Here is a 115516-nt window from a genome sequence, read left to right as displayed (position 1 = left end):
TACGCCGAGAAGAGAACGAAAAGGATGATCCCGAAGTTGAAAATTTTATGGTGAATAAAGATTTTAAGAAGTTGCATTTTGATTTTCTCAACAAATTCTTTATTTTAGATATTGGTATGCGCAATTCAATCACGTTACGAAAAGCCAAAATAAAATTTAACATTTACAAAAAAATTCTCTTTAAATATCATTAACTTACGAATCATAGGAAATATACAATTCTTTATGTAAGTGATGTATTTGTGTAACCAGATTCTGAATTTATGATATGGAGATAAACTGGAATTGACGTGTGAACTAAACACGATGCCCTAGATCGGGTCGCCAAAGTGGTCGATTATCAAGCTTAGGCTAAGGATCAAGCCTATCCGTCTCACTGATTGTCAGTTACAAAAATTAACAAATTACAATAAATGAAAAACAAATGTATTAAAATAGTGTAACTTTTTGATGGGAGTCGATGTGAGGTTTCGAAAACTTGTAGGGGGTCGACGGTCAAAAAAGTTTGGCGGCCCTTGCTCTAGATAATTGTGGATACACAAAAGGCCTTCTATATAAACTTAATGAGATTTTACATTATATAAATGATATTCGATATTGTAAGATTCTGGTCAAATTCTTCAGGATGAAGCGAATTTGAGGTAATTAAAGGCCCGAGACATAAAACAATAATCCTTTCCTTCGCCAAAAATTGCTATCGAAATGGAAAGTCAGTCAGTACGAGCTAACAAATGCTCGGTTATCTGTTCAATTTAATTCACTTGTAAATACTTCATTGAAAAATTAATTTATTAATAATTCATATATGCTGGAAACACTTTTAATTACTGTATATTTGTTGAAGGTATTCTCTCGATACGTTATAGCATTTTTTTTTTTTTTTTTTTTCGCAATGCTCTCCTGGTTTTATAGTTAATCGCTAGTTAAGTTTATATCTAACACTGCGTTTCCGAACAATTATCTTCCAACTTCAGACGTAAGAACCACTGTTTAAAGTAGGAGCAATTCGGAGAACTTTGAGACGGACATGTTCAAATTTTACAAGCGACGAAAACAATAAAAGACTTATCATTTTAATTAAGCTCAGCCTTAACAAAGGTACAGGTAATAACTTGTATAACTCAGTAGTTGGGTTCCACAAATATGTCGCCTTAAGCGAGACTTATTGCATATAAAATGTGGGTTTATGTTCCAAAACGATTTTTACTTTCCCCGGCTGTTACGTATAACAAGGAAAAGTATTGAGATCGTGTCAAATTTCACCCTCCGAGTTTTTTTTTTACAAATCACGTTTTTAATCTCCTAAACCAAAAAATAGAAAAAAAGCAAAAAAGAAATCCGTGTGTATGTTTTGTTTAATATTTAATGATGGGGTAAAAATTAAGGAAGAAAATTTGGCACGGTAGCGTGTAGGCTATATAAGAAGCATGGATACTATTAAATTTGGGTGGTTTAAGGTCGAAGGGTGAGAAGATAGTGGAGGATCGCGTGTCATATCTCGAGACGGATCGCACATAATGAAGATTTTACTCGTTATTAACATTTAGAATTTTTTTTTTTTTTTAATAAAATTCGTCTCTACCCTCAAAGTTAAACGTTTTGCTATTTTATGATATCTTAAAACATTTTTGTATTAATTAAAATCTCGTAACAGATGGCGTCACACACAATTTATTTATTGACAGTATGATTAATAATATAAAAGTTTAAAATAAAATCTCTTAACAGTTAGTTACGAAACTCGTTGCTGGATTCTTTAAAAGTTTTCTAACAAGACTACCGTGAAAAATAAAACGCTTTCGCCATTAAAGAGTAAAACTTTCGCCATTACAGAAAAAAGCTTTCACGATTACAGAGAAAAACTTTCACCATAAAGGGGGAACATACAATCTGCATTGGCGAACTATGTTGTAGTAACCGACAGAATATTTACTAGAATAACAGATAAGCATATACAGATATATAGAACAGATATGTACTCTTACAGAGGTTGTATAATTACCACGTTATACAAGGATTACCTCTATTTATTTTGAATTGTAATTAAATCATAATCGAGAAGATTTGTTATTGGTCGTTTTACTGGAAGCGACCATTCCTAAATTATTATTAAAACAATTTAAAAATTAATATTTCGGTTAAGTAACTTTTGGGTCATCTTGTATTTGTGATTTTTATAAAATTTCATTTAATGAGTGGTTGAATAAGAACTAAAAAATAATTCCAAAAAAGTAACACAAACAACAAGACACGTAATACAATAATTTACACAATAACACTTTTGAACAGGTTATATACAGCCATTCGTAGCTTATAAAATTTTATTCGAATAAATCCTCTTCTCCACACTGGGATTTGAATTTATTCGAGCATATGGGCAATTTAAACTTGTGTGTCTAATCGAGTTCGTACAATATACATAACGGGCCTTTGAACTGACACGCTGTATGACGGAATACAGTGTAAAGACAATCCCAATGATCTTCAAAAATTCTGTAGTATTGAATATATAAAACAGACAAAGAAAATAGTGCAAAAATTGCGATAACATTATACCTAAAACTTCACACTGTCGACGGTTTTATTCCATTACTCATTGACAAGACACTCACTCAACAGGAAATGTCGTAAAACTCTACACACTAGGAGATAAGTTATCTTTTCTTCTGTGAAGTAATCAGAAAATAGATTTAAGACAGATTTTCAAAAATAGTGTGGGAAAAATGAACGTCCACGCTTTAAATTTAATTATTGATAAAGTTATAACACTTTAAAGAAAATGCGTATGTTTATTTTAGATTCGGTGGAAAAAAGTACCTAAAATAAAGTTTCTCTCAATTCACAGCTTTCGATATTTCTCTCTGCCATCGTTTGCATCCATATAGCACATGCATCAATTGATTAGATTTTTTTTTTTTTAACTCTTTCCACCCTGTGGGCACTAAGAGGCCTCTATTTTTAGCAAGCCCATTATGGGTTCGGCCAGGCCTACAATGGGGCAGCTGAGTAGTGAGGGACGGGACCTCCCAGAAGAAATCCCAGGATTTCTTCGGGGGGATTTATCGACATATCCGGATTCGAACCCGAGTCTCCCGAGCGATAGACTGCCACTTTTGACTGCTCGGCCATCCGGCCGTCCAACCGTTAGATTTAAATATCATCGGCTAACATTCTAACTTCTCACTAAGTTCGAAATAAGATCACAAGATATAATTTTTAAAAATCCAACAACGAGTTGCATAACTTTTCCGGCAACATTCGATGGCGCCATCTGTTATATTTTATTAGAAAAACTTTTTACACTTTTAATTATTATTATTTATAAAAGTTGTAAATGCTAATAACGAGTGCTAGCGATGGATTATAAAAAGTTGTAAATGCTAATAACGAGTAGAATCGTCATTAAGTCCGACCCTACTGTAAATACACACGACCCCCTTTATCTCCCCACCCCGTCGACCTTTAATCGCCAAAATTTAACAGCATCGATCCCTCTAATAAACAAACCTCCCTGAAAAATTCCAGAGATTTTCGACAAAAAGCACAAGAGTTATTAAGCTTCAAATGGGATGAACAAAATCGTGCCATACACACACTCTCACTAACATCCATACATACAGAAAAACCTTGGATTTTTTTTTTTTTTTTTTTTTTGCATTTTTCGACATTTCAAGGTGTTTGAGCCCAAAAATGTAAAACTCTCGGGGAAGGTCATTTTTGGCCGAACTTTCCCTCTGTTATAGGCCTATATAACAGCTGGAAAGTAATTAGATTAGATAAAGTCAACAGCTTCACGCTGAAGTTTTGGGAGGTCCCGACCCACCAACTCTCACCAGGCACGCCCACGATTTAAGACACCAATTTCTTCCAAAATATAACATAAACGTTACTAAGCAATTTCTTTGTGTTTATTTACTAAGTTTAATTAAGAAATTTTGACATTTTTATTTTTAATATTATTCAAATTATGAACAATAACTTCAAAATCACAGTAAAGAGTAATTAAATTTAAATCTGGCAGATTTTAAAACGAAATGAGAGAACAGTTTTACGTAAAAGTAGGTTAAAAACGAATAAAATATATTGATATAATATAAAAGAATTGGCGTGTTCACTTTGAAAAAGTTGGTTCATGTATTATTTAATATATTTTCTAAGAAAATGAATTACGGTTTATTTATCTGGGGAATTCATTATCCTCGATATTTGTTTTGCTGCGAAACATTTTTGTTTTCCATTCAGGCTTTCGGGAAAAAGATGACGAAATTCATTTTTCTTTTATCTGTTATTTTCCAATTTCTCGAAAATGTAGCAAGCGCTTGGTAGTATTTGTGACAATTCGTTTCCGAGTAAACCAAAACCTCTTTTCACACTAAAAGAAAAACAGTTATAGATTTTTCCATGTAGTAAATTCCGATTGTCTACGCGAAGGCCGAATAAGTTTGCTGCGCGTTAAGTGCAACGATGAACACATACACGCTATAATTGTTACGTCGGGAGATACTGATTTGTAAATAGATTGTGAGTATCCATTACACTCACCACAACATCAATTCCATTAAATTAACACATATAATCACAACATAGCGTACAATGTGTTTTCGTTACTTTTATTGGTACTTTGGTTAAGTATTTGCCCGCAACATTTCAATAAGACCCTCCTCTAACTACTGTATTTACAATAAATTACTCCTCTAAGATCATACTTAAGTAAACGTTTCAATATAAAACGAACAAATAAACACGATTAATTAAATACTACTCCCGTATTTTTTAAAGATAGAATTTACAAGTTTGAATTTGATGAAAATAACGCGGCAACTGTATTTATAAGCAGAAATAATAGGCCTATTGAATGGAGATAATTAAAAACTATTCCGATGCTTAAACTCATTTGACGAAAAAAATATATCGTGGTTTGCCTTTCTCATCACAAAATAATAATTCATATAACAAAAATAAATAGAATCCAGCAAACAGAATAAAAATTATTAAATATAAACTGATGAAATGGGCTATTGATATCATAAAGTATCTCTTATACGATAAAATCAATTTTAAAATAATCCGAATTCGGAGGATCCAAATATATTCTCGGAAAACATAATCTTATCGGCTCTACCTATCGAAATAATAATTTCAACAGTTTGACTCTTATTAATAAGCAATTACGTCAAAATATATATAATAAAATTACACTTGGAAATTATAACAACATTTTTGAGATCTTCGTATTCGATAAAACTCGAATTAAACTAAAGTATAATTTAATATAAACTCCGAATTAATTGCATCCGAGAAATACTCTCGCGAATACCGAAAGTATATTTTACCATCTGCGATTTAAAGTTTATCCGTCTATTTACACAATTAATACGGTGCCCACTGGTAGATCGGAAATACCCAAAGAGACGGGCTAACCGAAAAATTAAAAACATTCGAATAAGTACCTTTTATTAACACGTGTACGACGACTGTACGGTCCGATAAACCGTATCCGCCATCGTAAATGTTATTAAAAATAGCGTTCGAACAAAAATAAATTTTAATTTTTTTTTCGTGTATGTCAATGAGGAGGTATCAAACCGCTATAATTTTGTCCCCGAATCAGTCACTGGCAGTATCCAATAGATTTTAATAAAATTTCGCATGCAATTTACTGATAATCAAATAAAATGCTACATACATTTAAGACGAAACGAAGAAACTAAAACTTTAACACGTGTACAAAGACGAGCTTTCTATAACTTTGTAAGATAAAGACGAGTCTTCTGTATATTTTATAAGGGAGAGATAGACTCTACGTATAAACTACAACGCACATATTTATAATTTTTAACATTACGTATGTTAAAATATAATATTTTTTCTTCCTTAAGATGATTAGTTTTAATATTTTTGAATTTCTTATCCAATTTACACCCGGACGCGACACCTTTCTGCGCCGATTTAATAACATCGATGATTCTTAAAACGTGTTTTTCTTTAATTATCACGATTTAATAAAATTAAATCGCATAAATTTACATAAATTAAAAAAAGAAAACTTGTAGCATTTTAAAACTAAACGTGTATTAAAATTACACGTATTCGATATCGAGTGTATACCGTTAAAGTTATATTGTATAGTTTCAGTTTTTTGTTACTTAAAGTATACTTTGATCTGTATCGTCTAAGTTTTGAAAAACTTATCCTTATCGAAGTTATGTTTACGGAGGAGGGCAGATAGATTGCACCTACTTTTGTAGCAGAAGCAAGGTCAGTCTGCCCGCTGCGACATTCCATTTAGTTTGCCAGTGGATAGCTTTGTAGTAGACCTATTTTGCCACCATGTCACCTGTAATACATCATTCGTAAATTCAGCGTAACAAATTACTTCTAGGGGAAAAAAAGGACTAATATCTTTAGAAAACACACAACGTAATTTAACTTTAATCTGTTAATTTAAGTGATTATTTTCGAAAGAATTTAAATCTGGAGTGTGAAGAAAAGTTTACAGTTGGCGGTGAGTGTATTTAAATAAATCAATAATAATCTCGAATATCTCTTTAATCTCGTGAAAGTTTCTTTTATTATTAACAGAATTTATTCGTTTAAAAATCACGAAACGTATCGAAACTTTTTACGAGTTGGGTACTTATAAATATTATATTCACGTTCGATACTGGAAAAATATCGAGTAATTTGGCGATAGACGAAGGTCATCTGCCATCTTTGATATAAAGGTTTAATTGGATAGTTCTGAAAAGTTAACTATTTTTTATTATATATATATTTTAATTAAAAATTAAGTTACGTTAAGTTACTCTTCAATCGAGTATATATAAGTTTAACTTATGTATAAAGATAATTTAATTTTACACGCGAGAAAATATAGTATATAAAAAACTTCATTATAATTAACTATAATTTAAATATATATATTCCCGTTTATTATGCCAAAGGAGAGAAGAAAGGTATGGAGTACAGATACGAATTTACCGAAGAAAGAGGATCTCCTCGTTGGGTAATGTATAAAATAATATATTTTAAAATAACAATTTATATTATTTTATTTCAAATAATTAGAATTTACGTAACGCGTTATGTATGGCGATAAATATCGCAAACCAGACAGCAGTCAATAACCTTTTTTGTATATATATATTTTTCATTTTGTGAAAAGTTCAAGGGCTTTCGAGAAATCCGAAGAACAATTTATAAGTTGGGCTATAAGTATATAAAATAATTAATCATTTGCATGAGTTTATTACTGATATCCTGATTTAATTTATGTTCTGCAGGATGTTTCTAATTTTTCAAGGATGACATTTGCTCTTTAAAACTGACGATGATTGATCGGAAAAAATCCGGTTTCGAATAAGTCACGAGTTATCAATAAACAATGAAAATTTGTTTCTCTTTTTAAATATAGTTAAGATAATGACTTAATTTATGCCTAGAATTATTAAATTATAAATTCGTAACACGAATTTATCATTTATGTGAAAGAAATATTAGTTATAGGAATGTATTGTATGATAAATATTGGTCGTATTATAGATACGAGATGATCGAAACTTCGCTGCGCGTATACGTTGTATCGTTTGTAATCTAAATACAAGGCCTAGCTAGGTGCAAACCGAATAGTCCGGGCCTTCGAAGGGCCCGATTGTAATAACATTTTGGAAAATATACATCGTGAATGTCTTTGTGGTTCGTATATATGTACCAACCACAAAGTACCGTACATATACTGTATAAACTTAACCAAAATATTAGCTTTGCGGGGCCCTTTAATTAATTTTTGCACTAGGGCCCACGATCCTCTCTGCTCCGCTATCGATACGCATTTACTTTATTAATATATAAGGTAGCCATATATTATAACAAACGATACAATTTGTAGTCGCGTAATGACTTTTTGATCGGCTACGTCAGAGCCGGGTTTATACTTACGCTAAACAAACTAAAGCGTAGGTCTCACCCGCGAGGGGCCTCGCTCCATCCTCAAAGTATTAATACGTAACGTAGGTTTATTATTATTTTTTGTACGGAGGAGAGAATCATATATGATAGTTTATGGCTATCACAAATAAGCCTAAGCCGTCACATTTGCGATCTCGCAAATGTGACGGCCTAGGCTTATTTGTGGTAGCCGCTTTGCAAAATTGTTAAAATATACATTATACATTTTCTCGTAATTAACTTCTCGAGTAGACTAGCTTAAAATTCGTCCGTCTATTCAAACTGAAATATCGATACTACGTCATTCTTTGTACGGTAAGCGTAGGCCTACATCTCATTTTCTATTATGAAATTTTTCAAAATTTTCTAGATTATTGGCATTAAAGATGTTTGAATCTACTCTCTTTTATAAAAAGAAAAAAAAAAGCTGCAGATTACTTTAAATGACAATTTCTAAACTACTTTCTAATCAATTGTTTTTATTTATTTTAATTTTGCTAATATACAAGACACTTTCTTTAAAAAAAGATACGATCTCGGTGAATCTTCTATAGAATTTGACACGAAATTTTTCAGTTTTAAATTTATTAAAAATTAAATTTAGATATTATAATTTGTAATGTATCCATTCATATTATTTAATAAAATTATTATTATATTTGCACTCGAGTTAGAAACTTGTATTGAAAATTGTAAAATGATATAATTTAAATCCCCATTTAATTAATAATTTTATCAAAATTAAAAATAAAATTTTAATTTATATTTATGTAAAATAAATATTTAATTAGTAAATATTTTAAAAAATTGTTTTCACGTATATAACTTTTGCAGGGATGGAAAAGACTCGTAATATGCATTTTAGGAGTAAGTATATTTAATTACTTATTAATATGTAAAGAAATAATTGATTACACATTTAAGTTTAATTATGATTATTATTGACTAAATATAAACATAATATTCGTTTAATAATTTAATTGAGTACTATTAATAATAAAAGTTAAGCACAAAATAATTCTATAAAACAAAGAGGAATTCAAGTTTTAATTCTGATTAGAATAAAATAAAATAAAATAACTTAAAATAATCAGAATTTCATATATAAAAATGATTGTAATTTTTTCTAAAATATTTTTAGATTTTTGCTTTGTCATTTTTCCTTTAAACAAAAATACAGATTTTTCCTTTTTTGATATTTCTGTGATTTTATCTTTATTCGTTATTGAGCCATTTTAATAACGCTAGAAATATTTTTTAGTAGAATTTAAGGATGTTTAATTCACCAGAAAACAATTTAAGAAGCTTTCTCCGATCGTACTTCGATAGGAAAATAATAATCGATCGTTATAATTTAGTTATATGCGTTTTAAGTGAACGCTATCGCTCAAAACGTGCCTATCCGATGTCTACGCTTTCGATTAACGAGCAGAAAGCTACAGAACAGGAAAAAGTAAATATAACTTAATAAACGTAATAAGGTGTTTATAACTGTAATTTCCTTTTAAATAAATAGTTTTGCTCCAAATCCATTTACTAATATCGTTAACTCGGTTTTTCCCCCTTATTTCGAATTACGCAATTTTGGCACGAAGCACTTAAGTGACGATTTAATATGTTTATTTTGTTTAATGTAAAGTTCGAGAAAATTTGGTAAATAATCATTCAAATATTTAACTGGTTTTATCACACAGTTGTGTAACAAATGAGAAATTTTATACCTTAATATCTAATGAAATTTTCCACCGAAACCAATTTTCCACTGCAACAAACTCGTTATTTAATGTATTAATTATGTTAAAAGTCACACGGAAATTCATTCTATTCGGATAATCGTGGGTATTACGATTGTCTGTCTTGTAAATATAACTTTTGCTAATTAAACTAGCCGCGTGTGTTCGGCGTTGCTCGGGATTTTGAGCGAGTGGGCTTTAGGTGAATAAAAGGGTAGTTTATACTTTGTACAGTGTTTTTTAAGGAATTGGAGAATAGCTGCGTATGCCCAGGGCCTAATTTAGACCTTCGCGGGCCCCAGGCAAAATAATATTTACGGGCTCCTTTACAAATTTTGTATTACTACAAATATAAATAAAATTGTAATATTTAAAATTAAAGTATTTTTATTTCAAAACAATTACAAACATAAAGTAATCAATGTACTGTATTAATACAAAAAGTAACGATTCGTGCATAAAAAATAGAAAAAATAAATCATACAAGTCTTTCTGATTTTCTATTTTGTTAAAATATCAATCAAAGAATTTTTTAAAAAGTCATATAATTCTTTTTCTGATTTTCGATTCTGCAAAAATATTAATTTAGTTGTAATGTGTATTTTTATTTTCCATTTGAATATCTTACTTACATTGTATTTTTGGGGCTACAATAAAATTATGCAGCAATAAACATTATATTTTTCTCAACTTCACCGACAGATCTAATGCGCATATACAAACATTATCTAATTCTCAGTGATGTTGTTAGATGTCGGAGCATTACGTAATGTCATTCTTAATTATAAACCCTTGAATATGGCCAGTGGCGTAGCGAACATAACTGGCGCCCGGTGCACGACACTTTATTGGCGCCCCCTTCCCCCTCCAGAAACACATAGTTTGTCTTGGAGACCATTTGGGCGCCCCTCTGCGAGTGGCGCCCGATGCACGACACGACCCCTTGCACCCCCCTCGCTACGCCACTGAATATGACGCTAATAATATAGTAATTCGCAATACTAATAAAATAATGGCACGTTTAGAACCTATTAGGGCCCCGGGCGAGTGCCTTGCCTGCCTTGTGCCAAACTAGGCCCCGCGTATGCCTGCGGGTTCTCGGGCTTTAAGTGAGGATGGGTTGGGCGAGAGTGATAAAAACAATGGTCCTAATAATTGAAATGTAAATTTATTTACCCGAGTATTTACAATAATGAAACTGCAATAGTATGTTAACGTATGTTCGGTCTTAAAATGTGGGCTTTAGGGATGGTTAGAGACGGGATTCCTACAGTATTTTTAGGGTGTCGAAGAATATTCACGCCAAATTTGATGCGGATACGCTGAACTGTATAGAACTCTTTAACTAACAAATTTCGACATTTTGACTTATATACAGTAGGCTACATATATATTACCCGAAACCCGAGAAATTTCACAAATAAAATGACCAGGTGTGGTTATATTTTCATTTGATTCGCTTAGTCTCTTTGGAAATAAGTCTGGGCCATTTAGAAACACATCGTGCATTTCGTGCGAATGACACAAATTGCACGAATTATATAATTTATTTCAATTTATTAAAGTTCCACCTCTTTCGCGTAAACGGGTCTTAGTCTTTGTAATTTCTGGTTATTATAGGTCTACTCCACCCGAAAAAAAATTTATTTTCAACTACTATATTTAAAATAAGTTTGTTCTTTAAGGTGGAGTAGGCCTTAACTTCCGTAAATTTCAGAAATTACAGAAGTTAAGGTCTCCTTCAAATTGTAATTAATGCGATTTCTGAAAATACAGAGAACAAAATAAGTTTATAAATTTGTGAATAAAGATACTCTGTTTTGAAGTGAATAAAATAATATAAGATACCGATCGACAATTAATCGATGACATAAATACACATTACATCATCAATAATCTCACGACGTCTAGAAACGAAGATAGTATCTTTGCTTTGTGTTACTTTTTTGTTTATTTAATGTGATAATATTATTAATTTGGCTGAACATTATAGTAGCTTATAAACCAGAGGTAGAGAACTTGTCGCCTTCAAACTAAATGCGAGTTTTTGCGACTTCTAGTATGATTTAATACGATATAAAATGGTGTAATACAAAAACTTAATGAACTTTATTTGGTTAGTAATACAAAATATAGTAATACATTACTATATTTTGGTTATCTGTTTCAGATAAATTAACTAAAAAAAGATTATACATATGTATTTAGATATATATATATATATTTTTTTTTTCACGACTCTCCATCTCTGGTATAAAATCTATAATAATCCGAAAAATCATGAAAAAAAGATATGTAATTATTATTTATTATTTTTTTAAAGGATTTTTCCGGATTATTAGAGGGGAATAAGCGAATAAAATGATTGTAGGCCTATTTGTTAATTTTTACTGAACTAGAACGAATGACAATAGTCAGTATAACCTACGTAAGGTGTCAAAAAAGCATTCGGCACTTATATGATAGATAGTACATATATTATATAACAGGCCTACTTATAATACACCATCTTGAATTGGAAAAAAAAAAAAAAAACTATTTGTCGAAAAATGAACCATTTTAGAAATATTAGCAATTTTGTATGTTAGTATCGTGAATGACTTATTGGCACATGTGACACGAAAAGAGGGAATAATCTTGCCAAACCTTTACGAATTATTCTATATATTATTCCTCCATTTCCATGTACTCTTGGCATTTTCTTTTTAATTTTCGAGAGAGTTCGTGACTCTCGAAAATTCCAGGTTCTTGTCAGATTATTTTTCTCGGAATCTTGGCCCACAGCTGAGTTTTTTTATCGTATGGTTACTAATCTTTTTACTCGGCATGGTTTGGTTTTATTCGTTTGTGGTAACGTGACACATGGGCGATCTGCCGAGGGGAAAATGTCTCCCGGGAGGTCTTTTATGGGAAACTGGCCCTATTTAGGTGTTACTAACGTGAAGAAAACCCGGAAAACGCCACGTGGCCAGCTCGTTGGCTAGGCGCGAACTCACTACCAACTACTCGGTATGGTGTGCACTATATACCATAAAAATGTTAACTGCACCATGTATCAGATTCGTGCTGTTAATATCCAATATCATTATCACAGTGGACGCAGCTGGATGGTGATAAATAGGAACTGACCCATCCCTCACCCCATTATGACCCTAGGAAGAGTTTAAAAAATAACCTTCGACATAATATGTTAATACAATATATATACAGGTATACCTCGAGTTACGTCGTTCCCGATTATACGTCGTTTGTCAAAAAAGTATATGGAAAAATAAAAATCAAGTTTAAGTCAGTTTATTCGACTTTAAATCCGTTCGCCACAAACATTGAAGTCGTAATATCGCTAGAAAAGCGTTGAAAGCGCATAAAATCATATTAAAATATGTACATTTACAGTAAATGTTAATATAATCATCATAAATCCTAGAGAACAAAACATGAAAACATATGTGTTTCTGCGTTGTCGTCTTATTTAGCGGTTTTTAAGTGCTCATTATTGGCGTTTCCTCCATTATTGGCGTTTAGTTACGATGTAAGTTCGATAACTACGACTTACGTCGCCTCTCCTGGAACCAATTACCGACGTAAGACGAGGTATACCTGTATATATATATATATATATATATTTTCATTTCTGTTTCTTTCCGCTCTGTGGGTACGAAGAGGGAATTTTTTTCCACACCCATCGTAGGTTCTGTCAAGCTTGCAATATGAGGTAGCCGGGAAGTGAAGAACGACCTGGACATATCGGGACAGACCAACCCCGAAAAATCCTAGGGTTTGCTCGGTCGGATTCGATCCCAGGTTCTCCAGAGCGGTGACGCCTAACTGCCTCGGCCTAGAGCGCACCAATAGCCATGGATAAAAACCATCAAACACTGATAATTGGTCTTTAGCTGGTCGTGGCCTAAGGGCTGGCCGCGTAGAGTCTCGGGGTTTTCTTCACCGTCCAATATCTAAATAGGAACCATTTTCCCATAGAAAATCCTTTCACCAGGCATCACTCTTGACAAATCGTCCTTGTGTTGTGTTGCATTGCTCATCAAGTCATAAGACGACTAAACTGCTTCGGCCATTCAATCATCAATATAATATTGTTATATTAGCATATTAAAATATTGTAAAGCTATGATTCTCAAACTTTGTAGAGAGAGAACCTCTCTTTTTTTGTAAAATAATCTTGCAACCCTCAAATTTTCAAAAGAATATTGACTTGTAGTTTTCTTATAATGTATTTTGTTCTAATAAAACAAATATTTTCTTACAGATTTTTGATAGTGCACAATTATATTTCGAACAAAACAAAAGTGAAAAATTACAAAGACATCGCTAAATGAAATCAGATTATGATGATGTAATTGTTTTATATTGTTGACTGCATTGTACAGGAATACCTCGCTTTAAAGCGCTTTTTAATTATATTGATGTTTATCATTTTCTGTGCTTGTCTTGCTTTTTAGGCGATTTTCGAAATAATTTTTTTTTTTTTTTTTTTGAATTGAACATAACCAATCCCGTTTTGAATGTGATCAATTCTAAATATTGTAGTTATTATATTCTAAGTTGTTGTAGTTATTATTATTTATTAACTTTTGCATCGTTTTCATAAGCCTACCGCTATTACGCACGTATTAAATGATAATGTAAATATATTTTTTAGGCTGCTCTTTGCACTGACAAGAGGAAAAACGGCTATAATTCAATATATGGAACCTAACCAGCTGTATAAGCGAGATATATCTGTAATCATGACCGTAATAATAGCGAGGTTGAGGCCGAAGTTTTAAACGCGAAAACGTGTACGCCGGACGTTCGGCGCCGCTTTCCTGTAAGCCTAGAAGTTTGACAATGACGTTTGAAATGTCGAGCATGATTCCACTGACTTTTTTTTAAAACTCTTTCCGCCCTGTGGGCACTAAGAGGGCCTCTTTTAGTAGGCCCATTATGGGTTCGGCCAGGCCCACAATGAGGCGACCGGGTGGTGAGGGACGGGGCTCGACATATCCGAACGGACTACTCCCGAAAAATTCCCGGGGATTTCTCGACTCGTTCGGATTCGATCCCGGGTCCCCCAGAGCGGTAGGCTGCCACCTTGACCGCTCGGCCATCCGGCCACTGATTCCACTGACTTTCCAAACACCATTGCCAAACTTCTAGGCCTATAGGAAAGCGGCGCTGAACGTCCGACGTACACGTTTTCGCGTTTAAAACTTCTGCCTCAACCTCGCTAATAATTGTAATGAAATAAAAACCAAGTATTGTTATTATAATGAAACTATCTGATAGAATAACGAGTACATGCGGAGTTATACATTGAAAATATACAATGATATGAATCATTTCTTTGCGTCCTATAGTTTGAGCCACAGCTATAACGTAATGAATATATTACTATTAATAAGAATGGTTACCTCGGCTTTTTTATAGCAATCAACAATCCATTCGCCAAAATAGTTATTCGCTCGCTAGGTTACTTTTTTGCTTACTTTGACTCTTTGTACCAAACAGAAATGAAAGGATGACCCACAACACAATATAAAAAAGCAGAGTTTTTATGACAGTTTCTCAAGCAATTTTATTTTTGTTTATTAACGGTACTGTAAAATTCGTGTTAGGCCTAGGGTGTGAATATTTGATTAAAACCGAATCTTTTGTGGCTGTTCAGCCCACGTTTCGAAAGCCTTCCCAAAATCAATTTTCACCGAGTGACTTGGTTTTTTTTTCTTCGGCTATTCGCCGCACCAATTGCCAGATGATACCATTAATCACAAGATGAATAAAATTTTTGCAAATTGCGAATTTTACGACAGGTAGCGTGATCCCTGAATTGTTATAGTAACTAAACTACTGAATTACTATATATTTCGCATAATATTGTACACAAAGTATAACAATACGTAGTATAGGTTAAATAAATAGTTTTCGAATTCTATTACGTCCCAGATTTCGGCCTTTCGGCACAATCTAATGTTCCAGTTTCAATTTTATGCCATAATAATGCTATTCTCCAAGCAAAGAAGAGGAAAATATTAAATTTAAAACGAAATGAAACTTTATCCGTTTCCGAATTATCACTTCGAAACCTTTTTTTTTTTTTTTTTTTTTTTAACTCTTTTCGCCCTGTGGGCACTAAGAGGGCCTCTTTTAGAAGGCCCATTATGGGTTCGGCCAGGACCTCAATGGGGCGACCGGGTGGTGAGGGACGGGGCCCGACATATCCGAACGGACCACCCCCCGAAAAATTCCTGGGGATTATTCGACCCGTTCGGATTCGATTCCGGGTCTCCCAGAGCGGTAGGCTGCCACCTTTACCGCTCGGCCATCCGGCCGTCCACTTCGAAACCTGGTAACGCTGACTTTAACGGGAGTTAAAATCGGCTTCAAAATATTATAGAGAGTAGATTATAAATGACCCAGAAACAGATTACTGAATTCAAGATTCGTATAAATAATTATAATGAGTAACTGACAAATAATAGGTTATTTGTACAATAAAACGAAAAAAAAACAAAAAATAACAATACCGTAATATGAATTTTTGGTGTCTTAAAAGTGTATGAACAGCTAGAAAATTCACTTTCGTACGCACAAAAGTCCAAAATTTGCATATTTCAGTTCCGGAGTGCTGGCGTAATTGCCTAGATGTTATAACAAGTTGCAGAAAATTTTAGCTCCATGCTATCGGCGGAATGTCACTAAAGTATAGTTTTCTCGGGCCAATATTTAAAATACAACTTTGAAAATCTGAGGGAATTTCAGTTGCAAGCATTGCAAAGCAAATGAGGCGCAGCAAGTAGAAATTTATCAAGTTTTATATCAAAGTGCAAAAATGAAGACGCGTGAGGCCCAAGCAAATTTGAATTACAGGACCCACGTACAGTGTTGACTTCAGATATTCTTCTTCGAGGAAATTTTTCCTTTTAACAGATTGGTTTGGGATCCCAGACAATTGCCGTTTTTGCCCATAGGGTAACGCGCTACTGACCATCTGGCCAGTGTAAGAAAATATGTCAACTGTTCACAGATTTTTTAAAAGTCTTTCTTTGTGAATCCTTACAGTTCTATAGAACTTGGATATTTTTAGGCTTTTCTCTGCACTGACAAGTGGAAAAAAAGGCTGTATTTCGGTTTATGAGAGTATTCTGGAATCTCTATGTATGAATACATAGAGGTTCCAGAATACAGTATACAATACAATACTGTATTGGCCTAATTGTATTCATACAATTAGACCTATACTGTACAATAGATCGGCATTTGAATAATAAACATTAAATTTAATAATTTGGGTGTTTAAAAGAGTAATATTCTGTAAATATTCAAATCATAATCCGTGTTGTATCCACAAAAATAGAAATAGAAAGACAAAAATAGACTTGTCAATAACTCACCCATTTTGTTGGTCTCTCCAGTTCGTCTACTTCTTTCGATTCATTTTAATTATTAATTTACGTTGTTCCAATATTAACTATGTTATTTATATTATTAATGTACATACAAATATTAACATATAATTATTTTTCCTTACGGTAACAAAATTTCACTATTTAATTTTAGTAATATTACGAAAATTCTAGAAAATATTTTTATCTAGAATCGCGATGATCGTGTAGTTGCTTCGCGAGATCGAATCGTGTCCAAACGCGATGTTCCTTTTAAGAACTTTTCTATTTTTTGGCTATTTTCGACCCGTGGTCACTAAGAGGGCTTTTTTCATATCTTTAATAGGTTTGGTTTTGCTTGATGGATACGGCAGCGCAACGAGTGGGCGATCTGCCAAGGCGGATATGGGAAACTGGCCCCTATTTAGGTGTTACTAACGTGAAGAAACCCCGGAAAACTCCACACGGCCGTCCGGCTGCCCGGGCATGAACCCACGACCAGTGTTTGGTGGTTTTACCCCCTCACCCACCGGTGGGCATATCCATCGTGGATTGCCCAAGAAAATTCCTGGGGTTTTTCGACTGCCTGGCAGATTTCGTCCCAAGTGCCCCAGAGCCGTAGACTGATGCTTTAACTGCCTCGGCTGTCCTGCCGTCAAACAGATTCTATTATTTTATTTATAATCCGAAACCGTGCTTCTAACTTTGTTGTTTCGAACCAATGAAGTGTTATAAATTAAGGCACTTGGCAGTTTTTCGTCTTTTATTTAGTTATCGACTAAATAAAAGATGAAAAAACCGCCAAGTGCCTTAATTTATAACACTTCATTGTGTTTGAAACAAGTTTCTATTATATGTCTGTCGAAGAGACATATCGGACCAACTAAGGCCCAGTGTGTCTCTTTGACGGACTTAGTTCGACATTCTGTTATGTCTTGTTATCTAGATATTATAGAAATAATTTTCTTATATAAAAATTGAGTTTATTTCATGAATATAATTTGTCAAAATTTTAAGATTATAATGTTTTTATTATATTTTATGAATACTCCCTCTTCAGGTCCAGACAATATGTATCCATTGCTCTTAGTGTGTGTTCCTGATGTTATTTCACATTTAAATTATTAAAATCAATCTGATGAAGGAATCTTGCTGTAGAAATTTTTAATGTTTTAAAAAATTTGCAATTCTATCTTCTGAAGTTCTTGTTATTTTTTTTTATAACTAATGTTTCTAAGGTTGAAATGACAGAATAATCTTAAAGTTTTCAAAATACAAAACTCATATTTAAAATATATAGTTTAATATTAGAGAATAGATCCTATTCTATAATATATTGTAAGAGCATAAAGTTTTTTCAACTCATTTTCTACACTACACACATTAAGTGGGATTTTTTTCATGGCCATTATGGGTTGACCAGACTCAGAATAAAATAGCCATTTGATAAGAGACAGAATCTAATATATGTAAGCAAAACCACTCATAAAAATTTTTGAAGATTAATTCTGAGATCGAATCTGAAAATCCAGATTTATCTATTCCTCAAAAGTGATAGACTGATGCCGATTGTCTCGGCCTACCGGCTAAAAGCATATACCGATTGGGCTGCAATTTGAAAAAATTGTAGATTTATAAATTCCCACTGTTGGCCTGTCTTTCCTTAATCTTGAGAATGGAGTTAGATACATTAAAATCAAGATCAGATATAGGGGAAGGATGCTCCGATTAACTATATACAAAATTCTGATGCAAACCAGAACTCATCTTATTTCAATTCAAAAATTTCCCCCAAAAGGTGTTAGATAGATGACCAGACTATTGTTAAAGGAAAAGTATGATATACAGGGACAAGCCACTAGGTGGAGAGCATATATTTTAAATGAAATAAATTAAAAATATGATTCAAAATTTCAGCCTGGCATTGAGACAATATCACAATAAATAATTGCCTATTATTATATGTATAAAATTAATGAATAATAATTATATCTCATCATTTAGCAATTAATGTATTACTTTATTTTTAATTTTAGGTGATACTTGTTTTAGTTGGAATATTTATTGGTGGTTATTTTAGAGGAATTGAAGAAGGAAAAAGAAGTAAAGATAATCATATTATTTATAAAAATGGTAAATATGTAATTTAATTATATATATATATATACATATATATATATATAAACATATATATATATATGTTTGATAATTCTGGTTTTCATTAGAATATTTATTAAATTTATTATATTTTATTTGGATGGAATAACATGCATTCACATATGCATACCAATTACATTCCTTAGAAGAATGTGTGCTTATGTAGACATCGTATTAAAGATTTTATCAGATGTCTGTCTCAATTGTTGATGCGTTAATATATGAGAATCAGGAAAAAAATTCAATTTGAACACATTGTTTCTTTGAATCATATTAATCATATACAATATATTCATTATGATATTAGACCTACAAAATATCCTTTACATTAAAGTAAAAAATGATTAGAAGAAAAAGTAATTGAAGTTGTATATCTGGTTAATATAACAGTAGTTATTACATTAACAAACTGCACATATGAATAAGTGTGTGTGTATATATGTTTATCCAGTATATACACATATATACTGAATGATCATAATTACATTTTATCTATTTAATACTGTCTAGAGAGATATTTAGCAGTCAGAATGCAACCAAATCTGATATAGTGACATTTCATGACATATGGTACATTTCTGTAAAAAAAAAAAAATTAGTTCCAAGAAAAATTGAATGTGCAATAAGTCAGAGTGGGACATCAATAAAACTATGTCTGTTGATGGCATTAAACATCTTCAAAAAAGATGGCAATTGGTCCTATATATGGACAGAAGCTATATTGAAGGAATGCAAATAACTTACCCAGAATAAAATGTATGTATTAAATAAGGCAATTTTTTCACTATTAAAATTCCATTCCTTGTATATGGAAAAATAGAAATCATATACAAAAAATATTTCTTGCAAGTATTTCATATATATTTTATGAAATATTATTGATATATATTGAAATTCATGAATTTATACAACATTGTGTTTATAATTTTATGGCCGAAAGTAAATTATGATTTTTAAGCTATCTTTACTGAATAGTGCATTACAACAAAATTTTTATAGAAATTTTGATCTCAGCATAAATAAATCTTACTAATGTAATATTGTATTTTAATAATTACAATACCTTTATTTCCAGAACAATCCTTCCATCTTACATGGCACGAACAATCTTGTATAACCGATAAAAAATGTCCCGAAGGGTAATTTATTTGTTTACTTTTTATCTGAAAACTTTTAGTTTGATGTTTTTAAATTTTTATTTTTATTTAGTTTTTCAGATCATCCATTACTCTTAATATCCTTGGATGGTTTTAGAAGTGACTATCTTGAGAGAAAATTAACACCGGCAATTCAGTGGTTGGCGCAATGTGGTGTACAAGGACCAATGCAACCAGTATTTCCTTCTAAAACTTTTCCTAATCATTACACAATAGTTACAGTTAAGTATTTTATTAAAATTTTAAAATACTCATAGTGAATTACAATATTAATATTTTCAAATATTGAATAATTTATAAATCTAAACACCAGAGTGCTTTTGGACTGTATTGTGATTAATTCATTAATTCTGAATTTGACCTAAAAATAGGCATAATAACATTAACTATAATATATGTATTGAATAATTTATTTTAATGTTAGCTAATTTCAGAAAAAATTAATTTGTCATTTGATTTTAGATTTAATCAAAATACCTTCAATAAAACTTTCTACTTACTTACATTTTACTCTATTCTACTTTCTTTATTATTACAAAATTTTACATAACATTAAAAATTAACATATACATTATTTAATTTATTATATTTTTTACAGGGTTTGTATCCCGAAACCCACGGAATTGTCGACAATAAAATATACGATCCAATTACGAAGGAGCGTTTCTCGGTCGGAAATCGTGAATCTTTAAAGTCTATTTGGTGGCTGAAAGATCCCGTGAGTATATAGAAAATTACTAATTTTTATGATTTATGGAGTATTTATATGTCCAGTTCTTTTAAAATTGTTGGATTCTTTTACCCCTTTGTAATGATCCATCATCTGTTGATTTTAATTAGTAAGTAAGTAAGTAAGTAAGTAAAGTTTATTGTAATAGGGTATACCTGTTACAAGGGGGAGAATCAGTTGATACCAACATAGTTGATTTTGTTATTTAATAATTATAAAATATTGACGTCTTATAATAATATCTAATTTGTTCAACATTAATATATATTTGCAATACTGCAAACATATGTATTTGATATATTATATCACATTACATAACTACAAAAAATTTTTTTAAATTATACAAATTATCATTAAATTATAATTTTTTCCACGTACAAAATGCTTAGTTAGTATTTCATTGTTGATCTTGTTTGTCGCACGGAGGTTATATCTATTTCGTAACACTAGTGCCTTGCTATAAAACGACACTTATAATTTTTGGGGGATAAAAACCCCTACATCTAGAATAGCACCAACTGCAAGATAATAATTATTATTATTGAATTATCTTCTTATTATTAAATCTTAGCCAGGTAGAGAAATTTAATGGTAAAAAATTCTGAAACATATCAGTTGCTATATAAGGTTCTGAAATTATATTATACCACACAAGATTTTGACAGATTAGAACAATCTTAAGATAGGCAGAATTCAGGAGAAATATATCAATTATGTACTTGATATAATGACTTCGGTGGAATAGTTGATATTTTTTCGATCCCCTAACTTAGAAAAAACTTTAATAATGATTATCATAAGGAATAAGTGTAGGCCAAATCTGTTTCAATTTTTCTATTACCATAGTTTTAGCATTTAAACATTCAAACTAACTATTATTTCTTCTATCTAGCCATAATCAGAACTAAGATGACGATCAATTCCTTCTCGAAAAATCATTCAATTGGACTACTTTATCTAGATTAATATCATATGTATATTTTATGTTGTCTTTAATATAATAATCATCTTTTATAATAATTCTATTCCCATTGTGTTTTTCTTCTTTAATTATTGCCAATAATTTTTTTCTTCTCATTCTGGATCTCGTGCATAAATCCGAAGTAACTCTTATCTTTTCCTTCACTTTATTATTGAAGTCGCCTTTCTTTTTCCAGAATTCTTTAATAATCAGATTCCTATCATATACGGACCCCAATAATATTTTCACTATGGGATTGATTTCACTTTTGGTTAATCTAACCACTCCTTTTATGTGACTATTAATTATTCCCAAGTCCTTTTTTATAAACTGATTAATTTCTTTTACATGATCGGTCGAGTTGAACGGAAAGTTTAAAACTATAATGTTATTATTATTTCTCACGTTAGCTAGCTGGTCTATTTCAAATTCTAACATACCTTTCAATTGGCAATTCTTATTAGATATTTCCTCTAATTCTTCTACTTTTTGGGATAATTTTGACAATTCTCCATTCAAATATTTATTTTCTTCTTTCAAAGCAATGACTTCTGCTCTAATTCCTTGTAGTTCAGTATGAAGAAGAGAGAACTTATCTTGAATTAGCTCGTATATTGCTTTCAATGTAAATTGTGACTCTTCCTGAACTTGTGGCCCTAGATCTCTTGAAGTTTCGAAGTAGTCGTAAATTTTCGTAGCTCTCGAGGTTCCAGGACTATTTTTATTAAAAACATCCTCTAACTGATAATAATCTTCACTAGATGTATCGCTCAATTGCCTTTCTTTTTCTTTAAGCTTATTCTTGCAAGGTCTGCCTCGTCCCCTTCTTTGCATATCTTCTTGACGTATTTGTTGTGGAGATCGAGGGAAAGGGCCTGGATTGGACTCAATCCCAGCAATTATTAATAAACACACAATTAAAATCAAGGAAAGTCTATTCACAAATAACCACTTCTTTAAAATTGTCATATTTCGGCTTCTTATGGGTTTTCAATTCACTCAAAACAGAATTATCAAGCTTCACTAAAAGTTCACCCGTACCTCCAGCGGCTAGTACACGCCCCCCCGTTGATTTTAATTAAGTAGATGCTACAATTAGAAAATTCAAAAAAATACAGCAATAAAAAAGTTTCTGGGAATATTGTATATCTATTAGGAAACTGAAAGGAATGGAGTTGTACTGATAACATTTAAAAATAAAAATATTTACAAAATAGAATGTTATTATTTTAATTATTAATTAATTATTATAATTTTTATTTTTAAATATTGCAAATATCATTCTTAATCCATATGAAAAATTCAATAAAAAATTCCATCCTAAAATATTGTACAAGTCATCTATACAAGTCAATATCTTAAAATGTTTTTATATATTGAAGAAAAGTACTTGTATAATTTTTATTGATGACTTATAGCAGTGGCACTGGGGGCAGAGGGATCAGTTGCTGCCATACTACTGTAATTATCATGGGACTAAAGTATACATTTTTCCCATACACCCAGCAAAGCAACTTTTCAATCAAATAATGCATTTGGTTATTTTGATTATTGTGATTCCAACATTAGCTGTTTCAGCAGAACCTTCATTTAACTTTGTGTGATGTTTAAAAATGTGTCTTAGATCTGAATGTCTCAGAAATGCTTAACATATGCTACATTACTTAATACAATTAGAAACAAAGTAGCAAAATTAAATTTAAATGAAATCATGAAAGAATTTATCATCTGCACTGTTGAATGAAAAAGTTTTCAGGAAACTATAATTTTAAATATTTTAAATTTGTTTTCAACTTTTATATAAGAATATTTTATTTCATTATACAGGGTGTGCACAAATTATTGGACAAATTTCACAAGATTATATTTTTACCAATACTGAACAGAAATATATATTAACCATGATTTGAAAGAAGGATATTTGCAGTTTTGTTCTGATCTTAAGTGCATTCAATATGTGTTCCACATGTGGCATGGCAGGTGTCCAAACTACTCTCATTCTCATCAAACCTTTTCAAACTTGTCTTTTGTCACATTTCCAAAGGTGGTGTGAATGTGCTGTTTTAATTCCAGGAAAGTCATTGAAAAAAGAGGGACATAAACAATGTCCTTGATGAAACCCCATGGGAAGAAATCACATACTGTGATATCTGGTTACTGGGGTGGAAGGTTTTGTCTGTGGCTGCAGCATGATCAATCCATCAACCTGGCAGATGTTCATTTAGGTAATCCTTGATGTCCCTGATGGATGTCATTATGGATGTTTCTGTTCAATATTAGTAAAAACATGATGTTACAAAATTTTCCAATAATTTTTACACACTGTGTACATAGTTATATCATGCATTAAAATTAAATATTATAGAATAAAATTAGAAATTGGCACATAATTATTAATCTAGAATTTAAACACTTTGCACCCACACAAAATTTTGTTCCAGCAACTCTGATTTACTGTACTGAAAAAAATTCCTCATATACACATTTAATTCTATGGTATTATTTTACAGTTTACCCGAGTTCATCAGTGTAAAGAATGGAAATTATATTTGAAGTGTATTACAATTTTTGTTTTTCAAAAACATTTTGCTATAATCTAATTTATTAAAGGCAAAATAATTCTAATATTTATAATTGATTTATGTTTATTTTATAGTTGTGGGTTACAAATGAAAGAGAAAATAAGAAGTCTGCAGTATATTTTTGGCCTGGTTCGGAAGTTAAAATCAATAATGTTAGGCCAACATATTTTCGTACATACAATGGGTAATTTAAAAAAAATATTTTTCTAACTTTAAGAAATAATTAAAACTGGTAGATTGCTTATTTTATAGGAATCATTAGTTTGTCAAGATTAAAAATTTTAAAATCTATAATACAAAATTAATAAATATTAAAACTCCTATATATTTTTAATATTAAAGATTTTCATTTTCTTCACCTTTATTGCAAGTATAAATTTGAATTTTTAGGAAAACAATTGTTTTCCTAAAAATTTCTGTTTTAAAAAATGTATTTACTCAAAAGCTATCTACAGGGGTGCATCAGAAGAAGTAGGACAATGTTTGATGCAGTGAAGAGAACTTCAAAGATAGCTCCAAATGTGCATCATTGTTGGTGTTGCACAGGTTGACCACAAGGTGGAAAATCATCAAAAGATGGGTTACTTGCCATCTAATTTACATGAACAAAACCTTGTTTTCTCACTGAAACTAATTCTTTTAATATCACAGTCACTTTTAATATCGTATCTTTTAATATTCACACATTGTTCTACTACTACTTACGCATCCTGTATTTATTCCTTATATCCAACTCAAACTGCTTTTCTTGGAGCAGAAATATTTTAGAAATAATGAATGTAATTTTTTTTAAATTTTAGTGATTTTTACAGAGATGTTAAAAGTACTTTTTGAATTGTCAATGTTATTCAGGATGAGACTAACCGTGTAAAATCTCGCTATTCATTTTTAGAATAAGAAATTTTGTATTGTTATTCTTCTGAAATCATCTATCGTCCAATAACGCGTAATTTGTATTCTCCATATCCGTGCAAAGCTATATGGAAGTTCTTTAAATTGTCTATTCAAGATGACCTTTATGACCAAGAGACAACCGAGCAGTTATACCACTTTGGGCAAGATAGTTATTTCCTACTTCTTTCAAATATAGGCATAGTGTAAAACATAAAACACTTGGCTTAATTTACACTTTTTTGAGAGGTCAAAATTATTTTAGAATCCCCTCTCCCATTTTTGCCTTACAAACGAATTATTTTTACATTTTTTGCACTCTTTTTCAAACAAAGAAAGAATAATAATATTATTCTATAAAATAATAAATGAGGACTCAGACCTCACACATTTAATTACAATAGAATCCCCCATAACACGGTAGATACATTCCGTGTTATATGGATTCCATGTTGTACGAGTCACTTAAATACATGAGCCAATCACAGCCCGGCATGTGTGCAGTTTAGAGGCTACGGCTGTTTGAAAGGTGTTCTTCCATAAAATTAACTGATTCTAGACTAATTTGACTCAACATTTCCAAAACACGTATAATTTTTTGGGAATAATCCATATAAACTATGCTATAAACAAAAAATTGTAGGATTACTTACCGAGTGTGCATTGTTCAACGATGCCATTGCTGAAGCTTGTTTTTGTCGCGGTGCGGCTCATCGAACGGCAGGCATGTGTTTCCTGATAAGTTATTTTTCTGCGAAAAATTTGCTGAACTTTGGAGACATCATTAATATAAATATAATTTTTATGGCCGTTAAATAACAAATGGTTCTTAGTAGGTCCACTGCTTGTTTAAACTCAATGGTTTGTGCAATGTCTGTTATTGGTCCAGATTCGACCAATTTTGTTGCGACATGAGTCAGCAATGATGTTTTACCGTGTTATACAAGCCTCTTTTAGTGTGTTATATGAACACAATCGTAATTTTTTTACCGTGTTATACGAATCCGTGTTATATGAACCTGTGTTATAGGGGAGTCTAATGTACTTAATTATTTTCAAAAGTTAAAATAATTGATTATTCGTTACTATTCTTTGTTACTATTTTTATTTTCTTCAGCTATTTCACCACCCCTAGTAATTTGCCTTCTTGGGTAGCTGCCTGTCTTGCCCACCCTTTATCAGCCTCTTCTTATGGCTGGACAAAGTGTACTTGTGATCTCAATAGAAACTGTGGCACATTTGCAACATCTTTGAGTTAATGCCACTAATCTGCAACAAGATAGAAAGAATAATGGTAACAGAATCTATAAGTCAGTATTTACAAGTGGAGCTTCTTTACTGTGACCTTATTCTATCCATTTTTCTATTGTAAGTCTACATTCTTTATTATCTGATTATGGCAGTGTCCACAATCATATGATAAAGGATATATCCCAAAGTACTTGTTGAAATTTTCACTTTGAGAAAAGCAGTTTGAATTGGATTCCGTGGACCTAGATCCATCGGATAATCAACAATATATTACTTCTCTTATTAATATAGATATTTCTCATTAAAAAATTTAAATACAGGGTGTCCCAAATTAAACTTGACATTTCCCAGCTGGATACAACAAAAAGTCATGACAGTTTGGGAGTGCCTTAATGAGATGATAGGAATTGTCTGCTACCATCTGAAAGTGTAAAACGGCATGTTCTACGGTTGCATGCAGTGTATGCCTTGAAAGGTTATGCATATGGTGTGCTATGCTGTCCTTAAGATCTGACAGCAATGTTATGGGATTATGATAGACCAAGTGTTTGAGATAGTCCCAGATCCAAAAATTGCATGGATTCAAGTCAGGGGATCTTGCAGGCCAATATACCACTATTTCAGCTTAAAATGTATCCTGTAGTGATGGTTTCTGAAACTAACTTTTTTTTATCTAGAAAACATTCCCATCATCTCATTAAGGCATTCCCAAACTTTCATGACTTTTTGATGAATAGATTTTGTTGTAGCCAGCTGGGAAATGTCAAGTTTAATTTGAGACATCCTGTATATTACTCATATAATATTCTAATTAAGCATCTATCAGATGAAGAATTATGTGCTTGATATATAATGTACACAAACTCCAGCAAATATCTGTTAGTTTGCATGTTATACCCAGCAATGGAAAAATCATGTATTTGACATCTAGAAAAACATTGAAATTTTGAAATTTTAAAGTGTTAAAGGACAGTGTGCCATTAACTACAACAATAATAACTCCCTGCCCAGTCATGGAGAGCCTTGTGGAAATGCAGGATACAGGTGTGAAACATCCACAAGTGGCCAACCAGTTTAAACGTTTCCATGCACATGACATTCTAAATTTTGAAAGAAGAAACCATTCTTTCTAAAAAGTTGTTCTAGGTTTGAGAAATAAACATAACCTTATGATAGTGGGTGGCTTAAACCACCAGAACATTTGTTCTACATACAAATTAACAGATATTTGCTGGAATTTGGGTACATTATATATTTTTACTATATCTAGTTATAGTGTGGTATTAAATTATGTGCATGTAATATGATTATAATATTTATAAGTTTTCTTTGAACAAATTTTTAAAAATATTATTATTAGTATGTAAATATTCATATAAATTATTGTATTATTATCTTTAATAATAATCTTAAAATTAGACAATATATTTTATTATATTTAATTTTTTCATATAAACTCAAAAGTAAACCTATAGAACTATTCTGTCTAATGATATATTTTAATATCTGGTAAAATTATTATGAGAGATAGCATTGACAGCATGAAAACATCAGTCTGTAGTGCTAAGCGACTATTTGTAAATAATTTATATCTTGTTTTGTGGTTTTATACGTATTTGTGTTCCGTTATCCGTGTCGGGTTTTTGTTTGTATCATGTGTGTGTTTCGTTTTGTCACGTTTCACCATATATCGGGTCATGCAGCTACACATTGCCGATTGGCTAACTTTATATCACACGACTGGAAAAATCTCCAGATGGGGGAATTATAAAAGGTGAACGTACGACCCGAGAAGACATCTTTTTCTCTTGTGCTTTCGCATGTTCAGATGGACTTTAAGGGAATCCGAGTTATCATCAGGTGAAGAATTGAACTAGTCGGTTTGCTCTTTGTAAAGGTAATCCAAATCCATCGAATACTAATTATGGAGTAAACGGTAAAGCCAAGATAGTTAGAAGATATGCACGAATGGGAATTAAAAAAAACTGTTATTTTAATATGATCGGGTTTTGTTTAAGAGCACGTGGTGGCTGTATACAACATTCTAAGGAAGAGAAGATCGAAAACTAGAAAGGTCTCCTGTTCTGCACCAGGAGGACTGAGATACACGTGTCGTTTGATCCTGTAAATAGTGTAGATTTCTATGCACTTTCACGTGTTATGTTATATTCGTTTGATTGTCAGAGGGACCTTAAAATTTGTTAATCGATTAAGCGTGATGTCTAATCCTTGTACTTCATAGTGTTGAGTTAACTGATCCCCGTGGTGTATATAAATAAATGTGTTGCCAGATTCCTAATGATTATCTTGTGAAGTCCTCATTTTTCTACCCCTCATATAGACATAATATACCTTGGTATATATTAGTCACTACAAGTCATTTCTGGAAAATATATCATATTAAAACTGAGATTATGAAGCCATATTAAATTTAATCTTATACATTAGAAATATATATATTTGTTTTATTAATTTCAATTATTTGATTTTTAGGAAGTTACCTTTGGAATGTCAAATTCAAACTATATTTTCTTGGCTGGATTTACCATCAGACAGCAGACCTTCTTTTATTACTATTCATCTTAATGAACCCGATACTACTGGCCATAATTTTGGCCCTTATTCAAAACAGGTTTGTTCAATTTTAGTAATTCTTTTTCTCTTAAATCTGTATAAGAATTAACAGAAATATTTCAAAAAGTATTTTTTACTTTATGTAACAAATTATTTTAGTTATAATATGAAATATATAAAATTTGATACAAATACAGGGCTCTGAATTAGGCAGTCAGGACCTTATCAGAGCTGTAGACCATACCTATAGGTTTTAAAAAAGCCAAGTCAAAGTCAACAGATGGTCTATATGTGACCCTTCATAAGATAGGCTGATTTTGGGGTTATATCTGAAATTTTGAAGATGCTCAAAAATGGGCTAAAACTTAAAAGCGAAAAAATTTGGAATCATTTCTCAAAACAATACTAAAAATGAACTGTTTTCCACTTTACTAGACACAAGAAACACCATTGCACTGACTACTTCTGGGGTGCGGCTGAGTCATACTGTGCATTCTGTTAAGTCACATGTTTAACAAAAATTATAAATTTAAAAAGGTGAATATCTCACCAAGGGTCAAGTTAGAGATGTGATTCCTTTGAACTTTTTGGTTATCTAGGGGTCTGAAATTGAGTGTCCAAACCCCTCCTCAGAACTGCAATTTTATCTATAATTTATGTAAAATATTTAAATATAAATTTAGATATTTTTATAAAAGGATTTATCTGACATTGACTAAAATAACTTCAACTACTCAAGCTGGGTTAATGTAAATAAATACTGCATGTATAACCAATATCCAGCAAGAAAACTTACAGGAAAGCAAATGCTTTCATCCATGTTGAATGGGCATCTGTTTGAACTGTTTGTTTTAACAGCTACATTTGAACTGTAAAGGTCAGTTAGCCTGACAATGCTCTTTCAACACAGATGAAAATGTTTGCTTTCTTGAAGTTTTTCTTGCTGGATATTGGTTATATATGCAGTGTTTATTGAGTGAAATAACATTACTAAAAAACTTTTAAAAATCCAGGATGAAATATACTTTTAAAAAATTGAAGACTAAATACAATTAAAAATTTTATGACTTCACACATCCTTTACAATCACAGGAACACAATTAACATGAATGGAGCTGACCTCTCTTTTATGGCTCTTCTCTGCTTATGAATAAGTAAATTGAGTAAAAGTTCCTCTGGCGTCAGATTCTTGTAAAAATATTTCTTGAAAAACTTTTAAAAATCTAGGATGAAATACATATTTTTTTAAAAGTAATATTTGTAAGAGGAGGAAAAAATGGGACTCTCATACAAGCATGAGATATCCTAATGGTGATATTGTCCACAAGTACTACTATGGTTACATTGTAAATTGAGTTTGTTTGTAAATGCACACCAATATGGACTCAATTTACAAACAGATACAGTAACCTCATCACAAATCTGCTAGTGCCACTATGTTGATATGCATCTACATCACAACTACATATTCCTTACTATTGTAGCGCTTCGCCGCTATTAACTATATGTATATATTTATGTATTTTTTTTTTGTTCGATTGTTCTATTTTATATGTTTGTTTTTTCGTTTATGTCGCGTCGCGTATATGTTTTTGTATCGGGTTTTAGATGTAACGCACAGCCATTTTGTTGTGTACCGTACCGTCTGTTGTCGTCATTGCTGTGCTGCGGTTTTTGATTGGCTATTTGGAGGATCACGTGGGAGGAGAAGAAAAAGCTCCCGGATGGTGGGAGATAAAAACGGGTGACTTCCACGTGTCGAGGCATTTTTTCTTTGTCTTGGATCGGGGATCTGGAGCGGTGAAGAGACGAGAGAAAGGATTCGAAGCAGAGCAGCCGATCAGGAAGAGAAAAAACAAGAACCAGTGAGAAGAATCTCATTTTGTAACAACGTGTCCCGCGAAATACGGCGACGGTATCTACCATCTTGTAAATGTTTGTATAGTTTTTTAAGGTTTAATCGCGTATTAGTTTTAGTCTCGTGATTAATTACTGTTGTAATCATAGTGTTATTGTCATCCTTATTTTTGTTAAGAACGCTGTTTGCCTGTTTAAATCAGGCGATCAATCCCCCTTTTTTTGTGTGTGTAATTAATAAACCTTTGTTTGTTTATCTATACGCTTCTACCGACTATTCATTTCCACTTTCTTTCATACCCGCAAACCACGTGCTTGCGGAGTCTACACTATTGACAAATGTGTAAAATCCTGAGTGCAATGCAGCTCCATTGTCCACATCCTGCCTCAATTTACAGTACTTCCAAATAGCTGAAGAGTACATTGAATACATTGAATGTGATCTCTTAAGCTTACCAACACTTCAGTCTTTGGCATACTTATTTTCATCTCAGCACCAGTGCAATCTGTTGCATACCTATCAAGTGCATCCTGAAGATTGCTCTGCGAGTAGCTGAGAGGAACTAGTTCATCAGTAAACAACAATCAACCTACTCTACAGTCTCCAAGATACTCTTTTCACCCCAGATGTGTCTTTCAATCCACTCCACATAAATAATGAACAGTATAAATGACAGAACAAAGTCTGGCAAAGTCTAACACATACACTGAAAGGTTTCAGAAATGTGTTTACATGAACACATCTCTGAGTATGCATATAAGCCATATAGGCTGCTAAAAGCTGGCCATTAATTCCATATTCCTGCAATGCTTCTCACAACTTATCTTGAGGAACTCAATCATATGCTATTCAAGTGCACAACACCAGGATGTATATAAAACGTGTGACTCACCAGCCAATTAACTGGTGTGAATAACATTCACATTCTTAATTCAAACAGCCATCCTGTTTTGAATTAAGAAAAGACCTGAAGAAGTGCTCAGAAGGGGTAATGAAAACATTTGTCACTTAAATGTTATTCATACTGGTTAATTGGTTGGTGAGTTGTATGTTTTATATCAATCATACGCCTTTTCAAGATCTTTGAAGCAAGCATAGGTTATTTTGCATACTCCCAACATTTCTCAAATATTTGTCAGAGAACAAAGATTTGGTCTATTGTGCTTCTGCCAGGTTGAAATCCAAACTTCTCATTTTGGAATGTAGCCTCTGCATCTCCTTTTTAAGCACTCAGCAAATGCATTTTCAGGAAAACTGATCAGAGAGATGTTCTGATAATTAAAGCATTCAATCTTCTTGCTCTTTTTAAAAATAGTTATATCTCCAGTCTGCCATTGCTTTGGCATCTTCTCAGAATCCTATGCTACCTGACAAACACTAGTTAACCAAGATATGTCATTAGCATTCAAGGTTTTTAACATATCAGGTTGGATTTTGTCATTGCCTGCTGCTTTCCCAGATTTGTGATTCAACACTTTCCTGACTTCCACCATGATGAGACCGTTTTCCATCCCAAAATGCACCTTGCATATATCAATCATTTTGGCATTCACTGGATTTAAGATATCATTAAGTACTCTTTCTGTTTGTTGATAACGTCCTCCTTGTGAGTAAGAAGTTTTCCAGTCTCATTCCTTATTGAGCAAACAGTATGCCACCTCTTTCCTAGAAGGCAATGGATGGTCTGCCAGAATTCTTTATTTGCAATTGTACAGCCTGATTCTGCTTTTCTGCCAAATAATTTCCAGGCTTTCTTCTTTGATGATTTCACAATATCTACTGCAATTTTTTGTCTTGATATATTGGCTTAACAGTACAGAAGACCTTCCCTGTACAGCTTCTTGAACTTCTCAGTTTTATCTAGGTTTTCTTTTGCCACTGTAGAGTGTCACAACCAAACATTGCTGTCTGCAGCAAGCAATCACTGATGTGGTAACTGCTATTTTGAACAGTTGCTGCTTTTGTCTCAACATCAGATTGTTCCTCAGGAACTATCTGAAACCCAGAAGAAATATTTGCAATAGCCTTCCTTAATGCTTCATTTTCCAAACTTTCCATTTTATCCAAATGACTCTGTAGGTTTTCCAGATAAGCAATATTTATTTTGTTTCTGAAGTCTCACGGTACAAACAACTAGTGATGATCAGTTGCCAGCTCCACACCCCTTTTCACTTTAACATCCCGTACTGAATGGAAAAGATTTACAGAAACAATACAGAAATCTATCATAGATTTTTGCCCTAAAGTATCATTTCTGAACCAGGTGTCAGTCAGTCATATTGAAAAATTCATAGAGTGAAAAGTAATAATTTAGAAATATCTAGAATAAATACTTTTCCTTTAGTTGTGTGTCAGGATTGTTGTTATTCTCAGTTAACAAAAGATAAACTATGGTTTAGGTAATAATTCTAAAATTAAATAGAATGAATTTTGGCACTGAGAAGTTATGATACAACTGGTAATGTATATATTCAACATATGAGATATTCTTCATGTTATGTCAATAATTGACTTAACATGAAGAATATCTCATATGTTGAGCAGATGCATAAACAGTTTGTAATCTCTAGAGTATTATCACTCTGGAGATTATGAACTGGTTATATTATGTTTTAAACTGAGTTTTATGCATATTTTCATAAATTATTGTATATTAATCATATATTGAAGTGCTGTTTATATAAATATATAAAGAAAAATTCATTTATATTGTCTGACTTAATTTGTTTTAAAAAAATACAGATTATTTATATTATTACTTTTTTCTTTACATAAACATGTTCATCTACATTACATTCTACAATATATTTCTGTTGCCTTCTCATTCTCTTATTTGTATCTAAGTTAAGGTGATGTCTTCTTGTTTATGCATTAAATAAACTAGATCCAAGGGCAGAGTTTGTCCTGTTTTGGGCCAAACTGTGTTTCCTATACTTCTCTACATATTTCTACCTTCAACAATGTGAATCCAAGTCTACTGGCCACTACCAACACTATATATAACTTAACAATATGAATAAAAATATAATGTTATTAATTCATATGCCTTTGTGTCCTTACTATACAATTTATTATGTAAATGTCTACTGGGACTGTATGTCTACTGTAAATGTCTATCGTTCACCTGTTTCCTAGGTGAAACAGGTAAGCGATAAAGATTGTTTTTTCTGAATAAGTTTCCTCAATTCACAGAACCTGGACACTAGTATAATAAGTCCTACTAGTACAATATGTCCCAGTAGACATTTACATAATAAAATATAATGTGTTTTATATTATAAGATATTTATGACAGACTGATTAATTTTCATCATTTATATTTTTTCAGATGAATGAAACACTAGAAAGTGTAGATGCCTTTATAAGTGAATTGATGACAGGACTTCATAAAAGAGATCTTCTTGGATGTATAAATGTTATTATTGTGGCTGATCATGGTGATTATAAGTTAGAATTGTAAAGTACTATTTTTAGTATCTTAGGAAACCAACACTAACTGCGACCGGTAAAACTTCCGTTAACCTAATGTACTTTACGCGGATTCGAGATTAGTTTGCCAGGCCTGGGCTTTTACGCGTGCACCGAAAATATTAGTAAGAATAATGACAAATATCAAGTCAAAGTTTCAAATATATTTAATTAGTAAATAGAATTTACTATGTACAATTGTCTATAATCCAAAACAAAATTTATTAACGAAAATCAACAAGTCAACCCGACAATAAAACTCAGCTACTTAGCTTAACTTAATATTAATTCCCCTTTGAAAATTTGACAAATCAAATACTTAGGAACTATGAACAAAATCTCTTACGAACTAAACATCTATCCGTCACCTCACTATACTAGGAACCTATTTCCTCAATCCTTTTTGCTATCGTCAAATCGAATTCCTCTTTAACACCTTGGATCGCCTAATTCTCAATCTGGACTTCGACCAGGAATCACCTCGCTCTGGAATTCACCTCGCTTTGGAAATCACCTCGTCTTTCTTCGGTTAGCGTACTGGTTTTACGCTGTGAGGTGACGTCACAATTCAGCTGGGTTACTCCCCTTATTTACATACTTAGTTTTCTAACATTAAGTTTCTTTCTGGCAGCTTTAATTTTCCGACAAAAGCTTATAAACTGTTTACAAAGTATTTAGCACAATTTTCTGGGATGTTATTATGGTTTAGTAAGTATTTCTTTACTAGTGAGTGTGGAGATTCCCCCCTCCATTTTTTTTTCCTCTGCGGACTGTTTATTTCTGCTGGGCAGCGCAAGTGCGCGAGATTTTTCCTACGGCGCTTGTTTTTTCGTGAGTTGGTTTATCTTCTTTTTTCGTTACTAATAAGAGAGTGGTGGGGAACCTTCGTCCTAAATAAACATAAGCCCCAAACAAAATATAATAAAACGAAAAATAATAATAAAATAAAAATAACGCTCGGACTCAGTTCCTTACAGAATTATTAAATAGATTTAAATAAAATACTTCATACTCTTCTGTTTTGTTATCCACATATGATGTGACAAGGTTGTGAATAGTGTGCATGCTAAATGCCAATTTCAGTTCTTATGGGAGCAAAGTTCATTCCAGTATGGACTTTTGGAAAAAGGTTTCCTTTTGAGGATATAACAAAAACAGAAACATGGTAATTATTGGGACCATATTTAACTAAAAAATGAATAAAAAATGGAGAAAAAGTACTGAAATGGATAACAAAATAGACATTAATAAGCTGTTTTGTCATGCATCTAATTGCATTCTTGTTCTATAGGTAAAATTAATAAAATGGATGACAAAATAGATGCTAATAATGAATGACGCTTTTACCCTATGACTTTAATTTAGATAGAGTTAGATAGCCAAATAAATAGGAAATTTAATAAAACTGTTTTTTTTTAAATCTTAATATAAAAACTTTGAAACTGTTATTAGTTTTTTTAAAGTAAAATGATTTATTTATTTTGATTTGATTAGGTATGGAAGATACGAGTTGCAGTAGAATTTTGACATATGATAAATATTTGGGAAACTTGGAAACTGAATTTCTACTGTATGGAGTAACTGCTCGAATTCGCCCAAAAAATTCCTCAGAATGTAATTTATATTATAAATTGTTAAAGCAAAAAATTTTAAAATTAATTTCAAAATATTGTAATTTATAATTCTTTTTTTCTTTGATTCAATTTATATATTTAAAAATCTGAAATTTATATAATGAATAATCAAATCAAATTGTCTTCCCTATATTTAGATATTTTTAATAAACAAAAATAAATTTCTTACATTTACAATTTACCATTTTTAGATTCAATTAAAGAAACAGTTAAGATGATGAAATGTAAAAATGAGCATTTTCGAGTTTACGACAAGAGACAGTTACCAAAGCGTTTCCATTATTCTGATAACTATCGCATAGATCCAATTGTCATAGACTTAGATCCACAATGGCTCATCTTCAAGTATATACTTTTTTTTTTTTAAAGTTTACATTAATTTAGCATTATTAATATATGTTTTTATTATAAATAATTCAATAGTTATAATTAAATCATCCTATGCAGGAATTCGCATAATGAAAGTGGAAAAGATTTGTGTGACGGAGGTGCTCATGGATACGATAACATCGAACCCAGTATGCGAGTGAGAACCTTATTGAAAGTCTAGCTGTTAATGATTATTGAAGATTTAGAATTATTTGCTGGTAATTTATTTGTCTTGCACGTATGCATTTCATATTAAATCCGTAAGATGATTTATGTTAAATTCTTTATTCATTTGTTTGAAAAGAAATTCCAGTGCAGAGTTCATAATATGAAAAATTATTAAAAACATTTTTATATATAATATTTTAAATATAAAAAAATATTTAAAATATTATATATAAAAATGTTTTTAATAATTTTTCATATTATGAACTCTGCTGTATACAAAAATTCATGCATATAATAGAAGAAATTTATGTAGTGCAAAAATTAAAATATTTGTTATGATTGATTAACTGAGACCTGAAAAGCAAAAACAGGTATCTTCAGCAAAACTTAATCTGAATGTTGGATAAATTAGCCAGATATAATCACGCATTAAAATCCTATACTATAACAGATCTGGTTTGGAATCCATTCTGGAACCCTCATCTATGCTGGACCAATCTCACTGTGGATCTGGCATGAAGTGAACAAAAATGAATTCATCCATTTAAATGTAGCCACGTTGAATGCCACATTATAACAGCAATAATAAATCATTTATTTTCAGAATAACGGTCAACAAATTAGATTAGTGGTACAAAATTTTTATAATTCATAACTAAGTAATTGAGCTGAGTAAATAGAAATTTAATTTATTAGATATAGACAGAATCCATTTTGTGTCTTGCCTGAACTGACATTGATAACCAACTGGTAATATTATGTGGGGGTGAGTAAACAAGACTATAACTGTAAAAATTAACAAACTTGTTCATTTCCAGCAAAATATTTTAATTTATGAGCATTTTTGACCTAATTGATGGATAATTCAATCTAATTTGATGATATTTTAATTCTATGGCATTGTAGCACCGATATTGCCAAATTTATAAAAAAGATCAATGGCAACTGATATGGATTTACACTGAAATTAGAACATGAAGGGTACACCCAGGCTTATTTTTTGGATTTAAACATTACCTTAAGAAAGAGGTACATTTGCATGATTATATGTAGGAAGTTTGAGTATTTTCCAATTTTTATTCCTGCAAAATTGGATGATCCATGCACATTTAAACTTGCAGTTTTCTGTGCTGTAATTAAGAGAGCTTACTCCCATTGCACAAATATCTTAGACACACTAATGGAGTTAGCCATGGATACCCCACAAAAACTCATACAGTAGTTAAATCGTACATGCATGGTAGATAACAGCAATTGCAAGCTAGGGGGATGATAAGTAAATCATTGATTTTTAAAGAAATTGCAAGGAACATTCAGGCAAGAATAATCTACCACAGAAATTGGTCTGTATTTAAATTGCTTAACAACGACAACGAAAGACGGGATGTGACATGCTCAGCAAGAGTATATAGAATCCTGATCAGCGATGAGAGGTTTGATAGGAGATTGAAATATATAGGGGCCATTGGTGGGTCCTTGCATAGTAGGTTAAAAGAACATAGGCAGATCATTGATAGGAATAAGCCCATTTTGCCTTTGGCCATTTATGTAACTGAGCCAGGAGTAAAGGTTATGTTTGAAGAGACTAGACTGATACAAACTGCAGGTGCTAGAGTGCAGTTAAGATCTACTATAGATCTTTAAGTCTACCAAAAAAGGAGGATGTTAACTATAAGGAAGCTAATGTGATTTCTGCCATGTGGAACTTTTTATAAAGAGCAATAAATCTCCCTATGGATACATCCATCATTCCTGTTCATGAGAGGAAGGGAATGACAAGGTTTATTATTTTAGTTCTTATTTTTGTTGTTTCTCTGTATATTTTGTACTATGTGATTGAAATATTTTCATTTAGGACTGTTCTATTAGAAGAGTGGATAATTTTGATGTTTAAATGATGGAGAATTTGATTTTCAATGGTCTTTATTTGAATGTGTTCTGCTTGAACATTCCACTACCAAATGTAAAATTTTTAAGCCAAGGTCTGATAAAGACTTATCAAGTAGGTCAAAAAGTTCATAAATTAAAATATTATTTTTGAAGCGAACAAAGTTCTTTAATTTTGAATATTGTGGTTTCAGTATGATTTTATTTGTAAGACAACTGGTGAAAATTCTGTGTTATTGATTCTGACATTAAAAAGACATGTTAAAACAATGACTGTATAACTTGATTTATTTATTATTGTTAATTTTGTCAATGAAAAAATAAATAAAGTAATTCCAGCAATATAAACTACTGTATTATGAAGAAATAATGATTATGATTAACATTTAATATTTAAAGCTGATAATCATTTTGTGTCATCAACTGCATGTTGAGGTTGATAGTGTGAAAAAAGGAGCTTTCATAAGTGTATTTTAACTTATATGTTTTAGGACTACTAATTAATATTAAACAACTGATGACAATATCCACATTATAATAACTATAGTTGCTTAGGTGGGATTACATAACAATTCAGTATTTTAAAGCTTATAAATTGCACTCTCTTAATTAAAAATTGTTTATAATCATTATTTTAAATGCTGATAAACAATTATTAAATATATTTTTCTGTTTAAGTTTTTAAATTTAAAACTAATTAATTGCTACTGTATTATTGAGTATTAATATTAATAGTTTATTTGTTTAATAAAATTCTATTGTATTAATATTAAATATTCTTTATCAAGTTAATTTAATATTGTTATAATAGGACATTACAGATGTAAGGTCCTTGTTATGTATGTTATACTCTTATGTTGATGCAATGCTCCCATTATGATGTTTGTCAGAACTACCAGACATAGATTGTTGCATCCACAAAAGCTTGGTAAAATTCTTTTGAAACTGTTATTGTCTCCTCTCTCCTCTGATTCTTTTTTTAGTTTTCATAAATAAGTGCATAGAGATTGAGAGGCCCAGCACGGTTGAAGATGGCTCCTGCCACATATTAATTTGCCTGTAAGAGACTTTATAACTCCTAATATGTTAGTTATATCAGGATTGTAGAGTTGGTAGACCAAGCCCCTAAGTCTGACTCCAAATCATAGAATCTTAGAAGGTGCCTGTAAATAATAATTTAAAATATACTTTGACGATATTAATCCAGAATGGAATTCCATCACTACCAAGTGAATTGACAAGTTACTTTTTAAGCATATTTTTATGTGAATCATCAGGTATTTCTATCAAAACTAAAAGCACTTATCTTCATTGTCATCATTATTTTCAACACACAAAATGCTTTCCATCTGTGGATAAAGAATTCAAAAACACTATTTTGTATGAATCTTTTGACAAAGTTTAAAAGTTTAGAATAAGCTAACACAGAGTGTATTTGAATATAAATTTCCAGAAAGAAAATCAGCAGTAATTATAATGTACAAAGAAAGATCATAAAATAAGATCTTGCATTATGGAAGACTCCCATAATGCAAGACAGGAAGTTAATGCTTCTATTAGATATTTAACATAAAGTATATAATAAAAAAAGGAGTCAGAGTTGATCCATTTTTACTAACTCTGCTAACAATGAATTTGCTTCCAACTCTGACTTTGCAGCCCTGGTTATTACACATTAAACAAAAGCAATAAGTAAATTATTTCATTTACAAGTTACCAGTAATTCTGTTTTTAATCACAAAGAGACACTGAAGATAAACCAAAAATGAAATTCAAAATAACAATTACAAAACAAATACTTAACCTTAGGTGCATTTATTTTATTTCTATGTAGAAATAATAGTCATATATAAATTTATAAAATAGAAATCTTTATCATTAGAGAGAAATATGCCAGTCTTACAGCTGTGGCAGTCATCATCAAACACACAATCAGCACCCCTTTCACAGTACTAATTATTATAGGTATTTGAAAAATATTCTACATATCCCTATAAATTTTATGTACAGTGGGTGATCGGTTAACGAACGTAATCCGTTCCAAGACTTTGTTCGCTATCCGAATTGTTTGTTAACTGATTATCGATTTACCATGGGTTTGTATGGGAATTTGATTAATTTGTTCTGGGGACCCTAAAAATGAAAAAAATATATACTTTCTTACTACCTTTATTTATGTAATAATAAAAATACATATATACACAGTCTTGCATTTTTATTAGTCATGTTTTTTCTGTTTGAAGGGGTTAAACAATCTGTCTAATGTTGATTGCTTTTCTCTCTTCTTCAGGATTTTTCAGAAGTAATTATTAGTATTGTAATTGTAGAAATTCCCAAGCCTCAACCTGGTTTGGATGCCATTCTAAGACCATTGTTCTGACATCCTCCTACTTTTTCAAAAGATGTTTAATAGCAGATATCGGCAATTAATCCTCTTTTCTCGGGAAAAAAACCATATCTCGCCGAGTTTCTTGGTGTTCTTCTGTCGTCAGATCCGTTTCAGGTGCCATTATGAGCTCTTCAATGTTCTTTATTTCTCAGATGTGATTTTTGTTATTCCTTTAGCTACTTGAGTCTTCTTGATTATACTGTATCTTTCTTAAATAAGATTAAACTGCAGCCTACTGTAGACCTGTTCAAGCCATAATACCTAGCAACATTAGGCATCTTCTGCCCACTCTCTACCTTTGCTATTATACTCTCACCTTTCAAAAAGAAAAACCCATACAAAACTTAATGAGTGTTCGCCCGACAATCTCACGAATACTATAAAAATATTGTTTCTGTGAGAAAAATAAAAGGCTGGAATTACAAGGGAGAATTTCAAAGTTTGGAGGAATACTGTCCAATCAGTATATACCGGGTCGAACATCGATGTTGACATCGATGTTCGACCCGGTATATACTGATTGGACAGTATTCCTCCAAACTTTGAAATTCGGTCGAACATCGATGTTGACATCGATGTTCGACCGAAAAGTTTCAAATTGTTGCCCGAAGATGAGGGAAGACCAATCGGTATTCATTATTTTATGTCTCTTCTTCTGTGTTTGTTCTGTGAGGTGTTCGTTATCCAATCATGTGTTCATTGTCCAAACATAAAAATCTTTCGCGAAAGTGTTCGTTATCCGATTTGTTCATTAACCGATCTGTTCATTAACCAATCACCCACTGTATTGGATTTACAGAGTTTTGAACTGAAATTTTTATCTTCTATTAGTATTATTGATTTGTTTTTATAAGAATTAATTGGGCTTTTCAGCATCATTTTTGAGTTAAATCATTTGAGTCTTATGCAAAGTTCAATTAATATATTTTTTTTGACATTTCACTGTTCATTTACAGTACACTTCAATTACAGTTCACTTCAATTAATTAACTTCAAGTATTAATGGTTAACTAATAATTAAATCCAATTAATGTTTAAAATATTTAGTTATTAAATAAGTAATATTAATTGTTAATTATAAAATATGTCAAATTGAATAATTATCAGGAGTCAAAATTATAATATTTTATCTTTGTTAAACTTACAGATAAACTTTAATTTCTTTTTTTTAGAGTACTAAATGCCTTCTCTTCTTTGAAGGTTTTATTGACTTTACTTGTTTTAAGGACTTATATAAAAACTTATTTATGATGTCTTTTCGTGTCTTTCGACCATTTTAATGTATACTCTTATATAAGGTTGCCATAAGTTTGAATCCAGAAAAGGAAATTGTAAATCAGATAGGACTGTGGTAAAATTTGATGGATATCCAGCATTAGGTAGGCAGTAGCTACTCTGGAAAATAAGTGACTAATTCCAATTAAACTAATTTTATTAAATTATCAATTATCAAACAATTTTTTTTTTTATTTGTTGAACCAATTATACTTGTCTGACTTACATATTTCAACTAAGTTTTTGTTAGAAAATCTGCTGCTCCCATTGTGAATGTGGCTGATACCCATGATGGACACAATTAAAGATCCTCTTATTGACCACAGAATGGAAAGAGTAAAAATAAATAAAGTAAAAGGAAGACTATGGTCAGATGTAACCTTTGATCCATTGTTGATGATTGCACAAAATTACCAATAATTTTGAAGCCATCACGCAGCGATACATAGGTTCAAAAGAACACTATCCACATACCACAGATTACTAAAGACATACACACGAGGACAGGTAGGTATGCATGTATGACATTTGCAGACACCCACTTCCTACAGTTCTTATTTGATTGCTTTTGATGAGTATATACTTGGATAGAAATGGACAAATTGAGACATTCTGGGAAAATTTTCTGATGGGGATGAAGTGTTACAAATTGGACAAATCCTGAAAAATTGGGACATATGGCAACTCTATTCTTATATACATTATTTTAGTGTATTTTTTAATTTTGTCTTTTTTAGGTTCTTATATTTTATCACATATTTCTGCATTTGTACAAATTCATATCTCCAAATTCTTCAAACAAGTACAGCTGTATGCTTTCTTGGAGATGTAGATGAAAAAATTCTAGTTAAACTTGTGGCTGTACACCATGTGTTTGTATATAGTTTATATTTTATTATTATTTTTAATTTCACTTTCTCACGCTTTTATCCCCTTTCTTTTCTTTACCTATTGTTTTTTCTCTTTGGAATGTCTCTCCGAAATTCCTTTCCTTATATGGTCATCGTATATCCCCTAAAACAAAGAAAGGGTGCGCGACCCCCGAGGGGTCGAGTATGAAACTAGAGGGCAGGAGGGTCGTGAATGAGAGAACAAAAAGGATTTGGACTGAAGAAAGAGGAAGTGAGACAAGCTTCTGGTGCATTCTGGCAGCGTGCAGAAGAGAAAGAGTAGCGTTTCATAGACGGGCTAAAGAATTTGTTGGGACCAATCCATTTTTTTTGTGATCGATTCATGAGAATTAACTGTGAATTTTGGCATCTGAACGGTCGACAAACGAATGAACTGAAAGGAAGAAGAGAACCCCTCTACATATTTTGTGTAAGACCCTCGCCAAGGACGTTATAAAAGAGACTGATTCTTCGAAGACCTCAAAGACCAACGCTGGGTACCCCCTTTCCTAACTTCTTACATTTTCTTACCTGTCCTTTACTCTCCTCCTTTAGTTTAATATTAGTTTTAATTTTCATTTTTTTATTCGTGTTTGTAATAGTATAACATTAGCATAAGATTAGTTTTAATTATTTTCCCTTTGTCGCGAGCTATATATGAGTCGGGGAATTTTTGTACAATATTGTTCGCTCATACGATTAGTTCCATCTGTCGGGACAGAAAATATACTGGCATCCTAAAAGTACCTGTAGCTAATAACTTTTACCTAAATTAAAATTTAATTTTTTCATTTTTATTTTGGTTTCACGTGTATTTCTTTTAACAAAGAAAATAACTCATTTTTACAAACTCTAGACCTTTTGGGCTTTCCAGCCCATCCTTGAATTCAATACAGTTGTAGATTAATACTGTTAATAGAAAAGTATCAGGGTTTATTGGAATTTTTTCATCTTTATTTCCAAGAAAGCAGATTACCATACATATTTCTGTATTGTTTTCACAGATACTTATACTGATGTATATTTGTTTTAATGGGTTTGTTTGTTAAATAGGGAACATTTATCCTTCTCTTCATAAGACAATAATATTTTTTTGTACAAGTAAATAATTAAATTTAATATTATTTGTCTTGGTTTTGCCAGAATTATTTTTAAAAATTTGTCATGTTGCATAGAAGTACAAATGAACACATTATCATTAAAATATGCAGTATCAACAGGGTCACTCAATGTCACTGAAAATTCCATAATTTTGATGATAAATATTTCAGAATTGAATCTAATAATGATTAGAATGTATAAAAAATTATATTGATAAAAATACTAAAGAAAGTACAGAGTCAGAAATCTCATCACTTGATGTAAGAATGCGAAAAAACCTTTTGTATCCAATATTTAAATTTAGATTTTTCATTAATTTTACAGTGTATGGTACACGGAGATGGACCAGAAGGATCATTTTACTCTGCTGAGATTTCACTGGTAGTTGGTTGTGAGTTTGCACCTGATCAATGGACTGGCTGCATGGAGTTTTCTGGGCTTCTTTATAAGTATAATATCTAAATTGGATCCAGTTTTCCTTTGAAAGTCATTCTGGGAAGCACCTTCTTTCATAGATTGCTTGTGCATTGCATTACTTTAATAATTATCAGTCCAATCCACACTGTGATGCATTTTATTTTTTCTTTTGTTTGAATTTTATAGAGTTTTTTCTTTAAAGATATTTTGTAAGAATATGTAGGTATGTATATGGCACCACGACACGACACATTGTCGATCTGCCAAGGGAGATGCCTCTCAGTAGGACTGTCTATGAGAAACTGGCCCTTATTTAGGTTTTGCAAATGTAGAGAGAACTCGGAAAATGCCATGCGTCCAGTCCATTGGCAAGGCACAAACCCGTAACTAACTACAATGGATAAACCATAATAAGTGTTTAGTGAATGAAGCCCATCAGTAATCAAACTATTTGGCTACTGATGGGCATCATTTTTTTTATTTTGTAATAGTAAATTTATTTTAATAACTGTCTGCATGCAATGAGATGGCTAATCTACTTCTTAAGGTTATATACAGGCTCTGTTCTATTTGAAAGATTCTGTATTTTCTAAAGTAGTTGGAATTTCTTCTTGAGAACACTTCCAAGTCAGAACTGGACAGTGTAAATACAAAGCTACATACAAACCTCAAGGTCAGTCCGGCAATGAAAGTAATAAGAACTTCTCATTACTTTCATTGTGGACCGACCTTGACGTTCATATGTGATTTTAAATTTCTGCTTGTCTTTTATACATGTTTATGTTTATTCTCATGACGATAGATTAAGATAGTATAAGTAAAATATATCCATTTAAGGAATGCAATTTTATTGAATCAATTGGTTATCTAGTTAATTTAAATTGTATATGTTTTGCACCATAACAAAATCTGTCTGGTGCCTTTATATAATAGAATACTGTTTTCCAGAAAGATGTAAAGAAACTTACTTTAATGGAGTCAGAATGGGTGTGTAATGTATTCCTAAGTACTTTTTGGGCAATTAATTCCATTTTCGTGGCATTGTTAGCAATGAATTTCCTCAAAGATGAAGTAATCACTTAAAAGTATTCAGTAAGATGCTACATGTTCATTTCTGATTCCAATGAAGTAGATTTTGTTGTAATTTTATAAAAGAGTAAGAGAACATTATCAAAAAAACTCAAGAAAACATCTTGAGTTTTTTGATAATATTCTCTTTAAATAGCTTTTAGTTATACTGATTTATATTCAAATATAATTTAATTGAATGATTCTCCTTATCACAAAAATTGTTCATATATGTAATTCAATATACTGTATATGCTTTTTCTAGAGCAGGACTTCTTAAACTATGGGTTGCAACCCCATTTGGGGTCACAGCAAAATCTTGGGGTCGCTAGATTTTAATGCAAAGTATTGAAAATAATTTGTGAAAGTTTGAAAATGTTCTTCTGCCATTCAACACCACATATTTATGTGAAATTACTTTTTCAGCTTTAACACATATCAAATCCCAATATTGTTCATTGCTAAAAAATGTCAAAGAGATTTTATGTCCAGCAGTGTCAAACATTGCACCAAGATTTAGTTTGTTATGCAGTAAACAGCAAGCACATCTGTCTCATTAAAAAACAATTTTCCTTTAATTTTTATATACTTAACCATTTAATGGCTGCACTCGAATATATTCGAACGAACTAAGACGGCCAAAATGCCCGGGCTCGAATATATACCGGCGACGATATATTTTGCCCAATATTCTCTTTTATTTATGTTATTGCAAAAAATGCAGTTTTGACGAAAAATAGGGTATATAATTTTTGTAACTATAATAAATACAATTTTACTACTATTTTTGCAATTTTTCATTTTATATTTTTGTATGTTTTTAAACAAATTCTAAAACTATATTTTTTCATATGTATATATATCGTTACCTAATTAATAAATCATTACAAAATATTTATATATCTTTATATTTTTTTTTGGGATCGCGAAAAAAAATCACAATCATAAATGGGGTCGTGAATAAAAAAGTTTAAGAAGCCCTGTTCTAGAGCAAAAATAGAGTACTCGAGTGCATCCGATTTAATTCTTTTTGTTGCTAAAAACATTTTTATTAAATTGTATCATTAAGCTCTTCTATTATCATTATTATTATTATTATTTAATCAAAATATCAGTTTTGTTATATTCAGCATAATTTCATCATTCCCTGTCATCATAATAAGTTTGTACTATAGTCCCACGGTGGCCAAACTGCAGCTTGCGAGCGGTACGTGGCTCTTCTCGACTCTTATTGTTGCTCCCAAATAGTTATAAAATATTACGTATGCATAAGTAACATGTCTCAAATGTATAAAATGAAATTGTATAACTATATAGGAGCTGCAATTTGGCCACTGTGGGTTTAATTTAATGCATCCAATTTTGAGATTTTTAAATTGTACATTTTACAAAAAATAACTAAACTCTCAACTACTAAAATATATTTTGTAAAAATGCAGTATAATTTGTATCCAAGAAATATTTTTTCTACATTTGTTTGCAAGTGATCGAAATAATCATCAGTTAATGTTGAAAAGTAATATATTAATAAATAGCATTTGTTTCATGATGGGCATTTGATAAGGATATTAATACAAAATTGTGATTTTATAAAAGACAAAATTATTTTGTAAAAGAAAGAAAGTTGTTACTGAATTCAATATAGAATAAGATAAATAGAGATTTAAATAAAGAACTGAGTAAAAGTAAAATGCGATAAATGCTAAAAGGTTCAAGATTCTCTGTTCGTGTAGGTTAGTTTTAGGTTAAATGGTCTGAAGATTAGACAGACTTTCTCGCAAGAAAGGAAGTAAAAACATGAGCTTCCTTATCAGGATCAGCCTGTGACTACCAGACTGTGGATTTGTGATTGATCCTGTTTCTTGAAATACATAATACCAATACATTATGCAATTGTACTTAGGCACCTTCCCAAAACCATAAATGTGACAAAACTAGTGTTTAATGGTCATCGTGCAAACTTTGCATACTACGCTTTGTGTTGCTCTGTGTCGGTACCATTTTCACTTTTATCATGTGACAAAACAATCACTTTCCCTCACCACTGGTAAAATTTGAACTTTGTACAACTGATGTGTTTATTATGACACAGTTTAAAAACTATTAATAGTCACACCCAAGTGGATCATCCTATATATTTAAAACACATTTAGAGAGAAGGAATCAAATGATACATAATCTTGAATTATGTTAATAATTAATACTAAATATTAATTAGATTTTTTAATAATTTTATAAAATTTTTACATCAATTGTGATCAATAGTTGTGTAAGATAAAGGTATCACAATATTTATTCCAAGCTCTATTAAAAAAATTCTAATTTATATTTTTGGATAGATTTAAAATATATTATGTTTATAATCTTATAATTTTAATTACAGGCACTTTTTGTGGGACACGGACCCGATTTTAAGTCGCATCTTGTCGTCAAACCGTTTCCGAACATCGAACTCTATAATGTTATGGCAGGTAAATATGTTTCAAAATGTTTCAAAATAATTGTATAGGTGACAAAATTATATTCACTACAATAAAATTTAGTTATTTTGATGGATGGATGGCTGAGGTGGTAAAGGCATCAGCCTACTACTAGTATATGTGAAGGTTTGAGTCTGAGTCAGAATCTGAGATTTTCATGGATGATTTGATATGGATATACCAGGTTTATTGCTCACCCCATTTGGTTATTCCTATCATAGACCTGCTGTCTAAAATCCATAATGGGTCTGAAAAAGAGGACCTTTCTCCTGCCCATTATAAGTTCCTAATCTGCAGAATGGAACGAGTTAAAAGAAAAAGTTTCATTGTATGTTTTTTGATATACATAATACACAATTCTGTTATTAAGTAATTTTCTTTTGTAATATTGTTTATATGTAAATATAAATGCATTAATTTTCTATATTTATAATTAATATTGTTATTTTCATAAACAGATCTTATAAATGTGACGGCTCAACCTAATAATGGAACTGAAGGGAGCTTGAATCACATACTGAGGAATCCAAAACCGGTCGAAAAGTCATTATTGTATTATCCGAACCTGTGCAGTGTGACTGAAGAAGATTTTGAAGAAATGAAAAGAATTACAAACTGTTCTTGTGAGAAAGTAATATATTATTTTATATTATAGAATTTTATTATTAGTGAAACATCTCTTCTTCTGATGTACATTAAGTATCTAGGTTCCAGATGGCTTTTCTGAGACAAACCATAACTTAGGTAGAAGAGACTTGCAACAGTAGGTCAATGGATGCAGAAGATGGACCTAGAAAACACAATAATGGAATGTAAGCACAATCTTATTCTCCACACCTTCATCTTCTGCATCTGTTTGTGAGTCTGTGCATCCTAAGTTATAGTTTATTTTTCTCTGAAAAGATATATGGAACATTTCTTCTATATTATGACTTTAGTAACACAGTAAACAATTTTTTCTATTGTGATTTTGAAAGTAACATTATTAGCTACCATTAAGTTCTGTTGTTTTCTCTGAAAGAACAATTAGTATTAAATGCAACCATCTTGCAACCAAATGTGTTAAATTATTGTTACTAGTTTGCCAAATTACAGGTTTGACTCTTTCAGTTTTGAATGTTTGTCTTTGTCATGTGCGTGTTCTTTAGAGTTGCTTCAAAGTCGGTAGTATGACATTGTGCATTAATTAAATAAACTAAATTAAACATCCTTTTTTAAAATGCATAGATTATGTCCAACAAAAATGAAAATCTGAACTAAGAAAATGCCTTAACAAACTCCAGCACTAGATTGAAAACATTTCACATTGTGATGACACAGTTATCAATGAAAATGCATTAAACTTATTAGAAAATTTACTACATTTAGTACTCAATATTCATGATGATGATGATAATGCTTATGTACTCAATATTTTTAGAATAACTAGATTATTGTATAAAGAAGGTGATTCTATTTATAACAAGCATGAGCATAAATCCATAAGAGACAGGATATCCCTCCAATATTTTTGTACCAGCAAGTTGTCCACCTCCCAATGTATTTTTATTTTATACCATGCTATGAAAATTAGGAACAGAAACAAGTACTCCTGCCAAAACCTTTTCACTTTCTGGCATAACTTTAATGATTGGACAAGGGCTTTAGAGCTGCTTTACAGATCTACTTCAGCTCTACCTATACATTAACTTATTTTTTGTTATATTTCCAGAACATTAGAATATTGAATTTCCTTTTAGATAAGAAACAAATATTGTGCATAATAGGTACTGTACATCTTATTTTCATATTTACTCAAAATCCAACAATGGGAAATTTTTCTTACTCATTGTCACCTGACCTCCCCCAACATATATATATACAGCTTAACACTGATAACAACAAGCACTTTCATATCTTCCAATCTTGTCATCAGAAACATGAAGAAATCATGCATTAATTACTAGTACAACTTTTGATCCCTTCCTCTCTGTTGTGTACAATGATGTACTTTTGGCAAATTCCTCCCCTTTACACATGCACAATAGTTTACAGATTCCTCTGACATTGAAGAAATGACTTTAAAAGATCTGCAAATATTTTCTAACTGATAATTTATTCACACGACTAGAAAGTGGGCTTATAGAAAAAATTCATATGTCACCAATACCACTAAGAAAGTTCACATAGATGCCTTGACCCTCTTCTTCCATTTTGTATGCTGGGTGGAAGGACTTTTGTGAACTCCTTTAAACTGCACATATAATAGATGACTCCTAATAATAACAATTATATTAAGTTTCAGAAGAAGTAAAAAAAATTATAAAAGGAAATTGAAGTAAAAGATAATTGAATTTGTGACAAGTTTCCACTATTAAACTTACATAAATACTTCACACATATTTTTTAATGAACAAAACTTCTTAGGACAGGCAGAATTGAATTTACACATAAAGTTTCATTGAATTGTTATTGTTGCCTCATGCAGTATCATTATATACCGATATACAGAAATATACTGTTTCATTGTAAACTGCTTTTTGAGTTTCATTTTCAAAATTATAAATTAACCAAACAGGAATTGTAGATTTGAATTCCACTTCAGCCCAATCTTTTCTTCCAGAATATTCTAAACTTTCCCGAATGCAGCTTTAAAAAATATACATGTGGAATTGTATACTAGTGGCTATGGTCATCTTCAAAGTACTCTTCTTGTGCATCTATACACAGACTTAAACAGCATTCCCATTTCTAGAAGCAGTCCTGCAACTCATTTTCCAGAATACTGTTGAGCAGCTGTCTCACCTTCTGTTGGATATCAGTTATATTAGAAAATCTTTGTCTTTTCAGCACAGCTTTTAATTTTGGAAATAAACAACCAGAAACCACAGGGAGCTAAGTCATGTAAATAGGCAGGATGATCTAATTGCTTTTTTGGCCAGAAAATGTTTCACAGTGAATGACTTTGTGGATTGTCTTGATGAATGATCCACTTGTCAGGCCACAGTTTGTGTCTTTTTCTTCAAACAAAATCTTGTAATCTCTGCACTACTTCTAAGTAGTATTGTTAGTTGACTGTTTGTTCCTGTTCAATAAATTCTTGATGGGCTATTCCCTTGTTATCAAAGAAGTGCACCAACATGGTCTTAAACTGTGAGTGCAACATGCATGCATTTTTAGGGTGCAGTGAACTTGGGGATTTCCATTGGGGACTTTTTCATAACATCTTCACCATATGTCACTTGCATGCTTTCAACAGTTATGTTTCATTTGTTGATTTTCACACAAAATGTAACATTAATACATTGCTATAAATTTCGGCCACTCATTTTTATACCAAAGACTACATACAGATAACTATTACCTTCCCAATAGCTAATTAACAACTAGTTCTATCAGCTTGAAATTTACATATTTAGTAATTTAGTGTTAGTTCAAACATGCTTGAACACGAATGCACATTGTTTCCATATGATTATGTCACTGGCAACACTACGCGGCCATTCTGGAAATTAAATTGTCACACCTTGTATCATTGCTTTATCTAAACAGTGAAATTTTCATAATTACAAATATTATTACTATTGTTTTTGGATGCACTATTTTAAAGTTTTTATACTTTTCATCAGTAGCTATGTTTTCAAGATGACTTTTAATTTTCTCTTGTATATCTCAGTCATAAAATCCAAATATTCTTTATTATGAATAGTAAATATTATAAAATATATTATTTTTACAGTATATTATAGGATAATTATTATTTCATTTTAGAAATTCCCTTTGGATAATTTTGAAGATAATAATCATGTTCCTTGGGGACTGGTAGGTACTGCAACAGAAGGAGAGAATGCTTTCCTTTGTCTATTGTACAACGAAGATTATACGTCAACGTATAGTTATCAGCTACGACTCCCCGTCTGGACTGCATTCACACTTAAAGATAGCGTATGAAATTTTAATTTTTAAATTCTGTTATAAAAGTGCTTATTGGAGTTTGAATATGCATGCATATGAGAGATCAATAAACAATAAGCCAATAAGTGGAGAGTTTTGAAAGTAATTTTTGTAGAAATGAAACTGGATGGGAATTGAGAGATATAAATAAGGTAAACATTAGTTTGGCCAGACAGTAATGCTTGTGATCCTACAATAGAATCAAAGCTTCTAAAGTAGAGCAATGTAACAAAATATGGTTCCTAATCTCAGAAAAAACTGGGTGTATGGAAATTCTTCAACATATGACAAATGTGTCTAGACAATGCACAATGAGTGAAGTCCATATGACTTTCATATTTTTGGTGACCCGAAGAAAGTGTCGAAAGGCTGACAATTTCAATCCAACTGAGGGGAATGAAGTGTCGTATGCACTTGGCTCTGCAGCTGTCTTGCAACTTTTTTGAATATGGAATCACAAGGCTTGTAGGACTGAGTTTTTGGGATAAATACCTCAATGGTCAGGCAATTGCATATAAAATAAAATGCACTCGTTACATTTTATTGATGTTGGTTGGTTATTTATTGATCATCTCTTTTATATATATATTCAATACATACATCCATCTAACTTATGTACAGTATATTAACAATTAATTTGATCAAGATTTAAAAAATTGTAGTATGGTTTAAACAGTCAAAATTTAACAAACTTGTCATTCAAAAAAGTAATTGCTAGAAAACTGGTTACAAAAAATTGGTTTATCTTTGTTTTGTTAGGGGCAGTTATCATTAGTCCTGAACTAATGATAACTGCCCCAGTAATGGTAGTACAGTAGTAGGACTTTACTGTAACAAAGAATAAGAATAAAAGATATCTGAATTAGAACTGATTATAAGATTTATTGATGAAATTCTGATACAAAGCCTTATCTATATTTAACATTTGAATATTGGACAACTTTATGGTTTAAAAAATCGATTTTAATTGAATAAATTTATTTATAAATCTATAAATCACATTAATTATTATTTCAATATTTTTATCTTAATTGAAGATTTGGAGCAGGAAAAAGGAATCTTGCTGGGCTGTGGACTATAGAATACTGTTAGATTATACCCCTAAATGCAAAGATTATCAGGCATTACCGACCGAATTTACACAGCAACTGTTATTCCCTGCTGGTATGTAAAATTTCAATTGCCTATGTTATAAAGATCAATATAAGAGTATTGTACAAAATAATTCTGTTTTAACATTTAAAAATTATAATTAATGTTATTATTTATAATTTTTACTAGAATTGTCTTCATCTATCAGAACAATACCAATGGCGTGGCTTGCTACAAATTCCGTTCCGATGTACGTTACCTACGGCAGTAATGTGAATCGCTTTATGGAAGAAATGCTTCTTCGATGGACGAGGAAATACAAGACGATAAATGTAGTCACGGGTCCAGCTTTTGACGTTAAAACGAATGGAATTAAATTTCCCAATTATGAAATTTTGTAAGTGATTTCACATGACACCTTGTCATTGTGTACGTTATTTTATAGATTGAACATAAAATGTAATCCAAAGTATTAAATGTAATTCAAAAATTTAGTTAGTATCAAATAACCTTAAACTGTTTAGAGGAAATGCAAAAATTTGTACTTTATTAGTTAGTTTCCTGAGATTCTGCAGAATTTGATTAACAGTTGAGAGGGGAGGGAGCCAAGGAATTTTTCCCAGAGAGGGTTTGATGTTAGAGCAGTGGTTCTCAGTTTTTTTGAAGTCGCGGAACACTAAACCTTCACATTGTTTTCTGTGGAACACTAAAGTTTGACATTTTTTCCGTGGAGCAGTTACAATACATCGGCTTTAAAGCAGGGTGGCAAACCCTTTTGAAATCAAGCACATTCAGTCTAGTAGATGACGATATTGGTGTTTGCTAATTACATTCCCATACAAAAATTATTTTACATTGTATTGATTTTTCTTTTGCAACAATTTTTAATTGTATATTTGTTTTTTCGAGGAACACTTAAAGTGGCTTCACGGAGCACTCATGTTCTGCAGACCACAGATTTGGAACCACTGTGTTAGAGCATCTCCTCAAGAAACAGGCATTAGATTGAAACAATGTGAATTTAAATGTCACTAATATTTGGAAGCCCAGAGATGAGTCCGTAGTGCTTTCTAACCCTGTGAATTATGTTATTTTTACAGACTAAAAATAAAATGAAGACTGCTTTTCATTAATAAAGAAATGTTCTAAGTATTTTATTTGTTTGAAAATAAATGGCAAAAAAGGCCCACTAAGGAAGAAAGGGACCTGCTTTACTCCCATATCCATAAAAGCTCTCAATGACACTATTAACAATATACAAATATAATTTACACATGTTGATCAAATTCTGCAAGCAGCAAATGCTATTCTTCAACAAGGATAAAACTTAGTTCATGAATGGTTCTAAAATGGATTGATTAGTTACATTCAGTGTCTCTAGAACATTTTAGTCATGATTTATTAGTGTAGACCAGTGATTTCCAAACTTTTTGGATCCACCGCCCCCTTTGTTCCATAAAGTTATACCCAACACCCCTAACCCATTTTCTCTTGTATGAGAAAGGATTGGAAATATTCTTTGGAAAACTTTTCTATGAATCTCCCACTTTGTGCCCTTACCATACATTGTTCTCAACATCTGGAAACCATTAAATGCAATGTTTCCTCTTATCCGTTTAACAGAGAAAAGGGAACGGCTGTCGGTGACCCCAACTTTTGCCTTTGGTCACCATTCAGTGCCCTGCCTCCAGTGCCCCCTAGATTTCCTCACTGCCCACAAGGGGGAATTATCGCCCACTTTGAGAAACACTGGTCTAGACTCACAGATCAAATTAAATAGACATCTAATATTTTTATTCTTGAGAAATATGAGGTAATAATTGATAAAGTAAATATTGATGAGCTAAATATTATGTAGGTGAGCCAAATCATCCACAGAAAAGATTTCAAGAGGCTACAGAATACAGAAAAACCTTAGACAGTGCTCACGGATCTTATCTTCATAAAGCACATAGATTAAAGAGTAATATGTTCCATAAAATATTTATTTAAGATTTGGCATAATTAGTACACAAAGAAATGAAGCTTTTACTTTGTTAAATGCATGTAAAAATTTATTCCTTCCTTTTAATCACTGACAAAAAAAAAAAAAAAAAATGCTACCCACCAAGGAGGCTTTAGAATCAAATGAAACTATTAGTGCAAATGAGATAATGGTAATAAATGAATACAGTGTCACAGAAAAGGCTAATTTCCAACAGAACAACAATACAATTTAAAGGAGCCTTTAGTACTTTGTAAGATCTCTCATCTGGATATGCATAGCATTGTGATTGGCACAGAAACATATAGGCATTGTATACCATCCTGCAACAGACTTGCCTGCAGATGTCACGAACCATGCTCCAGATCCCGCACATTTGTAGATGGCCAAAGTCGGCATCTCTCCGATCCCACAAATGTTCAACAGATGACAAATCCGGAGACTGGGTAGGAAAAGAAAGTGTGGCAATGCAACAGAGACATTCCTGGAAAACTAACAGTGCAGCAGAGTTTATCTTGTTATCTTGCTGGAAAGTGGTATTTGAAGCACTGTCACAAAACACAATGTGTGAAGATGCAGGATTTCCTAAATACACCATTGTGCCATTAGTATTTGTTATACCACTACTGACGGTAACTGCACCACAGAAAATGAAGTCAATGATGTTGGTATGCTAATGGCAGGATGCATAATAGTTGCCCTGCATGCAAATATGCCTCTGCTAGTCACCTGTCAGTGAGACAGGTAGAAGCTGTGCTACAGAATTCTGCATCCGGATGGTGGAAGAAGCCATTTCTGCTTGTCTGATGATCAGATGATTATCCATTCTGAAGGTCTGTCTAAGACATCCAGACTACTCCTGAGTCTACCCATCGTGTGTGTGTGTGTGTGCCTTTACATATTCACTGCTCCAATACCTCCTCACAATCAAGTCAGAAATGTCAGATGGCAGAGAATTAGGTGAAACAATGATCTTGCTTTCCTCAGCCCAACAATGTGGTTTTTCTTATTCATGTCAGCTGTGCATGTCTATGACTGTGTTATACAGGCAGTACTTGACATTCAAAGACCCTCAAATAACAAATACACAGAATTCTAAAGACAGTGAGCCTCTGCAAGCTGTTTTATAGGATACTGGATATAGTGGATAGGGGTAGAAATTTTAAAATACTGGTGAGTATTAGCTAGTGTGAAATTAGACAACAACTGTTTAATCATTTACATACCTGTTCGAGACACAGAATCGTCCTGATTAAAACATAAAATCCAACATAGAAACTCGGCAGCTATCAGGGTGCATAATTTTTTGTCAAGGAATGTATTTATGTCTTTATTAACAGAAAGAGATGTCAGAGTTTCAGTTGGCATTCTTGTCGATCAACATTAGAAGAGAATTTTGTTCTTATTTTCTGGATCAGTTTGAAAATAATATTTATGCTTGACCAAATTAAATTTTAAAATCAACAATTTTTATAATATACAAATAAATAGAAATAACTCGTTTGTATTTTTTAGGAAAGTCCAGAAACATTCAGTTCCGATACCAACTCATTACTTTTACGTAATCACGAGATGTCTGGACGACATCAACATTCATAACTGTCTTCCACAGAATGTTGACGTGATTTCGTTTCTTCTTCCACACCTGCCGGAACCGGAAAACTGTCAGGTAAGTGGCACCGTCATCTTTCTGTTCTTATTACCTTGAAAGTCCAAAACAACACCTTAGTTAAAGCAGCTCTAAATTTGATAACAAATGAATATTTGAGATTGAAATAGAAATTCTGCATTTTCTCACCTGCCTATCAGTTTATAACAACAAGTACTTTTAGTAACCGTAGATCCTTTGCATTATTCCCATTGTATAGAAACTTCCATGCATTGAGGACCCTCGTGTAGATATTCTTGCCATAAACCATCTATTTATGTATCTCTAGCATTTCCATAGATAATAACATCATCACATTTTTAGATCATTTATACATTAAGTTAGATTCTTTATAACTATCCGTCTTGCTTTCGTGCTTTTAGTCCCTCCGTCCCCAAAGGGTCGGTGGAGACGTCTCGACGTCCCATTTATTGTTTCGTCACAAAAATTGAAGATGTTATAGTGAAAATATGGCCATTTGGTAACACAAAGTAAATATTTTTGCCAAGGATATGATGACAGTTTTTAAGTTAATACAAAATTTATCATTAGCATGCACCAGCACTAGATTTGCCAACTCGATTCCAAAGATTTAATGTGTCTTAGTCTTGACAAATGCTGTCACCCACTGCCTATTCTTTAGTTCATTTTAAACCCAAAATTTGTTCATCATGTCAAATAAATATGAGAAGAATAGGTCCCGATTTGGGAGTCTCTCAATGAATCTGGGAGCGTTGGCAGCCCCTAACTATAACTACTACAATGGGAATAAATAACGAGACAGCTTGTCTCTAGACTATTTGGATATCAAAATGTCAAATAATGTAAGAGTATTTGGCACTTTGGTACCCGTGATGAGCCTTCTGCTTTAAAGGTTCAAAAATCCGGTTGCCTCACAACTAAAGAATTGTTTCGGACTTTTAAAACTATCTAATAAACAAATTTTTGCCCGGGTTTAAACCGTAAATTACCATCAGTCTGCCGAAGAATATCTGCTGAAACACAGTGCGAGGGTGAAGGACGTAGAGATTCTCACGGGGCTGAGATTCTTCTCTTCTCTTCCGGTCTTCGAGGAAATAAGACTCCGAACCTTTTTACCCAGCGAACTGTGGGACACATAAATTACCTATCACCGCGTCAAATTGCTCCGTTCGGACACGGCGTCCGAAGAGACAGCTCGGAAAGTAATTTTAGACAACGTATACCACATTATTCAATGTATACTTTATAGTTACTCAAGTTGTGTGTGTTAATTAATAAAATTATTCAATTAATTGATCATTTTCAGCTGTAAAGAATTATTTAAAGTAATAAAGATTTTTTTTGTTTTGATTTTTACTAAAAATTAATAAACTGGAGTTGACTTTTACAATTAACTTGCTTAAATATAAATGTGATTACACAGCGCCATCTTCTGCTCATAAAACGAATAAAATTTTATAAATTAACAAAGTAAGACTTTTTAGACATTGTCAACAGATGGCAGCAGTTAAATAGCAGACGATTATTTTTATTCCGTGCGGGATTATTTATGGTTTTAAAATTCGAGCATATTTATTCTAACATTGAAAATTGGATTTTTTTTTTTTTTAAGTGTTCTTCACGGTTTAAAGAAATTTTTAAAATAGTAATTCGTATAATTTTTAATCAGAAAATTATATGTAATTATTTTAATGCGAAACGTTAAAAATTCGGTGGAGCGTGAAAACGGGGGCATTAACCCCATGTGGATTTATAGATACGAAAATTAGAAGTTAATTAAAAAAATTAATTTCCCATTAAGTTATACAGGAAAAAATCGCAAATAATTTTCTACAATTATTTTTTACGCAATTTATTTTTAAAATGAAAAATTTTGCTGACAGTCCTGACGCTATCATTTTTTTAAATTCAGTAACGTCACGTTTAACATTTCAAATTATATTTTTTTAATTAAAACTGGGCAAATCTCGTTATTATTTATCTTCGTCGCGGTAAAAAAGGTAAACGAACTTTTTGGAATTTATTCTAATTTTAAATTAACCTCACGAAATTTCTTCTAAAAGCACATAATTTTAAACTGTGACGTAATACGTAATTAATTTTAATTATAACTTACTTACCATAAAAAAATGTAATGATAATTAAATTTCGTGGGAAAGATTTACTAAAATTTCTGATATATTAAATTTACGAAAATATTTTTTCGAATCGTGTAACGAATTAGGTCAATGGCAGATACGTAACGACCTCTAGATTAGTGAAATCAAAAAATTTCATAGATTATAATAAAGGAATTCTTTTTATAAAAGAATGAGATGCTATTTTTTATTATTTTACTTCTAATTTTTTAAAATAATAAAAGGTACTTGTACTCAAATAACCCAGTATATCATATTTATTGTTTAAACACCGATTTTTAGACGATTCATTGTTAGATATAATAGGTAATTGTGTAGGACAGAAGACAATATTAATTACAATGTATTCTCATTCTACATCCTATAAAAGGTCGTACCATCCATTTTTTAAGCTTAAAATTATAAAATAATAATGTAAACATCCGGCGAAGTTTACCAAAAAAAACTTTTTTTAATTACGTACTTGTTGCTCCTATTTAAGTAGGAGTAAAGATTTATTAGGCTATTGAGATACCGATATCGCGTGGAAACAGTATTTTAAGTTAGCCATGCTTGTTTAGAAACGTTAGAACACCGAAATTGGACAATTAGAACAATGTACCATTTCTGAAGTATTCGAATGACGTATTAACTGTATTTATTTGCGATTGGTCAGTTTCGAATTAATGATTACGTTGTTAAGCGATCCTAAGACAAATTTTAACGGAGACCCTTCTTAACTAAATAACAATTATCGAGATTACGTCACAATGATTCATATTAAGTTTCTGTAAAAATAATTAAAATTAAGAGATCCTTGTCGAGTAAGAAAATAATTACAAGATCCTGTATTTGTAAAATAATATCATTTTATAACTGAAATAATCATTACCTACGTCTACTACAATTCAAAACACTTAAATTTCAAAATAAGAATTGTATAATTAGTTAAAATAGCAGAAAGACGTTAAAGGGTTTTAACGCAACAGAATTAGAATATTTAACAAGTACATTAAGTCATATTTACCTCATCTTAATTCTTAATTAATTATGTAACTAGCATTTAAATATTTAAGCTGTAGAATTATCCAATATAAAAAATTATAGCGTGAATTTTTAACAAGAGTTTTAAGTTACCTAGCAATTATCTTAAAGCATCAGTTGCGTCATTAATTTAATATCGCTCACAATATATCTTAATATAAGTAAATATCAGGTTCAGTTAGCGATCTCGAACCCGTCTGGAAGCGCTGCTTTACCCATTTTCAACGGTTCATTAAACATCAAACGTAACGTTCGGTGAGTACAAATTTATACACGATATATGGTCAATATTCGGGCGAAACATTTTTTAATGTAATGTTTTTTGGCACCAGAACTAGTTTCACTCCCATTAATCGTGTTTTCTAGTCACAGCTTCGCATCTAATGGTTACTAACCCAAGCAGGTGGATTCAGGCCATTCACTCACACAATAACTGGTTATTTGGGAAAGTACCCTCATTTCCTTTTAATTTTCACGCCGAAAAAAAAACCACTCGAAATATATTTTATAATTTTTCAAAAACAATTTGAAGGATTATCGCATAAAATAATTGGCGGCGAAATTAAATTCCGTGTTTTAATTATCGAATCGGTAGGGAATAAATTAGTAACGCCGATTATAAACGGCAGGAGGCGCTCCCCTCGATCGAAGTGGTGGACTCGCCCCGTGGTACAAACTGTAACTCACTCAGTAGGTCAGTTGGCAGCGCACTCTTCTCGGGGATGACGGGAGAGTGAGTGGAGAAGCATCGAATCCAGTTCGCTGGAAGCATGAGTCCCACGCCTATGACACCTTACGTTGTGGACGGTGAGGAGGGGAAGAAGACGCCGACCGGAGTCTCATCCGATCCAGAAAACATTATGATCAGCGTCGACGACGAAACTAAAGAAGGAACCGATCAAGAAATCAATGACGACGACACCAAAAACGCGGGCGACGATGATAAGTTATGTCTATTGAACGGCGGCATCAAGAATGGAAGGCCGGCAATTTATAAAAGGTATATTTTTTCTTTAATTTCTAATTAAAATATATCAGAAAAATCGAACAGTTAAAGTAAAATCGATAGTTAATGCAAAGAAAAAAAATGGATATAAAAAAATTGCGTAGTGGCGCTTTAGGCATAATGTTTGTTTCGGTTGCCATGTCAACCGCGGATTATCGTCTGCTGTTAAGAGAGATATTTTAAAAAATTTCAAATATTTTAATTGTTTTTAAAAATGTAATTTCGTGTCGGTAATTCGAATCGATTTATCTCGACGTCGGTGTTTGTTTTTGATATTTTAATTCGGCTCGGCGGTAACGAACACGTGATATCGATTCGAAATGACAGCAGACGAGACTGCAGTCTGACGTCACCATGCAGCAGTCACGTGGAGCATAATCGACAATTAAACAGATTTATTTTTTATTTTCGAATTCGTCGAACACGTGTAATATCAACCGGCCGTTAAATTACTCGGATCGAGTGAAATCTGAGGGATTTAAAGGGAAATTTTTTTAGATCGAAATGACAGATTAAAACTATCTTATCAGAAAAAAACTAGTTTTTATAAACATTTATCATTAGAAGCATAACTAAACGGATTTTAATTATTTCACACGTGATTATAGAGCCCGGTAAACGAGGCGAGACGAAAATAAGGAATTTAAATGGTTAGAATTTGTGCATAATCACGAATTTAGGATTAAATGGGACGAACGAATAATGAAAAATAGAGAATAGTTTCGAGTTGGTTTGTTTGTTATCGAGCGAAACTTCCGGGAAAGTTTATATGACAGGAATTCTGAAATACTTGCACCAGTTGAACACTTACAGGTACGAGTCAAGGACGATGCGTGTGTGGCTCGCCTATTGTGCTTATTTTATGTCCGTCGCAGTTCTGAACAAATAGGATAAAGGTATAATAAAAAGTTAAATGGAGAAATCTGCGCTTTTTTCTCTCTTTCTGTTCTAAAATTTCCTTTGGTGTGAATGAAAAGTGCGAAGAGTATTATGCCACTCGAATGGCTGGATATCGGCCAAGTACGCTGTTGTTTTTATTTATTTATTTATTAAAAGAACTGTTCGAAGAAATCATCCGACAGTTAATCATCTAATATTTTAATGGATGATAATTTTATGACATATCCCTTTAGAACAATCGTTCGCACGCGCCCATTTTAAAGGTCATATGATCGATCGAAGTTTCTGACGCTGCAGTAAATATTCGAAAAATAGAATAGGTAGTGGCGCATATTGTTAGAGAGAAAGAAAGAAAAAAAACAGAATTTAAGAATCCAAGGTTACATCTAATTATGTTATTGAAAGGTTGTAATAAAAAGTATAAATTATATTTCTCTTTACAGATGATAAGATTTAATGTACTACAATTATACTTCAGTTGGTATAATATCAGGTGACAGAGCGTAATTTATACGTCGGGTTAGATTACCTTCTACGTATTTCAAAGGGACGAGACGAGTTCGGTTAGGCTTTCTGTCAAGCCTTCTAAGATTAATAAGCAGCAGAATTTACAGGAGAAATTTAAAGAAATGAATTTGATAAAATCAGTTAGCGTCTCGCGATATTAAGTTAAATGTTTACAGTTTTACGGCAGTAATTATAGGAGGGAGAAATATATTTATATAAAATGGAAGCGTAATTAGACTTCAACGTTTGGGAAACCTCGTAAATGGCCGTGGCTTGTGCAATAAAAACTCAAAAAAGATTTAAAATTTTACATATTTCAAAATGGCAGATAAGAAAATCATTACTGTAATTCATAACGGAGTAAAAACTTTTATTTCGGCACGGTCAAAGACGGGAGCCAAAACTCGATGAATATTTAATATAATAATTTTTCAGAATTTATGTAAAATATGGCCAAAGGGGGGAATAAAAATTTTAGCTCGGAAGATGGATGTTCTCGATTTGCCAACCAATTACAAGTCACTATAAATACTTTTCTGAAGTTGTTTGGCCTTATTTCAGATTTCTTACAAGTTTAAAATTAGAATTGTCGTTTGCACGCTTTAAATTATTAGGAGCCAAAAACAACACTTAATAAACATTTTCGCGTAGACATACAAATTGTTATAAAAATGGCGAGGGAGGGAGGGGAAAACAAAAACAAATAGATGTTTTTGTACGAGAGACGTCACTTATACAAAAGTAGCTTATTTGTTTCTCTCCACAGAGTGTCGTTTGGTAATTCGATGGTGCAAACAATGGTGATCGAAAGTCAAGAGGATTTACCGTTTCCGGATAAGAACCCGTGAGTTATCATTTTATAAGTAGAATAGCTACTAACACGGACTAATCAAATGTTAAATATAGGAGACTCTTACATAATGCTCTCTCCTAAATGGAGTTTTTTAATGGTGTTAATGGGTTATACGTTACGTTAGAGACGATTATATATAGTTTGACATTATTTAGAATGTTCTGTAGTGAAGTATCGTAGTACACGAATAGCGACGGAAAGATCGAGTTTATCGAGGGCCCTCTTTCCCTCTCGAACCATCCTTTTGCGAAGTTTAACCCCCCGAGATAAGCCCTGGAGTCCTAGATTCGTTGTTTTAGAAACATCTTGTCAGCTGCCGGTGAGTGTATTTCTGTCAGCTTGCCAGTTAAAACGTTGTCGTTAGCAACAGCCACAAATATCTTCCGAAGACAAGAAAGGGTTGAGGTCGTTCTCCTGACTCAAGTATAATTACTGTATAGTTCACTGTACTTCTTATATTATGACGTCAGCAGTCGAATCTTTTAGAATTTTCCAAGAAGTTTCTCTAAATTACTTTCTCCCTTTTACAAAATGTTCGTTAATTAAAATGGGAGAGCGGTTACGTGGCATAATCGTGAGAAATAAGAAATGTTTCCAGCGAACAATAGCATCCACGTAACGCCCCGCGTACTGTACAGTACATCACATAAAGAAGTTTACGTAAATACGATAATCGTGTCTCCCTTCTCTGCAAATAATTCTTGGGGAGCAGGTTTCCGTAGTGTTTGTTAGTTTGTTTTCCCTCCCTTCAAAGATGTCATCACTCGTGTTCTTTCTCGTATTGGTTCCTGCAGGTTTCCTCGATTCATTTATCAACGTCACGTAAGCACGCAGTCAAAATTCGAGACTAGTACGCTATTGTTTTTGCTTCTAGCGTTACCTGCATCGCCAGCTGTCACTTAACCGTAAAATATAATAAATATCCGGATTTTAAAACCATTATTTTTATCAATTTTTTCATTACAAGTCACGTGAACGAGTCCCTGTTTATTATTTCGTTGGCGTTTTCCGCCGTTCTACTCCAGCGATCCGCAGATAAACGACTGGAAAAATATGTCGATTTTTGATTAAATCACTTAAATATTAATGTTTTGGATGATATGTTTTGTTACCAAAAATAGCCAAAAATATTTACGGCAGAAAAGAATTTCTATGGAAAGTAGACTAATGACTGTAGTTACGGCGCAAATGTAGCATGACCAATTCCGGGACGTTCCCTCTCGAAAACGAAGGTATTATCATTATTATTTAAATTTTATTTTTAAAAAATTGTGTAAATCGCTTAATTTAAAAATACATGTGTATAAAGGCTTCGCTACACCGATGACGTACAGACTTTCGATCGTTAAAAAACGTCACGCCGGTAACCAGTCGTTAAGTTAACCCGTGCTTCCATCTGGTAGTCAAATGTAGAACCATTATTAAAAATACGACGTAAGCCGTTTTAGTTCATTTTAATTTTCGTTACTTTAATAGAGGCGATTTAAATAATAATTTTATTTTAATTAAACTCGGAGGTCGAGTTTAATTAATCGGGAAGGACGAGGTTAGGGAGAGGGCGAAAATTAAATTTTGTTTATTTTTTGGTCTACGTTCCAAATTTGGAAAATTTTGCCGGGGTAGAAACGGGAAGATGGATAAGTTACGCAATTTATTTTAAGTTTTACGTAACAAGCGATATGGCAATTAATTATAACGTTTTAGATTAAATTTTTTCGTCTGAGCCGTGCAACCTTGGGTTTTCTTAACCTTCAACTTCCCATCCGAGGACGCGGTGCGAAATGGATTCGAAGTTCAACCCATTCCAGATACGCACGGGATTTTATAGGTGCAAATATGTCGCTGTTGCTCTCGATTTGCATAACCTCTGACCATTAACTGGCGAATTGTCTAATGGAAGCAGCGTAGCGTAGTTATATCGGAAATCCCTACAAAAACTAGTTTATATAAAGAAAAATGACAGCTAAACTGGTTACGTTTTCGCTTCTAGAAAGAAAAACAAAAACAAAAATTTCCCAATTAGTTCCAGTTCCGGGTTGTTTTCGCTAATAAAAATTTATTTAAAAATTACTCCATTATTACGTAACAAATACAAAAGCAGAATTTTAATCGGAGATTTACAACAACAACAACACGAAATTTTCTACAAACATTCTAGAAATATGCCTTTGTTGTATGACAAACGATTGGACGTAATATAGTGTGCTAACGACTCCAGATGCCATTGACACCGCTCAGTAGGACACGGGCCTTCATTTAGATCGCGTCGAGCGCAGAACACGGGTATTACGAACGCTCTGGTGTTTCGAATTCGAACGGCCACTGTTTAGATCGGAATCACGTTAATCCCGCGTGACGATCGCCCCGTTACGACATTTACAAAAGGGGGGGGACTGTTTTAACAAGCGAATAACTTCGATAAGAAACTGGTTTTAAGTGTCCGACTAATTAGACATCGTTAGACGTCGGTTTCGATGGCTTTTCCGTTTTCTAATAGCCCAGAACGGCCATTACAAAAGATTAGTAAAATAGGATGTTGTGCGGACGACGCCCCAATTATTATTATTATTGTCGCCGCGTAAGGACGTCGTCTTATCTCCCCCGTCTTTTGTCTCTCCGTTTATATATATAACAAGGCGTATCGGGGCGAAATTGCCTAAATTCCGATCGGATTTTTGGCCCGGAGCAGACAGCGTAAAAAAATTTTTCGTATTTTAAACCAGAAATCGAAAATAAATTAGCTTGCCACGGCTACGGAAATCGAACCCAGAATCTCCCCACTAATATCGATGTTTCGTACGCGATTCTAGCCGGGCGCCGATGCGGAAAAAGTCTAAATAATACGCGACTGTACAAACGTTACGTAGGCAGTTTGAACGTTAGAAGTACTTGGGGGATGGAAAGATTACGCAAGGACGTATCGGGCACGCCCGGCTATTCTTAACCGCTACGTCACGTTTTTGTCTGTGGGTGGCAATTTATGTCCGACTTGTACGTGGCTAAATATTAATTCCTACACCGCAAACCGGCTCCGTCGTGTAGCGCATTAAGGGGATGACGTAAGTGCCGGAAAAACTGGCCTGGGGGAATCGCCGGTTGGAGGAGTTTCCCCAATTGCCGAACGGGGAAAGTTCGTAGTCCTAAATTAATTTTTCGGCCGGGTGGCGTTTCACTGCCAAGGTCGTTCAACTTTTCCTCTGACTATTTTCGATCGAAGCAACGTCCCACTAACACACATTCGCCCAACGAGAGTAAATATACCACGCGCGCGCTTTCGTTCCCATTCTCCGAAAAAATAAACAAACAAATCGCTATCCGTTCGAACTTGTTTTTCTTTTTTGGATCGCTTCTTTCCTCCCTCGCGTGCGCCGACCGTCGCGTCGTCGAGCGTAGGCGAGGCATTAAGTTTTTAAAAGAAAGAGACTGGGATTGGTCGTTGGGGAATTACCGGTCGACAAAAACGAGAGTTCGCGAGTCGCACGGATTCGTCGGACGGCATTCGAACGACCGAAAAGGTATTTTTCTGGCTTCCGAACGTTGTCATATCGAAGTATTTTCGTTTCGCGGAGTTAACGGGGTTGTCGGATTCCGCAGACGAAAGGAATTCGTCCGGGGAGAGAGGCGTTACGTAATTTTAAAAAATCGCGCGGGGTACCATCCGGGGAATACGCTATTTATATCGTTTGGGAGCGTTAAAAAGAGCGAGCGGATGTTTTTCGGGGCTTCCGGCCGCTGGGACGACCGGTGCGGTGCGCCTTACTCTCGTTCAAAGAAGGCAGAAGACGAGATATCCGCACCCGGAGGTTTCCGCAGCGCGAGATAATTAGTGGACAGACCGACGGACAATCTTCTCGAATAGGTAAACGAGTCCCTCCCGTTTTTCGTTTCTAAATTCGCGCTCCTCCTCTTCTCCGAGAGTTACGCGGCTTTCGTAATCTGGCGATTGCGGAGCGTCCGATTATTTCATCCTGGAAGGCTGCCAGACGCGGACGTAAGCGCTTAGACGCGACGCGAGAAGCGAGAAGTCGCGCACTCGGCGACACACTTACGCAGACGGTAACGTACCACCTTCGACCTCTTTGCCTTCGTTTTCTATTAACGGAACGAGAGGCTATTGTTCGCCTGCGGTCCGTCGTCCGTCCGTTTTCCGTATCGGCGACGTCATCGCTCTTTCCACTCCAACGTCGGTGCGTCGAACCCGGAGCGAAACTAGAACGACGACAGCGACCATTCCGCTTCTAGAGGAATGTCGCAAAAGTCAGGTTAAGGTCGTTTCCACCGAAAGGGGAGGTTAGTTCTTTTTTGTTTTGTTTCCTCGGTCCATCTCGAAGAGTTCCGCTAGACCGATCGCCGAGGTAATCCGCGTTTCGACTGGCTTCGCTCGGACGCGCGCGCGTTCGGCGCCGCGGGAGGGGGGAAGTCGCGCCGAAACGTCGTCGCGAACGGCGTGCGGATAAAGTACTCGGTAGAAAGAGAGTACGAAGGAAAATCTGGCCCCGACGGGGAGATCAACGGAAAGAGGGCGCCGTTCCCGTTCTGGAAGTACCAGAAGTGAGAAAAAACGCGCGCATTCCAGAGGCCGTAGGAGGGACGAGCGACTAGTTTTTTCCCGCGCTCCGGTACCGGTTCGACGTATCCCATGCTGCTTCGCTGCCGGCGACGATTACGTCAGGTGGTTAGTCAGTCGGCGGGAGAAGTGGCGTCGACGAAGCCGGACGGCAAACGATGAAGTCCGTCGAAGATCCTCTGCAGAGCCCGTAAGTAGATGGGCGGGCCCCAGCAGGAGCCCCGGTGTCGGGTCCCCGGGCCCGGCCGGGGCGCCGCCTCCGGCTGGGAGTCGACCGGGTGAAAACAGCTGACTTGGACCGGGCCGCGACCAAACTTTTCCTGTCGCTCCGACCTCGGACTTTTTTTTTTACGGCGTTCGGACGCGCATACTAATTTGAAAGCTTTCCAAATGCGCCATTTTAGAAGCTAAGAGAAGATCCGTCCTTACGTAACGCCCGGTAGACCACGTGGTGACCTTGAAGCGCCAATGTCGCTTCCAAAATAAACTACGTGTTTTTTTAGACGGAGTTTGTCGTCTGTTTCTATTTGAGTGGCGGGTGGCGCGGATGCCGTACGCGACGCCGCGACGAGTGGTTCTGGCCGCCATTTTCAACGGCCGCGGATTTTCGACCGGAAGCGCGCGTCGCGTCGAATCCTCTCGGCCGAACCGCGGGAAGAGTTTCCTCCTCCCCGGAAAGCCGCCGAGTGGAAAGACGGTTCGGGTGCGAGTGGAAAGGCCACGGATCCGCAACCGCCGCGTCCGAGTGCGAGCCGGCACGCCACCGTTTTTCCGGACCGTGGCGTCGCGACGCATCGGCGGAACGCGCGGCGGCATTTAACTCGGCCGCCGAGCGGCGGTGGCGCGACCGGGGGACTGGTTTGTGGGCTACCGGGTCGCACGCTTTCCTCCTCCCGGGCCGGCCCGAGAAAACGGGATTTTAAAGTAGCGCCACCCGAAATTTCCACCGGCAGTTAATCCCGTTAAACCCGGGTATTAACCGGAATTCTCGACACGGCAGAATAATCTCATTCTAAGGACGAAAAAGCCTTTATTCCCAGGGCATCGACCCGATGTTTAATACACTAAGACCGGCGTTTTCGGCGCGGTGGGCCACGAGGGAATTTAGGGAGTGCGATTAATTCTGGAGGTTTCCCCTGTTAACGGAGAGGTCGTCCCTCTCTTCCGACTCGAATCGGGGGTGCGGCGCGGCGCGGAGTAAGTCCGGTCGGCGGGCTCTTAATTCTCCGGCCATTTCCTGCCGCTCTAATTAGACACGTTTTAAGTAGTTAAACGGCAAATTATCCAATTTCCATCCTTCCGAGAAGACCCTCCCCCGTACCGACGCCTCCCCTGTTACCGCTCCGAAAACCCCGAGCCGCGGTTCCCACCCGGAAACCGACCAGGCGAGCGTCGGACCGTCCACTTCCGGCATCCCGGGTAGAAAACCGATAAATCGGGAGACGCCTGGAAAACCTCCAAACTCCGTGTTTACGTTTATAAAATATGTCGAGCGGCAAGTTATAGATACGAAATGCCGACCTCGGCGTTTGTTTATTCCCAAAGGCGTTCGGAAATACCCGACCCACATCCCTCCTTTTTGTTTATTGCTCTCGAGTCCGTCGGTCCGTGGAGACCCGGCCGGGGTGGAAGCGGAAGTCACGGTTTTCCCGGACCTCCGGTATTAACTCTAGCCTTTCTTTTCCCGCAGAGACGAATCGAGTCTGAAGCCACCGGCTAAAGTGCGCGTGACTTTCTACGAATGCCAAAAGCCTCATTTCGTATCCACGCCGGAATCGGGAGACGTACCCGTCGACTTGGTTAACGGAACGCCGGTCGTCATGTCTTCGCCCGCCTACCCGCATCGCGCCAGGTAAGAGGTACGCCGCTCGCGTCGCCGCCGCACGAAGTCTGCCGGCAGCTGAACTCTCTCTGGTTTCTTCCCACCGTCTAGCACGGACAGCGGCGTGGACAACCCGTTCCGACCGGACGGAGAGCTGAGCAAAGAGGCGGAGACCATCGTCAACATGATCAAGGAGGGGAGGCCCATAGCGGAGGAACCGGTGGCCACGCGGCATCCGGCGAACGGAACTCTGGGATCGTCGCACAAGCCATCCGCGAACGGAACCGCCAAACCGGGAGTGGTGGAAGTTCAGCACGGTTTGGTGGTTGCCGCCGTCCGACGGTTCGCAGGTGGAACAGGTGACCATCAAGAAGAAACCCAAATGCCGTTGTTGCGTCATACAGTAGCCGGTGGGGAGGGCGGCCGCCGGCCGGAGGGACGCGTCGTTACGGAAATTCTTTTTTTGCTCAGTCTTCACACTCGATTTCTGACCACTTCGAAGCTGAATTTGTGCCTTTTACGAAAGGGGATAGACGACGCGTCTTTGGCGTCGTGTCGGAGGAGGATGCGCGCAGGACCATTTCCGAAATCGTTAACGTAAAAATCGCTTTGTGTATAGTGGCGGCCCGAGACGGCTGGCGCCCCCCGGGGTGCCGGCCTTCTCTCCCGCCCGAGTATACATATACATACATACATACATACACGTACGCGATACATTACATATATATATATACATAAAAAGCCTATCTAGTTAGTCGATGAGATGAAGCTTTGATCGTTTGTCACCGTTAACTTTAACGTGCGTTTGTTTTGCGGATGTATAGCCCCTTGGATATTATTATTATTGTTGTTGTTATATATACATATCTGTAATAACGAAGCCTCTCACGCGGACGTCTTCCTCCCCCTCTTCACACCCGCTGCGTAAAGGAAATCGTGTATATTTTGGGATGCGTCGGGGCAGGATCTTCTCTCCGCCACCTTCCCGACCAACGTTAAATTCACCGACGCGACGTCGCGTGGCACCCATCAGCACGAGACGCGATATCGCGCTCGACTCTGACAATTCGCGAATTAGCCGTGTCGTTCGTTGTTGTTATTATTTATTGTTAAAAAATCTTTTATATAAAAATCCCGAATCGATCGGCGTGATAATTTCTATCTGTTGGACGAGGAAAAAATTTTTAGGTCCTAATTTTCGAACTGAAATTGTCGAGAGCGATATTTCCAACCCCCAAAACACAGTATCGCGGCGACCGAGCGATACGGGAAACGACGTTCGCGCACGTTTCTTACGATTTGGTCGCCGCGACGGAGACGATCCATTTAAATTCTAATCGATTAAAAAAAACAAACCCCGCCTTTCCCGGTTTAATTTCGTAACATCCGGAGAAGATTGGTATCGACGTTAGGCGAAAAAACGGCAGGAAGAGAACATCCCGTCTTCCATCGGGAAGATTTTGCTTCGGAATGTGTGCAGTTTGGTATTCTTTGTAATATTACGTTTCGTGTACATTATCGTATCTGTTATGTTTGTAATTAGACGATTCAAATTAAAGAACACTCCAAAAATCAGTCCAGTTCTCTACTTCACTTCAAATAAACCTCGGTCGGAATCGCCGTTGGTTAGATTAAACGAAATTCTATCGGACGGTCAACCGTGACGCTCGGTGTTTTCGTTAGACTTTTTTTAGAGTAAACATCCGTCCGACTATCGAGTGTGGTCCGGAATGATAAAAAGCAGCTGCCGCGGGACCGAATTCGTTTGATCGATTTAAACCCCCAAAGCACGCCCCGTCGCATTAACTACCAAAGTTTAGTATTATTTAGTCGAGCGGAAAATACCAGAAAAGTGGTTTTTTTAATTTACTTTTTTTTCTGAACTTCCGGATGGGATTTATTCTCTCGATTAAATGCGAGAGAATAAAATTGATGGAAACAGTTGTTAACTCGAACAAGAATGTACACTTAACGGACAGAAGTGTCCGTAACAATGTAAATTAATAACAATTACTCGGAACGGAGGCGGTTTTGTCCGGTTCCATTTCCGATTTTAAATGGCGAATCCGTTGGACGTTTGCGGAACGAAACGCCTAGGAAATAAGAAATTCGATGGCGGTTCGAACCGTCGGCCGATACGTTACGCTGTAATCATTTAATTTAAACCTACGTACCGTACGTTACGGCGTAAGGTCAATTCTCCGAGTCTCGACTTTAACGAACCGAAGGGTAAACGGCATTTTACCGACAGAGTATTTATTTATTTTTTTGTTTATACCGTAACGACCTTAGTCACGTATCCGACAATAAAACCATTTCCGGACGAATAAGAATTCATTCGAGCATTTTTTTAAATTTCTTTTTATTACTTAACGGTAAACAAACAACTTAACTGCTAATGAACCGAACCCGTGACATATTTTTGTAACCAGTCACCGGATACCGTTCATTTGATTTTCGTGTATAAACGCGCGTAGGAAATAACATCTCGGAAAAGTATCGGGGTTCGGCACTTATTCGTTAAAGATCGAAACCGATGGCAAACTGCATCTGGAGTAATTTTACGGTAATGGAGGATGATGTGTGACATCACACTTCGCTGTTCGTGCAAAGATCAATTGTACTTTAAGATAAATCGAGGATTTATTCGAGAGGTAGGCATTTTGTTTATTCTGTAGCTATTTTTTTTAGCGTATCGATTATTTTACAGAATATACGAATATAAAAAACTTAACCTGCTAGATTCTATATTCAAAGCAACGTGGCACTCTTATTTAAATCCGAATTTAATAAATAGTCCATAAAAAGTACACTAACCTTCTTAACAGAATAATTTCTAGAACACACCACGTTAAAACAAACAAAACTCGTCTTCTATTGGTTAATAATCCTATCTGCAATTATTTAAATTCCTCATTATTATTGGTTATTTTGAAAAAATGCGTCCTTATACGTCAGGAACGACGACGGCGCCTCGCGTGTTGACTAAAGTAAACACAGCATTGTTTAATTTTTAAAATTTTATTTATTGATTGGCCTTTCTCCTTTTACGTCATCGCGATGGACATTTGCCAAACGAATCGGTATTAAAAATTTTAAAATGTGCGCTCTTTTTTAAAATTTAACCGAATTAAAGCCGAATATTTAAGCACAATATATAATGGTGAATAATGTTTTGCGCATTGCAAACAAGAAACTTATCAATGAATATGGATATTTATATTTATCATAAAATGCAATTCACATGGATATCATAATTAAGACACGATCCGGGTCTTCGGTGTTGCATAGAAGTATCTTAAATTAACAAATAAAAAAATCCCTTCCGCATAGGCAATAATTTACATATTTCCGAATTTAGTTAATATAGGAACTTTTTAAACTAAAAATTAAATAGAATATACAATAATCTTTTAAAATATTAAATGACTAGTACCGAATAGTTAATAATATTTTTGCGTATTAAATTAACGTTTATACAATTATCATGTACGAAATTATAATAATTATATCTGGTATAAAATCGTTTCCTCCCCAGTGTCTAGGATATTTTGTTCTCGGATTCGGGGGAAGAAAATCCTAAAGGATTCATTGACTGCCAGTGCCAAGTATCAATACCTACAAAAGCACATTTGAAAACCGAAAATGTAACATCAAATCTGATTCGTCCGCGCGTCTAATTTGTGTAAAATAAAATGTTCTTACACATTTGTAACAAGTCCCTCTTGGCTTCCCATTTTAGTTCTTGTTTGGCTATCGACGGATCGGCATACAGACTGTCCACGTCTCCCGTACGTCTTCCCACGATCCTGTAGGGAATTTTTCTGTCCGTGGCCTTTTCGAAGTTATGAATCACGTCTAACACGGAGTATCCGCAACCCGTGCCAAGATTATAAGCCTGTATATTAATTAAACAATGTATTAAATTTTATATGTATGAAGTAATATTGTTTTTTACCAATTCATTTAGATATTTTAAATACACGCACGTAAAGATTTATAAATATCAAACAACAAAGTACGAATAAACCATTAAAAGATGTCATTAGAAATCATGACAGACAGATGCAAGTAATGTGTGTTTAGTTTGGTCTTGAGAGTAAGAAAATCTTTATACTGGAGCCACAGTTTTTAAGATCATGCACATGGTTTATGTATCAATGAATGCAATTTGTAGTACTACTTAATTAGTATTTGAAAATGTAACCATGCTATATAAACCAAGCGTATGAAATATAATTATTAAATAATTTTTTTTACAAAGAATCTCATTTAGAAAAAGAATTCCAATGATACAGAACTAATTTGAGAACTTGCCAATATTTTTCAAGTTAATGACATTGAAAAATTATTTATTATACACACACGCAAATTATGTAAACTTTAATAAATTAATTCACCTCTCCTTCCATTATTTTTTAATAGCAATCTACCCTTAATTTATCCAATATTGGTTTGGTTGTGCAAGCTATAAGCGTGCCAGATTATAGGGATGAAAATTTAATTATAGGGATTAAATTCGATAATTTTCTGGTGAAAATTTTAAAGGAATCAATACCGTTTTGACCCCGATTCCAGATAAGCGTTTATCACCAGTTATTCAAATAATTGGAAAAACAGTTCTCTCTGCATACCAGGTGTAGATCAATTTAAATAAGATTCACTTCAATATAAAGTAGAAATGTTTCATTCTATTCAATTTTGATTATATAAATCATCAAAACTTCTATGCAAAACAGTCATTCCATGATACAATTAATGTCAATATCATCATTAAAAACTTACTGATGAAATATATCCATTTTTGCAAGCAAAATCAAAAATACAAAATCTAAATCTTTCATAACTAAAACTAAAAAATGTTATTTGGTAAAAATATTTCATGCATGCTGCAGTTAATTCCTAACAGTTTAGTTCGATTTAATATTTAATCATTTAAAAAAAATTTAAATACATAATCAATGCAAGTTATTTCCAGAAAATATAGGTCACTTCCATATTGAAGAGAATTTGGTTAGATATAGATAATTAACTACATTTTATGAAAAAAATTAAAAGTTAATGGAAATTATAATTGACAATTTTGATGTAATTTTATAGTAAAATAAAATTTATTCAGAGAAATGACTGAATAATTGGGTGATAATGTAAAATGAATCAAATAAAATTAATGTCGATCTCGATTTAGTTAATAATAGACGACAAAGAATGATGGGCGACATTTGGCATGCCGTGCAACTAGGTGCGATCTTCAATTGTTGCAGTAGTCCAATCTGCAGAGAAGACCAAAATGGAAAACAATGCTCCAATCTAAATTATCTATAATGAGAGAGAGTGAGGTTCAAATCTTGAATCTTCGTAGCCGAATGCCAAAGTCTTACCGTGCGGCAATCCAGTTAATGTTTCGGAGATACGATGAAATTAACCGATGTAATAAATCTCTATTTAATTCAAGCTACAAAAACAAAATTCTTTTAATATTTTATAATATATAGCTCTTGTAAAAGTGTGCTGATTAACTAATAAAACATATTCATTTATCATTTTTAGTGACATTTCTCTAGGATCAAATCTTAAGCAGTAGAAAAAAAACAGTAATAATTTTTATTATTATTCTGGCATATTCATGCAGAGTTGCTATATAAGAGGGTAATATCTGTATTATTTCAGTATGATTATACTGAAACAGTGTGATGTAATTAAATTACATCATACTGTTTCTAATATTGAAAATTTCTTGTTATTTCTTAGTCATTAGTTGAGTAATTTTAAAATTTATCTACTGCTATATTTGTCGACTATGTTAAAATAATGTAACTATTTTAAATGTAATTACCAATAATCGATGCGAATAAATTATATTTTAAGCTTATCACTTATTCGACTTAAACTCTTGTATGCCAAAACTTTTATGACTAAGATAGTTATTTCTAAGATATTTCTCAATTCATCTCCTCTTCAGTATTGTTAGTCCCACTGTGCTTGAGATTGATATTTCTTCCTGTTTGACCATTTTATGGCTCTATTCCCTTTCTGCTAACTCTATTTTATTCTGGTACTCTTGTGGCCAGAATCTCCGGGGTACGAACGAGGGTAGACGATGTCTGGCAATTCCGTGTCGTGTCTGACCTGCGTATCGTCCGATCTCCTCGCTGCTTGATTTCGTCGATTCGACGAGAAGCATTGACTTTGGTATACCATCACAATTTGCCTCTTTATTAGCTTATTTGGAAAATTTAATTATTGATTGAACTGGAGCTATAAATGTAATAATGATCTCTATTTATTTTGTATACTAGTACTTTCTATATATTAACAGGACTTATTATACTGGAAATTATGAGTTTAAGTGGAAATGTAGAGAAGATCGGAAATACAGAAACTGTAAGAATTTTTAAATTTATTGTCGGGAAATGTTTGTGTTTTTAACTAATTTTAGTTATAATTGTACCGAGAAATGTTTTTATTGTCGATCGTAGAAAGTGTCGTTTAAAGGCCTGCCGAGGAGGGACGAACGAGTCCGAAACACGCGTTTAAAGTGCGTATGTTCGGGTGAACTAAATAAAGAACATTATTTTTGATCTGTAAGACTAAATATCTGCATCCATAATTTCCAGTATAATAAGTCCTGTTAATATATAGAAAGTACTAGTATACAAAATAAATTTTTAAATAGAGTTAAAAAGGACACAAAGGCATAATAATTAAGTAATAATGATCATTCTTTAACAGGTAATATTCATGTGAATCAATGAATAATTATACATTTTATCATTTGTTTGCTAATGTAGTTCTATAGTCATATACAAACCCATTTAATATAAAAAAACTAAAAGCCATCCATTTTTAAATAGGTTTATAAAAATATTTCTAAAATTTTTCATATAAAATTATTGTATCAGAAGTCTTAATTTACATTTATGATAATAATAATTAATTATAATTTTACATTTATAGATGTAATGGTTATCATCTTTTATTTCTTTATAGTAAAAGCTCTGCTAGTCTGTTAAATTCAAAATATGTTTGATTATTACAATATTATGCCATAGTGTAATAAAAATATACTAAATATAATTTAAATTGAAGACTAAGTCCATCAATATTTTATTTGTTTTCACATTCCGGAATACATCCTGTCATGACCCAACTTATCCATTTAGGTTACTCGGTTACCAAAGTTTAGAAATTACCTTCTGGTGAATTTTATAAATTGAAAATATTCTACAGAAATTCATTACCAGGGAACAGCTTGAAAATCCACATATTACTAGCACTTCTTTCAATGGATAAAAGTTCAAGCAACAGTATGATCCTAATGTATATAGATGGAAAAGAAGACATCTATTTAGTTTCAACTCTGACTTTTAAAAAAGTATTTTTATTTTTCACATTTTAAACAAGCTTTTAAACTGATGACCAAGTAGCCTGAAAGGAAAAGTCAGGTAGTGGTGAGATGTATTATCAGAAAGTGAAAATGAATAAAAAAAGACTGTTTCAACAAACTTTTTCTCCAATTTTAATTAATATAAAAATTACCATCTGGCAAATTTTATAAATTGAAAATGTTAAATATGGTTAGTTTCATTCACATAAAATGATTAAAAATTTTCTAAATTATTTAATTAAAATTCAAAATTAATTTCATGTGATTAATCAGAATATTAGATGATGACATGTCCACTTATTTTTATGTTAAATTACATTATTTGATTAATTAAAAATTAGCTTAAATATTGCCCAAAAATCTGATGATTTAGATTTATGGTAAATTTTGATGTTATTTTTGATATGCCACAATAAAAAAAAGCAAACTTACTTTTGTAAACTGAACCCAAATACCCATATTCCCATTATGTAAACTTGATTTATAACTAGAACAACTATATTTTATTTTTTTGTAAATATATTTGATGCAAACAGTATCTTTACAATAATTTTTAATTATATATCACTTAAATGTGTCATATATAAATTATTGCATGAACATTACTGGTTAAGAAATATTACCATATAAAAAAATTTAAGCTATTTAAAATGATGTTACTTAAGTATGAAAAAAAGTATATATTTGTTAAATTTTTATTTGTCAACATCCATTTATGGTAATATATAAATTCATACTGACAAACTTAATATATTTTGTAAGTTTTTGTAAAGAGTTAGCACAACTTTCAAATTTTATTTTAACTGTAGTAAATATTCTGTCATCTGAACACTCAATATTTCAAACCAAAATCCAGAGAGAACACTTGAAAGCTTGAATAGTTCTTCAGACTTTCTCAAATAGAAACACTTATCTATAGCTTTTCTTGTCACTTTTCAAATAGAAACAAACAAAAGTTAATGTTTTGTTTATATAAAAAAAATCATTAATTTTTCCTTGCTTTGACTTTATAAATGACATCTTTAATGACTTTATAACATAATATTACTCATTTAAAATATGCTATCAATTTTAAATAATGTTATTACATTTGAAATTTCACTTGTAAATCCTCTCTTAGTTTTAGAAAGACAAATTTTCTACTAATTCAAATATCTTTTAAAAATCTGATCAAATTAATGTAGAGTGTATTATATATTATACCATTAAATACTAATGTTATTTTGTTAAAATTAGAAATAAAAAACTGTTTCACAAAACACAAAAAGTTACCTTGCACCCAAAGAAATTATTATCCGTCATCTTAGTTAGTGCGGCAACGTGTCCCGCCGCTAGGTCCATAACGTGAATGTAATCTCTTACGCCTATAAAAATTAAAACACCGACGAAAATCTTAACAATAATCTACAACATACCAAATATTATGTAAAACAATAATAATTTAACTACAAATTATTATTAAAATATAATAGAAAAATTGGAACTGTCGAAGAGATTTTAAATTACTGTAAATATACATGCAAGAAGCATTGTCGTCGTTTTATTTATATTTTGAAATAATATATACAGTATTTCTACTGTTATATATTTTTTACACATTGACTTTCAGAAAAATTTAAAATCATAAATTATCATGAAACAAATAAAATGATGAGAGAGTTTTTATTTTGTTTCTGAAAAAGGATCACACTATGTCAGTAATGGGTAGGATCCAGCTTGTTAGGACATTTATGGCCTGTATATTATCCCTTCAGTTACTATATATCTCCACCATTACCTCATAGTTGCAATCAATCAATCAATATCTAGTAAGGAAACTCATTCATACATATATATGTGAATCCACAAGTTATCCAAAGCAGGATAAAAGATGTGAAAAAGTTTGTTCTGACACAAGATTTAAATTATGTGCACGTGTCTGATAATATTTGTTACTATTTTTATCGCTAAGAAATTTGAATATGACACTTATACATTACATTTATGACATACTTCATATTACAGATATCCACTATCCATGCTAAAAAGTCAAGCCAGAAACCAATAGTTCCAATTTCATCTGTTATATAGTAGAACCAAATGATTGCTGAATTATATAGGGCTAAACTAACACTACTAATTACTAATATAATTACTAACTATTACATGACATTTAATTACTAATTAAATGTCATGTAATAGTTCTGGAAGCAAAGATTGGACAGAGGTCCAATCTCTGAAAATGTCCTGATAGGTACTTAAACTTAATCATTTGTATATGTCTATCATCTCAACCAATCCTGAAATTTGCATGTAGCTATGCACATTCCTTTATGGTGTTGTGATTTCACTTTTGAAGAGTGTAAAAATGAAAATTGTCACTACACTCCATGTTAAGAAGTATAATTTAGAACAAATTCTGAAAACTTTTTTATGAAAGTTATATAAATGGTTCAATAAAGCATACAGATAATTACAATGCATTAAGTATTTTTCAACTTAATAGTATATTTATTTATTTATTTTAAGAACGTAGCCATATCTTACTCATAAAACTGTTTTAAAATAATTATTTAAATAATTTATTAAAATGTAATTATGGTTTTTAAAAATTCAGAAAGATTTGGCAATAATTACACACTAATTTCTAAAATGCAAGCAACATTGAATACTTTGTTCCATTAAATGTATTAAAATAAATTCCTAGGATAAAAAGATACATTTATATTTTTAATTGCAATTCAATAGGAGGATGCACATTAACCTATTTTGGCAAAAATTGATTGTTCCTTAATAATACTTTATGATTGTTCTACTTTCTCTGATCTATTCCTAGAATATTTCTCAAGGTTCATCTCTTTTATTGTGTTGGACATCTGTTACTACTTCAAGTTTTCAAAGCATAAATTAGTCAAAAGTCTCATATGTAATGCTTCTGTCGAGACATTATTTTTAGACTTTCGGGCAAGTTTCTGTATTTTAAAATGCTTGACTTAACAAAATTTTGATACAAATATAGATGGAAAAAAATAATAATTTAGAACAATAAACAAACTTTAACTATTTTTACATGAATGTGTAAATATATAAATTTAATTGGCAAAAATGTTAAGAATAAAGAAAATTTTTTGTTTATTACAGCCATAACTGTAATGGAGAACTATCAAATGTCAAAAATACCTATAAATACAATATTTAGAACAGTGTAAATAATCAAAGAATCCAATATGTGACAGTACTTTAATATCTAGCAATCTAGTACTTTAATATCAGAAAGCAAATTTAATGAAGAATATTTTGGCAATTTTGGATTTAGAACTAAATATTGTATTGAGATAGATGTAAAAAAACAAAGGAAAAAAAAACAAAATTTAACTAAAATGAAAATGATAAATAACAATTAAGTTCAATTTGTCCAATCAAATGCTAGTGTTTTGTACTAGTATAAAACAGCTATAATTCTCCTTTTGGGTATAAATTAAGGACACTTACTCCCATTCATCATTTGTCATGTTGACAGACAAAGGTCTTAGTGATAAGAACGTGCACATAGCTATTTTTAAAGAGAATAAGGCCAGTTATCGAGAAATTGCTACTGTTTTAAAGTTTCAGCCTGATCTGTTTCGAGAACTCTCAACAGATACAAAGCTACTGATGAGGTTGCTGATAACCACATACAGATCAAAGAAGAATTGCATCATCTTGGAAGGATTGAAGTTTGCAGCAGCTGTCACTATCTAATCAGTGCCTGAATTGTGATAAACTCCAATGCCAGAAGTCAGAAACTACAATTAGTGCATGCACAATCTCATGTTGACTTAACCCTTTACTGCATAGGGGCCTGGAAGCTTGTAAAGCTTAAAGAAAACCATTGGTTATCAAACAATGTTATTGACATATTGAATGGGGAAAACAGCACAAAAATTGGACTGTGGAACAGTGGAGGAAAATCATTTGGGTGATGAGACTCTTCTCAATTTCCTACATGACAGCAGATAGGTTTGCCAACAACCAAACAGAGTTCCTTCCTGCCTTAATGTTCCTACCATCAAATATCCTCTAAGCATGATCTGGGCTTGCATGTCAGGTGTGGTGTGGTGTGCCAGATGCACATTGTCCAGGGCTCAATGAATAGTGCGAAATATTCTGAAGTACTGGAATGGAAATTGCTGTTTTCTGCAGCTGAGCTTTTCCCTGACAATAATTTTACCTTTATGGATAATAATAATTCCCCTTATTTTGCAAGATGTGTTCAACAGTGATTAGTAGTATAATACCCAAAAATTGCCTTGACTCCCCTCAATCTCCAAATATTAATTTGCTTTAAAAATCAAGTATTTCATTATGTAACTTCATGTTTACCAGTGGAATGTTTCTAATAAATTCATTGTTATCTGTACTTTTATAATAATTTTGTCTAATATATGCAAAAGAATAAAATGTTTTCTAAAACTTAATTTAGTTGAATTCCTCATTAAATTTACTTTCAGATGATGCAAGCTTAGTTATTTTTGCTTTATATTTGTTCTGATATAGTGCTTCAAACTGAAAACTTGATTTACATTTCCAAGCGTTGCACTAATTATAGTGGCTACTGTATATATTTATACTATACAATAACAAAAAATTAAATATTTGATTGTATTGACAAAACATTATCAAAATTAAATGAAGTAAAGATTAACATGTGTTACACTGAACTAGTGATCAAAGTTCTCAAATTGTTGTGAGGTCTAGACCTCCCCCAATGGTGCGGGGAATTGATAATTGATGAAGTGATGTCAATATTTGAGCAATATATCCTTCGCAAAGTCAATGGAAATGAAGGAATTCAATGTTATAAAACTTATCTGTCATATTTCCTGTTCAATGTTTGCATGACGAAAGGGAAATGATAGTGATGTAAACCTTTGTGTGTCACCTAATAACTGGTCAAAAGTGGAAAAGTAAATACAGTCAAACCTGTTTTTATGCGGGGGATAGGGACCGCATTAAAAAAAATCTCACGAAACTTCACGAATGGCTGTAAATAATAGTTTTCGCAACACAATTAAAAAAATAATTTTTTTATGCGGTCAACAGGGACCACATAAAAAAAGTCTCACATAGAAAATAACTCAAAACCGTACGAAATAGAATTTATTGACAACAGATGTCAGCACTTGACTGCATCGTCTGGTCTATCGTCTGTTTTACATATTTTTGTCCAGGTGGTGTTTTGTTGACTTAAAAAGTAAATTATTTCATTTTTCGCATATTCATGCAATAATATTACTATAATAAGTGCATTTATGCTATAATAAGTTTATTTAGCTATAATAAGTCAACGTGAGACATGACGAATTGCACGAGACTAGTCGCCAACTATACCGCACAAATTAAAAACTCGCATTAAAAAAATCGCACATAAAAAGAGCGCATAAAAATAGGTTTGACTGTACTTCATTCAATAGAGGTGTAGCTGGGAACCTTGTAAAAACAGCTGCATCCTCTCTGAAAAGAAAGAGAAATGCCACTTTCTCTAATTTGCAGGTGATTATTCCAGGAAGTGTAACCAAACCCTTTGGTGAGAACAGGTCTGCATCAGGGAAGAAAGGGGTGGTCATCACATCTGCAAATCAAATTCAGGCCATAGCAACAGATCAGGGACGAATTGGGATGGGAGAAGCAGTAGATCATGACCAATTCAAATTTAGAATTCAGTGACAAAATGTATAAAAATTCATGTTCTCAAGGACATGGGTCCTTTGAGTCTGATAAACAAACCCAGTCCTTTCTTACAAACATGACTGAGCATCTCTGCATGAGCTTTCTTCCAGTGCAAAACCAAACAGTGCCTGGAGCCAAATGTCTCCAATAGAAGATTGATAGAGTAAACTGGATTTTTGCACTCATCTTCACTCTTCACAATGGTGGACTGGCATTGGAGTTTGTTCTCTTCCACCCTCAAACAGCCTCAAAGTGACTGTCAATTGTAAGTGTACCTTGTTACAATAAATGTTGGTTGAGTTGTCAAACTGCATGTCTTTGAATCTGCCACCATGCCCCCCATATGGTCCATCCTCTCACATCATCCTGACTAAAATGTGAGAACAGTGAGTAACCCTGTCTTTGACTGTAAGAAAGGAATCTTCACCATGTGAAGCTGTTGGTAGACCTCACATTGTTATGTTCAATGTTTAAATTTTCATCTATTATAAAATAAGATGGTTTATATAATCTGAATTTGTATGTGTTATAATTGTGTCAACTATTTTAACCATTTATGCATGAGTTAGATAACATTATACACATCACTGATTAAATTTATTCTGCAATTAAATGTAGCATATTAATAAAATTTTATGGTATACTACATTGTTTTATTAAATAAATATTCCAATTCATTTAGAATTTCAATCAATCAAATCATTTCTGATTCTAAGTAAGTGAAATTCTATTGTTTTACTTCTGCGTCCAATGGCATTTTTAAGTATTACAGGAAAAAACATCTATTTTAATAAATTTAGATATAAGGTTATAGTTACAATTCATACATCATCATTAAAAATATTATAACAATTGGCACTATGGTTTCTATGTTAATAGTGATGGTATATATGATTTAGGGCTTTATGGCACAAGGAAATTCAGAAAATGTTTTGTATAGTTAAATAATAAATAATATAAAAATTTGCATTAGTTTTTTACCACTATAAAATTATACCATGCTAAATATCTATTATTTAACAAGTAACTTGCAATGGATCTCAAAAAAAAAAAAAAAATCAAAACTGCTCTAATAATTTATTTTCAAATATTTTTGCATTCATTTTTATAAAATTATTATTTTAGAAATGTTGAAAAAGTAGTTTCTCTCAAACAGAAATAATAGAATGATTTACAATGTTATAATTTACTTACAAAGATAAAAAATTTTATTTTGAAACATCAATATGTGTTTTAAATTATGCTGTTTCCATGCAAAAAAATACCATATATTTAAATTGTACAATTATAAGTACATAAATGTTTATTCATAATCTTGTAATTGAGTTTATCTAATTAGATTTCTAAAAAAAATCTAATAAATTTCTAATATATAAAAATATAAATAAATTAATAAGTTTGATTGCAATTCTTTTGATCTTTTAAATTCAATAAGAACCATACAAGTTCTAAAACAGTAATTTATATCTTAAGCTACTGCTGCACAGATGTAAGAAAAATGAATGAAAAGATAAGAACTTGGCATTTAAAAGAAGACGGCTTTGTAAGGAACTGAGTCCGAGCTGTATTTTTATTTTATCTTTTTTGTTTTCGTTATGAGTATTTTTATTTTGGGGCTTATGTTTAGTTAGGGCGAAAGTTCCCCCACTCACCCTCCGGATAAACAAAATTTAAAAAAACCGACTTACGGTCACCGACGAAGCGCCGAAAAACAAAACAAACGCGCCATTGCGCGCCCGATATCGGAAGTCGGACGGACGATCCGATTGGAAAAAGGGGGAGTCCCCACATACACGTAGAAAGTAAGAATACTAAACGACTTAAAAAGACATCTCAAGGATGGAACTACTTACTATTAAATATTTTGTAAAAGTCTTTAGTAAATTGTAACACTCGCTGCCCAGATAAAAATTAAAGTATTTGTTAGACAGTAAGTATGTAAATGAGGGGGTGGTTTCAGCCAACAAAGTGTAATGTCACCGTACCACTATAAAGCCAGCGAATTCCGGCAACAGAGCGAGGTGAGCTTTCCCTAACTACGAGAGGTGTACTATCGAGAGAGGATCGAACAGCCGATTCCAGATTGGAAAGGATAAGAAAGTTTCGAATAGAAGAAATTGAAGAAAGGATTCGGATAGTGGAGGTGACGGATAGATTTAGATTCTAGTTTTGCGTTGTAAATAGTTTAAATTTTGATCCTTTGTTGTCGGAAATCTCAGGGGATTAGTTCTAAGTAATAATTGATAAGTTTTCTTTTGGTTGTCGGTTCAATGGCATGTCCTTTATAGAATAAATTTGTTTTGGACTTTAATTAGTTGTGTAGTATTTGTTCAGATTAAAAACTTCACTTTATTTTACTTTGTTTGACTAATAAAATTTTAAATATAAGTTCCGTATCCGCGAAGTCCAGGCCTGGCTTCATCTTTCGCGAACCCACGTAAAGTACCCGTCGGGTCTTAAACATAGTGATCTCGTTATTCGGTGTTAATTTAGTACTTTACAGCTTTATAACAGTAATTTACATAATTTTTCTTGTATTTTGTTAATTCATTTTCACAATATAAAAACATAGCAAACTACAACACAGAAAAACAATAATCTAGAACATATAAAGTATAATATTTAATGCACACAGAAATATAAAACATGGTGCACAGATAAGCTAAACTGTAAATACGAGAACTACAGAACCACATTACAAAAACAAAACAAAATAAATAAATATAATCCTCGTCATGGAAATCATTGTGAAGAATATTAACACAAAGGTGAGGTATATTGATTTAGACTTGTAAGATTTATTTATTTATTTTACTTTTATAATGTTATTCTGTACTTCTGGTTTTTACAATTTAGCTTATTTGCACATCATGTTTTTACACTTCTGCATGCAGTGATTTTAAATTTATAATATTCTATTATATTTTGTTATGTTCTATAAACTGAAATTTTAAAATAATATTCTAAACATTTGTTCCATTTTAAACACAAGGAAAGTAAAGCAAGAACAAATCTTCAGATCTGTTCTTCTTTACTTTGTTTTCTTGTGGTAATCAAAGAAAAGAAATTGCAGTCAATTGTTGAAATTGAGAGAAAAATAATTTAATGAAACATCTTTTATGAATAAGCATCATTTATGAAGCAACTTTGAAACTTTTATCTTTACAATATTCGTCTGTATAAAGAATATAAAAGTAGTAATCAAAACTTCTTGTTATTTCAAAACAAAAGTTTTTTTTCCAACTAGCATACTTATATTTATGTCATTCATGACAAACAAAAAATCATTTGCTGTTCCATAATAATATGTTGCCTTCAAAAAAATTGACTCATTACTCTATCACAGTCTTATTTGTACTATCAGAAATTTTTGAATTTAATTTTGTTTAAAAAATTAACATTTGTTTAGATTAACAATAAAATTTTTAAAACTTAATCAAATAAATGTGTTTTCAAACTTTTGGCCATGACTATATATACAAGATTTATTTAGATATATAAACATCATTAAGCCCAATGTATCAATAATAAACCAAACAATTGAAGAAATTAATCAGGCTATTATTTGTTCCTATTAATAATTAGATATTAAGTAATTTGGTATTAGAATTAGACGTTAGGTGCCATCTCTTATTGAAATTAATAATAATAATTTATGATGGCACCTGACATCTACTTCTAATACCAAATTACATAATATCTAATTATTAATAGGAGTGAATAATAACCTAATTAATTATGGCAATCATTTGATTTAAAAGATTTCTTATAATAAGTAGTCTAAGTGAAAATATGAGCAACTAGAATATAAAATGGGTGGGCAACCCGCAGACTGATTCATATTTTTTGCAGCCTGTGTCACATAAAATATTAATGAATATATCAATTTCCCAGCTTAAGGAAGTATGCAGCAAAAATCCAAATGTTATTTTATACAATTTTTATATACAAAGAGTTTTTCTCACAATAAATTTAGTAAAAAGAAATTGGCTAACAGATTCATATCAAAACTAATTTAAAACTAGAAGTGAGTAATGTTCAACCATATATTTCTGATATACTATGTTAACATCAATTCCAGAAGTTAAATTAAGTATATCTATGTTAATTTATAGTTATATATGAATGTCATTGCCACAATGCTGGGCTGCAATTTTCAATCATATTTTTTATATTTATTTAATTTAAAATACAGTGGTATCTTGACTTATGAATTTAATTCATTCTGTGACAAAACTCATAACTCAAATTACTCGTATGTCAAACCAACTTTCCCCCTTGAAATGAACTGAAATACCATTGATATGTTCGACCCCAAAACACTGCAATTTTTTTGTTACACATTTTTAAATAAGAAAAATGTACTTATAAACAACAAATATTGTATAAAAACAGAATAGAATGTACTAAAATAAACTGGTTTTTCAGATGCTGCAGTGTTTGCCAAGTAGATGAAGAAAGAAAAGATGGAAAATTTGAAAATTGAGAGACAGTGGTGCTGCACACAACATGGAAGTGAACTAATGCTTACATCACTTGATTATGTGTTTTTCTATAAGCTAGACTGTCAGACACTGGTTTGCTGTGCCAACTAGTGGTGGGGTATCTGAAGCTTTCCTGAACTTTAGCTCTCAACTCAAAGCAAAAAATTGGCTGAGAGACAGCTCATATCTCAAAAAACTTGTAAGTTGGGACACTTGTAAGTCAAGGTACCACCATATATGCTCTCCATCTCAAATTAATAGTGTCTTGCCCCTGTACATCATACTTTTCTTGTTAGCAATAAAGTTGTGCCAGTCATCTATCAAATTCTTTTCAGGGAAAATTTTTTGAATTGATATAACATGACTTCCAATTTGCATTGGAAGTTTGTATATAGTTAATAAGGGCCTCCTGCCCACAAGGTTTCCATATCTGGTCTCAGCTTTATCTAACTAACTCCATTCTTGAGATTAAGAAATTAAGGATGGACAGACGTACAACATTGGGAATTTATAGGTCTACTATTTTTTCAAATTGTAGCTGAATAAATAATTGTGACTTACCAGCATTCCCCCCTTTTCTCTTGTATGCAGCCTGCATCAGTTCAAGTTTTGAAATGTGGCCCTTACATAGAAAAAGGTTGCCCATCCCTGATATAAAAGAAGACTTACGTAAAGAATTTTTGTATTTGTGTATTTTTATTTTGGCCAAAATAAATATGATTATTATAACCTGATTCTTCAATTTAATATGGTGGGATTATTATGAACACCCATTAAACCAAATAAATGACTCTCAATGACCATACAAATGCCAGGTTAACATAGTCATACATATCCATAATGATTTTAATTTGTATACATCCTTCTTCATGTGCATACTTCAGAAATCAATCCATATGCAAATCAATATTACTCTATGTATCAAACTGTTATAAACTAAGATTTCATCGATCAAATTCTTAAAAAAATATATTGAGATTTTCATTGTTAATAAAATTTCTATCATTTTGTGATATCCAAAATATAAATTTTCTTTTGTAATAATGAAAACACAATTATTTATGTCAAATAAATATTTAAAGTTGAATTTTCACCATCATTTTTAGGAGTATGTATCGGTACATTGCACAAGTCAAAAAATATCTGTATAAAATTTAAAGCAGGTGAATGAAAAGCATAATTCTGTATTGTACACACATGTTTAATTTTTTAACATATAACATTATTATTTAAATAATGCATTATACAACTAACTACAAAAGAAAATTCTATACCTGTACCATCAGTTGTGTTGAAATCATTGCCAAATACTTCTAATTCTGTTCTACGTCCAATGGCAACTTGAGCAATAAATGGCATAAGGTTATTTGGAATTCCTTGTGGATCTTCTCCTATGAGTCCAGATTCGTGAGCTCCAACAGGATTAAAATATCGAAGCAAAATGACTTTCCATCCCTATAATAAAATCATTTATTTAAAATTAAGCAAAATTATACACATTTTTTTCTACATATCTCTCTGTAGTGTAAATTCTCAAAACTTAAACATAGAAAACTTTTATAAATTTTATATATTGGTATTAATACATATATCAGGTTGTAAAGGTGAAATTTAGAGACTTTGATCCTAAATTCCTCTGGATTTTTTCCTGTAGGGTCACATGCTTTTGGATGACCTCAAAGCTCATTGTTTTTTTGTACCAATTTCTGCAATGTTGTCTTTATCCTTTACAGCCAGCAATTATTTATATGTTATGTTAAATCATCTTCAATTGATTCTCTTTGGTTATTTTCATGCTGGAACAAGCATGCACCCCCCCACACACACTTGTGCAATGCTGGAAAGGACTCTTTTTGCTCTTGGACAGATGTTTAAGTGATCTGTAATATAATGTATAATCTCTTATGTGTAGGTAGAAGAGTAGAAAAGCTATTATAATGGAAAAATGTCTCATTTTAAGAGAATATAATATAAATTACTTGTAAACTAATGAAAACTTTGTAAGCTTTAATTTTAATTTAAGAAGTTTTAATAAAAACACAGTTTTTTAAAACAGAGGAGAAAATAACAATAGTTGTTTTTTTTTTGGCTAAAAAAACTGAAATTTTACTTTAAGAAATTACCTGAGTTACATAAATTTTATTATGATCAATTCCATATTAAGTGATATCAACCCATATGAGACAGAATAATTAAAAATCATAAAACAGTTTATTTAAAGGCATATTATCATAGAAAAATAATTGACATTTATTATAAACAAAAGTTTTCAAGTGAAATGAAGAATCCAAGAATTTTTTTTATTCAATCAAATACAACATAATGCATTTTGCTTTAAATATATACTGTATAGTTAACATTTCTATGATACTTAACGAAATGAAAACTTTGCTGATTATTACCAGGTGTATAAGCTTAAATCCGCTGTTTGCTAATAGATGGCGTTAGTAAGCATATTAAGCTACCGTGGAGACGCCATATTTTTTTTTCGATGACTTTGACATTTGTCAACATTAATCTGTGCACATCATCAGCGATTTCATACGACATCATACATTTTTCCTTTGTTAATCATGCCTAGTTTTGTGCCAGAAAAACAGCATATGCGGGAAGCTCTGCTTTTCTGCTTCAATTTGAAGAAATCGGCTGCCGAAGCTCATCGAATGCTTGTGGAGGCCTATGGCGACAGTGCTTTATCGGAAACCACGTGCAGAGATTGGTTTCGTCAGTTCAAAGACGGCAATTTTGACCTGAGCGACAAGAAGCGTGAAAATCGGCCCAGGAAGGTTGAAGACCATCAATTGCAGGCTCTTTTGGACGAGGACGATACCCAATCACAAAAAATGCTTGCCGAGCAACTGGGTGTTACTCAACCAGCTATTTCCATGCGTCTACGTGCCATGGGAAAGATTCAAAAGATCGGAAAATGGGTGCCGCATGAATTGAACGATAGGCAGATGGAGCGACGCCAAAACACATGCGAAATCTTACTCGCCAGACAAAAAAGAAAGTCGTTTCTTCATCGGATTCTAACTGGCGACGAAAAATGGATATATTTTGAGAATCCTAAACGCAAGAAATCGTGGGTTGATCCAGGAAAACCATCAACATCTTCCCCAAGACCAAATCGCTTTGGACGGAAGACGATGCTGTGCGTTTGGTGGGATCAGCAGGGTATTGTCTACTATGAGCTGTTGAAACCTGGTGAAACTGTCAATGCCCACCGCTACTACCAACAACTGATCAAATTGCATCATGCTCTGCGTGAAAAAAGGCCAGATTATCAGCAAAGACACAACAAGCTGATTTTCCTCCACGACAATGCACCATCGCACTCGTCAACATTGGTCCAAAACTACTTGAAGACACTCGACTGGGAGGTGCTACCCCATCCCGCTTATTCACCAGACCTGGCCCCTTCTGACTATCACTTATTTTCGTCGATGGGCCACGCGCTCGCTGAGCGCCACTTCGATTCTTACGAAAATGTCCAGAAATGGCTTGATGAGTGGTTTGCCTCGAAAGAAAAAGAATTTTTTTGGCATGGTATCCACACATTGCCCGAGAGATGGAAAAAATGTGTCGCTAGTCAGGGAAAGTACTTTGAATAAATTTGTTTTTGCTTGCTATGAAAAAAACGTGTTTTTTTCTGACTAAAAAACAGCGGATTTAAGCTTATACACCTGGTAAGTTAAAATATATATAACCAAAATAAAAAATAAATTAATATGAAAATATTAATAATATAAAAAAAAGAAATGTTTCAATTAAAAGAAAATTATTCTAATTACAACACTGACTTTTCTGAAAAGAGTGGAAGTAAAAAAAGAACTTGGAAAAAATAGTTTTTATAAATAATGTTTTATGTCAATTTTAATAAAGTTGTAAATAAAATATAATTTGCCTATAACTGACAAAATATCATTATATAGTAGCATTGAAAAGAATTTTCTCTGAATGTATAACAATCTTTGATCTTTTCAAAGACAGGTTTGGTTCTTGCTTGATAGGGCCCTGTGGCAAGTCTTGCCAGGCAACTTAATCATCTCAAAGTTATCAGTTATGAGAAATTCTTTAGGGAGCCAGTATTAACAAAAGTAGCAAGCATGAAGAATTCTTGTTTGTGCTGATAAAAGAGTTAAAGACTGTTGAAAGATAAAAATTTAATATATAATCAATCTTGTAGAGAGTTATTTTTAGTCTAAAATGTCAAAATGATATATAGTTTTTAATTTCAATTTGGAATGATGCAAGTAAACTTCATTGCCAGTTTTTATGATTTTTATGTTTCAGTTAATAAGTAATTAAATTTTGCAATTAACTTCGTTCATTGTGAATTAAGTAAATATAAAATTTATTTACTATTTTAACTAACTACAGAAGTGGAAGAAAGAAACAGAAAAAAATAGAAACATTGAAAAAAAATTAGTTCTCATATACAGAATGTTAATAATTAATTTATACTCTAATAGTCACAATATTTGATATGCAAAGATACATGAAATTCCAATTTGTAATATTAAATAAAAATAAAATTTATGTATAAATTCAAAAATAATACAACTGTACAGAATAGTTTATAGGCATAAAATTAGCAATCTGAATGTAGTTATATTGAAGTTTTTTACATTCCTATTCAAAATTCTCATTCATAACAGTTACTGCAAAAAATTATCAAGAAGAAAATACAGGTTTAGGTAAGAGAGAAATGTATTTTATATTCATAGTCTAAAAATATATTAATTAGTTAAACTAAATATTGAAATAAAAAAATTTTACGAAAACAAAAAATTAATTTTAAATAAATCTGAATAGAGGAGCATCTGTCGGTGTTGTTATCAATACTAATATTTTCTTTTTCATAGGCAAGGTGTAATTTGCTGTATTTTTTAATTACTCTAGAGAATTGTGTAAAGTTTGCATGGAAGAGGAGATTGTGGATGCCTGGCATATTTGGGATAATTGTGGGCATCTTAAGGTGTTACGAGAAGAAATTTTGGTTGCATTGGTTCTTTCCGGGTCTTTTTTTTTTTTAACATTTTATCATAACCTTGCTTTCAATTGAATAATGTGGACATTATTTTCAAAATACTATTTTTCCAGTTTAAGAAATGGATTTTATTCATTTAACTACTATTCATATTTGGTTTGGATAAAATAAATTTTTACTATAACAAAGATCCCATTAAATAATAACATATTAAAAAACTTTAAATCAAATCATAAAATAAAAATGTGTCTAAATTCTTATAAATTTCTACAGAGTTAGCACAGTTAGGAAAATATGCTATTATTCATATTTTTCATTCTCAAATTTTTGGTTTGTTTAAAACTGAAATGAAAAAAATCAATTTTAAAAATAAAATTCTGAAAAGTTTGAATCAAATAAAAAGAAATAGAGTTTTTGAAGCATACTTTTTGATATCCAAGGTCTTCCAAAAGGTATAAAGCTAATAAATTAAACATTACATTCATTATAGCAAGAAATTTTATGATAAATATATTTCATAGGTTAACACATTTATTTATTTATAACTTACTAGCTTTTAGTGGTACAAAATAATTAAAATCTACTATATAAAGCTGAAAAACTGGGTCCTGTCACAGTATGCCAAAACAGCCTCTATGAGTGCCTTTAGCTATTCTTTAAATTAACAATAAATTCAGTATATTATTATTTGATGTGGTTTTTTGAGTTTTTGGCTGTGTTTTAGTAGGGTACGCCATGAGAAATTCAGTATATTATTATTTTTATTTGTAATAGGAATTTATTATTTATACTATGGAATGATACCGCTGCTGCTAGAACACCTACTAGGGCACATCCCGGGCTACTAGAATAGAAGGATTAGAAGCATGAAATAATCTAATAATATTAATCTTTGTTGTTGTTTTTTGCCTGGGTAATGCTGGGCTCATCTGCTGGTTTTAAATAATAACTAATATACTTTACAAAATGATAAATTTACTTTTTCAGATTTTGTAACATCTTTCATTATTTCTTCAATAAAATATTTAGTTCTTCCATATGGATTTGTGCATGTTAATCCAACGGGATGATTTTCATCAATTGGCAGATACTTTGGAATACCATATACTGTGGCAGAACTTGAAAATATAATTCTTTTCACACCAAATTCTCTCATAACCTGAAAGACGAACATTATTTAATTAAAAATAAAATAAATATGTACAAACATATATAATAAAGTAAAAACTATTCATAAAGTCTTAAATTAATGTGATACTGATTCTTATAAGCACACACTACTAAAAGCACTTTATACTTAATGATGATTGACAAATCATATACAAGCTTATTACAAGAGCAGTTTCAAAATAAGTTTTCAAACTGTTCTTGTAATATAGAACAATCTGTTATAATAAGAATTAGACAGATCTATATACTTGATGTTTTTGTCATTAATGAGTAAAATATGGGATTTTTTATGTTATTTAAATATGTCACATAAAAGCTGGAACAGCATACAACTAATCAGCACACGCCTTTCTTACTTTTCCAGTAATCAATTTAACATAAAAAAACAGAAAATGCAAAAGCTTTATTGATATTCGAATGGTTTAATAATCTGAAATAGATCCCTAAAAGGGACCAAAAATGCTTTTTTTTCTATTTTTTTATTTAAATTAAATTGACTAGTGAAAAAGTAAAGATGATGATGTAAAAAATATGTCTGTTTCTAATAGAAAATATTCCGACACACACTATGTTTATTTAAGAATGTTTTTAAACAATGACATAATATAAATTTAAAAAATTTATCATTTCAAATTCAGAGTCGATGCACAAACAATTACCTCCAAAAGTGTGACAGAACCTCCTACATTGTTTCTATAATAATCAAGTGGAATACGACACGATTCTCCAACAGCTTTTAAGGCAGCAAAATGAATTACACAATCTACTTTATGCTAAAAATGTTAGATAAATGAATAAATTTATTGCAAAATACATTATTAATAAAACAATTCTCAAAAAATATTAATTTCAACAACAATACATTATTATTTTTTTTAAATAATACAATTACAAATTATTCTGTGTTAACTGTAATAAAATTATAAATTTTAATAACTGACTCATAATTAATCAAAACTGAATAACTTCAAAAATATTAAATTCATTTCTTTATTAAATTAAAAGAATTATATAAACTGTAAACAAGCTGTCTTTTATCTATTGCATTTCATTTAACCAGCTTCTACTGTTTTAAAAATACTAAAAAATAATTTTACTACTACAGTTATTGCATATTAATAAATGTATACTATTTATAATGTTAAGATTTTATTTTGTTTTTATTTAAATATATCTCTTGATTTTAGGAACTAAAATATTTTTACACAGAAGTTTAAATAATATAGATTCTTGCTAACCAACATACTTGATAGTTTGCATATTCTACATGATAGAAAATGTGAAATGGTGAAGCCATTTTACAAGTGTTCTACAATATATGTAAATTTTACTGCAATACATTATGTTAATGTATTTAATAAAAATTTGTTGATGGTAACAGGGTAGTTTATATATTTATATATATATATATATATATATTATCATCAATGAAGTAAAATAAGTTCCTTAAATATTTAATACTTACTTACTTTAGAAAAAATTTCTCTAATGGTTGGTTTGTCTTGTAGATCTGCTTTATAAAAGGTTAGTGATTTTTTGGCCAATTTTTGTACTCTGGATAAACTTTCTGGCATTCCATCCTGTCCTATGCAAAAAATTATTTAACAATGTTGTTATACTTTTAATTATGTCATTTTATAATAAAAGAATTATCATCATTTAAAGAGACATCAGATAGGATAGATATTCAATTATTTACAGATATAAATAAAATAAAAGAGTAATAAAAAGTTGTTTTATTCAGAAAAGATAAAATTTCATTTTATAGCAGAGAAAATATAAAAAGATCAGATTACACAAATATTTCTATTTGAAATAAGTTGAATGAATTCAAAGTTCAATACATATACAAATTAATTCTGAACATAATATAATTAAAAATATTATTTAACTAAATCATCAATTAAGTTAAATTTTAAAGTTGAAAAACTATGGAAGATAACAAAAATAGTTAATGCTTTGTTAACCTATTTTCTATGAGAAAAGGAAAGCTGTCTTAACAATAACTATTTTTTTTTTAAATCAAAAACTAACAACAAACCATAAAATTCAAAAGAAACACTTTATTGTTTATATTATTTAAACAAAGTTATATTTAATTTTCATAGCATTGTTATATATTATTCTGTTTTAATTTCATTCTAATATTTTGAAGTCATCTAATATAAGCTATTTTTTAAAGTTGTTTTTCAAAATGTGTTATTTCATTGTTTTACTTTTCGACAAAATTAATTTCATCAAAAACACTTGTTAATAAATCTGCTTCAGTTTAATTTACTCATTTTAATGTTTAATTTTAATACTAATGTTGTTAAAAATCATGTTTTTATTACTTTTATTTTGAGTTGACAACATTTAGTATAAGAAAGTTTGTTTAATTAACAAAAGTTTTATTTATTGCTCTGTTATTTAGACATATTTCTGACATTGCAATTTTATATAAATAAATCTCATTATTGATAAAAAAATTAAAATATGTTATCCAAAAAAGCTCTAAGCAAATCTTTAAGGAGTGAATCAAAATGAATTACTTATAGACAGATTAATAAATAAATTTTTATCAATAAGTTTATTTCATTAATATTTACTGTATAATTAATGGGAGTTGTGAGGGAAACCTCACTTATTTTTGTTTAGTTTAGGTATTTTAAAACTCCTGACCAGAAAGACAAAATTCAAAAGTATTCTTATTGTCTGCAGCCTGTCTCCCCAGAGAACACTATAAAGTGCAAAACCTCCAACTTCTAAAAAGAGAAAATTATGCCAAAACAATCCTGAAATTATCATAAAACTAATTTATCTCATCATTTTATACTCATAAATTTCTTACTCAAAGCATCACCTACATGAAACCTAAAAACAATACCACATACCCCATACAATACAAACCAATTACATGTCTTCCAACACTACAAATTGTTGTCATCCTGTATTGAAAATAAAATATATGAACATGTTGAAGAACAACAAAAAGATTGCCGTAGAAATCACAGGGGATGATTATAGATTCAGTCATTTTATGGCAAGCATACAAACAACACAAACTTAGGGTGCGACTATGCAGATGCGAGCGAGAATATGTGGCAAGAAGATGCAAGAAGCGATAAATATCAAACCCTGTTAGATATGTGCGAGAACCAGAAATTCGCTCTTGCCAGCGATATTTCTCGCATATCTTCCTCATACACACCGGTGCGCGATGGTCATCGCGCAATCGAACTGTCATCGTTCGAATTTGTTCTTAAAAGTTTGGAACGGCGTTTTTAAAAAAAAATAGAATCCAGCAGTTTTAACCTGAAAAAGGACACGGAAGGCGTCCGGAAAACGTTTGTTACTTTAAATTGATTATTTTCACACCGGTCACAAGGCTCAAGTAAGTTGTAATTATTTGATATTTCTCGCTTTTCGCTTGTGCATGGTTCTCCTTTGTGAAAACTAAATTGCTCGCAACCTCTCTCTCGCTGTAAATTCGCATCTGCATAGTTGCACCCTTACACATGGCATATATAGACTACAGAAAAGCACTTGATATTTTTTGAAACATTTGAATTTTTATTTTATTTTAAATTGGTGTTCCGTCTAAGAAATGGCAACAGTCACCTGAAGCAAGACTCCGGAGAAGCCAAAAACATTTATGAAGTGTATTTTTTCCAACACTGGTTTGGATAAGAATTTGTTTAGCACCCGGTGTGAAGTGTTCTCCATACTAACAGAACATACACAAATAAAACAAAGATTAATTAAGGATTACCAAAGTAGGTTAAATGCTATTCTTAAAACGGAGTTAAATGCAAAACACATAGTTAAAGCAATAAACATATATGTCATTCCAGTACTCACTTATTCTTTTGGTCACTTATTACATTGGATTCATACAGATTTTGAGTAACTCCAAAGAAAAGCAACAACACTTACTAAGCATAATCATCATCATCCTAGTATCTTGGTACTTTTGTATACTAGAGTTCACATTATTATTGTGTATTTCTACCACTGAAGAGAAATTGTTAACTGATACAGTTTGAAATTCATATGGTGTAAGTGCATCTCTTCAACAATGAAAAAAGGATTGTTGAAAAGATCAGAGTAATTTTTACTATATTCATTATTTTAAAGTGGCTTTTCTTTTAAAAGTTTTTAAAAATATATATATATATAAATATACCCTTTTAAACATATTTTAATTGATCTCCCAAATTTACAAATCATCCTAAGTCTGCTATAGAAAGATTAATTTATATATAATGTATGTACATATAGGATAACTATAATATGAATAAAACACACCTTTAATAATCCAGCAAATAAATATGAGTAACATAAAAATGTTTTTGATCGTTTTTAATGATTTGGTGTTCTATTTTAACCGAAGAGGATTGATAAAAACAGTCAAAAACGTTTTTATGTTGCTCATATTTACTTGCTGGATTATTAAAGGTGTGTTTTATTCATAGAAAAATTAATCCTTTTATGTAAAGAGACTCAAACAACACACCATTAAACTTACACTCAACATATAAAAAGGATAGACACCATTAAGCAATTGTGGGCTCAAAAGACACATCACATGCTCCATGCAAGCTCTTGGCACAGATTATTTACATAGACATAATCAAGTAGCAAATATAATACACCAAGAGCTTGCAAACAAACACAAATTATTAGACATCCACTAAACTACTATAAATACATTCCACAGACAGTATTGGAAAACAACATGCATAAAATATGCTATGACAGAACCATAATCACAGATAAAACAATTTACTACAACAGACAAAACATCAAACTCATTGCAAACACAATAAAATCACATACATTACAGACATATCCATTCCAGACACTTACAATGTACAAAATGCACTAAAAAGTCAGCAAGTACACAGAACACCCCCAGGAAATAAGGCATCTGTGGAAGATGGATAGAGTAATTATTGTATCTGTCATTCTCTCCTCTACAGGTGTCATACCATACACACACTACACTGACACATTTCTTAATTTTTTTTTTTTTTTTTTATTGCTAAACATGACATTTGCAACATAATAATAAAGAAAAAGAGTAACATTTAAATAACATTTTCATTTTAGATACAAAAATGTTTCTCTTTAATATTTTTGTTTTAATATTACAGAAAAACTAATATTCAGAGTTAAAGCTTTTTAAAGAAGATTATTGTTAATGGCATTAATGGGTTAAATGCAACAAATTTGATCATTTACTTTACTTACCTGGAATTGCATTTACGAAATTATCAATTGCTATAACGTCGTAACCAGAATTCAATAATTCTAAAATGGTATGGCTTCCTACGTAACCGGCACCACCAGTAACAAATATGCATCGTAATGCTTTTGTTTCCGACATTTCCAAACCATCTGAAATAGTTCGTAACATAAATTCATTTTTTGAATTTACATTATTAATAAATTTAAATTTAATATAAATCATTATACTAATAAAGATTTTTTTCCATTGAAAAGATTAAAAGTGTCAACTGTAGTTACTATATTCTGCAATTACATTTTTTCAATTTTAAAACTGTAAAATCAACATTATATAAAATTAAAGATAGTTTAAAGGCTTTTGTTTTTTATATTGAGTGTCTGAAAAGTCACTGTGTAATAAGAAATTTGTAATGATGATGTAATAACTTATTGGTCTTGTAAGCAATACTATATCTATATCTTATATAGCTCGCATTTCCACTTTGCAATAAATGGAGTCACTGCTCACTCACAGACATTCCCATTTTTGGACTACAGTGTTTGAAATACTTCTTTGCTGATTACATAACCTCCTATTAAATCTGGCCTGCTAAGTTTCTGGACCTCACTCACAGGTTTTGGCACCTGTGGGAGACATTTCTGGCATTTGCTATAGAAGAAACTGTGATATCAAATGAAAAACATCACTTTTATTAAAATTTTACTTAAACCTTTTCCAAGGCATAGTAACTTTTCAGACACTGTGTATTTATGAACTGCAAGAAAATTAACTGATTGATGCTAAACCAAATCAAATTCAAGTATTCCTTTAAAAAATCATGATCTGCAAGTAAATATATATTTTTTGAACATTTAATGCATGCAGGTAAATTGTATTTACAATTTTTTAATATTTTTATTCATCCAATTTTTATAGATATTGCTTAACAGCATTTACTAACCATCTCTATAACAAACCCCAAAATCGCTTGTTCAAACACAATATAGTGCAATCACTCGACCACTTAGCATTTTTCATCATTAACTTTAATTCAGTTGATACGCATACACAGGTAGGCCTCCTACAACGCGGTAGATACGTTCCTTGAAAATACCACGTTGTGGGAAATCGCGTTATAGGAGACACCAACTTAATACAAAAACTGGGATTCGGTTCTAAAAAGAGAAAAACTGCCTTTTATGGTGTAACATTTTCATCAGTTTTTAAATTTATGTACATAAGCTTAAATAAAATTCAACATCATATAAAAACTAAAAAGATTATGATTTCAATTCAAAATCAAAAAGAAACAATGTAAAAAAGGGTACATGAGCACGAATATGACATTAAAAAGAACAGGCATATCACTGCTTGACCACATACACCACTGACCAAGAAGTGCATGTGGACTTCCAGAACACAAAGCTAATCAGGCAGGACTATCAAACAGACCAAATTCGTAGCATGGAGGCTTTAGAAATATATAAAGCCAGCCTGACTGGCAAGTGTATTAATTTTAAAGACTGCAATACAATATTGCATGCATGGAGGAACCTTTATGAAAAATTAGGGCAAGTTATGCAGAGTGAATCAATATAGGCTATCTTAAAAAGGTATCTATGTGACAGGATCATACAGTTATGAGTTTTAGTTGTTCTACCATTTGAAATTGATTTACGCTACATGTTGTTCAAAGTTTAAAATTGTTTTTATTATTATTATTGTTCCAATGTTCTAATTTGGAATTCGTTAAAAAGCCTGATGCAGGCCTTGGTGGAGGCCGAAAACATTTGTTTTCGTTAATATTTGTTACTGGTAGTTAAAGGTTTTGTTTTGTGTGATTACCTCCAGTAATTCAAAAAGGAGATAGTTTTAGTAATTTAGTAATTAAAAGAAAGTGCAGCTATAGATCATATTCACATGCACTGATCTATGATTGAACAGAAGTTGGCAAAAAATAAATAAAAAGTAAAATGATGGACAGATTTAGATGTTATAGTTTGGCAAAAGTGCCATAAAATACCAGGTTTGGTGAAGATGCTTTTATGTTCTATGTGATGTTTGTAAGTCAGTTATCAAAAATAATGCCTAAATCATTGACAGTTAGATCATATTAATTTGGATATTGTCAATGGTAAAAAAAATAAATAAAGTAGGTTATAAACAAGAGTATAGCACATGGACACAGTTTTTTAATATTAATCTTTATATTATATGTTTTTAAAATGGCAGATGAGTTAGCTCTTGTTGCAGTTATATTCATGATTAATGAATTTTATGTCGTCAGCAAAGGGCTGCAGAGTTGGCATTTTTTTTTAAATTTTATTTTGCTAATACATTTGAGCTGTTTGGCAGCTTGGATTACACTGAGACTGTAAAAGTAAACATACCCTTATTGAAATTTTCTGTGACATTTTTGCAAGTTTCAGTTTAACATATTTGTCTGCACAAATTCAGTAACTGTAATAATGTATGGCTTATATAATTTTACAAGTTTCAATTCATCAACCACAGCTGTCTCAAACATCATTCTCGGTATTAAATCAATATTTATTAGTTTAACTAAGCTTTTTCTACCACTTGTATCTATAAAAAAAAACAAACAAACAAACAAAACTAATAAAATGTTTTGTAGTTTTTCCCAGAAAATTTAGACATAAATGTATAGCTTTATACTATAGTCTGTATTTCTGATGATTTCATTTTCTAATAATGCATCCCTGCAATTAATTCATAAATAAGGACAAATACATCATATGCACAAAGACAACAATTATCAGAATATGATTATAAGTCAAGAGTATTTTACTCTAATGGCAAAAAAATTACAAGAAAATCTTAAATTTGAAAAGTTCAAACAGAGGTACTCTTTCTTTTGAATGTATTCATTCTAACACACTTGTAATTTTCACAGTTGATGATGATATTACAAAAGAACAAAAACATTTCTGAATAAAAACTTAATTTAATTTCCTGAATTAAACATTTTTTCTCATCTATTTAAAAAATTATTTTGAATGTATCTGTGAGATCAGCTGCAACATACAAATGGTTAACCTTTTAATAGTTAATTTAAAAGCAAGTTAACATTGGATTTCTTAGACTACAATTCTGCAATTTTTATATTAATTATTCATATAAATTTAGAGAAATTAGATGATGATCTCATCTCATATTAATTTATTTCTAAATTTATTTTGAAATATGAAAAAGTGATCTGGATTAGGATTGTCAGACATAATTTAGAATTACTATGTGATAATATAGATCAATTCAGTTCTTTATACAAATTAATAATAATTAATGTATGCAATTAACTATTTCCTATAATTTTTTCAATAAATCTACAACTGCCATATGACATGAGATGGCTAAACAACAACTATAATAATTATAAATTACTAATAAATTTGACCCAAGAGGGAAGCATTAGGTGTCATCTCATATTAAACTTAATAATTATAATTTAATTAAATAATTTTAGTTGTGTTTATTGTCACGACTAGATGCATAGATAGGCACTGGTCATTTCTGACATCATCTTTATTCAGAATATCCTACAGGCTGATATGCATTTCAGGCATAAGCCCCTCTTCTGTCGGCATGACTTGCAGGATTTCTTGTAGGTGGTGTTAACATGTATATATCCTGTTTAAAATTAACTGTAAATAAGTAATTTTAAACAGGATGTATATATGTTAACACCATCTACAAGAAATCCTGCAAGTCATGCCGACAGAAGAGGGGCTTATGCCTGAAACGCGTATCAGCCTGTAAAATATTCTGAATAAAGATGATGTCAGAAATGACCAGTGCCTATCTATGCACCTAGTTGTGACAATAAACACAGATAAAAAAAGACACAGTTTCAGAATACATAAATAATTTTAGATTAATTAATTATTTAGCCCAAAGTCATATGGAAGTTGTTGTGGATTTATTGCAATGTATCCAGTTTTGTAAAGATGTTTATTTTTGAGTAAATTTATAAATTCTCAAAGCATTCTGTGGAAAATAAATCTATCAATTCATAAATAATTATAAATTTTTCTAAATATGATCACAATTTATTTTAAAATAATACATTAATTAAAAAGAATATAAAAAATTTATGTAACTACAAGTCGGTCATACCTATGCAAAAGATCCATTTATTATATAGTTTTAATTAATAGAATATTAAAACCAAATTACTGCCAAATTTAAATTGGGCTACTTTACTGCTACTATTAATAATTACTGAGTAATTTGGTATGAGAGGTAGGCATTAGGCACCATCTCTTTATTAATTTAGAATATTCTAGAAGAAATGAATTGGCCCAGAGTGGGACTCAAACCCACAACTGCCACTTACTGTGCAGATGCATTGCCAGTTATGCTACCTGGACTTCCATCCAATCTCTCACTTCCAGACATTTAATTTAGATATGGCACTGACTGGGGACAATTCAGTGCCCACAGCCTATAATCACCCACTAAGGTACTCAGTCAGCTATCACTTTACCTTGGCATGATATAAATATACATATATAAGCATCTCAAAGTCTAATACTTTATAGGCCATAAACACTGAGTTGTCCCCAGTCGGCACTGTAACTGAGGACAGTTACATTTAAATTAAATATGTCTGGAAGTAAGGGATTGGAGGAAGGTCCAGGTAGAATAATTGGCAACACATCCAAACAGTAAGCAACAGTTGAGGTTTGAGCCCCACTCTGGGCTGATTTTTTTCTTCCAGAATATTCTAAATTAGTTAATAATTATTAATTTAATTATGGTATAATTATTAAATTTAATAAGAGATAGTGCTTAATGCCAACCTCTTGTACCAAATTACTGAGTACAGTCAAACCTGTTTTTATGCGCTCTTTTTATGTGCGATTTTTATTTGTGCGATTTTTTTAATGCGAATTTTTATTTTGTGCGGTATAGTTGGCGACTAGTCTCGTGCGATTCGTCATGTCTTACGTTGACTTATTATAGCTAAATAAACTTATTATAGCATAAATGCACTTATTATAGTAATATTATTGCATGAATATGCAAAAAATGAAATAATTTACTTTTTAAGTCAACAAAACACCACCTGGACAAAAATATGTAAAACAGACGATGCGGTCAAGTGCTGACATCTGTTGTCAATAAATTCTATTTCGTACGGTTTTGAGTTATTTTCTATGTGAGACTTTTTTATGCGGTCCCTGTTAACCGCATAAAAAAAAATATTTTTTTAATTGTGTCGCGAAAACTATTATTTACAGCCATTCGTAAAGTTTCGTGAATTTTTTTTTTTATGTGTTTTTTTAATGCGGTCCCTATCCCCCGCATAAAAACAGGTTTGACTGTAATTATTAATAGTAGTGGTAAAATAGCCCGATTTAAATCCAGCAATCATTTGATTTCATTATAAAGTATTGGGCTTTGAGATGTTTATATAGCCTAGGTGTAGATTATTATTTAAAACATTTAGAATGTTACCCATACTGCACACACATACTGCAATTCATCTCTTCAGGTAGTCTGTGTTAATTTGTTTGATTTACCTGTACATAATTTGATAGTTGTACAGGAATGTAATCAAAAATTTCTTAGTGTGGGTCACGTGTACTGCTGATGGCTTGTATAGACTTAGCATAGATAGGTGGGCTAGCCTAAAAATGCAAAGCCCAAACCATTAGCGACACATTGCCAAATTGATATGACAACTCCTTGCACATCATATGCATACCAATACTCAATAGAAAAAAAAAAGGCTGAACAAAACAATTATTAAATTTTATTCTTTATCTAATGACTGTCCTTGTAGCCTAGAATTTGAGTCTGAGGTGCCTGTTTCTTATTTCATCCAGTGGTCAACTACTTGTGACTTTGCAGTTTACTTTTAAACTTGCATGTAGGTGGCAGTGGGAGCCAGCAGAGAGTGAGGGGAGGAATGTGGGAATGCTGCCTTTGTAGTTATATTATACAAAATTTTTATTTATAGAAGTATCACATATATAACTATAACCAGAACTGTTAAATCGATACATATAATTGCCATTCCAGTTCCTTTGTAAAAGCTCAATATGTATATTAATAATGTATAATGGCAAGTCTACGAAAACTGTAAATACTATCATAAGATATTTCATCACTACCTATAAATTATTAGGCTATGCTTTAGACAAACCTATATTTAAATATATATGCCAAGATTGTTATATTTTTACCAACTCCGATCAATGATTTCACAGCCCTAACTATAACTAACACTTATAGGTGATATAAATGATATTACTATGTAACTACTACTTATATAACTTTCACATTTCCTATGAAAATAAAATAAAGTTTTGTTACTTTAACAGGAAACATAACCATTTATTACTTTATTTAAATTGAAACTAGACAGATAAATTTAACTTGTTAAAGCTTTTAAGATCATTTTTTGTTTCCATATTTCTGCATTTAGTCATTTTATTTCACCATCATATTTTTATTATTACAGTAATACCTCGGTTTTTGTTGACTTCGATTATCATCATCAATTTCTTTCGCAAAAAATTTGTCCCAGATTTCGTCAGCATGCCCACATAACTGCCTGCTAATTTTACAAAAACATTCCATGCATTTTCCTGCTCAGTGTGTTGTTGTTTCTCATTGTGCGAACATTATCCCACACGTCTAGACAAACAATTCCATTACTTTCCTTTTAGCTCCATCATGGGACCCAAGAAGGTTTTCAGAGCCAGCAGCCTTTCGAATGCCAGGTTAAATGTTCATTTATTCTTTACATTAGTCTTTTATATTCATTTTATATTAATTTCTTATTGTTTTTAGTATAACAACACTATATTCATTCTCTATAAAATGTATTTTTGGTATGTAGTTTGGAGTGTCTAGAACAAATTAATTGGATTTACATTGATTCATAAAGAAATACTTGCCTCTGTTTTCGTTGGTTTCAGATTTCGCCGATTGTTTTTGGACAGATTATCAACAAAAACCAAAAACCGAGGTATCACTGTCTATTGTACTGATAAAATAAATATATTACTTTGTTGCCAATTCTCAAGCTTGTTTTTAAACATTTAGAATGATGACAAATTTGTTTTGTGTTTCTAACTTTTAACTCAATCAAAACCTATCTACAAAATAGTATTTAATTTTATGTTTTAGTAGATTAAAGATACATCATAACATCTGCAACTGAAAATTTATCTACATACAGCTGTATGTAAATAGTAAATGCTATTTAAATATGACATGCAGCTGGAATTCAAATTTTAGCTTTCTCTCTCTTCTCTCTCTCAATATTTGATATTGAAAAACAAAATTATTTTTTTAAATGAAAATTTAAAGATGTTTTATTTAAGTAAATAAAACTAGTTATAAATTTTATTAGGATTCTAGTTTAATAGTTTAATTAATATGAATACATTGATTTCTTTTTTTTTTGGATTATAGGCTATATGTTTTTAAATTTGACCCTAAATTAATCTAATTCCTATTTACTTCTAGGAAACAGTGTTCATTTTTAAATTAAAAAAAAAATTGCTTAATTTTCATTAATATATTATCATGAATTTCATTTACATCAACAGATTATAAATTTAAACTGATAAAATTTATTGTCAACATTTTTGAATGATTGAAAAATTTAGAAAAAACGTCATATTGACTAAATCAAAGCAAAGTCAGCTGTTGTTTAACATATAAAATTTAATTCTATTTATTAATAATAAAAAACCTACTTTATTGGAGTCATAAATAAAACCTAGAAAGTACAGGGTGTCCATAAATGTTTACCCTGATTTCAAGATTAAATATTAATTATATTTAAGCTGGTAATGTTTGTTTTTTATTACAGGTCTACTAGGGAACCCATGAAGTTTCTGTACAGTTGTGTCTCATTCAACACTTTCGCCACAAGGAACACTATGTGAGCTATATCGTAAAAATGGCTTCCCCCCAGGAGAAAGCTCAATGTGTTGTATGGCTAGCAGAAACCAAATCACTGATTACTGTGCAACGAAAGTTTAGGTCCCATTATGGAAAGAAAGCACCTGATGTCAAGTTAATCAAAACACGGATAGAAACTTTTTTAGCAACGGGGTCGGTTCAGAAACAGACAAGCAGTGGCAGACCATCTGTTTTGGAGGAGACTGTGCAGGCAGTTCAAACCGCATTTGCGAGGTTGCCACAGAAATCGATTAGACAAGCTTCATGGAAGCTTCAAGTTCCAAAGAGTACAGTGCATAAAGTGGTTTGCAAACATCTTAAATTGTATACGTACAAGGTCCAAATTGTTCAGGCATTACAACCATATGATCACCCAAAACATGAACAATTTGCAAAGGACATGCTGAACCGTTTGGATGAGGACAATGATTTCTTGAAACGTGTGCGTTTTTCCGATGAGGCTACATTTCATGTTTCTGGCTCAGTTAACCACCATAATGTCCGGATCTGGGGATCAGAAAATCCTCATGTTGTACAAGAACACATTTGGGACAGTCCAAAGTGTGATCGAGTGATTGGCCCATTTTTCTTCATCGAAAGCAATGTAAGTAGACATGTTTACATAGACATTTGGTGAATTATGCCGTTCCTCAGCTACAGGATATGCAAGACACTGTCATCTTTCAGCAAGATGGCACTCCCCCTCATTGGGCTCTAGAAGTCCGTGATTTTCTTAACGAAACCTTCCCCAACAGGTGGATTGGCAGAGACGGCCCGATTCCATGGCCCCCGAGATCACCTGACATTACCCCCTTAGATTTCTTTCTTTGGGGATATGTGGAAGATATTGTGTACAAAACAGTAGTTCTGATATTGTGACATTGCGACAACACATCAAAGATGCCATTGGCACAATCACACCAGACATGTTGCAGAATGTGTGGCAAGATATTGAGTACTGACTGGATATTTTGCATGTTACCAGGGGTGCACATGTTGAAGTGATTTAAATGTTGAAGTGTATTACCTGTATTAAATATTTATGCAAGGTTCAAAACTTAATGAGTAGTGGCATATGTGGTATAACACATGTTTCATTTACTGTATCCAATTAAGAGTTACATTGTTTTGTTATCATGGTAAACATTTATGGACACCCTGTATTTTCAAACTTGTTCATTTTATAGTTGTGATCATCTTTTAAGATGATCACAACTATAAAATGAACAAGTTAAAAATTTTCAAACCTATCATAATATTCCAAATATAAACATCCACAACTGTTTTTATTCCAAAACAATCATTTATGTTATAATTTACCTATCTTATCATAATTAACATTTCATATGAAAATGTATGTCATTTAACAATCTATATATAACACTGCAATTGCAATAATAATTAGGTTAAAAATGATATGAAGATGTTTATAATTATAAAATATTAAGAGATAACTGGATTTATCCATGTTGAAGAGTTACAAACCTTTTAATATGGTTTCATCAGTTAAGATACCATACTTAACAATTGGCTAAATATTTCTGTATTCTTTATCAATACATAATTAGAGAAACTCAGAAAGATACAACTACATAAATAAGAATGACTGACATTGTTACCAATACTTCAGCATATAAAATAGCACATATCTTTCCAGTAAGAACAAACAAAAAGACTATGTACTGTACACAGTGCCGTAACTAGGATTTTAGATGCCTATGGCAAAGAATAAAAATGGCACCTTTTTAATTTTTGTTATTAAATAAAAATAAAAGTGGTGGTTTATTTTTGAAATATATGTTCCTAGAAATTACAGATAATAAATACTATATAAATATAGAAGTTTTTTGTGTTATTAATTTCGAATACATATTATTCGGAAACCTTCACGTTGGCCATACCCTAGTTACGGCTCTGACTGTACACTTTCAACTCTTGAATATCCTAACTATAATTGTCCACAGGAAGATCAAGACTTCTCTAATTGTAGACCAGCAACTGTTAATGTTTGTCCTTAAGACTTGTTTATCAACATCAGAATAGGAAACTAATCTCTTAAATCAAAAGGATATATCAAATGATACAAGGGGATATGTGGTAGAAACATATCTCCCTTGTAACAGATAGCAGTGGTTTTGAGGGAAATGCTGTTTACAAGCTCTGCTATAATCATTTATTATGCAAAATTTTGACTATTAAGTCATTCCTTTAGCAACTTTAAATCTCATTATTGAGATTTCTTAGATTTCATCATCATTAAATTTCTTTTAAAAAGATATTTTTATAGAACTTTTTTGTAGCTGTCTACTTTTTTGCTATAGAAATTTAGGGAAAGCTGACAGATACACTTTTAAAAATATATTGTATGTGACAATAACAATATTCCTCAATATAAATCTGACATGGGTATTTGATAAAGTAACAAAATTTATACAATCATTTATAATTGTTTTGATAAAGTATAGTGCAGTTTTGTTTATTTTTTATTGTATGTCACTCACAAGCACGCTCTTCTCAATGACAATCCTCATTAAAAACCAATAAATACAAATATCTATGCCAAGGGCATCCACAAAGAGAGCAAATGCCCCTCCTGAGATATGTTTCCTTTTGCTATTTCTTCAATAACAAATTTTATAATGCAAAGATATTTTGTAAGAGTGATTTTATTTTAATACTTGTTACATTAAGGCAGTGGCATGCTATGACATTTAATGATAGGAAAGCTGTGTTTCCATAAAAATTTTAAACAAATACTGGAAATGACAAAATAAACAGTTTATTTATTTTAATTCTAAAATAGATAATTGACACAAAACAAAGATATAAGAATTTTTTTATTATTTTTTTAATAAACTAACTGTATTCGGCAAGTGTTTCCTGCAAAGTTTTAATTACCTTACAAAAATCGCTGGTCGTCGATTCCATCAAAGTATCTAATTAAAAGCTCTTTTACTATCAAAAGCAACGCTAATGACAACAATTTTTCCTCTGAGTGTTCCTTGCAAATTGTATGAATTCACTTAGTAGTTAAAAAACAACACTCAACAGATGCACTGATAGATGGTACCATAAAAATTAATATTAAATCATAATTCTTTTAGTACATCTTTGTTCAGATCGTCATTAATTATAATATTTTCTAAGAGTGACTTGCCAATACAGTCTGGACACGAATATAAATATAGAAATTCATTACGTAATTTAGATAAATTAAAAAATTCTCCATAGAATTTACATAAAGAATTAAAACTCACCTCGAAAAATTGTTTTTCATAATATTTAAAATCATTAGCATCTAAAAGTGATAAAAATTCTAAAGATTTTGTCTGAAAATCTGTCAATATAATTATAATTAAATATAGCTTTGTAAAAAAGTACATAAAAATAACAAAATCTTTACTTTTTAAATCTTAAACAATGCACTCAGTCAAATAGCTCCATATGAGTGGCTAATGGATAGAATAGTTGGAAACATTACACGATATTTTGGTGTGTAGCATCCACCAGCTAAACCACAAGAGGTTGGTGCTCTGTAAAGCACATGCACGAATGCCTGTAATCTGGTTGTTTTACATCATTCAAATATTTTTGCCGTGAAAGCTGTCTCATATTCGATAATACGGCACTTACATTTAAAATACGCATATAAGAATTTATATTTGAATATACAGTAACAATCTTATCATTGTTTTTTTACGTGTATAAAAATTTGTAATAATATACAAAATGCGATTATAATAAAATATTAATTTTAAGTAATTCAAAGTATGTTAAAGTATGAAAATAATTGCACAATATGTATTTATATTTTAGAAAATACTAGGGAAGTGGTGCTTCCACAGTTTCCATGGACGGCATACCACTGCATTAAGGCAATGATGGAAAAGTTTTTTTCCCAAAGTTGGGTCAAAATTGAATTCAAAATTTAGTAACTCCAAATTGCAAATCAAATATTTAATTTGAGTAATTAAAAAAGTAACAAAAACTGTTTACAAATTTCATTTAATGGGAAATCTGCTGTTGTTTAATCAATGATAACTTTTCTATCTGAAGCTAATTAAAAATTTTTGCAACAGCTTCAGAACCCTACTTTCACACCATGTATGCAAAGTTTTCAAATCTATCAATTTTTATATTTTTATATATATATAGTCTATAAAATCCTAATGCTTTCTAAATATTCAATGCTGGTACCTTGAAGTCATTGCATGGATCATGGGTTCACCATCACTGCACTAAACTAACTATAGATGGCTCCCTCTATTTCTCATCAAAGGTGTAAGAAGCTGAAATAGTTGAAAGATTTGTTTTTAGGGTAGTTGCAGTTTCATTTGTTTTTTTAATTTTTTGTGTGTTTATTATTCACTCTCATATAGATGAAAATATTATAAAGAGAAAAAAATCTGTTTATAGAACACGATTTCAGTAAATTAATAGCTCGGTTATTTGATTTAAACCATTTGTTTTGCTTCTATAGAAACAAAAATCGTAAAATCCTAAAGTATGTTTAAAGCAAATTGGAATCCATATTCCAAGAAATTAGTCAAACTTATCAAGTAGTAAAGTTGACACACATGCACCTTAACACATATAAAGGTAAAAACCAAAACCAATTGGAAAAGCAGTATAAGTGCATGTTAGCCCCCCCCCATAATACCAGCCATGGCCTTCCAGCCACAGCAGTACATTAACACAGCCATAACTCCCTTAATTAGACAGGCTTTCTTACTACCCCTGACACAACATCTTATCAACACTGAGCTAGAAGCCATCTGCACAGCAGTGCACATGGCTGGATACGGTCCTGCTAAATACAACCTTATCAAGTAGTTTTTACATCTTAAATAAGTGTTTAAAAACTGCTTATATTTGATTAATGATGTAATTCCACATTTTAAAATATTTCTAGGTTATTCTTAATCCACTGTTCAAAATTCTTAAGTTACTGTAATTCATATCTAAGCTAGTAGTGAATATTTCCAAAAAAAATGGTACAGGTATGTGCTGCTTAATGATTGTAGTCCTGTAAGATTATAACTGAGATGAAAAATTTGTAGCCACCGTTACGGCATGCAGGGCCAGCAGTGTTGTGCAATGCACAAACAAATCTTATAGTGCCACTATTTACGTAAAAGTACGTGTCCAAAAACTTTACAGAATGAACTCATTCCAGAAAATTTTCAAATAGCAAATACAATGCAATGATTTGGTTACAACTGCTTGGTCAGGTTGCTTGGTATAAAATTAGGAGTTTGCACCCTAAAAGTTTGTTTTAATTCATCATCTAACAGTTACTTTTTCTAACTTTAGTCACTTGAGTATTTCCTAAATGGTGTCATTTTAGGTAATACTCATGTACGGTACATTCTAACTTAAATACATTTCTACATATTGAAATGAACCCAAATGTTGTTCTGACAAATCTAAAAGAAGTCTGATTATACACAAACATAAGATTTCAATTTTGCAATAAAAACTTTTAGTTAAACTCCTGTACGCTGATTATGATAAGAATCACTGTATTCAGTATTATATATCTGTAATTTGGATGAAATCTAATAAATCTAACAAACATCTCCAGGTACAAAGAACAGAACAAAAGAAGACATTCCATTTCATAATGTAACAAAATACCAGGCACTCAATCAGGATTAAATAACATTACATTAATAAAAAATCTATACAATAAGAATTGTAATGCAATCTTTCATCTTTAAGGAAACTGACACAATTCAACCTTGAAAAAATTATTTCAAAACTTGAAATAATAATTACAAAATTATAATTAAATATTCATGAAAAAATTTTAGTATTTTAACAAATTTGAATTTTCCTTTAATCCTTTTAAAACACTCTCATATCAATTAGTAAATATTGTTTTTAAAAGCTACAATGTTAACAAATTAATGAAAATTTTATTATTGATATTTTTTCCACATTGCATAATAAAAGAAAGATATTAATATTGTAAAAAGTCCATATCCTTATAATCCAACTTTAAAAGAAAAACTTACTTTATGTTTAAAATTTCTTTTATGTATCAAATATAATAACTAAGTTTACTTATTCACCAATGAAACAAGGTAATTAGAATTACTGCCAATTATACAATTATGCAAAAGATATTCAATCAACTGTAGACAAAATGTAATTACATTCTCAACATAATAGAAATAAGAAATAGATCTAACCAATAATTTATTTACATCTAGAATTTCAACTTTAGTTTCATTCAATTGAACAATATCTGTCCCCTTTAGTTATCACATTCAGAAGATTAAGCTCCTAATAGGAGCGTTAACCTCCTCTTATCTTTGTATTATAGGAGACTTCCATAATGCAAGTTCTTAATTTAACATTCCCCTTCTTTATATGATCATTCTTTGCATATTATTAATTACTGTTTATTTTCTTTTCAGAAATTTATATTCAAGTACATTCTGCACTAGTAGCTAATTCTACATTTTTATTGTCAAAAGATCCATACAAAGTGGCTTAACCTGAGTCTTCTAATCCAAGACAACTTGGGTTAAATCTACTGGTTTTGAACACAAGTCGGCTGAAGTTTTCATCTCTGAAACATGAACATCGAATGTTGAGTGCCACTTACAAGATAGCGGTGCTCGACGTTCAAATTTTAAAGATGAAGACTTTGGCCATAACCTCGCTAATGATGATAGTGGTGATAATCTGTGAAAAAAAATTAAGTTTTGATAGGAATGCCCAACGATCCACTTGAAAACTATTTTAAAAAGTAGCCCAACAATTTGCTTGGCAGTGAAAAAACACCATTTTGATTTCATATACCACAATCAAAGTATATTTTAAATTATTATTTAGAAGCCAGAGTCGGAGACTTGGCATACCAACTCCATGGCCACGATTCTTACAATCCCTCAAAATAATTGCTTGTATCACACATTATAACTGTTTGCCTTTAAAAAACAAAAACAATTGGAATATTTTGTGTTGAAATAGTCCAAAATAAAATCATTTTTGAGGAGAAAGATTGAAATCATTGATCTATTCAGTTAATGTTATCTATGGTTCCAAGATGGCGGCTCGTCTGATTCCAGCAAGGAAACAGTGGAGATGCACGTTCTCCCTAACCTAACCTATTCTAATAATTTTGTTGGTAATAATTATGGTATTTTATTAGAATAGGTTGGGTTAGGTTAGAACGTGCATCCTCACTGTTTCCCTTCTTCTATTTGCCGGAACCAGAGACGAGCCGCCATCTTGAAACCATAGATAACATTAACCATATATTCTCTTCACTTATGAAAGAATCTGTTCTGTCTATCTTCTTATACAGCCATCAAACCGACTAGCTTGGGCTATTGTATAGATTGCTCCCTACGGAATTTCGGGACTTTGAGTATATATCTGAACTCGGGGGACCGAGACGAGTTCAACGATACCCTACTTTTGGACCGCAGACCAAAAATAAGAAAGTTACGATATTAACGATTTCCTGCCTTTCACAATGCATTCTACGCCATTTTAGAGTTTTCCACTAGATGGCATTTGACTGTTCGTGCTCCCAACGGACTCCTCCCAGGGGGGAGCCGCTGGCAGGTTTCCCAGTATTTAACATCACTAGTTATTGATTCACGGTAGTTGTGAAAAGAAAAAAAAAGGAAATGTATACTGAACTATAAGCAGTGCCACCTAGTGGATAACTCTAAAACGGCATATAATGCATTGTGAAAGGCAAGGAATTGTAAATATAACTTTCTTATTTTTGGTCTCCGTCCAAAAATTGTCAAACTCGTCTTGGTCTCGAGTTCAGACATACTCAAAGTCCCAAAATTCCATAGCAAGCAATCTATACAACAGTACTAGTCTAGTCAATTGTGTGTCTAATTGTCTAGTAAACTAGTTATCTACATAATAAACAATCAGTTTAACAACTAATTGTTTATAATATTTATAAGAGTTTACTTAACGGGAGTAGCGGTACACTGAAAATTTACTCTCGAGGAGCCAAGTCAAACGGATAAAAAATTTTTTAATGCAAACGCAATAAAATTCCCACCTTACACGACCGCTAGTTCACAAGTAATAGAAGACACAACATTAAGAAAAAATTTTTGGAAAATTTACTATTGTTGTTTTCCTTTTACTTCGAGGGTGCCAGGGTCCCTCTGGGTGACTACTGAACAGGAGAAACCTTATATTTCTTATTATATTTTAATGTTTGGGTATAATTGAATTCTCCCCCATAAGAAACAATGGTATTTGTCATTTTAATTCTCATTTTTAGCCTAACGAAGTGATTTCCAAAGCGAATTTAAATTCATAAACTAAGAGAGGAACGTGTAATAAAATCTTTTTGACGTTTTCAAGATCAAAGTGCCGAACAATAAATTACAATTCGCTTACTTATCATCAATCACGTTAAAAACAGATATACGAAAATTGTGAAGGTTTCGCTACTTACTTTCTACTCTTTCTTCCATTAATTATTCGTGGCGTTAATCAGCGGTGTAATGACACATATATATCTTTCAACATCTCAAAAACAGGTGCCGGCATACGAAACGACATAACCCGTATCCGTTTCCGTCTGTTCAGAAGATAATCGACACATAGCGCCCCCTGCTTAATTTTATGTTAACGGTCTCGAGTTTCGTTATAATAAAAAATTAAGTGCGGACGAAAAAAGTAAAATTATAAATTTATGCTTAAAAATAATTATCTGGTTTTTTCCGTAAAAATTAAAATGTATAATTATTAGGAAGCGAATGGCACTTTTCTCGTCTGTTCCAAAAGATTATTCAACACATGGCGACCTCTGCTTTATTATAAAATATATTC

General features: G+C 32.1%; 2 protein-coding genes and 1 pseudogene across 4 annotated transcripts; 2 read left to right on the top strand and 1 right to left on the bottom strand.

The window, feature by feature from the left end:
* The first annotated feature begins 6254 nt into the window (after positions 1-6254).
* Positions 6255-58398, top strand: LOC136987567 (venom phosphodiesterase-like). The gene is made up of 20 exons (XM_067285317.1): positions 6255-6505; positions 6945-7006; positions 8782-8814; positions 19099-19195; positions 20295-20358; positions 20429-20597; positions 20975-21094; positions 24724-24833; positions 29285-29423; positions 34552-34660; positions 36186-36305; positions 36517-36670; positions 36773-36851; positions 48273-48360; positions 48828-49000; positions 52120-52293; positions 53340-53466; positions 53584-53791; positions 56894-57047; positions 58004-58398. The coding sequence occupies exons 2-20, from the start codon at positions 6959-6961 to the stop codon at positions 58145-58147; spliced, it is 2310 nt and encodes a 769-aa protein (XP_067141418.1). The 5' UTR covers positions 6255-6505; positions 6945-6958; the 3' UTR covers positions 58148-58398.
* A 2423-nt stretch (positions 58399-60821) lies between these two features.
* On the top strand, positions 60822-70372 carry LOC136987584 (uncharacterized; annotated as a pseudogene).
* A 2649-nt stretch (positions 70373-73021) lies between these two features.
* LOC136987579 (UDP-glucose 4-epimerase-like) lies at positions 73022-115293 on the bottom strand. 3 transcript variants are annotated; one of them, XM_067285335.1, is made up of 9 exons: positions 115140-115293; positions 98776-98922; positions 95013-95128; positions 94203-94316; positions 93353-93532; positions 88658-88838; positions 78484-78575; positions 73530-73722; positions 73022-73442 (listed from the first exon to the last, which is right to left on the bottom strand). In XM_067285335.1, the coding sequence occupies exons 1-9, from the start codon at positions 115156-115158 to the stop codon at positions 73366-73368; spliced, it is 1119 nt and encodes a 372-aa protein (XP_067141436.1). In that variant the 5' UTR covers positions 115159-115293; the 3' UTR covers positions 73022-73365. The 3 variants fall into 3 exon arrangements, with proteins under 3 accessions (XP_067141436.1, XP_067141437.1, XP_067141438.1); XM_067285336.1 differs by having other exon boundaries at positions 88664-88838; XM_067285337.1 differs by lacking the exon at positions 94203-94316.
* Between the last annotated feature and the right edge of the window lie 223 nt (positions 115294-115516).

This window comes from Centruroides vittatus, unplaced genomic scaffold (assembly GCF_030686945.1).
Source record: "Centruroides vittatus isolate TY-2023 unplaced genomic scaffold, ASM3068694v2 scaffold_2520, whole genome shotgun sequence".
NCBI lineage: Eukaryota > Metazoa > Arthropoda > Arachnida > Scorpiones > Buthidae > Centruroides > Centruroides vittatus.
This window is presented reverse-complemented; position numbering and strand designations above follow the sequence as displayed.

Excerpts from the sequence above, each read along its gene's own strand:
- LOC136987567 (XM_067285317.1), top strand. The coding sequence starts at position 6,959 with ATGGAGTACAGATACGAATTTACCGAAGAAAGAGGATCTCCTCGTTGG. Across the intron at positions 7,007-8,781 it reads AAAGAGGATCTCCTCGTTGG|GGATGGAAAAGACTCGTAAT; the intron begins GTAATGTATAAA and ends TAACTTTTGCAG. Across the intron at positions 53,467-53,583 it reads GCAACTGTTATTCCCTGCTG|AATTGTCTTCATCTATCAGA; the intron begins GTATGTAAAATT and ends AATTTTTACTAG.
- LOC136987579 (XM_067285335.1), bottom strand. Across the intron at positions 94,317-95,012 it reads TTAGAGAAATTTTTTCTAAA|CATAAAGTAGATTGTGTAAT; the intron begins GTAAGTAAGTAT and ends TAACATTTTTAG. Across the intron at positions 78,576-88,657 it reads CAACACAACTGATGGTACAG|GCGTAAGAGATTACATTCAC; the intron begins GTATAGAATTTT and ends TAATTTTTATAG.